Genomic DNA, 144179 nt, shown 5'->3' with positions numbered 1-144179 from the left:
ATTTTCTTTGTCCTCGCAGTGCACAAGCTTATAATTTCCTGCTTCCAGCCTTTCATGAAAATCAATGCTGCAGGCGCTAATCAGAGTTCAGGCTCAGAGGATTCCTTTAAAAAATGTGATCTGTAATAGGAGACCAGCTGAAATTATGACATAACAGACAATACCTGTTGTAAATGGGAAGCTAATCAGCAGAATCAGTGGTAGAAATTAAACTGACATATTTTTAAGAGATGAAATCTTATAAAAAAAATCTGTCATCTTGCTGGATGCTGTTGCAAACAGGGGGTGACAGTAAAGGAAGTAGTTTGGAGGGCAGAGAATGAGATAAGCATATTCAGTCTGCCATTGTATGAAATACCAAACCCAACTATTTCCGTGCTAATTTGTATCTGTGAATGTTTGAAAGAATGGATGCACATGCAGAAAGAATTAAAATATATCTTGAATGGTGCATCATCATAGACTGTGGTTTCACGTGCGAGTGCTCTGCAGAACGTGATGTTTGCTATAATTTATCTCCAACCACACAGTAAAACTACTACTTTAAGTAGCACATGGAGTCATTGATTAAAACCACAAACACATGAGTGTATTGATTTGAACATCCCTCGCGATGTGTATTGACAACATGTCGTAGTCATCAATGTCTTTTGTCAAGTGTTTAGTTGATTTTTTTAACATGCAAGTCCAGTGGAAACACAATCTGAACCATTGACTGTACATAAAGATGGACACAGCTTCTGTGATGTCACCTAAATGTTTCCAATGAGTGGTTTTGAGACTGGGCTGCTCTGGAGTTGTGTTTGTGGAGTTAAAGGAATAGTTCACCCAAAAATGAAATGCAGTGAGTCATTATAGTGACTCACCCCCATGCTGATGAATACTCCAGAGTATAGTTTTTATTCCTCAAAGTGCATCTGGAGACCTGGGAGGCCGGTTAGTAGTCCAACGAAATCTTTATATGTGAGTCAATAGCACCCGACACAAAAAGGTCCATACAACTACACAAAAACCCTCTAATATCCCTTCGCTGCAATCCAAGTGTCCTGAAGGGATATATAGGGATATAGTCCAGAGTTTACTTGAAACGACGTCACCTGTATTGAATTTGCCTGGGGCGCGATAATCCAGGACTGTTTAGGCTGTAAAAATGTCCTAAATGACATTGTTTCGAGTAAACTCTGGACTATACCCCTTCAGGACACTTGGAGCGGAAGAGCAGTAAGGAGGAATATTACATGGTTTTTGTGTAGTTTCATAGACCTCTTTGTATTGGCCGCTTTTGATTCTCATATAAGGATTTCGTTGGACTACGAACCCCCCTTACTCCGGAGTATTCATCAATCTGAATTTCATTTTTTGGTTAACTATTCCGTTAAGACTGAATTTGTGGCACCCATGCACACACCCATCTGTCAATCAAAGCAAAATTATGCCAAAGAGAGACCAAAACAGTCTTTTGCACCAGGCTGCAAACGCGAACATTTGGGCATTTTAACATCGGAGTCAATGGGGATTGATTCGCTTTTAGAGCCACTTGTGCTCTGGCTTCATTTTTTTGGTGCTTGGTCTCGACTCTTCAACAACAACTAACAACACAATGTTTACTGGAAAGTTTCCAAACTTTTTTTCTTGTTTCTCTGCAGTGTGATGGAGCTCAGCTTGTGTGTGGCTGTGTATTTCTGTCCAAACCCCCACTATCGTTTTAACTGGCAGCTGCTGTCAATCAAACATAGACATGTTCCTCCAGCTGGGGGGGGGGGGGGTTAAAACGAGGAGGGGAGAGCAATTCTTCCTTTCAATAATGAAAACCTAAAATGTTGACATTACTTTGCACCACAAAAAGACTGATGACTACATGAGCTATCCAATTTCCAACCGACAATCTTGTTTTTTTCTGACCACGATCGTTCCCTAAAACTTGCTGTGCATTTATCACTGCAGCCATGATGACGACAAAGCTCCACCAACAAAACCGTGATGTTTCCCTGAAATTAAATGGTTTTTGTTGCGAAGCCGACTGCAGAGCAAAAACCACCATTAAAAATTGATGCTGCATGTGTGGATGGCTGGCGTTTTTCTTCCTGCTTTGCTGAATGTTGGATTCCTTTTCATTTTAAAGTCACATCCACACCTATTGTGTGTGTGTTTTTACTATAATGTGTTTTTTTTTTACTCATGTTGTCTTCTCAAAATGTGAAAGGGGGAGACTTATGCATGTTTCATGTGACTCTACAATCAGAGTTTGACTGAAGGAGAAATGAAATACAACAAAACATATTGTCAGCCACCAGAAAGTACAGAAAATATGACAATAATAGTAACAAACCGGATAATTATATTGATGATTATGGAGCACGAGGCTTGAGATGTGGCATACAGTGTGTTTGTAAGTCTGCACTAAAGTCAAAATATATTTGCATAAAAGTGAAACATCTTTGATTCTGTTTTCCAGAAACCTGCTGGATAAAGACACGTTCTCCAAGTCAGATCCATGTGAGTATGTTGTAAACACTCAGACCTTCCTCTTTCCTCCTCCTTCTTCCTCCCTGTCACTGAGGTGTTTATGTGTTTTCGTCGATATGTTGCCCTGTGATTTGGGAAATCCTTGTTTTGCTCCGAGTGCAGTGGCTGTTTGTTCACTTCAAAACCCTCACATCGATTTCCCATTTTGAATCATCCGTCTGCATTTCTCTGATTGTCCTTCTCCTTTCCTCTCTTCCTGTTCCTCATTTTCTGCCTCTTTCTTTTTTATTTTTTTTAAGAAAAAATTAAATTTCTTTTGCAATATTTCATCTCTTTTTATCTTTGTCTGGTGCCTTTTCACAGTATGCGTTCTCTACACGCAAGGTGTGGAAACCAAACAATGGAGAGAGGTGAGCAAATGCACACACACACATACATGCACATACATGCACACACACAATACAACGTACAAAGAGAAGAAACGACTTCTGTCCAATTAGCCTCTTACTGTGGTCACCATGTGTCTGTGTGTGTGAGTGTGTGTTTATGTGTGTGTGTGTATTTGACGAGTGGCTCCAGTAAAGACATATTTTGACTGGGAACATGCAGCAGCAGTTACCATCCCCGGCTTTAACACTTCATTAAAGCTGTTCTGATATCAGTTGTCTGAAAATGCCAGGAAAGATTCTCTAATTGGAGACTTCAACCAACAAAGAAAAAAAAAAACCTGACAATGTAATGATCAATATGTTGACATTTTGGATACTAAACAGCACACAGGGGAGGCATTAAGCCAGCTCAAACTGTGCCTGTTTGGTTTAGGCTGTGCAGCATTTCCATCCATTTTCTCGGTTAATCATCTCATTCTTCTGTCTGTTTGTCCATTAATTCTTTCCCTCTGTCCGCACAATAAACATTAAATGACGTCTGGTGAATAATTGAAGTCGGGAACCAATAACTATTCTATTTAAAATGAAATCTGTAACTTCTCGTCAGAGAAAAGCGAATAAAGTCTAATGTCCAAGCTTCATCTGAGGGTAGACTATTTATGGACATTTATTTGAAAGAGTCAATGCAAAAATTAATGTTACAAATCATAGGATTGGCAATTATTAACGTCTCATGAACAAACTGTAAATCCCCACTATGCAGCTGATGTGTATTAATCCATAGGTAGAAAGAAATCCCCTCAACAGCTGCATTTCCTCCTGTTTGAGTAATGTTTGCTTTTGACTTCAGAAAAGTATTTAAAAAGTAATTAGTCTAGTATATATATTAGTCTGTATATATTTCCCAGCCTGTTTGTCAGGTTTTACATCATTAGTGGGAAGTGGCTGGGTTGGGGCTAACGGCCATCGAGAGGTTAGAAAAGTCAGAACATGTGGAGACATGAACCGACACATTATTAGTTTTGGTTTTTTAATGGGATTTGTTGATAATAAACACAAAATATATACGACTTTTAAGCGCCGAGCTGCAGATTTGAGGTAAAACTACTGACATGAAAACATAAATCAAAAGATAAAATGGGATGTTATTGTAATAATTGAGGGAATAAGAGCTCAGGACGTAACAAATGACAAGAGATGTTAGTGTAACCGCCCCCCCACCGCCATATGCAACACTCCTCCACCTGTGTGATAAATTGCCTGTGAATAAGACACTAAAAGATGATCAACATTTCTCAGCAGCAGAGAAAAGGGAGGCAGCATGATGAATATCCAGAGTGTGATGTTGACTGGTTTGTGTTTTTATGATTTATAATGTCGTCTGTTTTCAGTTTCTGTGGAACTCTGAACTTTTGTTTTTATTTTATGTCTCTATTTATAAATGTGTGCTTGTTATAGAGTTAGAGGAGTATGTGTGTGTGTGTGTGAATACTGTATATAAATAAATGTCCATCACTGGTGCCCGCCCCCATGTTTGACATCATTATTCATCCCATGGTGCAAGTTGTCAATGCAGAGCAAGTTGACCAACTTGATCCAGAGTGGATGTATAATGGATAATGATTTAATGGAAATCATATGTATTCATAGAGTCAGATGACCCATTTCATCTGCTGCTCGTGTCTTTACCCACTCAGAACAGATGGCTGTGTGGGCTTTCATTCAAATGTAGCTGAGAAATTGCGGGGGACTCTGTTATGAGAGAGAGAGTGTGTGTATATATATACTGTATGTGTGTGTGAGAGAGAAAATGTGTGTGCATATGTGTGTATGCTTAAAGCAATACTTACCGATCTGGCATTTCACTCAGCACAGCACAAACATTTGAAAATCAACAGCTCCACCTCCCTCACAAGTCCCACCCACCTCTCACTCCTGCCGCATCTCCACGAGCCCCCTCCCTCCCTGCTGCATGCGTTGGCATAGCAACGGTAAACAGAACAGGAACGCGAGTGAAACGGGAACAACACAAACAAACACAACACCGGAGTTTTAAACCATATAAACGGACTCAGTGATGATGACTGATGAGTTTTATAATAAACTATTGTTAGCCTACTGCTACTGGAGACGCAGGGGACCGCTGAGAACTCACAGAGCTAACAGTAGCCTAGCCGTTAGCACTGGATGCTTTATAGACACATGACTTCCTGTGTTTACGTATCACTCGGGGCTGCTCAACGTTACAATATCAGACATGAAACTCCGCGACCAGCTGCGGCTGCAGTTATTGGTCTTTTAAAAAACTATTTATTTCCAAAAACCTTCTTTCTAGTGTGTGTTGTGACTCTAGTCTCCTCTGCTCTCTGTGTCCTGCTACTCTGCTCTGTCAATAAGCGTTCTTCCTGGTCGGGAGGGGGGAGAGGAGGAGAGGGGTGCACAAAGTGATTACATATTAAGTAGGTTCGGTCGCTCGTCAAATCTTATTAATCGGACCGAATAATATTATTGGTCAGACTTTTCTCAGAATTATATGAGAATGAAAAAATGATGAGTTTTTAACCCTGTTGGGTTTCTCTTACATTTTAATGTATCATCAGATTATTAATAGCATTTTAACTTAGACAAAGAAATGTGCAAAAGTTCCAGAAAGGTAAGTATTGCTTTAATGCATAAGCCGTATGCATGCATATGTAAAGACCTCACTATAATAAAAACTCCTCTTTGTGCCTCTACTCTGACAGCCACCAGTTGTAAGACAGGCTGTTAGTCCAATCAAGCACACAAAACATAATTAATATAACGAGCGTTTCACTTTTACTTTCCAGCCAAATGATGCTTCATTCTGTCATCTTCGCTGACATGGGTCTATAAATAGAAACATTTGAACAACGCGTCCTCTCTCCTCGCGGAGATAAACCATCATATTGTTGAGGAGGAGAGGGTGTTGATGCGGCTCCAGGTGAAGCTGTGTGAGTGAAACCGAACAGGTGACTCACTGTGACCTGTACGTAACGTTTCCTGACAGCTGCAGCCTCCAGCTCAGCGCTCAGGTTAGAGCGAGGCTTTATCATGGAGCAGATCACGCCTGTCACATTAATACTGTTGTTATTGGCTTCATGAGATGAAGAAAGTCTCCGCTGTTTTTGACTTTCACCGTGTGAGATCATAGACCCGAGTGATTGAGCTCCTTCCTTCCTCAGCCGGCTCCTCCAGAGTCAAGTGCTCTTACTGTGATTTTACGCTCGGGATGATTGGAGGGTTTTTCCCGGTCTAGAGGCCGTTTTCCTGCAGAGTTGATCGGTGAAGTGTGAAAGCTCTTATGTAACTTGGCTGCAACACTGAAATCTCTGAAACTGGTGGCAGAGCAATTTGACTCGTTATCAGTTTGTATAATACTTTATTTAATCGATCAGTTTCGTCATGAAATAAGACACATCGCTAATGTGAATTGGAAACCAATTCTGTGTTTTACAACTTAGAAAACTTTATAGACTGTCTCCCAACATGTAAACGCACCTGTATGTTACTGGTCTATGCATCACTCTTTCATTCTTTAGTATTTTTATTGTTGTTTCCGTTTTTGTTTCTGTTTTTTGCTGCTGAATCATAGCGGAAAATACATATATTTTTGTTTTCATATTGCATATTATTTAACATTTTAACATTCTGTAAAATCCATGTGTATGTCTTGATAACTGTTAATCAAGAGATTTATGCCTTGAAAATCTGTGATAATAACAATGAAAGACAAAAAAAAGTAGAAAATGTTTCTGAGGGGTGAGGCTGCGTGACTCAAAAAGTTACAGAGGAAAAAACACTAAAGTCTCAGTGAAAGCGAAACTTTCCAAGGTTTCCACCTTAAAGTCTAAGTTTTAAAAAGCGACACGCTGTTTCTTGTTCAAATCAAAAAGAGAAGCACTAATGAAACCAGGAGAGGAATCGAACAGAGCCTCAGACAAATTATTATTAGCAGGAGTTAAACTACAGACAGACTTTGTAACTGTGTTGTAGTTATTGTAGTTACAAGCAGTGTTGGGTGGTCATGCATCACTCACAGTGTTTGGTCTGGAGTTAGGTACAGGCGACAGGTGAAGTGACCCAAGAGAGAGGAATTGCGACCTATTTCTGGCCAACTGATGTCAATTCAATTCAATTCAATTCAATTCAATTCAATTCAATTTCCTTTTATTGTCATCAAGCAATGAAGCACAACCAAATGTAGGTGCATCTATCCCTAATAATTTAAAAAAGATAAAAGAAATATACAGTCACCACCTCTTTAGTGTTGGAGAGCTGAACAAGCTAACTGCTGGATGCTTTGTTCCTATACTGTACATTAAATACAAAATGTTTATTATGGTTGTGAATGATGCAGACTTGTGACAGCTGAGTGACAAAATATATTGTTGTAGAGTTTGAGTCAGTTGCACGACACTGCAAATCCTGTTCTTATCATGGTAAATTGACATTTACAGTATACGGTATAGTGTATTTATATAGTGCTTTTCTCTCTAAATCCACTCAAAGCGATTTACATTATAGTTACTGTACATTCACACACCGAGTATCTTGCCGGCACACTTCAACATGTCTAACATGTGTGACTGGAGGAGCAGCGATCGAACCACCGGCCCTCTGGTTAGCAGACGAGCAGCTCTACCTCCTGAGCTCTGGAGAAACACGTGTCAGATCCTCATGGACGTCTTTTGTCTTTATAAGACGATGTTTTGCTGTTTCCTAATTCACAAACCACAACAGACAAAAAGGAAATTTGATGCGGTTTCGGTGCCATGTTCATTCACAGAGAGGTTACTCACTGGCTGCATCTGCCAAATGTTTTTTTTTTTTCTGTTGTTGTTGTTTTTTTTTGCTTCCTCAGGCTTCAGCACTTTTGGGTCCATAAATTAGGCTCCCTGGCAGCGCTGGTTGAGTTCCTGTTGGCTTCCAGTGCGAATGTGAATGGCGCGGAAACAATTTACTGATAGTGGGGTCCAAAAGTACAAGAGCAAGAGCAGTTTGCACCGAGAGGAGGAAGAAGATCTCTAAATTCACATGAAGTTCTGGATCTGGACCAGGAGGCATGGATCAAATTTCTAATGCACTGACTCATCTTGGAGTGTTTTGTTGCTTTCATAAAAATGCAGTCATCGCCTCGCAGACATTTTTTCTGCTATGTGATTGTGTTTCGACTCATCAATTTGTTTTTTTTGTTTTTTTGTGCCACTGGGGACCATGTGCAGCTCCGACACCGGCGTCCACTCCCACAGAAACAAACCTCATCAATTCTCCCTCCCATATTAAACTGCAGCACAAACAGCAGTTTACAGCCACACAACAACAAATAACAACTTTTACTGTGCAGCAGCAGCAGCAGAGGCAGCTGGAGGATCCAACAGCAGACATCAGTGCTGCAGGTAAAGGAAGCAAACTCACACCTGAAACCCAAAAAATGGTGAAGAGCAAAAGTCGTTTTTCTTTTGATGAAGTTTAAAGGGAATCAGAAAAGAAAATTGTTTGGTCTTAACATTAGTGTAATCATTCATCTATCAGACGATGTAGCCCAAACTTTGTGCAAAATTCTATTTTTCGAGTAAATCCGGGGTGAAAGTGGGGTAGTTTGGATAATGCAGGCGCACAAATTATGCATCACGTTGCTCACGATTCATCAGCCACTGATATTGGATCCGTCATCCGTCAATCAAACGTCTGAGAAAAACGAGGAGACTCGTCCACCACCGACACAAACTCTCCTCCGTCCCGACTCCACTCTCCTCCTCTGGATCCCTGCGCTCCATCACTTAGCCTCGCTAGCTAAGTTAGCAAGCTATAACGTAGCAAGCCTATGAGCTAACATTTAGCTATGTTAGCTAAACACACTCGCACACACACACACACACACACACACAGAGCTCGGTCGCGCCCCAAACATTGAATATCCCGCCCGCTGACCAATCAAATTAGTTTTCCTTACTCGGGTAAACTCGTGCGGCAACTCGTGGAAACTCGTGGAAGGAGGCGCGACAACAGGACAAACGGCCATTTCTGAACACCTTTAAAGCCGCTGTACAGACTTTTCATTTAGTGTTGATTTTGGCGGCCCCTGAGGACGAAAGCGGTGGTGTTTTGCCGGAATGAAGACTGCATTTCCTCGTTTGTCTGGCCGGCGCGTGTAGATTTGTTTTGGAAATGTCAGAAAGAAGACAGGACTTGCTTTTTTTTAGCAGCGGAATATATTTGTATCGTTTCGTCAGTAGTCCGACCCGACCATGCCTTCCAGAGGTATAGAATTAGACTGCTTAGAAATAGCGTATCTCCACACCGATGGGCTCATTTGCTGTTGCAGTAACAGAGACACATCAGCAGAAACCAGAGACTTTTGCTTATCCAGTTAAAAGCTCCGTACAGGGGCTTTAAAGCTTGATTTACATATGCTTCTGACTCCAGTTGACAGCGTTCCCACTGCAGAGCCCTCTGCTGCGCCGCAAACCTTTGACGTGCACCTCCAAAAAATTTCTGGCATTTAGCTTTCCCAGTTTCTCCATCATGCTGCATTATACCGCCATTTTCAAAGTGTCATAGCGGAGGTGTTTACTGAATGAAAACCATGGATCTACTGTAGTTGATCAACAAACATCTTCTCCTTTCTCTCTGTGAATCAACATTTGCAAGAAAATCATTTGTTGTTCCACATCAATCATCTCCAACTCCAAAAACACTATTTCCACTTCGCTGTGCCCGGAAGAAAGAAGCAGGAAGATAAACAAAGCTTCGCGAATCACCCTTCCCTCGAGTTTCCATGCAGAACCTCAAAAGGTGCACGATGGCGTCGAGGCAGCGACGTGGAGTTGATGCAGAAGCATAAAGCAGGCTGGAGCTATAACAAGAGAGCGAGAGAGGAGGTGGATGGAGCTAATTTACAGTGGCAGCATGAAGATGTGACATGTTCGACCTTTTTCCTCTTTCTTCCAATTTGCGTGTGACATCAGATATATCACATATGTTAGTGCTCTGTCTATGTGACAGCATGTGGCTGCACCAGTCAGTGTGTGTGTGTCCTTTTTAAATTATGTGTCCAAGCATCCCCTCCTCATCCATTCACAATCACAGCTCTGGCTCAAAGCACTAACAAACTTTGGGATTTCGTATTTCCCCATGAGGCCATGCAACACTCGGAGAGGAAATTTGGTTTTCAGATGCTTGTTTTGCTCGTCCTCCTCCCTCAGCAGCTTTAGTAGAGTACCCTTAACTTGCTATTACTCCTGGGGGGGAGGGAGGAGAGGAGTTCAGTCTCTTGTTTTTAAACACTTGTGCTTTTCACTGTAGGCAAAACAAGAAAAAAAAGAAAAAGAATAAGAAGCAGCAGCTCACACCAATTCACACGAGCATCATTTACCTCGAGAACACAAGGCTCCACCAAACTCATTATATCGGCACTGGTACCGGCTGCTGAACAAGGCCGAGGAGAATAAAAATCCATATTCACCAGAGGAATACAGGACATTCAGATTCACACAAATCCTCCCGCTGGTGCTTCATGTGTGCTTCTGCTCCGGGGGAAGAAGATAATGAAATCTTTGGAAGAAGAAACCCACAAAGATAATGAAGGATTGGACTCTTTTGTTGTTCCCGCTCTTCTGCATCAGCCAGGGCTTTTATTTTATTTAACACCACGCTGTCAACACTGTGTCTGTGTGTGTATCAGGGATTTTTCCTGTTGCCTTCATGTGTTTTAGGGACATTTCGCACTTCGGTATGCAACGCCGCAGGACTCTATTGTATCTGTTGCTAGCCTGAAGAGAGCAGTTTTCCATATGAAGTGTGTGTGTAAATGTGTGTTGGTGTGTGTGTGTGTGTGTGTGTGTGCACATGTTGAGGGCGCAGGTCAGAGACTTCATACCAGATTCTCATTAGCCAGCTCCAGAAGCCCCAGCAGTATCTAATGAACTCTGCAGCGCTCTATTGTCTCTTCCACTCAGCGGGGAAATCACATTACGGAGCTCATCTTCGCCATCACCCGTCTTCTCTGCTAACATGTGGCTCGCAGCCTCATCAACACCTCGGGGTCTGTTCAAAAGTCCGGGAGGCTCGCTGATCCTATATCAGTGTCCTTTTTCTCTCTACTTTTCCTCTCCCTCGCCGGCATTAAATTTAGATCTTCGCATGGAGAAAAATATACTAACCTTAAAAAAAAAACCTCCACAAGAGTTCAAAGAGGTGCTCAGCTCGGCGTAACGCCACAGAAGGTGTTCGCTTTATATCGGTCGACTCGTCCTAATTGCCCACAGTGCTGCTGTATTTGTTGTTTTTACTGTATTGATTGAGAAGGCGAGGTCTAGCTCACACATCCACCTACAGCACCTGTCATCCAGCCGCACTATGGAAGAACTAGATCGACTCCTACTTGCAAATGGTTGCTTTAACATTGACTCAAGTTGTAGAGTTTGGCAGTTTTCCAATATCACAGGGCTCCAGCACAGTTGCATTATTTCAGTCTTTTTTTTTTTTTTACATCTTTATCGTAGACTGGAGGCAGTTTCAACACAATACAATAAAACTGTTGCTAATCAGTGTGTGAATTCAATCATCGCCCCAGCAGCTGCTCCAAAATTAATGAGGGATTGAGATAAATATTAATTCATTAATTCAAGTTTAGTCAATTGCGACAATTAGTTGAACGTAGCTACAGTACAGTCAGGCAGCCCCGGTGACAAAATCTAATTTAAGCTGTCATTATTTTCGCTCATATTACGCTCAGATGGCCAATAAGTCTATTGATTAATTTAGAAGAAAAACAAATCTATCCAAATAAAGTTGTTTTTAATATGTTCATCTCAAACTGTGACACATTACAGGGCCATTACAGTGATTTTACAAAGTTAATTAATGTCTAAAATGCTTAGACATGAAATTAACTGAACTGCAGCAGCGGGAAATATGCTTTTCAGGAAATGTAATTGACACCTGACAGTGTTGAAGAGATCATATCCAGAGTTCAGTCAGTGGTTTAAGTCACAAAAACATGTGCACCACTATAATATTAAACAAATGGTAATAACCTCTTGCTATGTTAAACCAGACCAAGATACTAAACATGGTCATTAAAATGTTTAATTAGGCTTTATCACAAGAGGATATTGTATGGATAGTACATTCATAGAAAACATGACCTGGTCACTGGTACAGAAATTATTCCCTGCTGCAGTTAAGTTGTATATAATTGTAATTAGGATTAGGAAGGTCATGTGAAAGAGTCTATACTGAGTAGCACTATGGTAAATGTAGGATCAACAAAATACAAAATAGTTGGAATACACATACTGTAGTACTCCAGCCTAGAACTGGTGTTGGTCTGTGCATTATGTGCAAGAAGCACAAGAGTAAACAAGGAACAAATGGAAACAAAGGTGGGTGTAAACAGGCCAATGACCTTTTGTCCACGAATAGCAGCAACAACATTTTGATTTCATATCTAGAGGGGCACAAAGAGAGCACCGACTGCTGCCAAGGCCGGCGTCCAACAACATCCACCAGACTTCAAAATCCAAAATAAAGGATCCACATCTGCCCTGAATTTTAACGGGCGTCTCCCATGCCCCCATCCGGTGCAGTAAAGACACCGCTTGTGGTACTTTTTGCGTAATCCTGCTGTCAAACACACCGACACACACGGTGAATACATAAGCCGCTTGGCAGAGGTAACAAGGCTCACAAAGTCCTGAGAATTCAGCAAAGAGCAAATAAGAAAAGAGCTATGGGGTATGGTTTAAATTCACTGGTTTGTTGGAGGAGGAAAAGAGTTGAAGGTGGTGTGAAAAAAAGAAAATTGTGCTTTATGTGTTTAATATAAATCACTGCATAACCAAGAAATGCTTAGGAATAAAGTCTTCACACTTTGTTTTGATTAAAGAAGAGTGTTTCCATGTGTCTGTGAATAATTTATGTGCATGTGTATGAACTGTATCTCGTGTATTTTAAAGGAATCAGCTGTTTGCACAGTGAACCGTGTGCATGTGTTGTTGCTGGGGTCTTTTTCAGCCTCTTCTCTGGCACATTTCCCTGCGTTTGGCACTTTGGGAGTGAGAATCCCACTAATTAGGAAGCTTTAATCACTGCCTTTCTCTTCCTCTGCCTTCCCACTCTTTTCCCACTCCCCCTCTGCTTTTCTGTCTAAACCCCCAAAACCCCCCCTTTTTTCCTCTCGGAGCCTGCCCGTGTTGTTTCTCTTGGTCTGTCTTCCCTCTGTGGGGCTGATCACTGACTCATCCTGCTGTAATTAACGTGACTGAGGAGTGGGGATCAAGGAACCAGGAAACACACCCATGGCTTCCTCTGCACAGCGGCAGCTCGCGAAACAGTGCCTCAATTAATCAGACTTCTGTCAATTCATGTGTTAATAAGAGAGAAAAGAAGAAAAAAAAGGGAGAAAATGTGCAAGCAGACAACTTTTAATAACTGTATTTGTTGTCTTGCTTTTCCCCCCCGTTAATCATCCCTCTCTCACGACCTCTCTGTCTCTTTCTCCTTCCGCAGTTTGGCAGGACGGAGGTAATAGACAACACCTTAAACCCTGACTTTGTGAGAAAGTACATCTTGGACTACTTTTTTGAGGAGAAGCAGAACCTTCGCTTCGACTTGTGAGTGATTCCCTTTGAAGTCGTATCATCCCCCCGTATCTCGTCTCCTGCCCTCTGTCCTCCTTCGCTGTAATGTGTTTTCCTCTCCCTCTGCTCTGTGCTGATTGAGTCCTGCCATTAGTTAGCTCAGTCTGAAGAAACTGACCCTTCACTAAACCCTAAACCCTGCCCATGTGCAGCAATTACCCAAAGAGCTGAGGAGCTCCACAATTATTTCTCTCACTGCAAAAAAAAATACAAAAACACAGTCTAAAAGAAAACAACATAAAAGCTCACATCTAATCTGCCCTGCCTGTCTTAGTATCTCCATAACATTTCAACAACTATTTCATGCATAATATTACAGTATAACATAGATATGTATAATTCATTAGTAGCTCTGTGGCTTCTACATAGCAAGTTCTCCTGGGACATGCAGATTTTAGCCTCAACCATCACGTATACGACCACCATGTGCATGTTTATGAGCCATTTACAGGGTTATTTCATGTCAGTTGCAAACATTAAAACGTCAACTGCACTGCAGACAAAAATTCCACCTGTTCACAGAGTTTTTGCTCTAACGTTAATGTTAGGTTTTGCTAGCCAGCTACCTGCATCTAAAGAAATGTGCTTGAAGTTGACAAAATCACCACTTATTGGCTAGAGATGGAGAGTCTGCCTTTGTTCTCTTCTGACACTCTACATCAAAGCACCGTTTAAAAACAAAAATCTTCGCAAACCTATCAAAAGTATCTGAGGATGGAGCCGAGCGGGGAATAAGAATCTGGACTTTTTATCCGAGCTGGTCCAAGAAAAAACCCATCAATAGGCTAGATGTATCATCAGACTTAACATGTAGCAAACAGAGGACAAGTCAAGTGTTTACATAATGATAAAAGCAGTGAGGATGTCAATGGAGCCGTGGGACCGGACTGAATGTAGTTTGTTGGGAGTTGACAGTGTGTGATCACTACCACAGAGCTATTGATTGATCGCTCTCTCTCTTAATCATTACTTTTCACATTGAGCCGACAGTCCACTGCTTTAAAGCTGCAATGTGAAAAGGATGTTAGATAAAAGTCATAAACGTATTTGCATTGGCCGCCAAGAGTTTATCCACAGAACCTGACGCCATTAGTCACATGATCTGTTTATAAACTCATGTGTCAGCTGGTCCTGTGATTTTTTTAATATCCATTCATATTCATAGTTTTAATCATTTAATTTTCAGACGATTTCTCAGTCCATCTGAATCACTTTTGTTCACATTATGATTCTTCCATATGGGCTGATTTATATTGGCCGACTTTAATGGTGAACTGCCAGATTCGTACAAGCTGGACATGCAAACAATCGAGCCTTAGCAGCACTGTGTTGTTTTTTTTCATGCTCTCATGGATGCAGCTCATTTCCATGCAGTAATTATCTGCTAAAAACAACACCATGGAATAAAACATAAGTATTTTCTAGTCATGTGATCCGCCTAGAAACACAAACACCATGGTTTCGTGCAGCCTGCATGAAGTCCATTTCTGGCTAATTTGTACCCGATTGATCTCTAAGTGAACAGGATGTGGTTTCATCAGATGTTTAATCTTCGTACATCACGTTGCTCCATTTCACTTTCATTTCTTGATATTCACATGCAAATCAGACCAGGTCCGGGCGCTCATTATTATGGAAGAGGAGAAAAGGTTGATGAACTCCACCCCCCCTCTACTCTGCCTCAAAGATCGTAACATCTGAAAAAGACGCTAAGATCCCGTCCTCTTGGCTCAATTTGAATTTAATCTCTTCTCTTTTGCAACAACCCAGTCTTTATATACACTCGCTTTAAATTCAGCTCATGCAAATATCATCCTAAATATTCTGGTTATTATATATTTATATCATCTCTCTGTTCTGGTTCTTTTCAATTCATGCACGTCTCCTTCTCCATACCCAAGATATTTGTCTCACAGTTTGTCTTTACACCTACAAACAAACAAAAACAGCTGAAAAGACAACAGGAGAAAGTGTATTGTGTACTGTCTGAGAGAATATCTTTTATTCTCCTGCCCATGACAAATCACAGGGGTTTGGTTTTAAATTTCTCCTTGAAGAGTGTATCAATCACAATGTCCTCACTCAGATAAGAGTCTCCTCTACTGTTTCTGAAGTTAAAATGGCTTTGCTGTTTTTCTTTTCACTTTATTTCCTTTCAGGTACGATGTGGACTCCAAAAGTCCAGACCTGTCCAAACATGTGAGTGCACGACCTTATTTCAACCCTGAACCACAGATAAATGGAGGCCAGTCTTGAGCAAAACCGAATTATTGGCTTGAATGGCTCTGAAAATGAAAACAAAACAAAACAAAAACTAGATATGATCATATGGTCTTTGACATGATTTGAGACTGGCCAATCCAATTTTTATCAGTGGTCTAATGGTGGCCATGATTATGTTTTTTTTGTTTGTTTCTGTATGTTTTGTTTGGTTGTTGCAAGCTGCATGTTGTTGCCTTGATGAAATAAAGCAAACCCTTTTCATTGCCTGATTATTAGAAATGTCCAAATACAATTCTTTTTTTTCTTTTTTCCGGTTCTTATAGGCTCTAACAAGGGTTTTGTTGTAATTTTGCTTTTAAGCAGTTTATATTTCCTTTATCATGGATTGAGTCTTCTATAATCTTATTTCTTTTCATTTGCTGTAGTAGTGGCTCTGTAGTTATAGGGACTGTGCAAGAATATAATCATGTAGAAAAACACACAATGCTTTTAACCATTAGTTTCCATTTTAAGCAATGTATCCAACTACATTGTACATGGGTATTTTGTTTTACTAATACGATAATTTGTGCTTTTTATTCCATTAACTGGAAACTATGGCGACGGAAAGCATTGGCAAACGACTCTCATCAAAATGTTCAGTTTTGATGGTTATTGGAGGTATTTGGACAAAACCTGGGTTTGCATTTTTTCATCACCTGCTTTATTTCCAACTGTGAGCTCAGGTTGCACTCTCTGGCACAGCATGAGTCGTCTTCCCACTCGCACTCTGTCCTCTCTGTCGAGCAGTGCTAGAAGTGCTATAGGTTTTTTTTCGGTGTATTGTTGTTTTTTCTTGGTATATGATGTGCTCTGTCGTTACTGTTGTTGTTGTTGCTGCTGCTGTTCAACCTTTCTGGAAGCCTGCAGAACTCAACGTAGGTCCCAGCATCTCTCTCTCACGTCTGACACTGCATGGCTGCTGTCTCTCACATTAACGATCCTTCTCCCCGGAGGAGGAAGGATGGTGTCACTGATCAGAACCAAACCACCGAGAGCCGGGCCAAGCTAGTGTATAGTAGTGTATCTGTGCATACGCAGCCGTTAAACCATTGCTGCAGTCTCAAAGGGCTCCACAACAGCCACAATATCAAAAAAAAGAAAGAAAAGAAAATTTGTTTCTTTGTTTGGTTTGTTGCATGTACTGTAACATGATGAAGATGGTGAGATTTTACAGGCTCGCTCTTGAAACGATGAGGGAGATTAGTGGAGATAACAAGAGACTAAAGAGACTCGCTGAAATGCAACAAACCTAACGTTGAATTATTTAGTGCACGCTGTCTGCCGAGGCTGAAGTTAAGGACTTTGCTTTGGCATCCAGACTGCGTTTCAAAGAGAACTCATTTGAAACCAAAATCACAGAAAAAAGCTTTTTCCTGTCTGGTCAGAAACGTCTATTAAACCAGTTTAATGCTGGATGACTGGATGATGAAATGAAACCCTGTCTCTGTCTCTAGAAACGTCTACTTGAATGCCTCACATAGTTGTGAATCGTGTTTTCTGCCATTGTTCTTGGTGCTTTGAATCCCTCCATCTTCTCACATGTGTCTTATCATCAACCCCACTTCAAACCAGTGGTTCCCAATTGGTGGGTTTAGGTCCAAAAGTTGCCCATGGGTTCATCCCTTAGTTGGTCCCGATTGCTCTAGTCAAGCTTTTCAAAGAAAGAAGTTTTTTTTTAAACTAAGCAAACTCCTGGGACAGTACAGAAAGCCAAATAGGTCACAATTTGTCTCGTTTCCACAGCGTTTGATGTGTTTTTTGTAAACGCCATTCCAAACACCACCAGACATTTAATAAGGCGTCCATACCCAGATTAATTTAATCAACACCGCCCCCCACCTCCCACAACTCTCCCTTCACAAAAGCTCAGGAGATCAGTGCTTGATTAGAGATGCCTGGTTTTCTTCTTCACTGATTGGGAGCTTATAGTTCATTGGCTCTGAAAACAACAAGGCAACGACAAACTCCTGGTGGTGTTTAGAAATAAACAGACCATGATGTTTGGAACGACATTTACAGCATTAAATATGACGAATTATGACCCATTTGGCTTTCCATACAACAGTGCTTGTATTTTGGAAAACATGTCCTGCTTCCAAGTGAATAAAGGGACTGTTCCTCTATCCAAATATAAATATGGCAAAAATAGATTTAGTAGCCTAAATAAGCCTCATTGTGAGTTGTGACTGTTCTGGGATAAATCTATTTATTTTTTTCATTTTGGCTTTCTATGTCAAGTTGTAGTCGGTAGTTATTTATGGTTTAAATGTTGTATGGAGGAAAACAGACTGAATGGGTGTCAAATAGGGCTGACCCTGAATCAGGATGTCCAGAGTCAACTCTGGGGTCATTTAGAAACGCTGGTTGGTTGGTAATGTTTATAGCTCTGCTCCCGTGAGGTTTTGTAATATACAATGAAAAATTCAGCGGTTTGACTGACAGCATGAAGGTCGACTCTGGGTCTTTATGACCGATGAAAACATGGACCTTTAAGGGGGCGTACGTGTGACCTCAGGGCACAGGGAACATGTGGATCATGAGGCCCAGACCAGTTGGGAAGCACTGTTTTAACCCATGCATCCCATAATAGTACAATAACCTTCATGGTTATGGAAACATTTGAGTTCAGATCATATTTCACACCAAACCTAGTGGACATGATGTCACAATTTCTGTCCGACAGCTACAACAGTAAGACCATCAAGTCTTCTTTGTACTGCAGATTAAATCGCCTGCAGGCATCGTATGAAACGGTGACATCACTACAAATAATCAATTATCATTATAAAAGATGATGCCACCATAAAAAAACATCTACCATTCTACTAATTTCTTTTGGCTAAAACATATCGATGCACAAGTCAAATCTGAGGAGCATGAGTGAGTGAGCGTCTTTGTGGGAAGCTAATTATTAGATTTGTCATCTGCATGGGTTCCAGCGGTCGAAGAATGAGAGTTTATATTTTTCAAGCTCGATCATATAACCTAACATTGATTTTTTGTCTTTCCTCCTTTCTTTCTTCCTTCATTCATTCCTTCATTAAATCCTTCCAGGACTTCTTGGGTCAGACGTTCTGCACTCTTGGGGAGATCGTTGGATCACCGGCGAGTCGACTGGAGAAACCTCTGGGGTGAGTACTGTACCAGCTTCTGCACCGCAACCGCCTAAATACCCCCTCCTCGCTCTAAATGTGACTGCAGGGCAACATGTTGTGCTAAGAGAGGGGTTAGGGAAGAAGAAAACAGCCTTTGAATCAAATACAAAGGCCGTTCTCAGGTGTACTTCATTCACACTGTGCAGTTGTAGGTGTTAATTCATTTGGAGGAGTGTGAAGGAGAAGACGACAACACAAAGAAACTAATTCAGGGGGCAAACAGCAAGAGGGAGCATTCAGGAGTAAAATGGCAGGAGGAGGAGGAGGAAGAAGAAGAGGCACAGGGGTGAATTAGAAAGAGACGAGCTGAGAACACATTGATCGGACAAAGGAGGAGAGGAAGGGAGGTGGTGGTGGTGGAGGTGGTGGTGGGGGGGGGGCAACACATCCTACAGATGTTTTCCAGAGATAATTATTGTCATTAAAGAAGAGGGTGAAGCGCGGAGCAAAATTACCCAAATTACCGTTCGTCTCCGCGGCTCGCGCTCTCGCACCGGCTGAGAAAAAAGTGGTGTTAATGGGGTTTCCTGTAATCTGTCCTTAAACATCTATCATCCATCATCGCCATCAGTCGCTGGCTCACGTCATTTAAAATGTCACAATCAGTGAGACCGGCCTGTTCTCACACCTGAACATGTTACTAACTGAGGAGGAGAAATGATTGAATTATGATATTCAACTTTGAATCGTATAGGCCACATACTGTAAGACAAACAGAACGACAGCTCTGTATTGGTGATTTACTCATTGGTGTCCTGATTGTGGATTCTTAATATAATTGATATTCGATATTCAGATATTTTATTCATGTACTTAAAGCAGAAGTAAGCGATCCGGTCGTTTTCGCTAATGCTGCGTTCCAGGCAGGCTTTTGAAATCATAAATTACAGCTTGAAGTCACAACTTACGACTTTGTAGCGTTCCAGGCAACCCACTCGTGTTTTTCCGACCTGTTTTACCTGTGAAAGTCACTATAACGGCCACTCGTAACTTCCGACCCGTGAACTCGTACCAGATCGAACTGGTACGACTTCACAGGTCGGAAAAACACGAGTTACGAGTTGCCTTGAATGCACCATAACAGTCCTCGTCCCTACGTCACCACATTCAGGCGCATCCCTTGGCTGCACACACAGCCCTGCATGCCGTTCTCTCTCCTCATTGGATAAAAACTGTAGGATACGAGAAAAGTTTTCTCCTCGGCTCAGAGCAGAGCAGAGTGACTGACAGACCCGTGTTTCAGACCAAACACTCTATGTAAGTGATTGCTGTCGGAAGATATAACTATTTAAGACTTATATTAACACAAATATATCACTTACTTCTGCTTTAACAAGAAAATGTCTTACAGATGAGCAGTTGCAACAGATGTACATGAAAGGGAACCCCAAAGAAGCAGAAACTGCTTCTAAAGCGATTATTTAGTTGATTTTAGTTGACCTGATACATAATACAGGCATTATGATAAATATTAAAATCAGGAAGCCTCAGGAGATCAAGGGAGTGGAAGAGTGGGCCAGAGGGAGCAGAGAAAGCAGACCATGTAAATGCACGAATGATTTTCTTTTGTAAAGAGTGTAGTTTGATGAGATGACTGGGAAAAGTATTACACCATATTATATTACAGTAGTTGAAATGTGGTTCAATAAGGGATCTATACAGAGTAAGAAGAGCAGAAAGTGGAAGATAATGTCTTAGTTTAAAGAATAAAGAATAAACCAGTATATTTTGATAGTTTATTGATTAACACATTGATATGATGCTTAATTAGTGAGTTTGTCTAAGTGAATACCAAGAAATTTTGTTGAATTTACTCTATCAATGCTTTGCCCATTAATATTGAGAAGGATGTGGTTGGTGTTACTTATATTTGTGAAGGAATGAAATACTACAGTATGTAATTTGTTTTCTTGATATTGAGTGATAATTTATTGCATTTGAACCAAGAATCCACTTTCTCCAACTCCTTATTAGCTAGTTCCTGAAGCACAATCGGACTCTTGTGAGACAAGAGTCTCAAGTCTTACGCATAACTGTCAGTTACAGTACATAATGAAAGATAGAAAAGATGTAAGACCCTGATTTTCTGTTCACTTTATCCAACCGTGCACAGCTTTGAAGCTTCACATCTCCTTCACTTTAGACAAAAACATCTGTACAATGAGTATAATACACATACGCCTTATGAAGAAGAAAAAGAAGAGACATTTATTGGCTTTGCAACTAAATCAATGATGATAATGCCAATAGACGTTTATCGACATGTGGTCATCCAATATTAGAAATGAAGTGCCTCGAGATCCACTCCACTCATTTGTCATTAAACAATAGAATAAGAAGAGGGCAAAATGTGATGATGTCATTGAAAGAAGACTGTTCAACCCTCAAAGGGTGGAAAACGATGAGGAATAAGTGATATGATGGGATTACTGCACAACATTTCTGTTAGTTTTATCTCGCTGTTTTTTATACAGATGAATGGAAACCATTTTTAAAATTATGCACAATAATTGCGGTCAGCTGAAATGACTGTGATCAGGCCATTATGTAATAATTGTGACAGGCCTAGTTGTTGGTAAAACAAAGTCATTGTGTTTGGGTTGCAGTGAGTTTCCTTTCCTTCTCTGGGCTTTTTCCTCTGTCTGTAAAGGATCCTTATTAACATTACAGCTGCACATGATGCATGTATTCACACATACACAACATGTGTCGGGCTTCACATCTGATGTTTTGACTTAATTATCAACAGGTTATTTTCAGATATACTGTTCATTATCACCTTAAAATGTGTGTGTGTGTGTGTGTAGATGATGACCACTCATGAAGACCTCAGCACTGCAAACATACTGTAAGCGCGCCTTGAGCGTCTATTACGAGAGCATGGACCTTAATAATGTTTTACAAGTTTAATATCAAACTATTTCTCTGTGAGCTGAGGTTTTATGTAGCATGGTTAGAACCAGAAATAGACCTCTTGCCAATTTACTCGTTTTTTAATTTGAGACACGCTGCAGCCGAGAGATAACGCAACCGCTTGCCAAATTTTTATTCTTATACGACGGCCTTTCATCTTTCTTTAAAAATAAAGCTGCCCGCGTGGTGAAAACCTCTGCGAAAAGAAGGATTTCAAAAAAAAGTTCAGCTTTTTTCTTTTACTATTTTCACAATAAAACAGCCGCTCTGGGTGTCGCACGCTGACATTATGTGATTAGTTTGTTTCACATGGTTTTCATGTAATGGCTGTGAATGGATCATTCAGGGATGTAATTTGCATTTGGTTTGGTTTCATGAATCAGACATGGACGGTGCGTGAGGATTTGTCCAGCTTTTTAACCCCTTAACACCCACTTGCCTGGTAATGTGTAAATTTGGTGGCTACATTAACCAGTTTCTTTTAGATAATTTGATATCAGGTAATTACAACAACATCCAGGGCTTGGTCTTAAAACTTATAGTGGAGAAACTGTGCAGATGCTTTGTTTCCTACTCTCTGGGGGGTTGGGGGGGTGGGGTGTCTCTGAGGCAGCTGAGGAAACACACACACACACACACACAGAGTGATGAATTACCCAGGAAGATAAACTACCCAGTGGAGTTTCCATGTTTCTGTGGTAATAAAGAGTGATTCATATTCAATGGGAATGTGAATCAAGACATTTTGAAATGTCAAGGCATTTGTCTAAGCTGTGCTCAGCCAATGGGAGAAGTGTTTTGGACGCTTTGTTTGTTTTTCATGCTGCTGCCTCCGACTTCACCTGCTCACACAAGACACTAAGTGGAGTAACTCTGATTAGTGAGTGAGGAGGCCTCTGTCTCTCTGTAAACATCATTATAAACACACAACTAATTCTCTCCTCTCTTTATAAAATATATTAAAGTTGTAGATATTAAATAAAAACTAGAACTTGGCACACACACACACATACAGTACAAATTGACATATTTCATTAACTGACCATGTAACTTGATTAAATTGCATGAATACAAGTGTTTGTGTTTTAGTCTGGTTCTCTCGTTTGTCAGAATTAATTCTAGTGGCTTTAATCTTCCTGAAATTAGTGATAGTTTAATTAAGCAGCAGTCATATTTTTCATTATGGATTTTTTTTGTTGTCTATAATGAAAAATCAGAGAAGTTGTGTCTTAAGCCCTTTATTGGGCAAGACACAGAATCCAGTAACTTGTTTGACTTAAGTTGTTGAAGTTTAAGCCGAGTACTTAAGTTTAGAATGAGTATTTGTAATGGTAAATGTTCCTTTAACTTTATCTGTGTGTTTTTCCCAAAAAATATTCTTATATATACACCTTTACTACCTTCAAAGGGTGAAGAGCCGTATTTGATAACTTCATTTACATAGATTTTCCAGATTTGCAAAAAAAGAAAGGAAGAAGAATCAAACGTAAAAGTAAAAAAGTCTTCTGTTACCCTTCAATGATAGTCCAAGGTTGAAATTTTGAATTTTGAAGTATTTAAACAAGAAAAACCTTGCACATTAAAAAGTGGACAGGTGCATGGAAGAAGCCCGAAGGCCGACGAAGGTGAACCATAATGAAGTATTCAAAATGCCATTGGCCATGTGTGTTTGTCTGGTTATACAAGTCTCTCAAGGAAACAGCAAGAAAAGTGTAGAAGCAGTAGAAGTGAAGCTACAGAAAACAAAAAACAATATTCATTGAAAATGTGCAACATGAATGCATCAGTGCATTCAAACATGAGATCTATTCATTCTGCTGAAAAACCAGTCAGCACACACACACACACACTACACAAACAAACACTATTAGTATTCCTCTGGCTGAGCAGAGCAACTTGCAAAGAAAACATGAATGACGCAGAAATAATGACATGAATTAGTGACTTTTATTGAACTCTGGCAGTAGAGGGCTTCAAGTTGATTGATTTTCCCGCTACCTGTTCATCTTGGTATTCTGCCGTTACGATCTGATATAGTACCGAATTAACACCGATGCACAACGAATGCATGAGACTGTGTGGCCTCTTGTCGGTGCGCCGTTTAGCGCGCTGTATTATTGACAGATTGTTTTGGAGGCCACTTAAGCACAGCCACACAAACTCAGGCGGCAGAGAGAGTCATTTGGCGTACACGTGTATGTGCACGTATTCATGCATAACTATAAAAGGGAATTACTTTTTGAAAAGGAGCGCCGCATGCGTAATCTCGCTCCTGTCATAAAGTTATGAATAACAAATTATGTTCCCTTTGATGAAGTTTTCAGTGAAATTACAGAAATAACAGAAGTGAACACAGAGGACGGGTGAGACACGGAGACAGCCGCAGTACAGATATCAAACAAATATTATGTAAATGTGTGAAGTATATAATGCCACTGATTTTACCATAAAGGCCTCATCATTTAACATTAACTGACCGGTCACAAATAAATAAGAAGTGACATATACCACTTTTCCACCAAAAAGAAAAGCTGGTTCGGTACTGGTGCCAGGGCTTAAAGGAGAATTCCGGTCATTTTTGACCCCTAAATCGTTGTCCTGATGGTCACCCAGTGTTGGGGGGAGCAAAAAATGCAACTAAAATTAATGCAGGCAAACCGGAGTTACACCATGGCTAGATGGCGCATGGGATAGCGACAAACGGTCGGAGATATTTTGGACATTACCACTGCACTGCTCGACAACGACTTAGGGGTAAAAAATGACCGGAATTCTCCTTTAACTGGTTCAACTCACGTACCTCCAAAGACCCAGTTTGCTTCTCAACTGGCCAAGGGAGCCAAGTCAGAGCCACGCTCCCCATACAGGTGCTGCTCCTGTTTTTGCAAGCCTTGTCCTAAATGGGCCTGAAAATTAAAACTCAACCTGGACCGACCAGCGGGCGTTGAAGCCCAGGCCCAACGCAGCCCGTCTCATTAGCATTAATTCTTGGCCTGAACCTGGCAAAAAAGGAAGGACGACCCAGCTCAAGTCTCAGATTGGTCGGCCAACCTGGCCCGTTGATAACTTGAAAGCCTACATTGCGATCCAGAGCCGGAAAATACAACTACTAGGCCTACTGGCTACCTGTCTTCATCGTTATCACAGCGCACGGTAACTTGGACGGTGGGACATTTTGCTTCTTAGATTAACGATAGCCACGGCCTGTAACTCGGCTACTTAGCTTCGACTATGCTTGCATCAATTACATAGCAGTTTAACAAACGAAATAAGACATTAATAACATCTATGTGTATCTTTGCGGTGGTCCTGTTGGTTGGCTAACCCCACCCTCAGTCCCTGATGTAATTTGCTCTTGGCTCTAGACCAATGAGGAGTTGGTGCTGGTCTGGAACCAGTTTTAGTAGTCTGGGGCCATTGACTCGCTGTTTTGGTAAGCAGCCAGAACCAGGGCGAGAGAGACAGGCCTTTCCATCAAAATAAAAGCACCAAGCTAATAAAATGCGGTGAAACTTTTTAATTTAAGGAATATATTTTACAAGAAAGCACCCGAGCCATTAAGTTAACCTTTTGCTTTTATTGTATTACAAGTTAATGTCTATTTTATAAGTTTTATGTTGGTGAACACTTTTACTTCTGTGAATTTGGTGATTTCCAGATCTGCTAGAAGACCGGCACCAGAATGCAGACAAAATTCAGAGTTAACAGACACCAGGCTCTTCTCCACTCTGAAGAGCCTGGTGACGCAAGGCTAGTTTTGAGGGACAGGAAAATGAAAAACATTGAAAAACAAAGAAGCGGTGCTAAATCAGGCTCTGGAGTGGTGTTGGTGGAAAAAGGGGGTAACAGTGGTGAAGATCCATGTTGATTTTACACTACAATCCTGTCAAAAAAGAGTCAGTTTATTAGACTACAACGTTTTGGTCATGGAGCTTCAGGTATTGTAGACCTTCTACCTGAAGAAGACAGGGTGCAGAATATTCTCCTTTTTCGACTTTATTGTTTGCCCCACCCCACCCACGCACCTGTTGAAAACTGTTTTGGTGTGCACAGGACCTTTTTTTTTTTTTTTTGACAAACTGCAATCCTGAAAATGTGAGGTTCTACTTACTTTTCTTCGTAAGTGCTTAAAAGTCCAGCCAGCTGGTTGGCATGTGGCCTGTAAACAACGTCTGAGTGGCATCGTTTCCCCGGTAATATCACCTCACTTCTCATTAACTCAGTAGGTGTTGTGTCGAGTCGAGCAGCCATTAACTCCACACAGAGAGCTTGTTAGCTGATATATATTTATATATACTGAGCTGCCCTTAATTTGACTCTGCAGACGCTGCCCAATTATATATTCCAAATGCTTTATAGTCATAGTTTTTAAGTTTTGTGTTACACCTTTAGAGTGTAAATCTTCCTTTTGGCTAGAACTGAGCCTCAGGCCAAAGTTTGATTCAGACCGTTAATTACATTGTTCCAGCTTCAGAGCCCTGCATGGTGCACGCTGCTGCAGTGGAGCAACATGAAGGGAAGTGAGTCTGGCTATTCATGTCATTAGTTGCACCTGTGTTTGTCCTGCTGTGACAAGTCAAACGTCCACGGTGACATTTTTATCAAACCTCTAATCCTGTCCCAGGCAGCATTGTCTAATTATAAAAGAGTGTACCCTATTCAATTTAGTGGGATTTGTGTTCATTATGTGATGCAGCACGTGACTTTTCCATTTCCTCTCATGTTAATGCAACTAATTCAAAGTGTGTGTGTGTTTGTGTGTGTGTGTGTGTCTGACAGAAAGAAAGAAACAGAGGAAAATAGAGCGCTTCCGCCAAACAAGACATTTGTTTCATCGTAACATCAAAGGCGCCAGCTCTTTTATGATTGCTTCAAATTTTACAGTGCTCTCTTGCCACAGGCCTCAAATGCATATTTTATTAAAGAGATTAAAATTCTCTTGTCATTTATATTTACACAGAAAAATGATTTATACAGACGTTGCGGTGTGTAAGTGGATCTGCACACGTGTCATTTATTCGCTTCGCTTTTTGAATTTTTTGGAAAATCTTGGGGGGGGGGAAAGTGATTTTACATTATACATCATTCAGAATAAATGTATAATGTAGATTAGCGTCCAGCATTAACAAAGAATATGTATTGATATGCAGCAGATCCATGGCCAGATATACTATATAAACAACTAAATGTACTGTAATATAATATTTTAGCCATTTAATTGTGCGTTGTCCATTCTCTCGATTCTACAGTAAAACACCAGTTTTAGTTGCACTTCATCTCATTTTCTTGTTGCTGTTTAAGTTTTGTTGTGAAGCCTCAGATGGTGATTATGAAAACACTGCACATGATTTACAGTACAGATGAATGTGTTATGAATTAATGACACTACAGCAGTGGAGCCAGGCCTTCAGGGATAAGATGCAATGAATCCATTTTACTAGTCTGCACAACAGAGCTACATGTATAACCATTACACACAAGTAAAATCCATACACTGTAAATAAGCAGCACTGAAAGAGAGTCTCATCTTTGAAATGTTCATGAAGGTCAATTTCCTGTCTATTCCTCACTTATCCATATTCCTTTAGTCGGTATCACTGATCCACCCATCAAAAGTATCAACAGGACTTTTCCTAAAAGAGTTTCAAGTTGTGGAGAAGTCCAACTTCTTCTTCCTCTTTCAGTTCTTTCAAAGTGTTTTTTTTTATTTTTCATTTTACTGACTTGTGAAATTCAAACCTCCTGGACAGAAAAAAGGTAAATCTGAGATAACTCCGGCTTTGAGCCTTGGGGAACGCCTACAGCAAAGACTTCTGGTCCCACACACTGTGAATCTCAATTTGATTTATCAATGAAGTCCTAACCTACTTTGTCCTGTGTTATGTGTTGGCTCCACTGTGTGTGGAAGTTTAAACTAAACTCTGACAAGTGCTCTGAAACTTATACGCACTTGTGCAAAATTAAACAACTTTTCAGACTGAGGCTCAACAGAGGCATACACACACACATGGCTTTGTAATACTCTACAACTACACAGCAGCATGTACACACACAGATTTATGCATCTAGCCCCTGGCCGTTCTGATTGTAATGATGAGGTAAGCTCTTGTTTGAATCTTCTTGGGAGCTTTTTTTCTTCTACCCTGTGAACCATAATTACAGCACTTTCAAAGGTTGTGTAAGGGCCAGTCAGTAAGCTTACTGCTTATATATGTGTGCGTGAATGTGTGTGTGTCTCTTACACTCAGACAGAGCCAGATAAAACCATTTCCCTGCATTTAGAATAAACAGCACTTCAGTGTGAGACAGAAATTCAGGCTATTACCATAAGACATACGACTTAGAGTTATCCAAACATCCTACCAGATGGTTTTTTTTTCACCCATTCTCCTGCTGTTCTGCTTTAATACGACAGGAAACTACATGTTTACACAAGTGAAGAATCAATTTAGCCAAGGACGCTTAAGTTTAGCTGAGCTTGCAGTTAAAGAAAAAGGTTGTTGTTACAGAGAATATCAATGACAGGCTCAAAACAGCAATGAAAAGTGTGACTGCCATCAGCTAATCCACCGTCTGAGTTCACCTGCAGAGTTGAAATGTTTTAACCGTTAGCTGAATTACATCTTTCATATTTAAATTAACTTATTAACTATTAATATCGGTTCAATATTGTGCAGCCTGACAAATAAATGAGATTCCCATCAGGCATGTTCGTTTGTTAGCCTTTAGCTCATCAGCCTCGCTTCAACTTAAAAAGGAGACAGTCATAATTTATTTGAGCTCCATCTTCTCTAGTAAAATTCCCAAACCCACTTTGAACTATATTTCATATCCCGTGTTTATCAAGAGCTCTTCATCACAAACATGCTTTAAAGAACCTGGCACAGCAATAAATAACCTGTTCGAACACACTGCAGTATGAAAACAACAAACAACGAAAGATAAAAGAAAGATAAAAGGCTCAGAGCACAATCATATCACATGTTGGAAACACATAACAAGCCCATCTGACGTATTTAACAACCCCAAATCCCCCAATAAAAACATATAACCTCATAAATGAAGTGGAAAAATGGAAAGAAACCTTGAGTGGACCAATTCAAAAAGGGTTGTTTTATTGCCTATATTTATTCAGGGTGATTTGACTGCACACACACTCACACACTTTCTCTCAAGGCAAACCATGCACCTGCACAGTTACAAGCATCCTGTCCTGGAGCTCTCCATAAAAAGCCCAGTTTACTAGCAGCACCCACTGAGCAGCTCCACTGCAGCAGATGGGGGTTAAATGGCTAACTGAGGGGCAAACTGATGACGGGAGAGAAGCCAGAGGAAGATTATCGTCATGCACTTTGTTTCCCTTCACTGTCTCACTCACTCTGAATGAAACACTCAGGCTGCAGACTCTTTATCTCTGCACAACCTCCAGGCTGTTACTATCTCCAGTGTGCAGCGTTTGTGTGGTTGTATGGTTGTAGTTCCTCTTCTTTTTTTTGCCCTTCAATATTTTTTATTTTTAATGTACACTATTAGACTTTAAAGAGAATCGAAATAGTCACATATTGTTGGCTGTGTTTATTCAGCCCATGTATTGTGACTGGTCAAATGATAAATCATTATAGCCTTCAGGGGAAACTGTGAAAACAGACACGGATGTTGTTTAAGTCTGTGGAGAGTGACGAACAGGACGTAGAGGAGTCTAAATAGTCTAAATGGTTCATTAACATGAAGTTTTCTGGACCTGAAGGTTTTCAGGGAAGAACTAATGGACAAACCTTCACCCTCGACTGTCTCTTCATTTACATACATACTATGCAAATTAAGGGGAAAACGGCATCGTGTATTGATTCAACACAGGACAAAGCTTTGTAGTTTCAAATACAAGATGATGGGTGGGAGCAGCATCAACATGCAGCCCGCCACCAAGACACAGTTGGTCATGAAGCTTTGAGTCTGACCATAAAGTTATAGGTCAGTGCAGGGTTGATTATCATTAACTGGTGAAACATTACTCGATTATAATTTTACAGATTACTATGAGCAGTTTAAACCATCCCAGACTAACTCATAGCATGTTGACATGTACATACCATTCATACTACATACACATAATAATCCAGTATTTTGTATTTATTTCACTATTTGATATTGTACAGTACAGTCTGGCCACTGTCCACTTTATTTAACTATTTTTATATTAGTTAAAGCAGAAGTAAGCGATCCGGTCGTTTTGGCTAACTTCCTGTCAGCTGATGGAGTTAGCAGTCCCCGCCCTCGTCTCTACGTCACCACATTCACGCGCATCCCTTGGCTGCACACACAGAGAGGACCGCCCCTTTATGCCATTCTCTCTCCTCATTGGATAAAGGTTGTAGGATACAAGGAACGTTTTCTCCTCGGCTTACAGCAGAGCAGAGTGACTGACAGACCCGTGTTTCAGACCAAACACTCTATGTAAGTGATTGCTGTCGGAAGATATAACTATTTAAGACTTATATTAACACAGACATTCCGCTTACTTCTGCTTTAATTTATTGTTCAGTTGTTATTGTCCTTGTTCTGCACGTCTTGTTATATACAAGAACAAAGAGTGATGCAACACCAGAGTCAGATTCCTTGTATGTGTGCACATACTTGGTCATTAAAGCCGATTCTGATCGTTATGTAGCTATTTCTGAAACAAGCTGTGTGCTAAGCTGAGGACTTTATTTTAGTTTTAATTTGAGGTTTAACAACCAGTCTGGTGTGAGCAGTAAAGTCTCGGCTGTTCACACCAGGAGTGCACTGCACGTCTAGTCAATGAGCGATTCTTCTTCTTCTTCTTCTTCCTCTCTGCTCTTTTTTAATTACGTGTGGAGTTGATCTCTGTAATAACCTCATGCATTTATAACGTGGATCTTTTTTTTTTACAAGCTGCTGGATAAGTCGAACATCTCGTCTTCTGTAACAGTGAAGTTAAACGGGATGCTGCCTCTTGTGATGATCAGAGGTGTTTCTCTCCAGCCAGTCTGTGGATCTTCCAGGTCCAGTCCACTACGACTGTACTGCTGTGTGTGTGTTGCTACTTTGTAAATAGATCACAGACATGTGTCTATTTTTAGTTTCTAAGTGGTATATTTTAATCTCATTTGTTAAAGGTTAATGGTTGCTTAACGAACAGGAGAAGAAAAAAATAAAAATCCAAATGAACATCCCCATGTCAATGCCGTGCACGAGAGCTGGGTTGTATTATGTCGACAGGATACTCATACTGAAGACAAGTGTGCAGATGTGGAGCATGAGAGGAAAGACTCTCTTACAGAGAGGGGGCGAGGAGGAGGAGAAGGAGGTGTGTTTGACTGCACTTCTTCGCCTTTTACCATTTTGGTATTCCCTGAATGTCGGTGCATATTATCAGAGCAGAGCAGAGCGTTGGAATGGAGAGAAATTATTTGTGAATGTGAATAGAGACACGTGTGCAGAGGAGAAACAGTGATGCTGCGACAGCTTCTGTGGGATATTTACCACCATGAGGACTTTTGAGATGAGATTCTATTTACAGAGTTGTACTTGGATTATGTCTGTCAGTTTTTGTGTGACTGAGGATTACGCTTTGCTCAGTTTTGCGCTGTCAGAGATTAGAGATCATCCATAAAACAACACATTTGTTCTGCTTCGTTTAAATGACCCGTTTGCAAAGACTTTCATACACTGGGATGGAGGAGTTTAAAAAAACAACAACACAAAACTCAACAGCAACATTTCTTTCCAGAGACACTGCACTGATAATTGTTAAATCACAGATCTCTCCAAACACCAGTTTTCATTTGGATTATTCACTTGGTAGAAAGTAGGTCCACTGAAATTCAGCTGCAAAAGTTGTCAGATGTAATTTATCAGACAAAATAGGTTTTTGGTACAAAGTTATTATTTAGTTGCAGCAGAGCTGGGTATCTCAAAACCTTAATATAGAAAACTAAAAGTATCTACATCACTGGAACTTCATGAGAATAAAAAAGCAAGTGAAAAAGAAGAAAAGTTAATTATCATAATTATTTTTTACAGATTCATTCAGAGTCATGATTTTAGCAGTAACAGTTTATTTTAATTTCTACTTCTTGTGATTTGAATTTTGCACTTTCCCCATTAAATATTCAGCTCCAGTCTGCGTGGCTGGATTATACAGCTGAAAGCTTTAATTCAAATATATTAGAGTTAAGAGTTAAAAGAAGTCTTCCCGACTGTATTAGCAATTTAACACTACACATACTCGGTACTACACTCTATAGGACAGGCTCCAAGTATTTTGACAGTTACACATGTTTTTTTGCTTTTTGCTTTACTGTAAGTGTCAAGTCTCAGCTTTAATGTAATTTTACATCAATATAGAAAAAAAATGTGTGGGAATTTTAAGGATAAAAAGGGGTTTGATCAGATGCTGTCAACTATATCTAACTACAGTATATCATTACATGATGCATGTTGCAGTCTGTTCCAGTCTAAAGGAGATGTCCCAGGCCTTCAGATCTACTGTTATGGCCTGATCTACTAAAGGTTTGCTTGTATAAAAACATGTGAAAACTTGATGTCACCCGCAAAAAAATGTGCAAGCTGATCTACTAATCGGGTGCACTGAGGATTGCATCTCTCAAACAGGCAAAAAAAACGTACATTTAGCACGTTTGCCTTGATGAATATGTAAATATGGGCGTTTCGGCCAGAACGTGCAAAATATTGGGAGAAGTAGATGCAAATAGATTTATTTAGCGCACGCAACGATTGCGGTGGAAGTTTTTGCGTCTTAATTTAGTACGTTTGAAAGGCAAGTATTGTCTGGCACAGCTTTTTTTCTTTTATTGATTTAATACCTGCCAGGGCAAAAGCTCTTATATCTCTGCATTTCCTCGCATCCAGGTCATTCCAGCGAACTGTAGCAGTTTTTCAGGTGTGTTAAAAGTCATTTAAAGGGACAACGAGGAGTTTCTATTCGGTTATAAAAAAGTCTCACGTTAATGTGGATGAATCTTCGCTACCCACACTTGTTAATGGGCCCATTTTCGATAAATATATCGCTCTGTCTCTATCGTTATTTTGTTATTATTAGTGGTGGCGGAAGTGCTGGTCGAGCCGACCAGCGTTTCCTTCGTTGCGAATCATGAGAATAACGCAGCCGCATCGCCGTTTATGGTCGGAACTACGGTGGTATGTGAACCTCTTTGAACCTCTGACTTTAATTATTGATGAATGAAAACATGAGTCTGTCTTGCGCCCGGTCAAAGAAATGTACGGTGCGCGCGGAGGCTCATAAATGTAGTGTGAAAACGCTTTGCTTTTCCAAAACTCCTCGTTGTCCCTTTAAGCGGTAAAATTTTACCAGGAGCACGCAATTTAGCACCCCTTATCTGGGATCTTAGATCAGATCTTTCGTCTTCAGCACGTTGGACTGAGATCAGCTGATGGACTCGGCCGGTTGAGGCCAGTTAAAAAGCTCCTTGGTTGCTCTGGCTGCAGGTTTAGGTTCATCGAGCTGCTGAAACGTCATCCAATGAGTTTTGACGCATTTGTCTGAATCAGAACACCCAGAAAGCATCACAAAGAGCTCCTCTCGGTCACTGAGATGTCTGCTCCGGTCCTCGGTCGACAGAGTGGGTTTTTTCAATGCATGTATAACAAAAGGCGATCGACTCCATTCACGCTGCCAGATGAGTTTACCTCCTCCTCTGTTCAGACACCGAGAGGACACAGACACACAACTGGCAGGGTGCAATGTCATCGGGGGACGTTACAGAGCACCACTGTGTTTCTGAGACAGATTCTAGAGCTGCATTCGCTGCTCCCGCTGAGTAAAAGACACGTCTGTTTACAGTGTTTGTCTCTGAAGGACGTCACAGCGCAGAAACAGGAGCAACAGCAGTTAGAGAGAGTTTGATGAACACCACTGACCACGGCAGAGTGATTTGACCTGGGAGTTAATGTTGATGGTAGCTATTAACACTAATGACAAAATATAGATGTTGTTACATTTAGCAAAATACTTTCCAGTCATCAGTTTGTTGATTGCCATTTTCTTTTTCTCCTGGTAGTACCTGCTGTTTTATAGAGCGCTTTTTGCAAACCAATTAGCTTTTATATCTGATATTTTTTCAGTTTGAGCCTCGGTTTCATCTTCTCCACTTGCAAAGTCACTTTTTTAAATCCTTATTTTGACAGACAACTCTTCAGTCTAAATGGCAAATGTCTCTCGTCCAATTACTTCCATAAGTTAAAGGAGTCAATGTGTCAGTCAGCTCAGTATTGATTTAAATCTTGGTGCAGAGAAAAGAATATGCAACTGTCTTAAAGTTCAGAGTCTGGACAGCAAAACATTGGATGATTACCAGTTCAGCTTTAACAAGTGCTGTTTTCTTGCAGATGCTGAATAACACAAGGTATCATCTGAGTGCACGGCTGTTTTCATTACTCGAGTGAAAAAGCTTGAGTCACCTGAAAAATATGCAAAACAACAACAACAACACATACTGAGAGTGCTAAATTTTGGGCTGTTCAGATAGTTGTGAGGCGCAGAAAACATCCTGAGCTGCTGAGAAGTCACACTGGGAGCCTCAGCCGAGGTTCTCTGAATGTGATGGATATGTGTTTGATTTCATGAGGTCATAGAAGACGAGAAACAGAAAAAAAAAAGAAAAAAAAAAAAAAATGGCGGACGCAGAGCAGCATGACAGTGAAACCCAATCTGTCACTTCAGGCTTTGACTGAGCATGAATGGTGTTTCATATCTTTCTGTTTTAGTCACTGACTGATCCTTTTACTCCTTTAATCCTCTTCCATCACTGCAGCCACAGTTGGATGACCTCCTCTCTGTTGTCTTGTTTCTCACACCTACTACAGTTTTATTGTATTTTCACCTCCTCAGCCTTGAGATCTACTTGGACCAGTCACCGTAATGGATTTTATATTGTATGGCTTTCTTCCCAGTTTATCACAATTGATTTATGCATTCAGTGAGATTCAGTTAAGACCTACAGTACAGTGCAGTACAGTGCAGGAACTGAAGAGGCTTTTTTCTCCGTGTGTCAGCAAAATGCTCGACTTCATTATTCGTTCAGATGCAGAAATACACAGTGACAGTGACACCTTTGAGTCACTCATTTCAATCACACACTGTGCAGCCCTGATGGGTGGGGGTGGGGGCTGGGGGCTTATGTCCCACCCTCAAGAGCAGCTCAGAGATAGGTAGTGGTGGGGAGGGAGACTTTCATTCACCTTATCTGCCCAGACTCGCCCAACAGCTGGTTTGGGAAACTGAACACTTCTTTTCTCTGTGTAGACCAGGTGTGTCTATTTCTTTATACTCATCTTTTTTTCTTTTTTTTTTCCATTTTCTGCTTCTCATCTCATCTCAGCTCTCTCTCTCTCTCTCTTTCTCTCTCTATTCCTCCCTTCATCAGCTCACCTGTCAAGAAAACCACACATCTCTCTCTTTCTGTTGGTATGGCTACCACCAGCTATTTCTAACTCAGACTTTGAGTGAGCCGTGTTTCCAATGTGCTTCATCATTACCTATCTGGGATATGCAGATGCACACAAACACAGGCCATGAAAAAAAAAAAAAAAAAAAAAAAAGCTGTAACGGCTCCAGTTGGCGTCTTCTCTGGGTGACATTTTTGTGTGATAAGGCTCCCATGTATTTTTGGCTCCTCTGGAAAAAAAAGGTGACATTTTGTTCTGTTGATGAGGATTGAGTTTCCAGCTTTGTGCAACCTGGATTTGTGGTTGAAACATTATTATAATTATTCATCTATTTATTATTTTTTATTTTTTTGCTTGTGACAGGTGCAGGCTCAGTTTCAAAGTGCAGATAGCTGGTGTCGCTTTATGCTCGTCATACAGTATGCATTGAGATTAGTGTTGCCTTGGTGACAGGAAGTTTACAGGAAGTGAAAGTGTGTAATTACAGAGCCAGCTGCACAAGTTGAAACTTGCTGAAGTTATAATCTAAGTGGAGACAGAGAGTTGTAACTAAATATTTACAACAGATCATGGCATGGCTGCTCAGAGCTACGCTACGGAGGCTCATGGGATTTCTTGGTTTCCCTCATCAAACTCATCAAATACACAATCCAACAACTCCAAAACGCTCTGGTGGACAAGTTGTGACCTGCACATTCACCACACTATGAGATAATAACAGAACGTTACCACACAGAGTTGTTTTAGAGGTAAATTCATGCAAAACCGCTGATGAGCGTTCCCGTTGGGGACAGTTTTTCAGCAAGCAGTCTCTGCATTTACCTCTAAAACAACTCTGTCTCGTAACGTTGTGTTATTATCTCATAGCATGGTGAATGTGCAGGTCACAACTTGTCCACCAGAGCGTTTTGGAGTTGTTGGATTGTGTATTTGATGAGTTTGATGAGGGAAACCAAGAAATCCCATTAGCCTCCGTAGCGTAGCTCTGAGCAGCTTGCGGCTCTGCTCCGCTGTTCTAAAAATAGCTTGCACTGACAAATAAAGGTAACAAACCTACTGCTATGACTATAGGGATTATGGCAGTGGGCCAATTTTTCCAAAATGTTGAACTACTCCTTTAAATTAAATCCTAAAATAGTTGTGGTATTGATGATGCGAAGCTGCGACTTCACAATAGCCGATTGCTTTTAAATGATTAACAAGGTTTTTCTGTTCTAATTATTTCGGTAAATCACTAGTTTGAGGCCAGAATTTACCAACACCAGATTAATAATGAATAAACAAACAGCCCGGGTTTAAATCTATCTCTCCGCCACTAAACCAATCAGAGCTGAGCTAGTTAATTAGCTACCTAACTTCATCCATGAGAGATATCAGCTGAAAAACACATAACAAACAACCACCAAAAAATGGTGGCAAGTGTTTATGACGTTCACATAGTTGCACAGTTTTAGTTTAAGTTGCTTTACATAAATAACCAGCCTTCACAGTAACACAAACTGACTGTTTCCACACACTGCAGCTCAACTAGAAAGACAAAAGAGAGACTACACTGAAAAAAAAAGAAGTCCAAGGAGGAATAAAAGATGATATACTATAATGACAAAGTATAATAGCCACTATATGGACGATAGATACTACCCACTGGTAATGATCCATCCCCAAATTGTCTAAAGCCACAAACACACACACACACACACACACACACCCAGCTGTGTTTGCCTCCTCTGGCACAGTGTGCTAATGGAGGTCTGGAACAGTGGACTGATAAAGCTGTCATCCTCCTCCCTCTCTGTTTCTTTTCTCTCTCTAACACAGAGTGATAAATCAAGTCTCTGCAATGGCATCGCTTCCTCAAAGAGACTTTTGTCTGCTAACACATGCGACCACACCGATGTGCACACAACACACACAACACACACACACAACAGACAAATACATTAAATCCATGTGGCTCAGCCCGGGCTGAGAGTGGCTATTCATAGCCTCTAAACACAATCTGCTCACCTATCCCTCTCTGCTTTATTCTGTTATGTATCTTTCATTCTCTCTCTCACATGCACACACTCTCACACACACTTGTCTTCTGCTCAGATTAGACTACATACCACTGGACCCAGCAGCAGCAGCAGCAGCAGCAGTAGCAGCAGTGCTTTAGCCTGCACTCTCTGGGGAAGCTTCATCGCTGCCCTGGGTCTCTGTCACAAGAGTAATGTCTGCTCTGGGAGCAACTGCACTGTAGGAGTGGGTTATTCCTTCAAGACAAAGATCATACAGTAAATATGAGATATAGACTTATTTCCTTGGGGGGTTTCGCTGGTCAGAGAAGAGTAATGGCCGAGAGCATAATTACTACTAGAGGGCTCCTTTTCCACACGAGCAGCTAACCTCTTCCTCGCCTCACGCCCTGACTGTCTCTCTTTACGGTTGCAGCAGATGGGAGGGTGGTGGGCCTTTTTTTTTTTTTGTCTCTACGGCTGCAGCTGCCTCCGTCTTCTGGGAGGTGAATATTGAATATGGCTGGAGCAGATCTTTGATGAAGATCTGAAGCGGGCTACAGAAAGCTCCTGGCAAACAGGCCATAGACTTACAGTAGCCACATTCAAGGCAAATTTGTTAACAAGTCACCAGCACTCTGCAGCTTGAGGGGCTGACAAGACTCTGTACATGGCTGCACAAAATATGATGGTATAAATTAGCATTTCATGAAGTTAGGCGCTGATATTTTGCACACATTTGAAGCAAAAAGCCTCTGAACAATCATCTATTTTCTAAACCCCTCCTCCAAGCAGAGATAAGCCAATTATAGCTTAGCAAATGTAATTCAGCAGGGCATGCCTGCACAGGGTTGGCGCTCCATGCACTAAGTGCTCAAATAACAGAGATACTCATCATTTAAAGAGTTTTTGAAAAGTGTGCAAAATGCATTAAATGGTGTGTTTATCTGCTTTATCCTCCCGCCTTTAGCACTTCCAGCTAAATAGCTGCTTACAGTGTAATCAAATACACTCGTATGTGGGCTTATAGTGTAAATAAAGACCGAACAAAAGAGTCAATCAACGTGCTGAGTTCCCTCTGGAGAGTTAATCAGTGGAATTATTGTTGAAAAAAAAAATTACAATACTAAATCTGCAATCGTTATTATAGTAATTAAGCAATATCACATCAGAACAAGTCCTGTAATCAATATAAGTATTGACCTCATGACTGACATTTAGCACAAGTGTGACATTGTTTCTTTGATCGTTCATTTGGTTCTGCCAACAAAATCAGTTCCACAGCTGGATTGGGGGTTGTACTGTTGCTAGGCAACACGAACATTTTTTCCTTTACAGTAGCTTTAACATCATTGTGTAGATTCACATGTTTCTGCTGCAGGACAGCAATGTTGTAGCCTATCATCTTCATTTGTCTTCGTGCAAGCAGTGAGGGAAAAGTCTGTGACAGGTTTTTTCATTACAAACCATGACTGACACACCGGCCTTGTAATGTTTATATAAAGTGTCTCACCTACAGTATGTCCATGATTTCACCACCTTAAACCTTACATCTCTCTCTCTCTCTGCATGGCTGGTGTAAGACGCTCATGTCGCTGCCTCTTTGCACGGTCTGGGCAGCGCTTGTGACAGCTGGTTTCCTCCCAGGGGAATGGTAATATAACAGAAGCTGTCGGTTGCAGCTGTTTCCTTCCTGGGTGGCAGATAGGGAGAGAGAGAGAGCGAGAGAGGCAGAATTATTATGCTCAGGTATTTTCAAGGGATGCCAGTGGGCAGACGGGATTTCCTGTCTCCTTAATGCAGAGTGCTCATCCGGTTTTCTCTTTTCAGTGGCCGTTCATGGTTTTTTGTTTCTAGTTGAGCATCATTGAAACACTTAGCTTCATTCTCATCAGGTTTTAGGCTGAATTAATCAGTTTTGAGGTCAGATCACAACTCTCCTCTTTGCCCCTTGTTCTTGAGTGTAACTGAATAACGAACCAGGCCTTGCTCGGTAAACCTTTTGGATTACCTGGATTTAATATGGCAGAATATTTTAACAAGTTCAGGTCTTTAGGTGAAATTGGAAAGTGAGGAGTTGTTTTTATCTTCCCCTGCCCTTCTAATCTTTTTTACAACACCTCTGAAAACATTACTAGCCGATATGAATTCTGCTCCATGAATGGCCGACCGGGGGCTTTAAACCAGCCTGCAGCCCAAGATCGAAGCTCCTTTTTAGTTCTCTACATGGATCCATAACACCGTCTCCAGACTGTAAAAACTCTTCTCTAATATTATGTCTAGGTCGGCTGAGGTCATGTGAGCAGGAGGTTACCTAAAGATCCAGGCTTTTTCCGTCAATTTATCTTTTTAAAGATTATTTGTGAAAATATGTTTACTACAATCTATGACAGATAAGGTAATGCTCAATATGACATACTAGGTATTAGAAACACCTGTATAAGGGGGGATATATAAGTGATGTTATTCTCTTTCTCTATAGTTCTCACAAAACATATTTTCTACAAAAACTTAAAGCTTCAGGTTTTAAAGCTCTTGATTTAATGGTTATACCACTCGCTGAAACCCAACTTTCGAATCTTTAAAGGCGACATATTATGGAAATATCACTTTTTGAAGGCTCTTAAACACATATTTGGGTGTTTGTCTTGCCTTCTGGCCCCCAAAATGCGAGAATTGACAAAAAAAATCTGTAATGTGCAGGCTCCCTAGGTTGAAATCCACATGGTTTTATGAGCTGTTCCCTCAGTTGTCTTCCAGTGATGTAACTAGCTTTCGAATTTGCATAATAGAGAGCCTAAGCGGAAGCAGGAAGTAACGGTCACCATGGGACCTCAACTCTGAAAAACTCGCCATTCAAATGAACAGGACTGAACATTTTATTTCGTGATCCGTTTGAATTGTGCCATGAGAAAAAAATATGTCCTCTACCTGTTTAAAACATCACGTTTCATCCCGAGAAATCAGCAGTTTGTTGTAAAGCTATCGTAGAATAAAATTCAGAAGAATCTGTAACCAGAAAGACTACAAGTCGCGTAGGTGACGTCACACACCAAATGCCGCCCTTTCCCGTGTCAGTTGGTGACGTATTTTTTGTGGGACACAGATCTGTAGTCCGTAGAGCGGTCTTTACACAAAATACATTCTTCTGTTGCTGTTTTACGATAAACGGCTGATTTCTCTTCATGAAACGTGATGTTTTAAACAGGTAGAGGACATATTTTTTTCTCATGGCACAATTTAATCGGATCACGAAATAAAATTTTCAGTCTCATTCATTTGAATGGCGAGTTTTTCAGAGTTGAGGTCCCATGGCGCCGTTACTTCCTGCTTCCGCTTAGGCTCTCTATACGGCCCCTACCTGGGACCGGTAGAAGGGGCGGGGCAAGCAGTGGCTAATTTGCATTTAAAGGGACAGACACTGAAACCAGCCGTTCTGAACAGAGCTGTTGTGAGCGGATGAAAAGAGCCGTGACGTTTGATCCTTGGGGTATTTTGACCACAGCATGTCGCAGATATGTCTTTAAGACACCTGTGAACTATTTACATTTGTGGAAAAGTGGCATAATACAGTATGTAATCTTCCAGCTCTCTGTTGGTGTTGTCTGCTTGAGCCATGAACCAATCAGATTTTACGCTGCCCAGGAAAAGAAGGATGCATTTCTCAACTACATTTGAAGGAGGTTTAGAGATTGAGCATCTTCGTCCTGCTGCTGTGACGCAATCCATCTTCAAATGAAGTCCCTTCAGGGAGAAGACCCTGAATTGGGGACACAGCTCTCATGAAGCCTCTTGTCTAATCAAATCACTCACTCAGGATTAAGTTTTACATAAAATGAATCATTTTAGACATTAAAACAGGAAGTATACCAGGCTTAGCCACAGCACACTGCAAAGACTCAAAATCTTTCCAAGAATATTTGTCTTATTTCTTATCAAAATGTCTAATTTCTAGTCAAAACTAATCTCTTTCCACTTTAAATAAGACTCATCACCTAAAAATTAACTTGTTTTTAGATCATTTTCCCTTGTTTCAAACTAATTTTCACTTGAAATAAGTAGAAAAATCTGCCAGTGAAGGCAAGTTTTTTGTGCTCGTAATAAGGAAGAAAAACTTGCTCCACTATCAGATTTTTCTACTTATTTCAAGTGAAAATATCCTTGAAAGAAGTAAAAAGTGTCTAAAAACAAGCTACTTTTTAATGTGATGAGTCTAATTTTAAGTATAACAAGACCTGTTTTGACTAGAAATAATATTCTTGGTAAGATATTTGAGTTTTTGCAGTGCAACCGATGGAGCTGGTGCTCAGCAAACACTCGATGGAGACCAGGAGGTCAGAATATGTGTCAGCTCTGTTCTGTCAAACAAGCGTGACTCTATTATTTGTGACAATCACAGGCCACCGTAGCGTCATGTGGCCCAGGAGTCGACTCTCTGTGTTATTCAGATTAATATTTGTAGCTGATTGTCACATAAATTCGTTTCAGTTCTTGAATCGCAAACAAACAGTGTCTCTCCACCAGCAGAGGAATAAATCAAAAGGAAGGAAAGGTAATATTTTCCACTACAGCAGACAGAGACGTCTTTGATGCTGTGATGAGAAGTGACGGCTCTAATGCCCGGGGCAGCTCCGTGTTTGAGGGGCTAGGTGAAGTGAAACTGATGGTTCAGGGTGATGGTCCACGCTCCGTGAGATGTGAGAGGGGGGTTTTGCCTCGCAGGAACATCACCGGCTTCATCCAGGAAACTCTCGATAGCAAAGGCTGAAATCAAAAGGAAACATCTTTGAATGATGCTTCGTGAGGGTTTGTGATCCGACCGAGCCATACGCCTCTGGTTTATGTATGCACGTAGACGAACAGGGTTTTATATTTCTTTCTATGCACCAGTCCTCCATTTCCTTTCTCACTTTCTTTTCTGGTTTCCACCCAAAGATGTAACTTGGTTCAACTGGGTTAATTCAAATAACCTCTCTTATTGGTTAGACGGAGCATTAAAAGCGACAATTTGAACACTTCAAATGTTTAACGTTGAATTAATTAGTGTAAAACGAGCCAACACGCACTGGATCTCTGCTAAGAAGTGATAGATGACAGTCACACACTTGGACATACAGTTGTGTTGACATTTAATAGGTTATATATCATAATAAGATTAGAGTTTCTCTCATCTTACAAACTGTGTGGAGAATGAAAGCAGCGGAGAAAACAATAGCTTGACATTGATCCAACTCTGTATTCAGAGGAACCAGCTCCACATCATTGTCTGTGAGGAAAGTGTGACACGTCTCAAAATGCACCTTTCAGCTCCTGTGGCTGAGTGGGAGTAACTGTTTGTATGTCATGAGGCTATGAAATAAAAATGAAATCATTCAAAACAAAAACACAACTTCCACTTTTGTGGGGAAAAAAAAAAAAAGCAGAACAACTGATGTGGAAAGATAACACAGGTAATATGTTTTCTTTCTGATCATCTCTGTTTAATTTGTTTTTTGTGCCCTAGAGTTTGATTAATTTACCTCGATGCAGCGTTCGTTCTGACCTGAGTGAAGACAAGTAACCCCAATAACAAGTATAATCTGTGTTTTCCTCGCAGTAAATACAAAAACCTCCCTGCAGTTCGTTGCTAGCGTGCAGTTAGTGATTAACTCCATGCTGATATCTGTGAAATAAGTGCAAAATGTCATCTCAGACTCAGAGACAGCATCTCTAATCACAAAGAAACTCATTAATAATCAGAGCAGATCACTGGAAGAAAACAACACATCATGTACGACACAATATCAACATTATAACTCGTATAACTCGTATTTCCTTCGATGTGGTTTTAACATTTTTATCTTTGCGTCTTATTTCTTCATTTGATCAGATCATTAAAAAATAGTAAGACACCGTATGTTGTACATTCAAGTTCAGTGATTAAATAACTGTGGGATGAACAGAATTCAGAGCGGAAATATCCGAGGACTCTGCCAGTAACCGAAGCTCTGATGAGTTTCCATGTCTGTGGAACTCCGAGTGGCCACAGTCGATAAATTTCACCACCTGCTCTTGTTTGTGAAAGTCCATGTGGTCCATCTGCATGCAGACCAAAGAATTTACTCCATTATACCCACAGGCACCATGGCCTGATAGACTCACAGAGGGAACTAGGGCAAAGATTTCAGCCAATTTGCAGCAAATAATTACCTACATTAAGTTATTATGAAGACGCAGCTTTTGTGGCCACCACATTTCTGCTATTGCAGGCAGCAGCCCACTTTTCCTATTGATCCAACCCTGGAAGACAACACTGTAGTATCCATTTAGGGTTACGATAACATATACTATAAGCAAATCTTCAGTCTGTTTTAAAGTGGAGGCACAGATATAAGAGGCTAAAGGCTTAGCAGACACTAAAACACGGCCTGTTTGTAATCCTATCTATTAGAGCTGGGTTTTAAAAATCGATTTTCTGATTCTTATCGCTTTTCATTGGAAAGATCCAGTATCGATTCATAAAATCCTTAGATTGATCTTTTGATGTACGCCAGTTCCTGTTTGTAATTCTGAGACTTATGCTGTGTTCAAAACAACATCATTGCGTTCACGCTGCAGGAACTCGGAAGAGAAAAAACATGGATACCCATACGAAAAATATATGCAGCAGCAAATTATGTTTATTTTGGAGGCAAATGAAGAAGAGAGGAGACGCTGCAGATGAGTGCACATACTGTATAATGTTATAGCCTTGATAACTGTTAAACGTTATTTCCGTTACATACGAGGACTACAATTTCACACAATACAACAATCACACCTTAATATAAACGTATTTCATATACTGCAATAATACACAAAAAATATGCATGCCATGTTTTGATGTTGTCGCAACGTCAAGTTGGAAAGTCGGAGCTCTGATATGATACCCGAGTTTCCGATCTGTAATTTCCAAGTTCCACGCCGTTTAATTCATTTTTGACAACTCAGAGCTCGTTTTTTTTCCGACTTCCGAGTTGTAATGAACGCACCATTACATGATGAGTTCACAGAGCATGCAAGATCTGTTTACATTTTGTTGTGTTCATTCACTGCTGAAATGTCCACACAGACTGCAGTACTTGAATTATCACCCATGACTACTGGAGAGTTGCACTGTTTACTCCTGGAGCGGGTAATGTTAAATAAATGTGCGTAATATTTTCTCCAGGTTAGAGAGTTTCATCTTTGCAGCATTGAATCTGTGAAAATCTTTTTAGTAACTGAGTAAAATTTGTGTTAGAACTGAACTATCTCTAAACGGATCAATACCTATTGAATACAATTGGAAATGTAATCAAATCGGGACCTAGTGAATCGGATTAAAATCTATTCAGTAAATCAGTAGCGATACCCAGCCTTACTATCTATCTTTAATCTCCATGATCGCAATATCATACCTCAGTGCGGACACCTTCAACAAATCCACCATGAGGCCACTGAATCATACAAGTTGAGCCAGGTACAACTGTAGTGGCGGTCAACCCTGCGCTGGCTGAGCCGCTGTGCTGCTGCAGCTGTCTCGTTGAAATAATGGGACTTTGTTTCAGTGACACTGCTCTATTGTCAGCGTGAACATGGCTGGACTGTGAAGCAGGTCAGACCAACCTCTGAAGACCCATTCACGGCAAACGGCACCACCACAGCTTTGGTGTGTAAAAGGCTGTTTGTTGTCTGGATGAGAGCTCATCCACTATTGACACCATTGTGTGTAATATCTCCGAGCAAAACTCCATTTTCTCTCCCTGCCGGCAGCAATTGATCACCTCTCTCTCTTTCTCCAAGCAGAACTATCTGTTAGAAAAACAATTTTTTCTGTCATTGTGGACTCAATTGGAGCCATCAATCAACTTGACAGAAGAGGTTTCCTCTGCTAAATTAACAAATTCAGGGCCGCTGTTGAGGATTCATCGTTTTTATCAGGTTACAGCGCTCCAAGCTGAAACCTTGCAGGAATGCTGGTTGGGAATGAGCAGACTGATGGGAATCCACTCCTGCACTAAACCCAGCCTGTTTAAACATTTGGAGACAGCTTTTTTGGCAAATAGCATTGATTTCCCTCCCAAAATGAATTAGAGGACTCAGCAGCAATGATAGCAAACAAAGCATTACAGAGATTGGCTGTTGTTACGATGATAATTGCTTGAAGTGTCATTTGTTCTCTAACAGAAAGAGGGAGTATGTTTTTCCTTTTTTCATTTTACCTTTTGTGTTTGTGGGAATAATCAAATGGAAACAAAGAGAGAACACATGCATCTTTATTTATGTGGCTGGAGACTGTGATCACACACACTACACAAACAGAACATACAAAACGATGACATTACATGGTTTAACTACAGCAAATGTTACTCAAACAATAGAAGGATGTTTTTAACTTCTGGCTCATCAAACCTGTGTAACATGAATATTTAATGTCTTTTCATTTCCCGTTTCTTCAGCCTCCTCTGCTTCGTTTTTATATATTTTAAGTTTGCTTTGACAGTTTCCTCTCAGGCAGATGAAAAGACTTTAGAGGGAAATACAATATTAACAACAAACTAAATAATAAGACATATCAGTCCAGCAGCAGGCAGCAGCAGCACTGCCCCTCCTCTCTGACTGCTCTTATTTCCAGTCAACCTGTCCATAAAACCACAGCTCCTTCTTGGACAGACATGGCAGCCTCCGTCCTCCGATGCAGTATGTGCTTCATTTGAGGCGTGATGGATGCTCGGTCACTCTCCCCACAAGTGGAACAGAGAAGCCACAGCAGCCATTTCAGTTCATTTCTTCTCTGCCTTCCTGGGTGGCTGCTCACTCTTTTCTCTCCTCTATTTGATTAATGGCACCGTCTCTCCGGTGGCCGCTGTAATAAAGTCAAATGAGGTCTCGAATGGCTGAGGCTTTGTAGAATCAGCAGCGGGTAATTGAGGAGGTGGATGTCTCAGGTGAGGCTCCGTGTCTGCTCTCTGTCCTCGTGGCAATGAAATAGTGTTTCACTTTTTCCCTTCGGCAGAGTTAGTGAAGTTAGTAATTGTGTTAGAGAGGCCCTGCTTCGCTGCACATCGCTGTATGTTTGCATGGTTTGTGCTCACGCTCGGCTTTATAAAGGTTACGGAGCCGGTAGCGTGGAAGAAAACACGCCTCATCCTCCGAGCATGTCAAAGTGTGCGCTGCGGTTTGTCTCCTGAATAATACAGCTGCGCGGCAGAGGAGCGATAATTGAAAGCGTAATCCACGGCATCTTCTTTAACCGGCGACGATATTCCTTTTGTCAGAGAGACATGATTGGCTTCCCAGGCTGAAATCTGTCAGGGAATATCCGGAGAAATCCTGCCTGAATCCTGGTAATCCTCTGTATCTCCTTTCACCAGGCAAGATTTCTCTCTGTTGTGCGCAGGTACTTAGCTTTTATACGGGATTGTCTGTGGTACCAAAGAGGGCTATTTGGGAATTTAATAGCTACCAGGTGTAGCACAGCACTCCGGCCCTACTGGGGGATAAGGCTCACCAGTATTTCCCTCTCTGTCTCTTTCTCTCTCTCTGGCTCAAGTTCAGTCCATTCTGCAGAAACAACAAAGCACAGGTGCACACAGAGAAACTGACCTAAAGATAGACTGAGCACAGCGATTCATGAGTATTGCAGGTCTGTTTATGCTTCTATTGTGGCTCTATTTGATATCAAAATCTCCACCATCCCTCACGCTGACATTTATGAACCATTTCTCCTTGTGAACTTTTTTTCTTTCGAGAAATAACTGATCACTTGCATCAAGATGATTGGTGTTGTGGCGGTGCTGAACGGACAGCTCCCCCTTAAAGTGGCTTCATGAATCTTTCAATACGCTGCCTGCAGTATCCTTCGCAGCTGTGAAGTGTTTTCTAGGTTATTGGGACAAAAGCTAATCCTTCCTACACTCCAATGTTAAATAATAAAAGATAATTCTGACAGACTGTAAAGAGCTTAATGTCGGAGACAGGAAATAATCAACAGCCAGCTTGTTACAGCTCTACATTTAATTTGCTGATTGTTACTTTGGAGAAGTTATTGCAGTAAAATGAAAAACCTCATATAGTGATTATTCTCTCAAATTCTCCCTAAAAGTGATGCGTTAACAGTTTTTGTAGCTTCTTCTCATTACGGCCAAAATATCAGCATCGACTGCTATGTATGGATTTTCTGTATATATGTTTTTTATTAGTGTTTCAAATGAGTAAAACTGTATTTCAGTGTAGTGTAGCTGTAGGAAGCACATTGATCTGCTCAGACCCTCTTTGCCCCGGTCTCTCTATTGCTAACAAACACATCTGTCATCGTCCGACCGGCCGTCAGGGGCACCGCGAGAAACGCTGTCGCTTCAGCGGAGCAGCGTACAGTCAAAAAAAAGGGGTAAAAAAATCCATAAAAGCTTTTACCGGCCCTCTCTGTGTACCTGTCATCCTGGACCGGGCTCACTGTCCAACTGCAATGTGAACCAAGTCAGGTCAGGTGTCAATGGGGGTTGTTATTTATTGTCTGACAGAAAGTGCAGCAATGGAGCAGTGCACATTGTTCCGGTCTTTGTCATAAAGTACTTATTTGCAGTGAACCTCAGCTACTTCCACAAATAGGGCTTCATTCTGTGCAAAACATTGATATGTCACATTTTCTTGTTCTGCCGCTCCATCTCCTTCCACCTCTCAGGCTCCTTAGAGATCCCACACTTCATTAAACTGAGATATTCAAACCCCTAATGCCTTGTTTTATGGATGCACCATTACACCCAATGGGAATATTCCAGATGTTTTCTACACACAACAGTGCCAAAACTTTCAAACTTTGAGTTAACCTCCATTGGCTTGTCTTTGTCTGGCTGCACAGTATGAGTTCGATATCATCCAAAACACAACTCAAGCTGCCCACAGTCACGGTTCAACTCATTAGACTGTACAAACAAAATCCGACATGACAGCGTTCGCCCGCATGTGATCCTGAAATGATCAGATGATAAAAGCCGTGTCGAGTCAACCGCACAGAAACCTCCTCCTGAATTTTTGGTAAAACTCAGAAAACAGGAGGACAGCATTCAAATGACAGTCTCACTTCTCAGACATGTCCTTTACAAAGTTTTATTTAACCACATTGTATTTTCAGATATTTTTGCCATAAAATCCAAAATCTTCTCCTTTTTTTTTGTCATTTTCATGAAGCATAACCATCTGTGTTCACTATGTTGTTTTCTTCACAGAAGAATCCAATTTGCAAAAAAATTAGTGAGCACTAATGTCCATAAAATGAGATTGCAAGTACTTGTTATGGTTTTCCAATAGCAGCAGCAGGCAGTTTCTATCATTAGTAAAAACCTCCCAGAGTTGAAGCCTCACTTCCACCACCCATTTACCTTTATGCTCCCCGAACATACTGATAAGCATTTGGTCCGATTTAATGACTGTCGATTATCGCTCTCCCTGATTGGCTCCCTCAAGGACGCCCCCCGTGGAGCTTTTGCTTTCCTGTCTTCTACTTGACAGAGTCATAGTGTGCAGCTTGTGGCCCGAGGATCGGTGAAAGTCACCGGGAGGCTAAACGCTCGGCCGTCTTTTATTCTTGATCACCAGTTCAGACAAAAGCTGCAGAGAGAAATTGATTAGGTGACCTGTGGGTGGGAACCTGGCAATGAGACAAACCCAAACACTGTTGCAGCTGGAAGGCAATTTGCTCACAAACGTGCAGCATACTGAACAGGCCAGACATATTCATTTGAGTCGGTCTGTGGGATATAAATGTGTCCATGGACCAAAGCAAAAAGTAATCAGCAGAACATTTCCTTAAAACACTATTCAAGATATTTGGTGAAAATCAGTGGTATATATTGTATCAATGATGTCAGCAAAGTACAGAGAAGGGAGGACTGTACACTATTGGTTAAAAACAAACTGGATGTGTCCCCATAAGCCTGAGCATTAAAGGGGTTAGCTATAAGTTTAATTCCTCCCGGCCAGTAGGTGTCACACTCACACTCGCCCACTCTCGCTCCAACCTTCAATTGTACTGGTTGCCAGGTAATAGGGAGCAGCTAGTAGCAAAAGCTAAGCTAACATTAACCGTATTTAATGAGCAGCAGCTCCGGTGTTGACAGCGGACTGGAAACACATCTGAATAATTTCACACTAAGTCACCTGCAGACAAACCCGCAGCGTAATGCCTTCACCGGAAACGTTACAATACTGGCTGGTCGTTAGTTAGCATTAGCATTAGCATTAGCATGATGCCATTTTCTCCACAGAGCTATCACGATCTGGCCCCCCTGAGCTCCGCCTCATGTGACATCAACGTACTAATGCTGATCATTTCATTTCGACGTTGCCAAGATGTAAATATTTATATATTTTGGACCTGTCAAAATTTATAAAACAATTATTTCCATAATATAACCTTTTTTTCAGTAAGATTAATGCTTTTATTTAGCACCCCTCTAGACCTTCTTTGGATGTATTATTTTTGAAAAATTAATCGTTTTGATGAAAAAGGTGTGGCTATAATCTTTAAATTGAGATTCACCAGCCCAACACTTTTGCCGTGAGTGAGAATGAGAGTAAGGCACGTAGCTTCATCTATTAGTGATAGTTATAGCTTGTATTAGTTTGCCTCATCTTGTTTTAGACAGTAGGCTGGTATGTAATATTTTTTCAGTGTCATCTCGGCAAAAGTTCTTAATGTTGACGCTCATCATTACATAATCGATATTTTGAACAATCGTCGTTCTGTAGAAGTCAAGCTCACTTCTCACTGTAGCCTGTGACGATCCTGTTAGTTAGTGTATGATACTTTAACCTTGGCAACCAAAAAAACTCCCCCAATGGTTAAATGGAGGTGCAGGCAATACTCAGTTTCATATTCTTTGTATAATATGTGATTCATATACTGTATGTGTCGTGTCGGAGATGGCATCTTGATGCGTCATATAGTGACAATACTGCAAGGACAAGGTATTGTCTGCAGTGGAAAAAGAAGTATCTGGTACCAAAAGCGAGTGGAAAAACACTATTAGGAGGTCATCTGAGCATCCAGAAGCCCATCGACAGCACTGTTCAAGGATGCAGCTGGATCTGCACTAATAAGTGAACCAACAGCTGTTTCCAGATGGTTCTGTTGGGGTGGTGAAGAGAAAGTCAATCCTTGGGGGAATCGGGTAGAAACGGTGCCAGTTCTTGCTTCAGTTTTGAGAAATCTTGATGCAGTACACATGTGCCCTCGGGGAGTTTTTTTAATTTTTTATTAATTTTTTGTTTTACAGCACATGGCTATCTTTATATTTAAGGCTGTATCTCAATCTTATGCCATCTGCAGTCAGTTTAGTTCCTTACTGGTATGCTGTGAGAGCAAACTAGAAGCATATGACTATGAACGCTATTTAATTAATTTCAGTTGTACAATGGTTTGTAGTGATTAAAACTTGATCAGGCTGAAAGAAATTGTGTGATTTAGCTTCTTATTATGAGTAGAGGAAAGTTCTCTTTCTTGATTAAGCAGATAATGGTTCTCACTCTGTTTGACGGTGTCAGTGGTGGAAGTCTTCGGGAACATGATTAATATGTGGTTGAGTGACTCCACTCCTTTGCCTGGCCATTCTTCTTCAGGCATAAGCGAGCATAAGACTTCAACAGGAAGTTAATTACAGTCTGAAAACCTTCATAAGAATTGAGCTGCAGGTGATGACAGCGCCCCACGTTGTAAAGTAAGCTGCCTGTCTCCTGTGCATGAACTCATCATTGTTAATAATGAGGTCCACCAGCGCAATGTCATTCGCAAACAGAATTAATTCAGCTGATGGGTATTAGCATGTGAAATCATTTGTGTTGGAGTTAAGGTGACAAACATATTTCAGATGAGATGGAGCGAGGTGTGCGCGTCAGGTTCTAACTTTAATCGACTGTCAGAAAACGCCGGTGGACCGAGCGATGAGCGAGTTCTTGAGTCGGGAATCTGAAGAGGTTTTGAATCTGATGTTAATAAAATGGTACAGGAACAATCTGAGTAAAGGTAAGATCCAGGTCAAAAGCTGATTATGTCACCGACTCATTTTCTGCGTAGAGAAACTACAGTGGAGCTGAGACGAATTCAAAGTCATTGTTCGGGAACTGGGGCTTCGTTATGTCTGAGTCGACTGCTGCTGCTGGCTTTAAGTGAACATGGTGGGCGGCGACTGACATTGTCTTTGAAAGCAGACGTAGAGTTCTTAAAAGGACAATTTGAGGTGAAGCAGATTTTTTTTTTAAAGTAATACCATCATCATACAGAGTGTGATGGAGATATACCACCGGTTAACTTTAAACGCAACGCTGAACTTTCTTCATATTACTAAAAGAAAGAAAGAAAAACACTGGGATTCAAATTAACATCTGCAGCAAGGGTGAAATTCACACCGTATGTGTCTTTCTGTCCTTTAACAGCTCTGTTCTTTCTCTAACCTTCTTGTCCTTCACCCTCGGCTCAAACCTCTCATCTTTCTGCGTTTATCACTGGCTGAATTTGCCCGGCTCCAAGTCAAGCTGTTGCGAAGAGCAAATCAATGGGAAGCTATTCTTTACTGTGACTCCTTGGGTGGAGTGCTCTTCTGGAAGGCCTCCAGTGCAGTGTCACTCTCCACCAGTCTGATCACGTGCACATGTACAGTGGCTCTTGGCACTGGACTGAGGTTTTTATGCATCGAGCTACTTGAGTGTTGTTGTTTTTTTAATGCTTCCACTTTGGAAATGATATTGTTACATAAAATAACCTATATAAATTCATATGATAGCGTGTTTACAAGTTTAATCACTGGGACATTTGGTTTCATGTCAATAATGCTACATTGTCATGGCTTTGACTTTTCTGTTTCTTTTCTGAGATTTGTCCTAGACTAAGCAGGAAACAACGTTCAACGTCAAGATGACATTTTATATCACAGGCTGTTGCACTGACAGCTCTTTCTGACAGAATGTGTCATTCTGCTCTAAGAGGCTTTTACTTCTTTCTTTATAAAGGCACCTGGTCATGAAATCAAATGCTACATTCATGGCATCCATAGTGCCTAGAGGCGTACTCTCAGTGGCTGTGTTAAGTGCTGAAATAATTGAAAACCCCTATGGTGCATGCATCAGCTCATACAGGTACATGTGCATGAACATATGGTGCACTAAAGGTTCCTGGTTGGGGCTATCCTAGCTTAGCATATGGATATTTAAAGCACCTTGTAGGTCATGATACAAGCTGCTAGAATGAGTATTGTTAGAGCCATTTTGTATATTACTGATAAGGTGATAAATAATTTAGATTTGTTGTATTTTTCCTGATTTCATATATTGAGGTTATAAGAATGCCTATTAGTTAATAATAACTGCACTCTTCTTATCGCCTGAGACGTGTGTAACTTAATATGCGCGTACTTTGGTTTAGTTGTGACTATGGAGAAGAACAGTTTTTATTTTGTTGTAACTTGAAGAAAGGTTTCAATAAACCCTCGTAAGAAAGAAGGGTAACACTTTATATATAATAAGTACACACTATTAAGCATTAGTTAAGCATTAAATACTGAATTCTTCATTTATAACACATGAATACTCATTAGTATGTAGTTTATAAACACAGAAATGTTTTACTCATCATTGATTAGCACTAACTGTAATTATAAACTACATACTAATGATTATTAATGTGTTATAAATGAAGAATTCTGTAATTATTAATGCTTAACTAATGCTTAATAGTGTGCACTTATAAGTGTTACCGAAAGAAGAACTGTGGAGTTTCGTGGCTTAACTCATTGAGTGCCAACCACGTAATTTCTCATTTTTCGTTCCCATGCGTTGAGTGCCAAAAACGAGATTTGACTTGACTAAAACTTTGGAAAGGAGCGCGGCACTCAATGAGTTAAGACACATACGCGTCAACTACATTCTCACGCTCCATAGTTTTAATGTGCGTTTAAAAAGTAAAAAGAGACCGAGCCACACTAACAAGTAGAAACTATTATTACAAATAAAAATGCATTTCATTACAAGAACCAACAAACTGGTTCCTGTGTTGTTATTATGAGTCTGCAGTGGAAGGATGAAGCTAACATACTCTGAGTTGGTGACACACTGACACAGTGATACAATGACCAGCCACCAAATTGTAAAATAGACTCTTTTGAACACGGTCACACACACGTTGTTAGGTGGAAAAAGAAAATGAGAGAGTGACCTGGTTTTCAAACACAGTCAGTAATTTCACTCTGTCCTCCTTCTATTGTACTTCTCCTGGAGCCCAGGGCTAAATTAATTTATCTGTTCCTTATTCACAGCTGGTTTGTTAGTTTGCTTTAGTCTTTGACTCCCTGAAGATTTCGGTAATTACAGATTCTCACTGTGAATAAAAATAGTGTGTATGTGTGTGGTCTGTGTGTGTGTGTGAGAGATAGATTGTCTTTAAGTAATTTTGGGTATACATGGTCCTATGGGCAATCATATGTCTCTGTCACTGTATGGAGGTGGAGTGTGTGTGTGTGTGTGTGTGTGTTTGTGTGCACAATATACAGTGCTCTTTTGTTTAATATCGGAGCTTCAAAAACACTCCTGTGTGTACCCTGTGGGTCTTTGAAGCTTTGTGTTAATGGGTGGGTTACATTATGCATGCACCAGCGCTCTGACTCCTCAGCGTTTCTAATAAAAAGACAAAAAAGAAGAAGTTCTTTCTTTTCAGTTGTCCTTAACTTCCTGAAAGGAAAGCTAGCTCTCTAATTTACCCAGGTGCATTTCAAAGAACAAAAAACTTTCTGGCAGCCTGACACATTTATCAGATTATCATTTCAGATTTTCAGTATTAAGAAGGGGGAGAAGATCTTGTGCGACACCCACAGGACCCCCCTCCCCTCTTCCCCCCCTCCTGTAACTGAGACAAATTATAAATCAAGTATCAGTCAGAGTCTTTCTTTCTCTTTCTCTTTGCTGTTGCAGATCAATAGCAAGGTGCAAATGAGATTTTAGCGAATCATTTTCATCTCCCTCTTCCAATACTTTCTCAAGCAACAAGATGGGTGTTTTTTTTGTTGTGTTTTTGGCAAGCACAGGTTTATGTGAGGAATAAAATCCAGGAGGAAATAGATTGCAATTTAACACCAACTGATTTATTTTTCTTTCCGAGTTACCCACGGGGAGAACTACTTATTTTATAAGTACGGTTGTTTACTACTTGGGATCCTGGAGGGTGGTTGCTAACACTAGTGAATAACATCATATACTAGAAGGTGCTCCGCTTTTTAATTTTTTAATTAGCAAGTACAAATAAATTACTGAACAATATGTAGCTGGACTGTTTTATGTCGTGTCAGACAAATACTATGAGCCCAGACCCAGCGTATACCCATGCAGCACACGTTGTCATGCACAGCAGGCACACAGAGGAGGGGCTGGGGAAAAAAAACTTTATGGATTTTCTGACAGTGGGTGGACAGACACCCATAGTGGCCGGTCCAACCAAAGACCATAGACCGTATGTAAGAAGAAGAATGAGTGACACCGGCACAACGCGGCCGTGAGATTACACACTGTGACTTGAATTAGCCGAAGTGACGTCTGGCAGACAGCTAGCGGAGAGGAGACACACAGCTTCATTCTTCAGCCCAGAGGTCGGGCTTGACTATGACGGACGGGTGTGTTGTAAGAGAGGGAGAGGGATGGAGGGGAGCGAGGAGGAGGAGGAGAACAGGGCAGGGAGGGGCTGATCAAATCTCTGTGCACAGCTCTGAAATTAAATCAGATTTTATCCACATCCAGCTGAAACGATTAGTCAATAGAGAGAAAATGATGAAACAGTTTGATGATCAACTGTACAATTCAATTTTTGTTTTTTCCCCCTGGAAACTAATAGGATGAAAGCTCTGTTAAAAGGATGAAAGCCTGTATATCTACTTTCTTTTTTTTTATTGTGGTTTTAGCGGCTTCATTCTGCAGTTACCCTACAGCACAAGCAAAGAGTCATTTGTGTAACCTCAAACTCTTGAAGGATGTTGATTTTAGATTTTCTGTGGCTATTTCTGGGAAGATCTGAGAGGGGAATTGATCACTAGCAGGAAGCGAAAGGGAAGACAAATGTAGACATGGAGTCATTTATCTTTTTTTTTTGTAACCTGTATCTTTGAACCAGTGGCTTTTGTGTGAGTGTGTTTGTGTGACTTTAGGCAATAAAAAAGAAAACACTCATGTTTCCTGCGCTTGCGATCGGGACGGCTTCCCCACCTGAGGATCGATGGGAGTCTTTTTTAGTGTGTGGATCAAAAGGTCTTCATCTGCTTCTTAAAACACGCACCCTCTTGCACAAAGAGCAGAAAGCACTTACACACACAGCGGGAGAGCACTTCAGCCAGTCTTTTGACCTTCGCATGTTGTGTGTGAGCAGAAAGCTTGAGTCAATAATGTCAAGCCCATCAAACTTTTGTGGAAATTGTTGGAAAATTGCCACCGTTGCCATGCGTGTAATGTAAATGTTAGCAGAAGTTCTTCATGCATCGTTGTTCTTGAACTGTCACTCGTATCAGAGTCTTGGACACAGAGAGTATCTGGCATCTTCTACTGGGCTTTGTCTTAAATCTCTTGGGTCTCCTTCACTAACAGTGTCTCCTATGCAATATGTTTTTGTTTGTACTGCTGCTTCGCTTTGGCAAATAGAAACTTTTGGAAGAAACTAAAAAGCTGCCTGGATCTACTTGAACATCTACATGCAAATTACACAACCCAAGAATGTATTGTAGGCTTATTATCATATTTTGCAAAGACACTGAGAGGAACTTGTTGGGATGGATGACACAAACAGTTTCTTACAAATGTTTTTTTTTTTCTTTTTTTTTCTAAAGGGAGACATGACGCATTTCAGGAAGAAAGTTAATGGGATGTATCCTGTTTTGATGCTGTTGTGTTTAGAGGCCCCTCCATAAAACCAGCCAGAGATGTTGCACTCGACTATACATGTATAATCGATGCTGCTTTCCTCCACATCTTCCACATCTTCCAACTGTAGTGAAGAGAAACTGAAAATTTCATTTTGTGTGTCTCCGAGTACCCACTTACAAAAACTCTGCTCTTGGACATGAAGTAAAAAAAAAAAAAATATCATGCATGGCAGAAACAAAATGATCGGGGAGGATGAGAGTACTGCACTGGAAAAATAATCGAAGCAACCGCAACATCAGTAAACTTCACTGCCCACAAGTGAGACAGTTAATGACCGGAGATACACTGATATTACACAAGTGGGTGAATAGAAAGTGCTACATTTTCACACTAGAGGAAGGTTTTGTTAAAACTGTTATGATAATAATATTAATACTGAGCAAAATAGACCATATTTTCAGCACAGGTCTCATAATGACAAGATAAGGGGATTCATTTTCTCAAGCTGATGATTTCTAAGTCGACTCAAACTATTCATACAACACAACTAATTCAAACTTTCCAGTATTGACGAGAAAAAAAAAAACAATACAGAAAATGGTGACAACTAAATGAAATCACAGACAGCCAAAAGACATACAGCCTCAGACAAACTGAGAATAAAGTCCAAAAACTGGAAGAAATAAATAAGATAAGTAAAAAAAGGACCCACTTTCAGAACAAAGAGGTCTTTGTCATCACTGACAGTGTGATATGAGTACACTAATACAAGCAAAGGCAATAAGGCGATAAGAAACCATCGCTCAATTCTAGAGTTGGCATATTTCATTATTTATAATGCTGCATCATTATGAACAAGCTGTAGACTGAATGAAAATGTGTGAATAATACCAAAACAGAGTCACAATAAAGGTGTTGATGACTCGAGTCTCCAAGTCTGACACATCACACAGTGATCCTGAGTCTGAAATGAGTAAAGAGTTGGTTGAAGCACAGTTTAATCGCTTCAATGCCAAAAGAAAATTGTAGCTCTACTTTATTCTCTGTGTTGCATCATTCACTTTAATTAAATCATCCTCCTCTGTCCAAGTGGAAATTGCTCCAGAGAGGAGCTGTGATTTTCAGACAGTTTTGTGACGGGGAGTCGATGCTACAAAAACGTGCTTTGTGAAATTATTGGAAAGACTTAATTAGCTTGCTGGTTTGTCAGTTAGCAGTTGTCAGTTTGAGAGCTTTAGGAGGTCTCTCTCTCTCCCTCCCTTACTCTTTAATACTATTACAATCTATCCTGGGAGTAAAAAGTAAACAAAACCATTTTAGAGAATTACAAAGAAGGTAAGAAATCAATTTTATATGACTAATGTGGTTCACTGGTGGTTAGCGCACCAGCGTCAGCTTTCTGATGTCACTGAGCCTCGAGGATCACGGACTGATTTTCTTTAATTCATGAGTAAACAGTGTTTCCAGGAAGCAGTTATTCTATTGGGATGTGTTAATTAATTTGTCGTTATTTGGCTTTTAAATCTAGATAAATTAGAGCGTCGTCAGCAAAACATCGAAAAAGTAATAAAACCGAGACAAAACAGGATCCAAGGCAACTCTTCACTGGTACAGTACAAAAATATAAAAAGCCTTTATTAAACGGCTAGTTCATGATGAAACATTAAAAAACCAACAGTTTTGGTTTTATTGCAATCCTGACCAAAGAGCACCTTCCTGGTTATTACCACTGCAACCCACATGAGCGCTCCATCTGCTGTCCTTTGTTAAGATAGAAAAAGTAATTTTGGATCATATAAAAATAGCTGTAACTGAAATCCGTTTTTTTTTTTTTTTCACTTTAAGGTTTTCCCCTTTTTCTTGGTATATTTTCCACTTCTAACTCCTCTTGTCCTAATATATGAATTCCATTTCCTGGGCATTACATTTCAATTCCACCTGTCACCTTGAGCAGACAAAAGGACTGAAGAGATTTAGTCTCGTTTGATCGGCTGCCAGCATTTCAAAAAAAGAAAAAAAAGAAAAAAAAAAGGACTGAACATCAGCACATTCAGGCTGTAAACAGAGACATAAAGACAAATATAGTTTACTCCAATCAATACAACAGTGTTAAGTCTAAATAAAGAACAGAAAACACAAACAAGCCATGAGCTCTTCTGCATTTGAGTAAAACGGTCTCTTTGCCATCTATTTACTCCTTTCAAAGTAATACTTCTTGCAAATTAAATGATCAAAATGTATTATAAATGCAGGGAATGCCTGTATTTTCATGTCTGGACATTCACATTGCATTATCGAGATTAATCATCAGTAACATCTACGTTACATTTTAAGTTAACATATCTGTGCATTTGTCTTTTAGTTTCACCAAAAAATTTGATTTTTATAACATTGACCTCACATGAGTCTGCATTAGATAATAACACTGTGAGGCGGAGCTTTAAGATGGAGCAGACAGTGTCTTTGTTTTCTTGACCCCTCAAGGACTCAAGGTTCACTGGATTCACAGAAAATACACGATCGTTAAAATGGGAGGTCAAGTAAGAATTGGATCAGTTGCTTCTTCAAATGTTTCACAAAATGAGAGTTATTTAAAAACTGCTCATCTGCTACTGGAACACACTTTACAACTGAGCTAATTAGGTTGGATTGCATACAGTAGAATTTAATAACATGTAAAATTAAAAGAATATGTTGAGAGTTTCTCCAAATACCAAAATTGTCAAGGATGAACTACATCAAAAGGACTTCTTCTGGACTAATTCACTTACTAATGAATATGTCTTCTCACTGATTGATTAATGATGATTGAGTGATCAAACAGAAAATGTGTTTTTTCTTTGTTTGTTTTTTTGCTTTGATTTCAGTTCTGTGAGCTTTTCTTCTCGTCTCTCTTTCCTCCACAGGGGGATCCCAGGGAAGAAATGCGGCACCATCGTCCTGTCTGCAGAGGAGCTGAGCAACTGTCGGGTGAGTAAGCCATTATAATCTTCGCTGCCAAACACATATTAGTGGGACAACAGCTGTCAGCAAAGCCTGGTTAAACAGAACTCACACGTGAAGTGGATTGAGCAGGATGGAAGCTCGAAGGAGCCAAATGAGGAGGAGGAGGAGGAGGAGAAGGAGGCAAGCAAGGAAACTCAAAGGGATAGTTCAACATTTTGGCAAATTGGCCCATTACCATAATCCCTATAGTTTTAGGAGTAGGTTTGTTACCTTTAATTGTTGGTGCAAGCTATTTCTAGAACGGCGGAGCAGAGCCACGAGCTGCTCAGAGCTTCGCTGCGGAGGATCATGGGATTTCTTGGTTTCCCTCATCAAACTCATCAAATACACAATCCAACAACTCCAAAACGCTCTGGTGGACAAGTTGTGACCTGCACATTCACCACGCTATGAGATAATAACAGAACGTTACCAGACAGAGTTGTTTTCAAGGCAAATGCAGAGACTGCTTGCCGAAAAACTGCCCCTGACAGGAACGCAAATCAGCGGTTTTGCATGAATTTACCCCGAAAACAACTCCATCTCATATTATAAATTCCATTAGCCTCCATAGTGTAGCTCTGAGCAGCTCGCAGCTCTGCTCCGCCGTTCTAAAAATAGCTTGCACCGACAATTAAAGGTAACAAACAAACCTACTCCTAAAACTATAGGGATTATGGCAACGGGCCAGTTTGCAAAAATGTTGAACTATCTCTTTAATGTTGAATTCATTTAGTTTTAGATTTTTAAGAACAGATCCAAGTACAAACAGAGATACCTCTCCCTCCATTCATCCATAAGGCGTGTGCCTGAATCTGAAAAATGTATTCGGAAAGGAACGGATAATTGAGACGGATCCAAAAATCTCTCTATTTCACCACATAACGGAGAAGGCAGCTGCTCTCACTCTGCGTAGAGGCTCACGGTGTAATGAAATGGCCCAGCAACATCATGGGGTGAGTGCTGACAGTCCCCTCAACCAGTGCTGTGGCGTTAACTGCTGGATGCTTCACTGGACTCCCGGAGAGCAGATTAGAACAGGATATTGAAAAGCAAGAGAGTGCAAGAGAGCAAATGGCAGAGGGAGAAAGAGAGAGATGGGGTAAATGAGAAAGAAAAAAAATGGCACAATGGAAATGAAAGAGCAAATGAGCAATGATGTGAGTGTTGAGGAGAGAGAGAGAGAACTAGTCAGACAGATAGAGGCAGATATAAAGACAGTGAAGTGAATCAATAGAGGATTATTTCATGCTCGGTGTGCACCAGCTCTGAGCCGTAAAGAAAAAAAAAAAGAACAGCTCGGGTGATGATGGTGTGAGACCGAACGGCGGTTAATTAAAACACAGCCCTGTCTGACCTTGTCGCTGACGCCTGTGGGACACACACATGCATACAGATTGACAAACAATTATATGCATAGTGTATATCCACACACAAACACCTTATTTCCCACACTTGTTCACAACCTGTCTTTTTTCTCATACTAACACACCCTCATTAACATGGAGAGTCTGACTCCAGCTGTAAAACGCTTTTGTTTCATTCGATGTCACCAGAAATATGAAGGATGGTCAGAGTATTAATGGAGACGGACTGTCGTTATCAGCTAAAGTGGCTATAATCAATATGCTTATATCAGTTATGGATCAAAACAAGGAATTCAGGTTCAGCCTCAGCTTTACAGATAAGAAGATTTTCAGCTGAGTGTTGTCTGTAACTTTACTACTGGTTTACTCTCTTCCTCACGGCACTAAAATATTGTACCCACTGCACAGAACCAACCCAACACCGAACAACAGAGAGAAGTTTGCAACTATAGAAGTTCAAAGGGGAGCTATGGAGGTCCGGTCGCTTTTTTATCTATGGAGCTCCCCCTACACTTTCAAAGTGCATATTTTCACTGTTGTTGAAATTCACTGCTAACCCTGGAGCGATGTCTGCTGAGGTGGGTAACGCTGTATATCATATAGATTAAAGATTAGGGGGCGTGTTTGATGAGAGATCTGGGACACTCGGTCAGATGTGCTGGTTGGTTTTCGGCCGAGAGATGCTATAGGTGGAACCATGTATTTAACCATCACAATTACCAAAGCAAGGTGAAAATCTTGCATAGTTCCACTTTAAGAGCTAGCGGCTGGAAGTACAGCATTGGTGAGAAGAGATACAGTGTCAACCCATAGGAAATAATTGGAGCTGCTGTTTTGACAGGTGTCATTCAGTGTTGCCGTGCATTGTGGTTAAAGGGATATTCTGGCGTAATGACACCAGGTAAGACCCCCCCCTCGAGGGATCAAGTTTGCCGACCACTAGCTTCTCTCGACCGCACAATAGCAATACACTGCTGTGGATTCCTCCACCAACCAACCGCCATCAAAAAAGCCACTAATAATGCTCAGAACAGCACCAAACTTCGGCAACAGCACGAATAGCGTCCCAGCACATAATGCGAGGTATCAAACACCCGCTAGCTTTGCCTGGTTTCTATTGAAAAGAGACGAAAACAAAACTCACCCACTCTCCTCCAGTCACTTGCTAGTTGTGGGAAAGCCCTGACAAGTCGATTACCGAATGTATCAGTGTTCCTATCTGTCTTCCCTATCTCTTACTAACAATAATTAGCGAGTGTTGACAGGGAGATGAACAGATTTGAGTTGCTCAAACTATCACTGTCAGCAAAGTGTGTTGCATTTTTGGAACTAAACGTCACTGAACTCCTCACTTTTCTACTGCACAACTTGTTAGGGCTTCTGCATTAGTAGCAAGCGGCTGGAGGAGAGTGGGTGAGTTTTGTTTTCACTTCTTTTCAATAGAAACCAGGCAAAGCTAGCGAGTGTTTGATGTCGTGTATTATGTGCTGGGACGCTATTTGTACTGTTGATGAAGATGCATTTGGGGCTGTTAACGTTAAAGTTTATTGCACAATGATTTATAGATGTGTGACCCACAAGCTCTTTAAACTCTTAATTTTACCATCAAGTGAGAATAAGCATTTATATTCAGACTTGATGACTTTTGTTCCAACACTTTGCTGACGCTATATGATCCTCATTTTGAGTAAAATATTCAAATCCAAGTTTCTTTGTGCATAATTTTACACATTTCCCTGTAATTCAGCCTGACACATTCGCTGTCTGGGGTAAATGGTGAGATCTTGACTAGAATCTAAAATAAAGTTGTCTGGGTTCTCTGCACAACATGAGTTTGTGATGAGGGCCACAGCGGTGGGCCTGGTCAAGAGGTTAACACACTTTAAGCATTCATGAAGCGATATTATTCAACAGTTTCCATTCGTGATGAAGTCTCACAAAAGCGCATGTGAGGGCTGAGTGTTATTTTTTTCTTTTGCTTATATTGCATTTATGAAATAATTCACACATAATCACAGTTAGTTTATATATAGTTTTTAGTCACAGCAACTCTGCAGCACTGACCAACCCCAACCTGTGTTTGCTTTTTATATAAACTTAACCTTATTTACTAGGGGTGGGAGAAAAAATCGATTCACATAGATATCGCGATATATTTTTTGACGATTTTTAAATTGATTTTTTTTTTTTGAATATTTTTTTTTTTTTTGAATATTTTTTTTTTTGTTGAAATTTTTTAAATATTGTGCAATGTGTATTTGTTAGCCTCTTTTACATACAGAGAGTACAGGCTTTGAAAAGGGTTTAAGTTCACTTTATAATGGAGTATGTTAATTTATAGGCTCCTACAGTATTTGTGTGCAGATAAATGTTAAAAATCGAGAGAATCGGCAATATCGTAGAATCGCAATTTAAATCGAATCGCCATCCAAAAAATCATAGAAGAATCGAATCGGGAGAAAAGCATATCGTCCCAGCCCTATTATTTACTTTAAACCCTCTTTATGATGCAACCGGGGCAGAAAGTGTGTGGTGTGCATTGTTTTACTGCAGTGCTTCACTTTAAAAAGCACTAACCAGGGTTGTTTGATGCATTTCCCTTTCAAAGTCTTTCTGGGGGTGTTCTAAACTTCAGTATAGCAGTATTTAAACCATTAAAAAAAAGTATCAAAGTCTCATAAGAACAAACAAAGGAACTGAGAGATGAGATAAAAAAAAAAGTCAAAGAAGTTTTCTCTTCTCTTAAGTGTCATATAAACAAGTCTTTCATTGTTGGGATCCCTCTTTTATTTCAGAAGTTGAACAAAATTTGGATAGTGATCAAAAGAGGCGCAGATAAAGACAATAAACTGAGTTCATAAGAAAATGTCATGTGTAGCTTTGCAAAAGCAGAACATAACCAAGTCCATAATAACAGTAACAGGAATCTTTAGCAGTCAAGGCTGACCACACACACTTTAAGTAACTTTAAGTTGTTGTTGTTTCTTTTTTACACGTTATCCTGTTAATTGGCCAACTGGCTATAATAGCGTTGGCTAATGCTGACGCTCGTAGCTGCTATATACAATAGTGAACATTCATTCATTTTGTGATCCTTAAGAAAAAAAGGAGCAGCAATTAAATCAATAGACATGACTATTCATTTTAGACTACAAAATGGCATAGTAATTAGCATATTGGAAATCGTTAGCATAAACTGTTCAATTAGTGAAATGTTATTTGCTAGAATTTTGAGGATGTAACTCAGAATAAAGGTTGTGGGTTTTGCCTCAAAATGTCAAACTGTAGCCTATTCCTTGAAGTACAGAAGAAAAACTGTGGATAAAAAAAAGGAGAGTTGAGAAAAGTAGGTCTTTGGTGAATGGTCAGGTAACAACCTGCTGTCCAACCATCGTGAAAAAGTGGTTATGGTTGTTCCAAATGGCCACACAGGAAGGTGGAAGCAGAAAACCAGTCATCAGTGAGAGCGGTGGTGGAGGTGCTGCCATTATGTGGAGAAGTCCTGAGAGGGATTCATGGTGTTGCACTCAATGGGTTCACATGAGAGGAATTCAAGCCTGATCACTGAGGAGAGAGAGAGAGAAGCTGAAGCCGAAGCCCTGGTTTCCTCTTTCACCTCCTTGCAGCTGACCAGTGAGGTGTGAAGTCAGAGAGGAGGTTGGACTGTCAGTTCCAGAAAGTTACTGAAATGGTCAGACCCAGCGCCCCCTGACCCGACGTCAAAAAGATGCTGGAGCTATTCAACCATCCGACCAGCAGCTCTGCAGAGATACACAAGGCAGTCAAAACTCTTCAGCATCATCTCATCCATCTCACACACTTTCTCTCTAACGTAAAGTAGCATTAACTGCCCAAGCATGTAACCTGGAGACAAACTGAATATGAATATTGCAACAAACGTCCCACCGTGTGTGACCCTATAACCCTCCCCAACGTGCCGCATCGACTGACTCTGCCGCAATTATTTATGATATCATTTGAATTCCCAGAGTATACAACAGATTCAGCAGCCAAGTGAAGGGAAGGAGGAAGCAGGTCTTATCGTTTTCAATTAGCAAGACAGATTGACTTTGATAAATTTAAACCATATGGACAAAAATACCACGAGAGCTTCGAGAGCGGAGCTTCAAATGAGGAAAAGATTGTTCTCCCATTTGATCAAGTTTATGAGGCGTGCAGCACAGTCATCAATTTATTTATATTGCAATATTTTCACAACTTCATGTGCTGGTTATTAAAAGTTTTTGCAGCTATTTAAGCCCTGTCACTATCAAACTATTGGGTTCCATAAATTCAATTAACTCCCACTTACATTATCAACACACCTGAAGCAACAGAAATGCATGGGCGGCTGCCACTCTGAGCAAAATACTATAACAATACTGAAGGGGGCTTCACTCATAAGCAGAAGCATAAGAAAAAAGTCTGTTCACTCCCTTAATTGATTGCTAGACTTTTTTGAGATTGTGTCTCCAAACGGGCGAATTGAAAGTGCTGTGCAGCTTGACGTCACTAAGCACCGAAACTCAAGTGACTCCACCTCCCGGTACTTCCTTATCCTCCCCCTGGGCCAGTCTGGAAAAACGTGAGCTCCGCCCGGTGAGACATTTCCGTAACAGCGACAGTCGCGAGCTGCAGATTGATTTGGGGACAATACACTAGGAATACAATATGGTTGGACAACTTAGACCGATGTGAAATGGTTGAAAAACAGCATAATATGGGACCTTTAAGTCATTTTCCATCACAGCTGAGTCCTTCACAGTTCCTCCTGAGCGGGGGCGGGGTCGTCATATCACGTCATCTCCCTCTCTTTTTCCTCTCCACTCGTCAGCTCCAAACTCACTCGTCTACACCTTGTTAACTCAGGTGAAAGAATAACAACAGTCTCAGTACAGATCAGTGGGCGCTGCTGCTGTGTTTTTAAACTTAGTGCTAGTGGAAAAGCAAAACCAAGTAGAACCGTGTCACGCTATTGGAAAAGGACCATAAATAATAACCCCTCCTAAAGTGTCTCAATCCACTCTGTTTATCAGTACACATATATATACAGTATATGTAACGTTATTATAGGGCCAGGGGGGCCAGCCAATATTAAAAAAGATGTGCAAAAATAATGAAGTTAAGAAATGAAGAAATAAGAAAACACTTCAAGTTGCACAGTGGGAACTGAAAGTGCTGCGTGGAATGTGGATGCATACAATTAAAACAATTAAACCTCGTTATAAAAGCCTTTCATTGACAGCTCTGCCTGCTTCTGCCCTCACCGCTTTACTTTATTACTGACTCCAGTTGCAGCAAAGCAGAGCAATCTAAGCCTGCTACATGTATAAATTGTATTTCCAACATATTTGGAGCAGGATGTGAGGAGTGGGAGCAGAGCGACACAATTTTTTGCCTGAAGCGCCTCTCTGTGTTCCCTCCCACTTCAAGATAAAGCTCCGCCACACGAACAAGCTATATACAACCCCCGGGAGGATTTTCATTTCAATGTATTTGGTCATACTGGACGATGATGCAGTCTCTGTGTTACTGTGTTTGGCTACAAACAGCCAACGGGGATGATCAGCTACAACAACAACGTTAAAAACCAAGCAACTGGTTTTAATGTAGTAACACTGGATGTCGACCAAAGCAGTCAACAGCAAAAAGAAAAAGATGCATCTGTTTGTCGGTGGCTCCAAAACCATCGGAGTGGCAGCCACGATAAAAGGCTGCTGAGCTCTGCAGTTAAACTTTTAGTGCAGATCAAGCACATTTATTGCACTTGGGACAAAGGAATATTTAGACCTATTGCTGCGGGACCTGAACCTCCGCCCAGAAGAACAAATTACTCCATGAGTGGGTGGTCAGAGCCGGCCAAGACCAACAGTGCCTTCTTCTAAACCTGTCCATTACAGATAACTGCTGAAGGAAGCTGCTGCATGCCAATTATTTCACCAGAAACCCACAACAACGTTAAGACAGTCGATTTTTGTTTCGCCCTGTAAGATACACACAGAAAGAAATCAAACAAAGTTAAGATGGGACTCTTTGTAGAATAGTTTCATCAGTATCTTTTATCCACAGAAACAATCTTGCAGGCAATTTAATGCAGATTGTGGACGTGTAGATGTCAAAGTTCAAGTTGTAGTCAATCGCTGTTCCCAGGTGCATTCGATCTCCTCAACAGGTGAGCTCTTAATTATAGCTGTTAAGGCTGAGTGAGAGGTTGTTTTTTTCTCCTTAAGGCATCGACCTTGTTCATCAAGCCAATGACAGAAAGAAAATAAGAAATACAAAGTGAGTTTTAAATCGCATTATGTGATGGTTGAAAACACTAAATCAGACTGAAACACTTAAACAGGTTACGACAAATCTCAACCTACTCATGAGGAATTATATTTTACCTTGCGAGGTCTGGGTTTCAGTCACCATGAGGACCGGTTACACAAACATGAATATGCATACATACACACACATAGACACACACAGAGCTCTCCTCTCCTGTCACAAACACTCTGTCATTACTCCCCTGAGGGTGTGAATGTGTCTCTACCTAGCCTGGCCCCCCTCTTTAAATATTGATACTCTGATTCTCTCCACATTAGCAAATGGCTGTTGATCACAGACCTTTGCGACAGAGTGCGTTCGTGCCACAGAAGCCTAATGAGGCAGCAGCAGATGCATATTTAATATCCCCCCCAACACATTCCATCATCTTAAATGCTTTTATGTGGCTATTAGCTCCGCAGAGGTTTCCTGGTGGATCCTTCCGCCTCCGGACGGACTCGGAGCGGCGGCGTGGCCAGATTCTGTCGTTCCGTTGTTCCAACAACTTCATCAGTCCGACACAGAGGAGCCTCAGCCAACAATATGTTTTTGCTTCACTCTCCCCCCTGATGGTTTAGCAGCTGATCTGCCTGAAACCCATTTCCCAAAGAAGAGTAACAGTACATGTGCTGGGGGGTTAACATGACATGGTCACTGTGGTTACTAAGGCAACCTGACATTTTACTTCATACGTGCTAGAATAACAGAAACTGCCAGGCTGCAGCAGACGAATGTACAGCTGCAGTCCCCAAGGACCGAACAGACTTAGTGTAAATGTTGTCAGTGAGCTGATCTGCTGTAGAAGGTGTCGACTCCTTTTACTGTCACTGTTGCTGCTGTCATTTACAGCATGACTGAAATGACAACCACTGAGCCTGTCTCTTTATTTCCCCATGCATTTCATTTTTCACACCTAAAAATATCCAAGAAAAAAGCTTTTACTTGTATTTATATATATATATATATTCTTCTACGATTTTTTGGATGGTGATTTGATTTAAATTGCGATTCTACGATATTGATGATTCTCTCAATTTTTAGTCTGCATTTACATTTATCTGCAGATTCTGCACACAAATACTGTAGAAGCCTATAAATGAACATACTCCATTATAAAGTGAACTTAAACCCTTTTCAAAACCTGTACTCTCTGTATGTAAAAAAAAAAAAAAAGGCTAACAAATGCACATTGCACAACATTTAAAAAAATTCCACACAAAAAAAAAAAAAATCAATAAAAAAAAAAAACGATTTAAAAATCGTCAAAAAAGATATTGCGATATTTATGTGAATCGATTTTTTCTCCCACCCCTAGTGCCTTATATTGTTCTCTGCACATATTCTATGCTCATACCATGTGCACATGCAGGAAGAGGCACCACAGTTAGATATCTTCAGCTGGGAGGAAGTGACTGCCTTTAAAATGAGACTGAATGAAGGTTGTGATCTTACAGCACTGTTGCACTTCAGCCTTGGGACTGAAGCTGCTTCTTTAATCACTTTTATTAGCTCCAATGTGTCCTCCTCAGAGTTAAAAAAAAAAACTTTCAAAGTGCTGCAATCTGGTGGAGTCTATAAGCTCAGTCTTCGTGTGCAGACGGAGCACCGTGCCACAGTCAGCACTTGTTGAAGTCAGGCACTTGTTGAAAGAGAAAACAGACAGAAACCGAAAGAGACAGGGATTAAAATGAAATCTGTTGCTACAGCAAATATTTCTGTTTCCCCAGCTCAGATGATACGAAGCATTTAGCTGCTTCTGACAATCAGTGGCACACAACATGGGAGCCGACAGTCCCCAACAGGCTTAACGCCGTGTTTTAAAGATAATGAAACTGAGTGGGGAAGTAAAGGCTTGCTTGTGTCAAATGACAAGTGGTGTGTATGTGTATGTGTGTGTCTCTGTGTGTGTGTGTGTGTCCTCAGGATGGGGGCAGAGGAGATAAAGTTCCTGTTGCAGCTGGAGTGGAGTGGTTGTGTGTGTGTGTGTGTGTGTGTGTGTGTGTGTGTGTGTGTGTGTGTGTGTGTGTGTGTGTGTGTGTGTGTGTGTGTGTGTGTGTGTGTGTGTGTGTGTGTGTGTGTGTGTGTGTGTGTTGCACACTGCTTGGCTGTGTGTGATAAAAGAACAGAGAACACGGTGGCAGGATGCACACAGGAATTAAAATGGGTGTCAGCATATGTGCACACAAACAGTCCTGCTTTCACTCCAACACGCTGTCTTTCACACTTGCAACCTCTCACACACACACATACACACACACATTCTTCTGCTGATTTGCCACTCTGCACACAAACAGACACGAGGTGCAAGCTGCAACATTAAAAAGCTATTAAGCCATCATTAGCGGGCGCTGCGGCTGCCCAGTGTAAAGCCTCGGGCTCTGACAACAACAGCAAATCTACTGTTTTAGCATCTGAATGTACTGTAATGAACCCATTGTGTTCCAGAGATTAGCTACAACCCCATATGCCAGAGATAAGTCGGGTCCCTTCCCTGCACCAACGCCACCGCCACCGCCGCACATGGAGAGCCCGGCGCCGCGAGGGGCGATACTGTAGTAAACAAGTGGTACAAGTCTCAACAGCACACGCGTGATTTATATTTGGGGTTTGGTAAAAAAGCTCTACAGTTCATGATAAACAACTGGTAGTGAAAATGCACCATCAGACTTATTCGTTAGTGTGCCTGTGTTAGTGTGTGTGTGTGCAGTGGTAATTAATCTCCCAGCATCTGCTGCTGCTCTTTGATTTATTCGAGGTAGATATTATGGCTTTTTTTTATGATGTTTGTTAGTTTATCTTTTATATCCACAATAGCCTTAGGTCACCTTCACGCACACAAACACACAAACACACAGTAAATACTTATAAAGATAGTTCACTGTGTGTAAAAGACTTTTGTTAAAGGATTAAATGTGGCCAAGCTAATGATAATAGCAGAGTGTAATTGTAGTCATTAAACATGGAGACTGAAGCTGCTGTTTGCTGCTGCGGTCGCTTCAGTTAGATTAAAGGGATCCATAAAATGTTATATGACAAGATTAACAAATCTGATTTCATACGATCATGTAACAGGCAATTTTTTGAATATAGAAAAGACATATTGGAAAACATAAAGACTGTTGTAATGTGGAAAGACTAAAAAATGGTGCTTGAAGTTACAAAAAACTGCTTTACCAGACTTGAATTTGATTTTGATATTGATTTCTGTCTCTTATTTACAGTCGAAGGCCACATGAACAAATCTCTGCCCAAAGTGTCAGTTGTTTAGTCACATTGTGTTTTGACGAGGAAGGACAATGTATGAACTGAGAGAAACTCAATTCAATTTTAAACACAGTATTGATACAAAATGTTTTTCTTTTTATCAAGAATATCATTGGTACTTACGAATATATAACAGAAATTCTGTGATTCAAGAAATCATCTGTCAGCCTTGATGTAGAAGCAAGTGCTGAAATAATGTTTTTCACAAAATGATGGATTGATCGTGTCGTTCTCTGCTTAACAACTCTTGATGCAAAAACTGTGGAGAACATCTTTTTTTTTTTTTACTTGAATGGCATAAACAAGATCTTCACATGGTCCTAAATTGAGAGCAGCATTAGGCGCATGATCGTCATGTTATTAATTCTAATTCAAGAAGCAAAGCAGCGCCTCGAAACATCTCCAAAAAACACAAAGCCTGGAGAAAGTGTGCGTCATGTTTGATGTTCCTCTGAGCGCTGAAAAGCACTCGAAGTATCTGACGCTTCCCAGATGCTGTGACAGGTCTCACAAGACGTTAGTTTGATGACCATTACTCATGCTAGAATTAGACTTGGTAAGCAGCTGAAACTAATGTTAGCATGACTTGCTGGTGGGTGGATGGATGCAGACCTATGGGTTGGTATTTCTGCCTGCATAGCTGAACATGAAAGTGCACGCGCACAGATACACGATGTGCACACACACTCTACTGGTGGACAATTAGGCTTGTGTTTATGGACAAATAGATAAAGCTAGAGTGTATTGTGGGCCGAGCGCCAGTGGTTCATCAAGAGCACATGACCAGGTGACATTCACACAACACAACACAGACTGAAACAACACACAGACATGTCCTCATGCAGATTAGTAAAAAAAAAAAAAGAAGCATTTTTCTAAAGTTCATTATAATATTTTCAAAGGTGTGATTCATGAAATGCCGCTGCAAGCCATTGGTGCCTTTTAACACCTGCACTTTATTGCAGTTTGAGTGCATTCATGTTGAGTGTGTGAATGTCCACTATCTGTCCGTGTGTGTGTGTGTGTGTGTGTGTGTGTGTGTGTGTGTGTGTGTGTGTGTGTGTGTGTGTGTGTGTGTGTGTGTGTGTGTGTTAGTGAGGATGCACTGGACAGAACATCGAGTCCTACTATTTTTACACCCCTGTTGAAACTAATTGTGCTCGTATCCAGCAGTTAGGTGGTGACTCATGGTGACTTTTAAGTGACATGTTGACATAAAAGAGACTGAAATAGTCACAATATCTTTCAGCTCTCCTATTCATGCAATGCAATGTAATTAGATCATTAATATTCTGCAGGTTTTTGATATATACAGTAATTTCCAACCATTTCATACAGACTCCTTCTTACATGTTTTAGTTTTACTCTTTCATCTTTTCAAGATTGCTTCAGCAATTTCTTCACCTAATTCTGCATTGTTTCAACAATTTATTCAGCTCATCCAGCTTCCAGCTTTCACCCGTATTTCCTTCAGGAAATGCATTCTCTAGTTTGATCATAAATATTCTGCAGGTTTTTGATATTTACAGTGAATGACCGAGGGGGGGGGGGTGCTATTACTGTTGATCCCACTGTGAATCAACACCTTGTTATTTAACACTTATTATAATAACTAGGGCTGCCCCCGACCAAAGATTTTCTTGGTCGACCAGTAGTCGTCATTTATAGCAATTAGTCGACTAATCGACAAAAACTGACAGCGAGTGAGTGTCACGACTTCTTGTATCTGGCCCTTCAAATTAAAAGCCATAGCCTTTCATATACAGTTCAGTCATATTGATTTTGACTTAATTTTGACAAGACAAGGCTCCAAATTTGTTTTAGTTTTTTTCCTGCGACCAATCGACCAATGAAATCTTGGTCAACTAATGATTTTTTGGTCGACCAGTGCTTGGTCGACTATTTGGGGGCACTGCAGCCCTAATAATAACTGCACCTTAATGGTCATGTAACATACAAAATGTTAAAATGTTACCTTGTTCCAAGTAGTTACAGTTGAATAGACTGCATATTTGAGGTTGACCAACTTCAGGGCAGAGTAATAAAAGTTGCCAAACGTCTAAAAATGTATAGCCGAGCCATGACGCTGTGACGGAAATAAAACTTTTCAATTTTGGTGATGTCAGCCTCTCTAGAAACAGCCTCTGGCCAAAGGTACAATATGTCAAGAAAGATATTAAAGGCTTAACATACACATACAGACACACACATGCACACACAGGTACAAACATACCCTACAGTATTCCTGCCTTTGAAATGAAAGGAGGCATTTCCTGCATGCAGTATTCATAATCATATTGTGTGAAGCACAGACAGCTGCCTCCATCTGCTGTCCCACTGTAAGCTGCAGAGATAAAAGAGAGAGATGTGGGGAACACGAGTGAATTAGGGCACATAAATAATATGAATAAGTTGTGTTACACTCCCAGTCCCCCCCCCCCCATCGTTAATTCCTCTCCTACATCTCTATACATCCCTGCAGGACAGCGCCACTATGCAGTTCTGTGCCAACAAGCTGGACAAGAAGGATTTCTTTGGCAAGTCGGATCCTTTCATGGTTTTCTACAGAAGCAACGAGGACGGGACGTGAGTGCTTGATGTAGTTTTTTTTTTTTTTTTTTTGTGTTCACATGTTTTGAAAGAGGCAGCAGGTGTCGGAGGGAGCAGACTTTGTTGGACACATACAGTCCAGAGATGTAGAGGGAAAGTGGAATACCTGCTATCAAAAGCACCACAGCTGCTGCATTTTGCGCTAGTAAAGCCACAGTAAAGCCATTGTTAAAAAAAAGGGAAAAAAAGAAGTATATATACATATATACAGTGAGAGAGGAGCTGCAGTTGTTATTGAGGCATGCACAATTTATGAGGGAAGCGACAACCACAACTCCCATTATAACACGTTACATAAATGACTCTGGGAGAGCAAATAGGAAACAGGCAATTAATGTTAAAAGCATAAATGCAAGAGAAAAAAAAAATCACCATCTGCATTTTCCAACAAAAAGAAAAACACTGTCGGTTTCTGAAGGAATCCACATATGGATGCGTACCACTCTCCCATCTCCTCACGCCTTCCCAGAGTGCTGTTCAGTCTCCCAAGGGGCTCTCCAGTTGCGTCAGCGTCAGCCCAATCTAGCCAGAGATGCTTTAGCAAGTGCTTTGTTAGTCGTCTTGCAGCTTTTCTCAGTATTTTTTTTTTCATACATAACAGGAGGGGGAAATGGATCCCCACAGAGGTGCTAGAAGTATCTTCTTGATGCCGGAGCAAGGGTACAAATTAGGGGGCTGTGTGGCTAAAGGACTCACAGGGTTTTAAAAGGCTTGAGGCACTTAGTGGAGCACAAGTAATCCAAGGCTTTGGGTAAAGAAGAAAAAAAAAGAAGGGATACGCATTGTTGCTTTTCAAGGGGATATTTGGTGGGTATTTGATAGGAATTTATGTGGCTCCGCTCTGCAGAACACTTTGAGATATCAGAGAGAAATCCATTTGCATATCATTGTCACACTCGTGGTCAAGGGATAGAATTTAAAACACCACGGTGACATATTAAACTGTTCCCCGTGCTCTAAAATACAATAAAGCTGGGATACAGGCCAGACAGCACACAAAGCTCAAGCCTCTCTCCTGTCATTGTTGGATTTGACTTCGCACTTTCCTGTCGCCTCCGTGGCTGCATTGCTCCGCCCCTTCATCTGCATTTTAATGACCCGCTTTCCCAGATTGTACGACGTACAAATAATAATTAATTTTCTCCCTCTGCCTCTTTTGTCTAATGTCCTCTAGGTTTACTATCTGCCATAAAACAGAGGTGGTGAAGAACACATTAAATCCGGTGTGGCAGCCATTCACCATCCCGGTACGAGCGCTCTGCAACGGAGACTACGACAGGTACCGAGCAAACCTTCCTCCTGTTGTTTTGCGCTTTCTGATCCCCACAGCGGCTCTCGGCTCTATACATCCCCTCTGGTTCCACCTCATCACACACACACAATGAATAATCAATGTTGGCCCCATTGACATCCACCGCCTTCATTGATTTCTGTTCCCTCGATCCATCGACCGCCTCCGTGGCTCTAATGAGACTTTCTCTGACTCGCAAACGGCGTACTGATGACGGCCATTACTACAACCTGAGCGTCGATGATTGAAACCAGCAGAAATCAATAGCGGTCCAGCACGCTGCAGAGTTAAGCCTCCAATTTTTTCCTACTGTTACATTATTTCAAAAGAAGCAGTGTGCCGAGGACGTCCCTCAGTATTGATCTTTGTTAGAGCAGCACAATGAGCCGCTGCTAATCTGCTCTCACCTACTTGTGGCGTTGCTGTTATCAACGCTTGTGTCTCCAGAGAAAGTCCCTGAGCGATGTAAGTGTTTAGATATAACCAGTCTTTATTCATAGTTACATAACTGTAACCAGGCAAACTTTCTGTATGTCACCTTGGTCTGTGTGAAACTACTGTATAACAGCCATTTTTCCCCATTGAGTCATTCCTAAGTTAAATCAATAATGAAAGTTGCAGCTTTGCGCACGAGAAACACACAACATCTAAAGAGTTTAGAGGTTGGTGTCGGCTCGTTCTTGCCAATTTAAAGACAAATACACTGGAGACAGTGGAGGAAATCGATTGAAGTTTGTGTTTCACTGTGCATGTGCTTGCAAACAAAAAATACAACTTAAACCATCCAAGACCAATAACTGGTGAACTTCACAATGTTATGGAGTTACAGTATACTCTATTAAAAAAGAGCCTTGTTCATATCCACTGTGTGGACGCTGAAACTGCTAATATGCCAATATAGTGAAAGATAACTCTTTTTTGGATTCAGAGGAGTACATATACTCCAGAAACCCTGAGTCAAATACAACTTAGATAGACATGTTCATGAAACACAATGGTCAGACAACCTTCTAAAGGTTTCAACTCTTTAAAGAGGAACTAAGCAGGATTATTCCTGCTACATTTTTACCTTAATTATAAAGCTCTGGACTAATTGTGATAGTTGTGATAGTTAACTACATAACTTGTAACTTGTTACGGGTGAGAACGGAGGCTCTCTGCCTTCCACCTGGCGTCTCACAGCTGAAAACCAACCTTGCAACATCAGTGTAGCTAACTGGCCACCGCCCGTCCCAGCTCTTATCTCTGTGCACCGCGACACAAATCAGTGCGTAACATACACACGTTGCAACATTGTATATGTTATATAACTTTATCCACCGCTCTATGTATTGATTTTTCACCAGCTTCGTTATAAACAAATGCACATGGCCGAGAGGAGGGTTAGCAAAACAGCGGAAAAGCGACCAGACTTGCATAGTTCCCCTTTAAATATTTGGCTGAAAAAGTTGTTCGTCCAAATATGTAAATAAGTCTAATCTCTGTGTTAATCTTCAAATATCAAGACTATCTAAATGTAGCTCTGCCATATTAGACATAATATAACTGGTTTATATCTGTTTCTTCCATAACCAGTGCTACATTTCTGACACCTGCTTGTTTAGCTTCGAAGCGTTTTAGCTTCAGTCCAATGTGAAACAGCTGGGAATATTAAAACCTCAGCCAGGGACATTAGCATTTTCAACCGACTAATGAAACAATTTCATTATTCATCATTATCAGTTAATTGCAAAAAAAACAACAAAAACAATATTTAAAAAATGATATGATAAATGATAACTGAATGTGCAAATGTATAATTAAAAAGAGACTTTGACGACTAATTTAATTTGCTCATAATGGTAGGTTTTTGATCTTTGTGCCCCATCAACACAGGAGCGCAGGCTAAGTATCTAAAATAATAACAGGTTGGTCTCTCAGCAGGACCATGATTAATGTAGACGTGTTGTGTCAGGGTGGATAGGAATTCATTTTTCGCACGGTTTATCTGACTGTCTCGAATTTAAAAGACAGCGCTGGGAAAACAAGCTAAATCATGAAGGAGCTGTGAGGGAAGATGAGAAAGGAGTGACAGACGGATTAGTTTTGTAGAGAAGGAGAAAATATTTCATGTGGCATGCTGCATCTTTTTCTGTCTCTCCTCTCTCATGTGTCTCTATCAGACAGACAGACAGATGGAGGACTACAGCCACTGATGGGCTCGCCTCAAGAAGTGTTTTGATACTTGGGAAATATTAGGTGAAACCTTGTGACCCAGCCAATCACACATGAGCCAGAGAAGGGGTCACTTCCCTGTCAGTGCCAATAATACACAAGGGACTGAGCACGGCATCAAAGGCATTCACGAAATGAGCCTGTGCCATGCAAAACTGCACCGAGAGAAAGAGAGAGAGTATAATGAAATGTGACAAGCCACAAGCAAAAACAGCCTAAAATGCTGCAAGACTTGAAATATCACCAGGACAGTGCTATAAACGGGTTCTATATACTGGTGCGTGGGTGAGGAGTAAAACTTGGTGTGTCTGTGTTTGCTTGTTTCTTGTGTCCATACTCCTGCCAGGCGGGAGTGGGAAGGTCTGTCTGTCTATTTAATTATATAGTTCTGGAGACACACTGACGAGTAAATTATTTTTTCAAGCTCTGTGATGTTACGTTTACGCGACGGACGGACACGGCCCCTCACACTGTCACCTCTTCTGATCTGTGCAATTATTGTTTACAGCCATCAAGGAAATTAAAGCTTACAGTGATTTTAAAAATACTAAATGTGACGCCCATAAAAATAAATGCTAAATCAGCTCACACTAATTGCCATTATTAAAAGTATAATGAAGACACATACTTTTAGAAGTTACAGATCAGCTTGTTGTTCATAGAAAGTGCATAAAACCACCTTGATCAGCAGGTAAAATAGAAGGGAAAGGACTCAATAGGAGCCATTCACTAAACAGAAAGAAAATGTAAAATAAAACCAAACCAAGGTCATTCCCATCAAAAACAAACAGTCAAACAAAGAGCAGGTAAATCGGCAGCAACACTAACACTAGATGAGATGAAGATGAAGTGGCACTGGGGAAGCACAGAGATTAAAAATACACAAGGATGAGGTGGATAATAAGACACAAGTGAAGACTTTCAGGCAACCACAGTGTTTGGAAACACACAATGGCAGGAAGTGGAGATGGAAAGGTAAAAGAAACTAAACTAAAACAGGAAATACTGCATATATATACTGTACAAGTAGATAAAACATGACCTAGTTAACATCATAAAAGAGGCAGTTCTGGCTGAATGACTTGAACTCGATGACTGAACACAACACTACGGAGAGTCTGAATCCAGACGGTTCAGGCTGAGCCCTCAAGACGCTGCTGTAGCTACGTCTTTGTGACATGCTCGCCATGATCACATCAAGTCTCTGGGTGCTGAGCATCAAAGTAGGAAAATGCACTACAGTACAAGACTTGACTTAAGACTTTGTTTCCATGGCAATGAACTGAAATGTCAGAGCCCCATCTCAAAGTAGTTTTTCTGAACACTTCTTAGTGTTATGGGTGTTGGTTTATGTACTTTACATCAGATCAGAGATATGATTGATGCTAAATATTCATATGATATTCACATTCACATTCACAGTAAACCAAAAGATTGTAACAAACAAACCCAAAATATTCCCAGTTGCTCTCTCTTATAGACTTAGTTTCTGTCCAAAAGTCCAAGTAACCAGTGAGAGAAATTTTGATTCAACAAGATTACAGCTTCAAACAAATCTCAAACGATAGAAAACATGAGGAGAATACAGAGTTTATGTTTGTTTCATATGTTGATTTGATTGTATTAAGTCTCCTCATTGCTCGGCACATGTGATCCGTTTGTCTGTTTCAGTCTCTCCACTTGAGCAGAAGCTTCAGCAGATATTTAAGTCACGTGCGTTTCATGATTTATTCATTGTCTTTCCAGTACACTCGGTTGCGTTTTGTTTTTGTTGTTACTATGCAACGTTTCCACTTCAACCGAGCGTAAAAACTTCTAAAAATGCTACAACTTTATCATGTTTTCTACTGTTTGCATTCAGTTTTATTTGCAAATTGAAATGTGCATAGCATGGATGTATAATCAAAAGTAGCTGCTTTGCATCAGCCACCAGAAAACACTGAGACTTCTCAAGATGATGTGTCTCCAAGTGTGAGCTCTCAGCTTTTAAAATGACCCCGAATGGTGATGGTTGGTTGGAGATATACAAGGTAAAGATGGCGTGTACATGAAACATCCACATGTTTATTGTTGGTGTATCTACATGAAAGGGGGCAGTCGGTGCTTGTTGCACCGACAACACGTTATCTGTGTTCAAGTCATGCACAAGTTGGAGAAGATGCACGTCAGAGGACGAGCTACAGGTCATTTACTTTGCTCCAATTAGATTCCTAAGTTGAAGCTTGGACGTGTTTCTCTCGTTTGCTGCAGCAATGAGGAGAAGAAGCAGCTTTAGTTAGCTCAACAAAGATCACTTAAGATTTCCAAACCGCGCACTCAGCGTCTCTCCCAACAGACGCCTCTTGAAGTCACAAAAGAAGAAGCAACGCGCGGCGCCGGCTAAGAGAGATGATGCATACTTTCCACCGATTGCATGACTCTCGTCTCTTGAATCAGACAAATCAGGGCTGTTATCTCGGCAGCTGAACAATGGTGCTATTCTGTTCCTCCGGCTTGTGCCATTTACTTTGATAGGTTTTAAATGTGAGATCATTTTTAAACTTGACTTTATTCTTTTTTCTTTTTTGTGCGATTGGAAGACGGCGCACTTCGCTGTCTTGTAACCTACAACAATTACTGTCCCTGTGGGACATGTAGAGCCGCCTGTAGATCCCTGGTTGACAGTTGCACCTCATTTGAGCCGACAGCCTGTCCTGTCCAGTCACAGACCTTTTCTGAGGCCAGTGTGGTGGTGTGGGGATTCATTTCTGTGTGCTTATTCGTGCTGTTCACAAGCACAGGAACTTGTTGAAAACAGTATTCAAGATTAAAAGTTTTTAACGATTTATCTTGTTTACTGAAATCCTTGCTTCACATCTTCTGTTTTTATGACAACTCCCGAGAATCGAAATGCACAGCTATGATGCAGTGATTCCAGATTCACAACAGCAGCTGTGAAAAAAAGGTGCAGTTATACAGACGCTCTGTAATTCATCAGCAAAAACCTGTCAAAGGAAAAGAGCCACTTGTGGAAGACAATATGTCCCAGATCTGATCCGTTGCCAAAGGCGATCAGATCTGTTGTTAACCACCACCCTGCAACTTCGTTGGCTGGTGTCAGGGTGGCGCTTTCATTAGGCCGACTGTCCTTCAAGTGACAGGATCCAGTTGAATCCCCGGTGACAGCCGACTACGTTTTGGCAAAGAGGAGGAATGTGTAAGGGGAAGGCAAACTAAACAGGGAAACTAATAGGAGCGGAGACGACAGGGGGGAGAGGAGAAATGAAGGAGAGGAGAATAACAGATAACAGGCGGCGAAGGCGAGCGCAACAAACGGAAAAGGAAAAAGAAATCCAATATGTCAAAGGCCGTGCTCCAAATGAGTGAGTCAAGGAGAAGACTGAATGTGAAACTAGCGGAGAAATCAAAGCTGCTTCCAAGTTGGGAAATTTGAAATTCTCGCCTTCTTGCTATATATAAATCTTTCACAGCTCCTCTATATATATACTATGGTACCCAAGGTATATATATATTTTAATGCTTATAATTCATTAAAAACATCAAAAGAATCAATTCTTCCTCATTAACATGGTAGCCCTACTCAGACACAGTCTATTTTGGTCCCTGGCAAAAGATCAGAGCCAGATCTGTGTAATTGGAGCTGAAGGATTGTTCAGCGTCAAACACAAGTCTCCTTTTTTTTCCACCTCAATTATATGCGCCTCCATTACTGAAGATGAGTCATGTTCATTAAAGATTCCTCTGAATAGTAGCCGAAGATATCTGCGGCAGATTACTTCTGGAGTGTATATTGTTCTGAGGGTTGGAGGGGACACTCGAGGATCTGAGCACCTGATTCCTTTAAGTTAGGACGCAAAAAGATTTGGAATAAAACGACGGGAAATGCTCCAAGTCGACGTGACGACAGTTTCCACCTCCGTTATTTTTCTCACAGCGTGGCGTACAGTGAGACTGCACCACTTGCATTAAGCACTAAATTTCATTCCTGTGGATCTAGGGGTAGAAAGAGTCTTTTCTCTGACTTGTCCTCTGTTTTTTCTTCTACTATCTCCGTCTCTATCCGTCTTAACTCTATACCCATTCGCCTTTATTTTGCCACGGTGGATGAGACGCATCATGTTTCCACCACCTAGGTGACAGGCACATTTTCTCTAGCTCACAGCCTTGAAGATAACCTCAAAAGAACAAACTGTCACCAAGGAACGACAGGGGCCAGGTGGCAGCGAGGAAGTTGGGCTTATTTCAGGCATCTTTCAATTCCACAGTGACAGAAAAGAGTCTCTGATGTGCCGCGTGCTTTTATTTTCTTTGGATCTGGGCTGATGTCAGTACTTGTGTAAGACGAGGTGGGGGAGAGCGGGGAGACACGGGGGTGAGATCAATGTGACTAAGGAATGAAAGTGCCAAAAAGTTTCTTTTTTCCCCTCCTCACTCTGCAGGGACATTGTTTCTGCTGCATTTGTGTAAAATGTCATCAACGTGTCTTTTTTTCTGACGTTTCTTTTAAATGTTGGGAGTTAACATATGCTGCAGTTTTCAAGTTACAGTTTTTGGAGCGAGTTCTTTATGTAAGTTGACGTCTTCTCTTTCACGAATCTGCAGCCTTGTTCAGCCACTGAAGTATCTCTTAAAGAAAAGACTTGTGTTTTTTGCGTTTAGATTAAGATGAACTCTACGTGGTGAATCAGTGAGTCATTACAAACCATTACAGCTCCACTCAACTCGACTTGGTTTAGGTCATTTTCCATTTACAGTTGAGTGCTTCATTGTACCTCCTCAGCGTGGGCGGGGATTGTCATAGCATGCTATGGTCACTCCATCTAGCTCACTCTTTTCCTATCTCAGAATGCTCTCAACATACTGTACTATAGTTTAATTTATCCACATCTTAGTTATTGCAATATTGTTTGGGCTATTACATATCCTACTAACTTACAGAAATGATTAACCCCACAAAAGAAATTTGTTAGTTTAGCCACTTTGGAATTCTCATCTTCATGTAGCAAAAAATATCTTCATCCCTCAATAATTTTAAGTCAAGACTGATAGCTTACCTGATAAATCAAGATTCCTAATAGTTTCTTGTCCAGTACCTATAGTTATTTTTATGGTGCAAATAAATAAAATAAAATAAAATAAAATAAAATAAACACACTCGTCTGCACCTCGTCGACGGACCATAGTGTGGTTTTCCACAAAGCAGGCATTTAACTTGTGTGAAAAGAACAACAACAGTTGCAATACAGATCAGTGGTCGCTGTTTCTGGAGTGTTTTATTTTTAAAAAGAAGGTTTGACTCTTGTGTTGGACGTTGCATTCGTGGCTCTTCGAATTTAGTGGCTGGCAGTTTTAGTTTTAGTATCGGATCGACTCGCTTGGAACCTCGCCTGAAGTGTTACCAAAAAGAAAATGGATAATAGTGAAAAGGATAAAGGATAGTAGCCCACCAAGTGTTACCAGGAAGGGTACCATCCCTAGTGGAAAGGCAAAAAAACGAGTACATCCGAGCAGTGCCGTTGGAAAAGAGCCATTAGACTTGTAAAGCTGATGTGATCAGACAGGAAGCAGCTGACACACCTGTTGTTTGTTGTCTCCAGTCCTTGTTAATTACAAAAGCCTCGTCTAATGAGGTTGTTGTTGAGAAGTACACTGCATTACACCCCATTTCTTACATTGTTTTTGCAGATAGTGAATGAATCAGTGTTACAGAGTGTTCAGAAGGTGACCTGCAGTTTCTGACCTTTTCTACTTTAATAGTTAGATCAGTTAAACATCCTGCCCTGTACGAGGGTTTGACAAACTCGGGGATTCGTCCTCCCCTCGAGGATGTTGAGCTGTCCAGGCCTAAAGGCAGGAAAAGCCCAAGTCATGAAGTCTTCCTCCACCTTTAGGATGTGCCCATGTTGTTATAGAGCGACCTTTGACACCGTCCATACTGATGCAAGTTCTTCCCACACAATTAAACTTGAGCTTCATCAATTCAAAGAACATTTCCCCTGCAGCCTAGTGGAGTGTCAAGCTGCCCTTTGGTGAACTCCAGGGGCGAAGCAGCTTCCTCCTGCTGGGTTTTATTTCATGAACCAGCTCCAATTCCTTTGAGCCTCAAGCCATTGTTCGAAAGCTGATCATCTGTGTTGTGTTTTTGGTCTCTTCTTAGCTACTTATTCACATCTAGGGAGAGTAGCCCTACAACTATCATCTGCTTTTACAGATTACAGTTTATTTGTCTCTCTGTGGACCGTGAACATCTATATATAGACTTGTCTTTCAGCTTTATTAAAATCAACAATTCAGGTTAATATGTCTTCTGAGATCTGTTTGTATGAGTCACGGTTCATATCTGCAGATGTTTCTTATGACCAACAGACTCAAAATGTAATTCCTAAATGCTGCACATTGTGTACTTGTTTACAATAGTTTCTTCTTTATTCATATTTAGTTGCTATTTCATTTCTTGTACTTTTAGTTTTTGAACGGTCAGTCCTTGTCTATTCTATTGTGCTTCTCTCTTTTTTTATTATTTGGACAACACTGGTGTGTTATTAGCTAAACCCAACTGCTGTTGTTCACTATTGTAACTTGAAGGTCTGACTATATTTTAGGACAAAATGAGACATTATAGTTTCAAAGGATTCAGTTATTTTTCTTGCCACTTTGCCACTTGTCAACTGGTTTATGAGGATCTAACAATAACTGGCTGTGTGCTTGGTATTTATTTTCTTTCCAGAACAATCAAGGTGGAGGTGTATGACTGGGACCGAGACGGCAGGTGAGCGTGACTAACGAAGCGTGACTCAACTCAACTCAACTCAACAATTAGTAATTTATTCAAACTTAAATGCAGGGACAAACTTTTTTATGAACATTTATCCAAAATAAGAAATGTCCTCTCATGAAGTTCCATCTTGTCCTGTTATTTACACCTGATGTTTTATAGACTCACTGGTGTTTCTCCGCCTGTATTCCTTCTCGCAGCCATGACTTCATTGGGGATTTTACGACCAGCTACCGAGAGCTAGCTCGAGGGCAGAGCCAGTTCAATGTATACGAAGTGAGTAGTAATTTCACTGTTTTCTCGGTTCAAAAACGTATTCGCGGCTCCTGAGATCTGGATTCCCCGTACGTCGGGTGTCTTGGATCCCATTTCTGACACGAGTGACATTTCTATCTCTGACATCACTGCTGCACAGTTTCCCATTACTCTGGCAAACTCCTGAATGTAGAAACCTTCTTATTCTGTAGAAAACTAATGCATGTGTTCAACGGTTACAAAATACATTTCTCCATACATTCCTTATTCCGTTTTTTAAAAGGGCATTCGTATACTGGAGTGTCTGTGTGCATGCCTCCCCACTTTTTCCCCCCCTGAGCAGATATTTCTTCAGCCCATGTTCCTCCTCCTCCAAATCCCAAGATTTATTTTGCTATTATAATCACCTGGATGCTGACACACATGGAAATGGAGCTATTAGCAGCAGCGTGAAACAGGATTAATAGCAGAACAATCCAGGGATTTAAAATGATCATAGCAATTTCTCAATACTTCTCATGGGATAGCTTACCGTGTCTCTTAATAGCACACAATACGGCTCTGTATGCAAATTATAAACACAACTCTTTTAAATGTCTCACCCACGATTCAGAGGGTGAGGGCGAGGGATCGAAGACGTACATATATGGAAATCGCCACTTATTCTGTGCAGAGGAATTCATTTTGTAAATCTATGAGGAGCTGCTCTGGTCACCACTGGAAAATAAATCCCTTTATGAGTCAAAATATTAGCCAAAAAAATGAGGACACGTCGATACGTCGGTGCCCCCGTGGCTTGGTGGCCTTCAGCTGAAGGACAAATACCTGTCGTTTGGATGTCAACTCCATTATATGCTACTCTTGATTCCTCTCTACCTCCCAGTGAGACTGAAAGGCCCTTTAGTTTTTGCATCAGCAGATTGTTCAGTGTGTCAGACAAATTGCCATCCCTCCATGTTAAATTAGGGCCTGTCACTTTCATGCCTAGCAGCCATAGAGAATCAAGGTAATGAGCTGAGACGTCTTTGGTCTCTGAATTGACATTTCTCTCTTGTTCTGGAGCCGATACAATACCGCTGCAGTAAATGTAAGTCGCACACCTTAAACGTCCCTCGCCCATCGATTTTTTCCGTGGCCTGAGATTTAGATTTGAATTTCCAATCTTCTTCCGTTTAAGAGTCTGATTGAAGGATAAAGTGTTGTATTATATTTTCATACATGAGCTGCACTTCCCCATGATATCCATCTGTTCCCTCGTGCGCAAACCACCTTTTTTCAACTTACAGCCCCTGATATTTTTTCCATTAGTTGCACATGAACCCATTGTTCAACCCACAAACTACATACCTTCTTGCTTGATGGCATGTACCTCTCATCACGCCCACCTACACCCTCCCTGTTATTACATTTGCAGCACCCGGTTGGAAAGAAATTATATAGTGAAGTACAAGGAGTGCATGTGTGAAAAGGTAGTGCGATAAGTCGGGGGAATTCTCTTTCAGCACATGTAGAAATACATAGTTACCAGCCAAATCCTGCAAGGAAGAAATTACAGGGATTCCTATAATTACAGGGGACTAATGCAGTAATTCATTGGAAGGATTAAAGGTTGAGCGGTTGTGTCACAGTTTGGATAAAATGTTTATATGTGAAGAGCACAGCCTAGCATGCACGTAATTAATTTATGCACTGTAATATGCTTTTACTTTAAAATATCATGCATATCTATAGGGTAAAAAATATACCGTGTATATATGCCTTAATTCAAAGGATTAAAAATATTTTGTACCAATTCTAGATCACATATGTCTTTGTTGTTTATGTTTTAGGTTATTAATACCAAGAAGAAAATGAAGAAAAAGAAATATGTCAACTCTGGAACAGTGAGTATGGCCCCAGCAGCTAATCAGGACTGGCACTGTGCCTCCTCTCTGCTCCACACCTAGTTCCCTTTTGATAAATGATTCCTTCTTTAATTATCATGCAAGTCTCGGCTCCTTGGAAGAAAATGCCAATCTGTACTTTGTTGTGAAAGGAAAAGGAACAGATTCCCTCATTAATTTGCATATCACACACCAATTAATCATAGACTTTGGTTTTAAAAATAAGAGGCTTTGTTGAGTTGGTAGTTTTCATGTTAAGCTACAAGACACAATAATATTAATCAGTTTTTGCTGCGTGCACATGGACTACCTGTGCTGTGCATGCGCTGTGGTGTCAGACACTATACGATACTGTGGGCATAGTGATGGAAGCTGTGTTTGGATTTTTGAAAGGTGTCGTGCAGAGATGTAAGTAAAGAAAACTGGAAGCAGTAAAGTATGTAAGTGGGACAAAATGAAGGATGAAGGCGCTGCAGAAGTTGAAGGACATGAGATCTGAGAGATCACAGTGGGCGACACCAAAAACCAATTGAGACAGAATTTTTCACACAACTTACCCAGCAGTGTGGGCATGTGCAAGTAATGCATACAAATGTGTCTCATCCTCTCTTCAAATTTGTCCTCTGGCCATGTAAATGAATCAATCATCAGAAAGCAGCTGCCTCACATCTTTTGTCGAGATGTGAAGGTTTTCTTTTTTTTGTGGATTTGAGAGGAAAACAACAGGACTACTGTGTTTAATCAAATCTCTCCTTGTCTGTAATTTCAGGTGACCCTGCTCTCGTTCTCAGTGGAGTCAGAGTTCACGTTCTTAGATTACATCAAAGGAGGGTGAGTGGAAATAACGGTTTGCATATTTAAAGGAAACCATCATCCGCCTCTTTAATTCCTTATGTGACGCAATCCTGTTCAAACTATGTGTTGTGGTTAAACATAACTTTGGCAGATCAGTGAAGGGCAGATTATAATGACTGGTTAAATCAGAGGGGCAAAAAGGCAGGAATGTTGGAAAAACAAGAAAATGTGTGATGGCTTTATTGGTTTTATTTTATATTCATGTCTACCTGTGCAGGATGAGGTCATTATTTACAATTCAGGGCCAGTAGCGTGCAGTGTGTTCACCCTGCTGCATCTGACAATAACACTGAACTGAGCCAAACCTGAAGTAAAGTTCATGGACATGAAACCAAAACAACAGGCTAAAAAACACTAAAACGTTAGGTATCAATCTGTTTGTCATTTAATGTACATGCTAACTTTTTTACCAACATCTAGCAATTTTAGCAACAATGAAAAATATTGCTTATAGTAGCTTTAAAAGGATAATTCTACTTAATTACAGTTTTAAAAAGGAGAAATATTGCTTTTAAGTGTTAATGACACATGCAAAAGTATAATTGAAAGTTATGCTGATGGATAATTACTTGAGAATTGTAAGAATCAATATATTAGTAGCTAAAACACATGTTTTTATCTCGTTATGGTGAATGTAATGGCATCATGAACCAACTTTGTTCAACTCATTTATAAGTTGGGTGGGAGTGGCCTGTAGCATTAAAACACCAACTGTATTTGAAGTGAGCAGGCTGAAACCAAAGCGTCTTCAAAGAGGGATCCAGCCCTCGGACCTCGGTTTAGTTTTGGAGCGGGGAGGTTGACGTGTGAATATCAAGTAGCTCTCAGGTGAAGTGTGCCTTTCAGCCAGAGCTGGGTGGTACTTTGATGTGTCCTGTCCCATCACAGTGGGTCGGCTGTCAGGGGGTTTCTGGGCTGTGGCAGGTGCTGACAACTGTGACAGCTTTCATTGAAAGTTTCTGGCTCTGGCTGATCTATAATACAATAACTTTAAGGTGTAGTGGCACCACCTCGGAAATATCATCATTACGCTGACGCATCTAAGAGCTGGTTCTTGCAAATGTAAAGGAAGGATGAAGGTGAAATGCGTCACATCAACTGCTAGAGCTGTTTGCTGCATGAAAACGTTGAAACGGCACATAAAAAAAATCTTTTCTATGCCCGTAGCTGTTAAAGCACTTCTCTATAATGTTTAGTATTACAGCTTTCATCATGATGAAGAGTGAACTCTGGCAGCTTTTATGTCTAATTTGACAACCACTGGAATCATAAGAGGACAATAATAATTTGGCTGTTCAAATAGCTCAAAAGCATTTCACTCTGAGGTAAAGTGAAAAGTAGTCAGACTGTTGATTTTTCTCACTCTCACAGTCTGCAGCAGCGGGACAGTTCAGGAGCGAGGACCAGAGGACAAGATATGCTGCAGACATAATGATAGGGGCCATCTCTCTACGCTGATTATAGTTCACTGCCCTTATATCAGGTTAATAATTGGAACATTACCTTTTACCAGCCTGGAATTTGAATTAGGCTGAAGTGGTGTCATAAAGGGGAAAAGCTAAAATTGGGGAAAGCTAAGAGTATTTAGTTCAGCCTGAGAAAATTCTTGCTGAAAAAGTTAATTCTGCCTCCAGAGAAAAGTAAAGTGCTGTTGTAGCTGTGGGAAAGATGGAAGGAAAATGAAAGAAAAGAGTGAAACTACACAAAATAACAAGACTGGCAGATTTGACAAAGGTTTAAAAGGGTGACGAGTCAAGCAAATATGTCTGAGATTTTTTCTAACAGTGACCTTTAGCTCAAAGGCTTAACCACACTCTCAAACACATAAACACGCCTGAAACCTATCAGAACAAAAACAAAAAGGCAACGAGGACAAAAAGAAAGAGAACAACAATGTCCACCATTACCCTGTGCAGTATATTATGTACACATTTCCACTCTGCCTTCCCGTGCAGAGATGGTAATGCATTCCAGAGTATTCATGAATTAATAAAATCAGGTTTAATTAATGCTGAGGTCAGCAGGGTCAGACTGTGGCATATTCTCCATCCCCACCCAAACTGAAAGGTTAATGCGAGTCTTTAACTCATTCATTTTATTTATCATTCCCCAGTCTTCCTCTCTGGTGGCTCTCGTAGATAATGAGAGACTGTCGTTCAGCCCCTGAAGGCCTCGTCTCATTGTCGTAAATTAGCAAAATTAGCAAGAAGAGGGGAGTGCTTCATCAGCAGGGAAAATTGGATTATGATTTGCTCTTAAGTGCTCCATCAGACTAATTGCTTGTTACCAAGCTCCGGCTTTTCAGCACCTCCTGCTACTCCTCCTCGTGGAGGTGGAAGTCAGATAAACCAGCACCAACATTTAAAGTGCAACCGCTTAAATGTTTTTTTTAGATTTAACAACTGAGCAACTGCACATTAGAGCCTGAAGCCAAGAGCTGGCAATGATATTAAATATTGATTTCTTTGTATATCATCATAAGGAATAATTGCCATTTTTAGTGTGGAGTGTTGCTAAGTTTTAAAGTATCATCACCTTGTGTGTCTGTATGTGTGTGTGCTGGAATTTAATGAGGCCTGGCATGTTGTTATGGGTGGTTGTTCCCTGTCATTGATGTTTTTCCATGTCCCTCTCTCCATCCCCCTTCTAGGACTCAGATCAATTTCACTGTGGCCATCGATTTCACAGCATCTAATGGTGAGTGATACTAACGGCAAAGTGTGTGTGTGTGGGTGGGTGTAAGAACAGATTGTTGTGCTCTTTGACTGTGGCATGTCCGATTCCAAAATCAATCACACAAACACATAGGCGCACAGGGTGATACACACAGCGTCACATATAAACAATAGCCTTTCCTGGAAACTTCTTCCTCCTAAATGCTGCATCAATACACTCTGAACTGCAAAGGCATCACCAGAGTGCAAACCTCTGTCCAAGCTAATGTCAAAATGTACCAGACTTGAAAGAAACAAGCTCAAAAGTTTACTGGGTTGCTCTCTGCCCCATCCGTCCTTCAGTTTCAATCAAGGGGGGAGTTGTGGGTTCTACAAGTGAAGACCACTTCCGCGTTCAAAAAGCTGCAGTTCTCCGGCGGCCTCTGGGGGCTGGGACCAGAAGTGAGCAATTCTCCATTGACCCCCATGTTAAAACAGCCGACTTTACAGCTTAAAAAAACATATTTACAGCCTGGTACATTTTATTTTTTTGGTCTCTACCGATAGTTTCCACCTCAGTGAACATCCAAATATGGAAAGTAGACTCCCACTAAAATCCAAGATGGCGCAGTTCAAATCTCCATTGTAGGGTCACAAAACAGACTCCCCCAAACCAATGGGTGACGTCACGGGTGCTACGTCCATTCTTTTTTACAGTCTATGGTTTGTTTCTATACTTCTGCTGAAAGATACAAACAAACAGACATGGGTTGAAACTCAAGCTCCTTAGTGGAGGTAATAAAGGGTCTGGAATGATTGACAAGTTGTTTGGACGAGGATGCTGCAGGGTCAGGCCCCGGAGGAGAGCTCCAGTCATATGTGTATTGTTTTGTTAAATTACTGCTATTTTCTCCCACTACTTGTAGACAGAGGGCACATCTTCTACTGGCAGGTTCGCTCTTATTGTGTTTAAAGGTGATGTGTAGGTGCTTTGTAGCCTTATTCTGATCTGGAGTGGTTAATTTGTATTATTTACTGAGCAATGTTTATCATCAGGTTAGTGCTATAGTTTTTACAATCCTTCAGCGGTCTTTTAGTTCTATATAAAGGAGTTTTTGTTTTAAAATAATTCAGCCTTTTCAACCAACACCGCCACTGTCAGCTTAATTAATGAGGTAGTTACGGCTGATTAAGTTTGTCATTCCTGCCGACAATATTTAGGAATTATGAACCTGTTTTTTCCATCCATCTTGGAGCCATTTTCCAAAAATGACTATGATTTATAAGCAGTAAATCATTATCAGCTACCAGAAACGATGTGAAATGTATAATGGGAGGATCGACAGATGTAGTAGATGTACTGTAGCTGTGTTGGGTCAGTTTCTCCATTCTGTGAGGAGATTATAGTGCTAGTCAAGGTGAGATACAATTTATTGTTACACTCTGGAGTCCAGATAAGATCAGTTGTATTACAAGACGGCCTGGCCGGGCAAACAGCAGGGTGTCTGCCATCAGATAACAGGTACAGGTAATCAAATGCTGAGCACAGGTCACCTCAGTTGGTGCAATGAAAACATCTGCATGATGCACATCCTCAATATCACATCTGGTAGCAGCAGGAATCTTGTTCATTTTCAACAGTGATTGCAAAAAACGAAAAGCTTCTTTAATGATAATTTTTGTATGCATATCACAATACTACAATGACCTGGTTATTGATGGATCAACAGGTAACCCCTCTCAGTCCACTTCACTACACTACATGAACCCGTACCAGCTCAACGCCTACGCCATGGCCCTGAAGGCGGTCGGCGAGATCATTCAGGACTACGACAGTGACAAGATGTTCCCCGCTCTGGGCTTCGGGGCCAAGCTGCCCCCTGATGGACGGGTGTCACATGAATTCCCCCTGGTGAAGTCAACCTCCCCCCGTCTCAACTCTGATTAATCTGTTCCATGCATTTCTCTCAAGGCTATATTATTATGAATACCAAAATCACACCACTAGGCTCTGTCATTTAATGTGCTTGTGATAAAACATGGATTTTATGCATGACTTCAGTAGAAGATATTAAACCAGTGTATTCTGATTAAGATCTTGCCGCTTCTTTGTTTGATAAATGTTTTTGACCCGGACCATGAAATTCATTATTTATTTTTCTCTCTGTCCTGTTTTTTCCTCCTCTCTAGAATGGAAACATGGAAAATCCATATTGTAACGGTATTGAAGGCATCTTAGAGGCGTACCACCAAAGTCTGAAGACAGTGCAGCTCTACGGGCCGACGAACTTCGCTCCTGTGGTGAACCATGTGGCCAGGTGAGAGAACACCCTGCAACCTGGTGGTGCAAACAACACCAATATAAAAGCTTTTGGTTTTTTTGAATACGTCATTGCAAAGCTTTTCTAGCCTTCACAAACATAATCAGTCATTTCATTCTCTTTGTGATTTTGTACTTTGCTTTTTTTTTTTTTTTTTAATAACAAACCCTAAAGAAAACAGACAAACATATACATGAGGCAAACTGAGGTATTTCCCAAATGAGGATCTCAAAGAAAGGAAATTAACAAAAAACATATAATAAAACGACCACTTAGTTCACCTCCTTAATTTGATTAAATATTTCCACTGTTTTGATCAGCCTTTCTTTACAATATAGCTTATTCCAAATATGTGTTTGTTCCCTATTTATAAAAGTTAGTCTTTCCATCTCTAAACTTTGTTCTGTTGTTAATACCCATGCTCTTAATTTTGGTGTATTTGGTTGTTTCCATGCTTTGGTCACCTGCTTCATGGCAGTTACTCTCAGTATATTAAAAAAATAAATGTCCTTTGCTTTTATCTTATATACTATATTAATATAAAAGCTTTTGTTTGATTTGGTTTTATTGGCCTGTACGGTTTACTTTCACATAAGCCAAAAATCCACTTCATGCTTCCATTTGTCATTTTTATTAATATCAAAAGATATAGTAATTAAACATGCCGAGTCCTGACAGTTTATGTATCCTTTGGGGTTCCTTATTTATGATCCTCTCATCTGCTTGTTTTCATTTCATCTCTGTGCATAATTCTCATGTGAAAACTTTGTTTTTATGGATCTGTCATAAAGAGTTTTCAGTTAAATAACAAAAACAAGATGATAAAAACAATAAAAACTCACAATTTTATTTTGAAAATGGAGGAAAAAAGACGTGTGTGATTATCACTCATCTATAAAAATGAAGTTATTGAGCAAAAACATTTTTACTGCCATTCTTTGAGGCTTTGGTTTCTTGTGCCACAGCTTCTCTGACCTGCTGCACTGACAATATCTTTCCTGCCAGACACAATAAACAGGATGTGACATGCTTGAATATGAATTTAGATCGGCTGACGGCTCTCCAAAGAGTGGCAGATATAGCTGATGGAACAAATGACAAATGGGCCTTTAGCCATTAACATATACTGACATATCACTCGCAGTTAACAGCACACACAAAGAACACAAACAGTGACATGATCCCCCACCTCCTCCCACCGTCAGCGCCTCTCACACCGCCTCATTTGTTGAGCCACAGCCAAACAATTCTCCATCTGATTACACCGGTGCTCTGTTGTAATTAAAAATGTCACTGCGATAAAATGGAGTCACACTTTTCATACTGCGCCGCGAGAACACACAACCACCATTAGTGTTTAGCATCTGAATAGGTGAAGTCAAGTAGGAAGAGATTTCGACAAAAGGTGTTAATCTGTGAATCAAACAGCGTAGACCTGCTTTGTCTTACACCTGATTGTTTGGCCTGGTTAATCATGAGGCATTTTAATGAGTGTTATCTGAAGTACAGCAAAGACAAAGAGTGTTTGTATTGAATTTTCATGTCTTACGCCTTACCCTGAGAGCGCAGGGTAAGGCGTGTATTGTCATGCATTTATTTTTTATATCAATATCAATGTTTAGATTTGAGATTTGTCACTGAGCCAAAAATCCCAAGAAATTAGATTTCCTCTTTAGGTTCTTAAAGGAAACTGGAGATTTTTTGATACGTCATCTCAAAATGCTGCAACTGGAACATGTCCTGTTCACATGTTATTATATATGGGGTCCTGGTTTGAAATATTGAAGCAACTATATCTTGGGATTCTGTGCACAGTGTGTTTTTGAAAATGCACTCTTATTTGATGTCTGTATCTGTGTGTGTGTGTGTGTGTGTGTGTGTGTGTGTGTGTGTGTGTGTGTGTGTGTGTGTGTGTGTGTGTGTGTGTGTGTGTGTGTGTGTGTGTAGGTACGCAGCGGCGGTGCAGGACGGCTCTCAGTACTTCGTGCTCCTCATCATCACAGACGGTGTCATTTCCGACATGGCCCAGACCAAAGAGGCCATCGTAAATGTAAGAATGGGGGAGGGAGACGGGGCGGAGAGGTTGAAGTGAACGGTGCTGTGACAGGTTGATGTTTTGGGATACTGGTTGCCTGGCAACTGTTCGGTGATGACAAGATTTTGAAAGTTCCTGCTCACAACCAAGAAAACGTCCATGAGATAACAACTTTGATCTTTACAACTCAGTGCAATTTAAACAAACAAGATGCAACAAGTTGTCAACCTGGTTTGTCTTCTCACTTAAAGGGATAGTTCAATATTTTGGCAAATTGGGCCATTGTCATAATCCCTATAGTCTTAGCAGTAGGTTCGTTACCTTTAATTGTCGGTGCAAGCTGTTTTTAGAACGGCGGAGCAGAGCCGCAAGCTGCTCAGAGCTATGCTACGGAGGCTAATGGGATTTCTTGGTTTCCCTCATCAAACACACAATCCAACAACTCCAAAACGCTCTGGTGGACAAGTTGTGACCTGGACATTCACCACGCTATGAGATAATAACGGAACGTTACGAGACGGAGTTGTTTTCGAGGCAAATTGTTGAACTACCCCTTTAAGTCAAGAAGTATTGGACATGTTGTTTAAGGAACAGTCCTGTAGCTAAATATCTTCAAATATTTGGCATTAAATCATATCACGTCAATGATTAATACTGATGATGATCAGTATCAGTATCATTATTACGGTGAATCAGTTAAAGCAGCAATTCATCTCCAGGCTGTAGAGCACAGTAACAATTTACCTGCCAGCTACACCAAAGTAGGTCAAGATACAGATCTTCTTCCTTTTTGTTGTTATTGTGAATCAATGTTCAAATGTGTTCCCTTCTCACCAGAAAAACAAAAGACTATTAAAACGGCAGAGAGCATGGTTATGAAATCCAGCAGCTGAAAAGATATTGCTGCTTCAATAAATAAAAAAACAATATTGTGCTTTATTCCTCTGAGCATTCCCCAAAACTTGTCCTAACTCCTTATTTTTTTCTTTCTCCTGGCTTTAAATAGCAGGTAGCTGGCTTCCTTTCCCTTTTTCCTTGGTCTTTTTTTTTTTTTTTTTCCTTTTTTCTGTGCTTCTCCTCCTCCTCCTCAACCTGCCGCAGGCTCAGAACACCCAGCAGACTGGATTTAAAGGGAATTTGCGACTGTTAGTCAAAACATTAGAACAGCCACACCTTCCTTTTAAGATCTTGCCTGCTGCTCTATCTCACTGCTTCCACTCTTGACTGTCTACTGATGCTCGATGCTTCCACTGCTTTTCCCTTTTTACTCTCCACGGATTCCCGGGCGAGGGGAGGACACGGTGCTGAGGTTATATAAGTCTTTCCTCATACTTATTCATGCTGGAATATGTCTTCAAGAAAGCGCGAGACGCAGAGTGAGAGGAAGTCTGAATGTGCACAAGTGTGTTTGCAAGTGTGTGTGCAGGTTTTTTGTTTTATTTTGTTTTGTTTTATGATGTGTTTTGGTCAAAGTGTGCACATGTGCCAGGACACTTTGGGAGTATCTGCCCCCCTATGTTTTCCATAAAAAGACCCATGTGGCTGAATAGTAAGGATCTATCACTCCCCAAGAGCATCTGCTACACCACAGACATTCATCTATCAGTCACTCAGCATCCTCCCTCCTCTGCTCACAGCCTGGCTCCCTCTGCTGCCTCTTTCTCTCTTTCTCTCTCTGTGGAGCTCCGACTCCCGACTCCCTCACTCACAAATACAAAGACGTTTGCTATCTTTCCATCTCATCCTCTTTCAAAGACCTAACTCTCTTTGTTTTCATCTGCTCTCTCCATACTTCTGTCACCACACTCCGTTTATAACAAAATCCTCTGCTGCCTTTGACTTTTTTTTTCCTTCTTCCCCTCTTTCTCATCTCCTACTTGTTATCTGTCAGTGCTTTGTGCGTCATCTCTTTATCAGTGCCAGGACCCACCAAAAGCACTTCTCTCTTCAAACCATTTTACCCCATTTTCACTTTGTATTAGAGGCTGAACTTTGTTGTGTAGGGCGTAATGGTGATGTGAACCTGAGGTTACAGTGAGGAGAATGAGAGGGGCGTTAAAGATGGGAACTCTTTGATATAACAGAGATGTTTTGGTTGTTGTTGCAGTCGAATGAATCCAGAAACAGCATTAACAAGTGCAACATCTCCATATAAAGGTTACAGCACATCAACGTGCACAGGCTACACAAGCATTTAGTGTGCTCAAATATCCAAATGCCATTTGTAACAGTTCCCATTCATGCCATGATTCTACAATTTCCCTTTCTGCATATAATAAAGTTAAGCATATCCTATAATAAGTGGCTGTTTGCTGAGCCTGGAACCATTCATTTGCCTGTCAAGCTCTCCCTTAGCAAATGGCAGGAAAAAAAGCAGCTGACAGTGATGCCAGTGGCAGATTTAACATCACAATCGTCTGTAAAACAAATGAGTGACTGATTTCAGTGTAAGCAGACAAAAGCAGCTTGTCATCTATGACCAGCAATCAGCAATTTTACCAGCTGAAATGACAACTGTTACTGGCAGATTGTATGAATTATAATTGGCCTCCTAATTAAGATGATGATAGCTCCATGAATTGGTAGAAAAATCCCTATCGGGTTCAGTTTTACATGTTTCTCTCATTGACTAACTGAGAACTAAGTGAAAGTAGTCATAAACATGCTCATGATGCCTACATGCATGATCATGATGATGAAAGTTGAAGCTAACTCTACACATCAAAGCCAGTTTGTCATCTATTTATAAGACATGTAAATAAATAAACAGCATTGTTCTTGTGTTGCTATGAAGCTAGCTAGGCCGCATATTAAAAATGGATGAGCAACAATATAAAATCGGGCTGTTATTTCAGGAGAAAGGTGATGTGATCAGCAAAAGTAACACGATCACAGTTTGTTAACTTGCAAACTTGCAACTTGTAAATGCAGCAAAGTGCAGGACGGAGCTGCTATCATTAGCCTCGACTCTGATCCATGCAGAATGTATGCAGCGTGCAGGACCAGTCCCCTCACAGTGGGAAAGAACTTGGACGGTGGAAATGGAAGTAATTAAGACTTTGAGGCTTTTTTTTCCTTCTTATGTGACCTAAAAACTCAGACTCAGTGCCTCAAGCAACCTTACTGCACTCTGTGATTCATATAGCAATTTGAACATGTAAATGTTCATGTATACGTATGAAATTTAACAATAGTTATGTCTAAATTATGTTTAATTACAGCCAAGTGGCTATTACCACTCAAAAAAATCAGGACACAGTTTCTCTAATGTAGAAGTAATTCTTCTTCTTAGCTGGTCATGATACCGACTGCAGGTGAGTTCAGTGCAGATAAATCCTGCTTAATCCACTCCATAGGCCAAAAAACAACAGGCACCCAACAGACTTTTTAAAATGCAGAATAACAAAACTTTAATATGTGAAGAAATTTTAAGTCTGAAACCTCTGCTATGTCAAGGGACAGTTGCTACTCTGTCATTGGACAAATGCTGTTTGAGGGAGCGTTTCAGTGAACAGTCAATTGTTTCTGTTGGCCTTTAAAGCAGAAGTAAGCGGAATATTTGTGTTAATATAAGTCTTAAATAGTTTTATCTTCCGACAGCAATCACTTATATAGAGTGTTTGGTCTGAAACACGGGTCTGTCAGTCACTCTGCTCTGCTGTAAGCCGAGGAGAAAACTTTCCTTGTATCCTACAACCTTTATCCAATGAGGAGAGAGAACGGCATAAAGGGGCGGTCCTCTCTGTGTGTGCAGCCAAGAGATGCACGTGAATGTGGTGACGTAGGGACGAGGGCGGGGACTGCTAACTCCATCGGCTGACAGGAAGTTAGCCAAAACCACCGGATCGCTTACTTCTGCTTTAACTATAAAAGGAGATGCAATTAAAATGCAAGTCAACAAAAGCATTTATACATTGGGCCAGTGATTCCCAACCTTTTCTGGCCCGTGACCCCATTTTGACATCACAAATTTCTGGCGACCCCGTCAATCAAGATGCGCCAGTTCAGATATCTTTATATGCTGCATTTTATTTGAACTCGATTTAAATTTGAGAATGTGAAAGTATAGAACACAGTTGTTGATGGTGTGTGGTGTTTTTAATCATCATTTTAAAAAGAATAATAATTAGTTTAGGTTGAAAAACACTGCATTAGGCCTTCACCTGACCTCCACTGTCTCCCCCTTTTACATTAGTGTCTGTCTCGTAGACATTTACCAACATGAACAAGTTATTAATTCAATAAGTCAGGGCCCTCTGGACACGTGTGCTTCAGTTCAGTACTTTGATTTGCAATTGTTCTCATCACCACCAGTAATAAACCACCAGTAACTAGCAGCAGGTTCACGATGTGATTTGTGAAGCAGCTCCGTGACATTAATGTGACAGATGCTTTAGTTATAAAAAGGAAAAAAAAGAAAATCTGATATATTAAAAACATAATTTGAGAACTGTGCTCTCTGTGCAGAGGCCTTCTCTCTCTGGGAGTATTCTCGTTTTAAGTGGAATATGAATGGTGAAATGAGATGAATCATGGTTATTAAAAGTAAAATAATTGAAACAGAGCACTTACAAAAACTGAGGCGATACTAATCGAGGTCATAAATAAAAAGAAATCTTAATATTTAAGTGTGATCGGGGATGGCAACAACACCTCACACCAGGCCAACAACAGGCCAAAAATGATTATTATTATTTTTTAAATAGACAGCCTACAGGCACACCGCCGTTGCTAAATCATGAGTGCTGCTAAAAACTCACACACTCATTAATATCAATGGTCTCCTAGTGATTTGCTGCCAGGGCAAAGGAGAAACACTGGACAGTTAAGTTTGTTGACCATTAACAAATATTAAACGTTAACAGCTTATTTCTCTCACATTAAATCATTTCTGACAAGGTGTGACAAGCAGAGTGTCCTCAGTCTGCTGCCTTGAGCTCTGAGACTGCCACAGAGAGATATGGTCTAGTGACTCAGGTGATGCTCTGTGCGGACAGGACACACACTCCAAACACATACCCATAAACTTAAAGGGATAGTTTAACATTTTGGCAAATTGGCCCACTGCCATAATCCCTATAGTTTTAGGAGTAGGTTAATTACCTTTAATTGTCGGTGCAAGCTATTTTTAGAACGGCGGAGCAGAGCCGTGAGCTGCTCAGAGCTACGCTACGGAGGCTCATGATTTCTTGCTTTAACTCATCAAATACACAATCCAACAACTCCAAAACGCTCTGGTGGACAAGTTGTGACCTGCACATTCACCACGCTATGAGATAATAACAGAACGTTACCAGACAGAGATGTTTTCGAGGTAAATGCAGAGACTGCTTGCCGAAAAACTGCCCCCTAATGGGAACGCGCATCAGTGGTTTTGCATGAATTTCCCTCTAAAACAACTCTGTCTGGTAACGTTCTGTTATTATCTCATAGCGTGGTGAATGTGCAGGTCACAACTTGTCCACCAGAGCGTTTTGGAGTTGTTGGATTGTGTATTTGATGAGTTTGTTGAGTTAGCCTCCGTAGCGTAGCTCTAAGCAGCTCACGGCTCTGCTCCGCCGTTCTAAAAATAGCTTGCGCCGACAATTAAAGGTAACAAACCTACTGCTATGACTATAGGGATTATGGCAATGGTCCAATTTGCCAAAATGTTGAACTATCCTTTTAAGAGTGTGTGGAGCCATTAATGCAGGCACAAAGACCCATAGAAGCAAGCACATGCATGACAATTGGGTTTAAGAGTAAGTTGTTGGGGGTAATGAGTGTTGATGGACACTTTGTTTTATTGTCTCATTAGACTGGATCTCAGCTGCCAGTCAGGGTGACAGGAGAATGGCAAAAGTGGGGCATGGTGGAGTGCCAGGTTATTTTCGGTGGCATTTGAAGTTCTGTTGTGTGCGTACGTCTTCAGATATGCACATACACATATATGCCTGCAAGTGTGTGTTCATGTGTGTGTGTGTATGCGTGGGAGGACAAGCACTGACAGCAGTTGTGTTGAACACTGATAATAGCGCTGATGTGCTGCTGCTGACGTGGTGTCAACAAAAATGGCTTTCATCCCCGTGGCAATGAGAGGTTGCCTGATTTGCCACAGTACATTTGTCTTTTGCCAGAGATAAAACCGCACTTGTTGTAACGGCTTTGTGAAAATATGTGACTGCAGGAGACTCGTAACACATAATAGCGGCTTTTGCATTGAGCATTTATGTTGCCATCTATCTGGAAATTACATCAACGGGCAATGGTGTGCCACGGAGCCATGCAGCCACTGACACTCAGGCTGCAGAATTAAAAGAAATTAAGTTGAGTGAAACCAATCGAAATATGAAAATGTTCTCTCATATTATGTAACAAATCTGGATGCATATGAAATGACTCATCATGACAGATCTTCACATCACACCTGCAAAACCAGTGGCACTTCTATTAGCATCAGTTGTAAGTTGTGTTTACAACTGATCAGCAAAGGATGTGGTGCAGCAGACAGCTGTAAACTCTTAATCTTGTTAAATTACAGTATGTGTAATCATTAATTAGGATAACAGAGCAACAGGATATTCTCACAAGCTCATTCCATCAAAAGCAAATATGTCATAACATCAAAAGTATTAACCAGCTCTTCGTGTCTCATAAATGTTGGTGTCTTCTCCTGATCTTAGTTTAAGAAATGACTCTAATCCTGCTTAAAATACTGTATCAGATATCAGAGAGACCACTATTCTATGCAATGATCTGATACCACATAATATATTAATAAACTTTACAGTTTCACACCCATATAAAATGTCGGTTTTCCTGGAAAACAATTCCTCTTCACCACTCTAGAAGCCGAACCAGGAAGCTGTGCTGTGCAGCCCAGCGGCAACTACTGTTTTAGATCAGCCAGGGAGGATTGATTTCCTGTAAACATTGTAACGTTAACTGTGTGCAGTATGCAAGGTTTTAATTTCAAGGGATAACACCAGTGTTACGATAACTAGCGAGGGAGCTGTTATTTATTTTATTCTTTGTTATGACTGACAGTCAAAGAGAATCCCATTGATCTGTTCAGGCTACACAACAATGACTGCAATCACAGCACATCCATACAGTGGTAGTATAAAGCTAGAAACATATTTTTTAACAGTGCTATTGCATCAGTTCTCTGGATCAACTGATATCGAAACTGGTAGAGGAAGAAGAAAAACGATATCAGAGCATTTGTAGTTTATAGACAGTGGAGTGTGTTAACAGACTGGAGGTGTGGTTGGGAGTGGCTGGGCAGGTAGCTGAGGATGGCCGCTGTACTGACTGAAGCTAGCGCCTCCTCCCTCTCCCTCCTCTCCTGACTCACAAACGTCTACGACACCCTTCCTCTGCCATGTACCACCTTATTGTTTTTATCTTTAACCAGCTTCTTAGTTTTTTTATAATGATTCTTTAGCATGCCAAGCAGGTTAGCATCTTCTATTTCCAGTATAGGAGACAATTGATCATATCTTTGTTAATATGAAAAAATCAGCTTCACATTGTGCAAAGAGCTTTAGCATTGATACTACTGCCCTATTAACCCAATATCTCAGCAGTGTTATCAGTAAATTTAATGTCTAGATAAGAACCAGGAGCATTTATATGATAGGAAAATTGGATTCAGGGACATTTTTAAACATCTGGGATAAGGAAAGCAGAACCGGAATGGACTTCCTGTCTCTAAATCTCCGTCTTTTCTCACTCTGTGGACAGAAAAGGTCATTGAGCTTGTTAAAGGGGGATACAGAACATTAGTGAGGTTGTAACCTACATGGCTGAGCATGTAACTGCCATAATGTGTGATATGCAGTAATGAGCATTTCAGGTCAGTGGTGATGTGGACAAGCTTCTCTCCTCTTCTCCAATAACAGAAATGTGTTCTTGTACTGTATGTGTGTGTGTGTGTTTTATATTTATTCCATCATTATTGTCTCTGTGCAGGGTGCCAAGCTTCCCATGTCCATAATCATAGTTGGAGTTGGTCAGGCTGAGTTTGACGGTACGTATTCTTAATATTTTTAACCACTGCATGATCGCAATTCTCAAATATCCCAGTAATTATATGCAACAGGCACATCTGAGATAAAATATTTGAAAAAAAGAGAAAAGAAATTACATTCAGATGTTTTTAAACCATTTATATTTATAAACTGAGCAAAACAAAAACTAACCTCTATAGCACTGATTCAGAGAAATGCCCAAGAGAAAATTGCTGCACAAACTCATTTGAGTCGGTAAGAGAGGGGGAATGTGTAGGTGGATGCAGCATAATTGTAGAAGAAATGGCTGAGGTTAATTGCTGGGTTTGCAGTGTTTAGTGCGGTGATTCTAAATTGCATAGAGACGATAACAAAGGACTTATTAGTTGATTAGACACGCAATAAAGACAGATTACAGCTGCACAGCTCAGTATCCTTTTCTCTTTTACAAATCCTAAGGCTAAACTGTCGTATATGATAGCTAGAACATCTGCAGTGTATCAACTATGTATCTGTGCTAAAGGCAGTGAGTATGTGTGTGTGTGTTTTGTGTGTTTGTAATCGTGGCTTGCAGCTATGGTGGAGCTGGATGGCGATGACATCAGGATCTCATCCCGGGGGAAACTGGCAGAAAGAGACATTGTTCAGGTGACTTTGACCGAGCTCCCTGCAGATACTGAGACACAGAATCAAGTGTGGAGTCAAAGTTCACAGAGTTTCAATAACAACAACTTCTGGTAGCAAAAACCACGCCCAGATACAGCACTGATGAGAAACGTTTATCTAGCTATAATTTATCAAGTTATACGCTATTCACTGTTTTCATATTATACGCTTTATATTCATGCTGTTATCTCAGTCGAGCTGGTGCATTAAAGCGTCCGTTTCTGACAAAGCACCATCTGTGAGCGTTTGTAAATCTGACAGATGAGGACATCTGTGTAGCTCCTGCAAGACTGAGAAACTTGATATATATGTCACTATTATGTGTCTTATTGAAAAACAATCGAGCAACAAAGTTGTATAGTGCTTCATGATGGAAGTGAGCCATATCGCCACATATTTTGTCCATCATCTACTAATGAGATTGAATGTAATGTGTCAGGGTTTTGGGTGGTTGCTAAATAATTTACCTTATTGCGTTATGACAAATAATACAAAAGAGAGAGGAAAAAACATTCAAAAAGGACTGAATTAGTGGGGATGAGTAAGATTTATCTTTCCACTTGGGCTGATTTCTTTCCTCTCACTCCTGAGGGAAGCCAGAGCAAAGGATTAGTGACAGAGCAGCATCCTAAAGCTGACAGGATCCAGCAAATGTTGACTAACATTGGGGCTTAAACATGATCCCTCCGGATTTCTCCAATCAGTATACAACGCTGCTCCTAAAGCCTTGTTGTGTACGTTGTTATAAAAAAAGAATCGCAAGCTTTCCATGAATCACAACAGTGCTCTGAAAGAAGAAAAAAAAAAACCTCGATGTAAGTATCCGTGTCACAGTTTCTTCTCCTTTTCCCACACAGTTTGTTCCCTTCAGAGATTATATGGACCGGACGGGCAACCACGTGTTAAGCATGGCACGGCTCGCCAAAGACGTGCTAGCGGAGATCCCCGACCAGTTCATCTCCTACATGAAAAGCCGGGGGATCAAACCCAACCCGGCGCCGCCTCCCTACACACCTCCCGGACACACACACCACCACACACAGATCTGAAGGCCCCTCCTGCTGAGGACTGACAGCACGCAGCGGCCACTCAGACTCCGCTGAGAACTCTCTACCTCCTGTTTTTGTTTTGGGTGGAAACAGGAGACGAGGCACCGAGGAAATGGGTGTTGAATTTCGTGCCGTATCCTCCCAATGACAATTGGAGCAATGTTTTTTGTTTTTTTTTATTATTGTTTTTCTGTTTATCTGTGATTTGTTCACTTGGCTGGTTTCTCTTGAAGAGAGGCTGCAGTCTTTAAGGGACTCATATTGGTGAAAGCCTTTTAATCGACACTGAGGCGGTGACTGTTTCACATCTAATTTGACGGCAGGTTGGTTCAAAAAGGTCATGTTGTGGTTAAAACTTGTGCCTGTCTGTGGTTGTTTCTCTAAGTGTATCAGGACATGTGAACTTTGACCTAAGCCTTGCTCGTCAGTCATCTGTGTGGCCTAATGCAGTGATATTTTTTAGGCGGTTTTTCCCTTCTGGAATTAGTTTTTATACTTGGGGATTATCTACATATCTGCTAATGCATCAGTTCTGATGGAGGAGAAACTACAAGTGTGTAGTTTATAGTTTATTATGTTGAACATTAATCAGGCTTTTCATACCATGAGGTATCACCTCCTATCTTCTTGAGTAACTAAATGTTTATAAGAGCATGTTGTTAGAGGATTTAATTCCCCATAATCAGTATATTTATTCTCGAATGTTATTCAGAGTGGGCATGGACATTTGATAGATCTGTTTTGAATCCCATAAACTTTATTCATTTGGAAGTGAGCACTAATTAATTTTTTTAGTTGATGCACATGAGAAGCACAAACTGTCTATACACTGAGACATATGATGATGCTACCAGGTTTCTCATATTTAATCCTTTTGAGTGCTGCTATGAACAAAGTACCCAACTTATTCATGCAAGTCAAACACATTTGTACTGAAGTTACGATTTGACATAAAATATCATTTGAAATGGGCATGTTTACGATTCTCACTCAAGCCAGATAGGTTCCCATTACAGGGGATGTTGCACAAACAGAGCATTAACCGATTATTCATTAACTCCTTTAACCTTTTTAACCCTTTAACCCTAAAAACTATTTTGTATTGTTGCTTTTGTTACATGTAATTACAATATATATTAGCACATAAGTAAAAGACAGAATATTTAAAAGGGAGGGAGAAGGGGAACATAATATCACAAATCATTTACTCTGTACAATCCAAGCCTGGATTATCAAGTAGGTAAACCAGCCAATCACATTGTTCAGGTGATTTCCACCACTATAGCACAATATAAACAGAAATAAGAGCCTAATCGTAATGACCAAATATATCAAAATCCAGTTTTAATACTGTTTATATATTAGACATTTCTATTAATTAAAATATCACAATGTAAGGACGGGTAGTTTTACTTTGTAGGAGCACTGGGAAACCGGTTGGAGTTGGTGAGGTGGTCAGTAATTTAAAGGGCTCCTGGCTAAATTTCTGCCCCATGACTCAACAGTGGGTTAGTCCATCCCTGCTATTATCTCTCTCTCATACACACACACACATACACACACCACTTCAGCAAACCAGAGACTTCCATGTCAGTGGAAATCTGCGAGGCCCCCGGCGGCCACACATCAGCAGCCACATAACCTCCGCTGTCATAAGCTTCACACTGCGAGTCTGTACCGTCACAGCCAGTGCTCCTCCAGAGCTTTTCTTCTAATACAGCGCCGTCCTTGCCACAGCGTATTACAAGTCTCTGGAGGGAGGCAGTTCACAAGTGGTCTCCAGAGCTTCATTACATTCACTACATTACGTATCTGAGAGTACTTCTTTAGTGTAGTGTAAACCCATTAACAGTCTGTCCATAGTACCATCTTTTGTGTGCTAAACTTTGGCTTCCTGCGGTCTTCTGCCACCTGAGACATCTGGTTTGGTGTTGTGAGACAAAAAGCAAAGCGGTTTACACGTAGCAAATACAGTTTCACCGCATGAGTAATGAAGCTTTTGATGCGAGATGTATCTATTCTGTGCACAGTGATGCAACAACATTCCCCGTCCATGTGTTGCCTTACAAACATGCAGCCATGAGAAAAAAAATGAAAGAATTTAAAGACGATGACTCATGCAAAATGATTTCATCCTCTACTTTAGTAAGGCCACAGGACTGTAGGTTAAATACAATATACCACTCAGAGCTTCTTACACTATTTCACTGTTTTCTCATTGTTTATATTGACATGACACATAATAGCTACATCAATAGCCTTTCTACTCTCAATCTTCCAAAACGGTTTAGTCTAAGGCTGCAATATCTTAACAACTATTGGACAGTTTGTTCATGAATTAGATTCACACATTCATGGTTCCCAGAGGATGAATTGTGCTTTTGATTGATCACATGCTTTTCAAAAACTGCTAAAGCAAGATGGTCAACACTACCTGTTGGCATGTCGATGAACATTTTTCTCCACTTTTCCCGTCTAATCTTCTTTTCTTGATTATTCCTGTTTTGCTTGGTTTTGTTTACTACCTAACCTTCATGTTCCCATCACCGGCGTAGAGGGAGGGAGAAAAAAAAAGAAGCAAAAACAAAGCTACAGCGATGGATGATAATGGACTGCAAAAAGGTGTCCTTTCCTTTTAAACTGACAAAGTAAAGCAGAGGCAGAATTAATCTGGGCTGAAAGGGTCCTATTCAAATGTCTAATGTAGCAAACTAAAGGCCTTAATGACATGAAAGGCAGTCACTCCATCTCATTTAGTCCTGTGTTGAAAAAGCAGTTCAGGTGGATAAGTGTGGCTTCTAGGTGAAGAGAGAAAATGTGTTAATCGTGGTCAAAATGGCAAACACCAATCAGCTTGAAGGTCTGTGTGTAGTTGTAGGAGAGGAAACAGTTGAGGGTGCAAAGATAAGAGTGGGTTTCTCCAGAGAATGTAAGGTGCAATGCTACCATCTGGTTTGCATATAGATCCCATCAGAGTGCTGCTTGTAATAAATATATTTTTGGGATGATCACTGAATTGAAGATATTTATTTATGTATTTATTTACATATTTATTCATGGGGTGTCACTCCTGCTGTCCATGTCATTGCGCTGACTCCATGCCCTCTTAAAACCCCCGGTTTATACTAGCGTGATGAATCGACTGCATGTTTTTGCGGGGTACAATGAGAGTGTTTCACACACGGTGCCGCCATCTGTAAAATAGGAACCAGCCCAACCAGATTACATGCATGTCTGTGCCAAACATGGCAGTAAGCTCTGTGGACTGTTTGCTATTTCTTCTCTCTTGTGCCTGGTTCTTCAAACATTTCTTGTCTCACCAGTGGTTTTTTAAAAATAAAAACTGTAGCTAATTAGCATGTTACAGTCCACACATTTTTTTTTTTTTTTACATTTATTTATTTATTTTTGTCTAATCCCACAATTTCTCTTTGTTGTTTATATCTCTTTAAGTTTTCTGATTTGCATGACTACTTTCCTTTAAATGGGTTTTTATTGTACATGATTATTGTCATATGGTGGGTTGTGAAATGCTTTGTATTGGATTGCCTTAAATGAAAATTAATTAAAAAATGATTACTTTTATAAAAGTTCTTGGAGACTTATACTTTGATTTCAATGGGATGCGTTGTTGTAATTTATGACTCGAAAGCAGCAATGAGGACCTTGATCTAAAAAAAAAAAAGAAGTGAGTGAGTGAGGCCTTTGGTTGCTGATTAGCTGAGCTGAGTCCCAACAGCTCGTAAAGAAGATTTACATCACTGCCACTTTCATATCATATTTCTGATAGGATAAATACCAAAAAATGTGTGGAGACTGATGCACACCTTGTGGACAGGTGCATGGGAGCATGAAGCAAGTCGAAGGACAGTGTGCAGGATACTTTTTTCTTCTTTACATTATCATGTTCCCACAATAAAAGAAAAAAGAAATATAGGAGATGAGAGTTTACACATTTGTGTATCATATTGTGTTGCACATCAGAATATAACCTTGTGTCTGACATAACACAGTAGGCTTGTTTATCCGCTAAAGTCAAAGAGGTTTCATGAAGTTACATTCTCTGTGAAAATATAAATTTACCCAAACTAAAAAAGGAGTTGCCTCATGCAAACTTGTTGCTTGATAAAGTTAGTTTACATCTACATTTTCTAGGATGTCACCATGGAGAGTCAAACCAGGCCTTTTGGGCATCGTATTTGAATAAAATGTAAGCAGGACTTATCCTTTTATTCTAAATAATGTGACAAATGATGTAAAATTTGTTAACTCATTGAGTGCCGCGCTCCTTTCCAAAGTTTTAGTCAAGTGTACCGGCAATTTAGACCATTTTTGACTTTTTATGTAGAGCCACAGTGTATTCTATATTATTGCCACCAACACATACTGTGGCTCAATTGAAAGGTTTAACTTAATGCTTCAAGTGGCCACAAACCGTTTGTTTCTACGTGCCTCCGTTCCTGAGAAAAGTCAAGCTAAACATGGCTGGGTTTCACCAAAATCCCTCCTTTTTTTCTAGAAAAGGAGATAGAGCGTCTTTTATGAAAGGTGCGCTGTTTGTGTCTGTCGCTCTTCTCACACTCGCATTTCTGGATCAAAGGGCTCGTATAAGATAAATATATACAACAATGGTTGTTCTATTCACAAAACCACCAGCGGGGGCGGGGGGGGCGCCACTAAACAACAATAACACAGACGCACCGTGCCGTGTCACAGCTTCTCGCCGCGGAGCGTGAGGGTCAGTCGGCCACCGCGGCTCGGGAAGACCGGTCCCGCCGGTGGTCGTGGTCCTTCTGTGGTTCGGGTCGGTGCCGGCGGTCTGCTTTGGCCCAGAGACCATCAGATTTTACCGCGGGAGGACTTTGGGGAGGACACGGTGTTGCTCCAGCTGAAGACCGGGCGGACTGTCGGCTGAGAGCTTCCTGTTTCTGCTCCGAGCAGCTGGAGCAGCTGGAGCAGCAGCGCGGGTGAGAGCAGAGCAGCTGCGCTGCATCTGCATGCAGAACTCGTTTGCAGAAGCCGAGTTATGATAAAAACTTCCAGATCATGAGCTGTCATGTGACTTTGATCGTCATCTATTTCAGTTCTCCTCGTCGTAGAGTCCCCAAATTTACATATAATGTGTATTAAAGTGTCTATTTTCATAATTTAAAAAAAAAGCAAAAAACGTAAAATTACGTTGTTGGCACTCAACGCATGGGAACGAAAAACGAGAAATTACGTGGTTGGCACTCAATGAGTTAAGAAACACAGTGTTGCATTGTAAAAGCGAATTCAGATTTAGTGTCCTGTATATAGTCTGATTTTTATGAAGAAATAGCCTACTGGTTACACCACTTGACATTGGGTTGCATCAGGTCATTGACCCAAAAATCAATTTTCTCTCATCTTACATCACATTGACTCTACAGGTCTTAACAAGATCCAGTATCATTTGCTCTTGATAGTAAATACGCTCTTGATTTTAGTGTCCGTCAAAGAAAGAAAGAGATAGATGAGACAGCACAGAAGTGATTTTCCTAATAGGTCATTACAATCAGTCAAAGAGTTCAAGATGCTGAATTTCATCACGCACCACTGTTGCCACCAAGTACGTAGTTCGATCAAGGACGAGCTCTAAGTTTTCATCATAATCAGCCCTTATTCTTGCTATATACCATAAATCTGCTTCAAGACAGACTCAGGATATTTTAGCTGTCCTTAAAGTACCTCAAGTACCATTTGACATGAGTAAAATGAACTGAAATGTCTGACTTATGAACCTAATATTGCTTCCCCCCATTGTAAAATAAAAAGAGGAAACAAAGGCAAATGACATGCGAGTCATGATCACTCTCCCCTGATTACTGTGAGTATTTTGCCGGCACTAATAAACCGCGGTTAAGTGCAAATAAAACAGGCTGGTAGGTCTCCTAAGTTTCCTCAAAGTTCTTTCAAACCAAATAGGGAGGAAACTTGGAAACGATTTCAGATTCTTTTCCAACTTACACAAGTTTTCTCTTCTTAAAATATTCAGTTTGCATTATATTCTATATGCATGTCTTATCTCAGTCTGTGGTGGGGTGCAGGGGTGACAGCTGTCATAAAACTGAATCAAACCCAAAACTGAGTGGAAAAAAAAGGAAGAAATACGTTCCCTTCAGTTGACAGTGGCCCCTCTCTGCAGCAGAGTACTGCAGCTCTCAACATGGCAGGTGGTGTGTATGTGACAAGAAAAATGCCTTATTGTAAACTAATAAGATATACCGACCACTCACCTCATCAACTTTCAAATAGAAAGTCTCATTAAACCATTTAATATCTGAAAAGCATGCCACTTATGGGCTTTTCTGGCCACATTTCAAGCAGAATTTAGTTTCTGAAAAACATACACTTCAAAACACTCCAGGGATTGCTGCAGTATATTTAGTTTCTGGGTCAAAGAGAAATACATAACAGGGTAGTGGTGCAGAAAAGAGTAATTTTGGAAGTTTTTGGATGCACTTTTTTGTACCTGACAGCTTTCTTTATATAGTTCAGAGGCTGAGAGAAGAGACAGAGAAGAGACTGAAACTAATAAGCGTGAAAGGTTGTCCAAATAACAAAAAGCAAGGATGCCCACAGGGTTGCCCGATCTCACTTGTCAATGAAAAGAATTGCAGCAACAACAACAACAAAAAAGTAATTAGGATGTCCTTAATGAAACTCTCTTCAGATGTCCATTCTGTGGGCAGGTGTCCTCTATCACCTTCCAACAAGTCCACTCACTCTCTTGCACAATGAGTGTAATATAGATTCAGAAATAGCGTGTTTTTTCAATATGCTCATTTGCTTAAAGGGACAGTTCAACATTTTGGCAAATTGGCCCATAGCCATAATCCCTATAGTTTTAGGAGTAGGTTCGTTACCTTTAATTGTCGGTGCAAGCTATTTTTAGAACGGCGGAGCAGAGCTGCAAGCTGCTCAGAGCTACGCTACGGAGGCTCATGGGATTTCTTGGTTCCCCTCATCAAACTCATCAAATACACAATCCAACAACTCCAAAACGCTGTCGTGGACAAGTTGTAACCTGCACATTCACCGCGCTATGAGATGATAACAGAACGTTATGAGACAGAGTTGTTTTCGAGGCAAATGCAGAGACTGCTTGCTGAAAATCTGCCCCCGACGGGATGGCGCATCAGCGGTTTTTGCATGAATTTACCTCTAAAACAACTCTGTCTCGTAACGTTCTGTTATTATCTCATAGCGTGGTGAATGTGCAGGTCACAACTTGTCCACGACAGCATTTTGGAGTTGTTGGATTGTGTATTTGATGAGTTCGATGAGGGAAACCGAGAAATCCCATGAGCCTCCGTAGCGTAGCTCTGAGCAGCTTGCGGCTCTGCTCCGCCTTTCTAAAAATAGCTTGCACCGACAATTAAAGGTAACAAACCGACTCCTAAAATAGGGATTATGGGCCAATTTGCCAAAATGTTGAACTATCCCTTTAAAGACGTGGTGGTAGAGTGATGTTATAATTTTTTGACCAAGCCATGCTAAGGTACAACCCTCATTAAAAAAAACTACATTAACTCCCAATTGCTTTTATCAAGGCACTCTCGAAAGCCAAATTCCTGTGAAAGGTTTGTCCCCACAGCCTCTACTCTGACCACTCAAGTGTTTCAGAGAAATTAACACCTCTAATAGTTTGAAACGTCTTCTCTGATTCACTCACATTTACGCTTTGCCCTGACTGTGTTGTCTTATACATGGCAGGTATCAAACAACACAGCATGTTGACAGCAGACTGGCCTTAAAACCTTTCTGCAGTAATCATACAGTCATACTCAGGGGCTGTCTCAGTCTCATACAAATGATATGATGATGATGGCAGAAGCAGCTGGGATGTTAACAATTATCTGACAACTGCCAAAAAAGCAGTTATCTGACTTGGCAGTCAGTGGTGTCATCAAATGAGCGCTTAATATCACAGATGCTCATCTGAATTAGGCCCAGAGCACCTTAACTGAGCCCTGGACATGGCAGTGAAAACCTCACACTACTATCAATGTAAATCCACCCAGCCAAAAGGTAAATACATATTTCCTCATGAACTAATCACTATAATGATCAGATCAACAAGCATCAAACGAGCAGATATCATTTCAAGGCACAGGTCGATGTCAAACTCACTGCTTTTTTTTTGTAAAACCCCCCAACAGTCCATCTTCCATCTCATTGATTACCTGCCAGATCACGACGTATTTTAAATGGTTTCTGTCAAGCTCTACAGATGATAATTCAACTAAAAGACACTTAGAGTGGTCAATTACCATCTGTGTGAGATTGATTCCAGTTTAACTTCACTTGCTTTCACTATTCAACCTGAGCAGGGCCCTTGTCGGCGATAACATCAGAGTCAATCAACTCCTCCGACCTGAATAACCATTGCACGTCACTTGTGCCTATACATAGCATTAAAAGGTCATGGTTAAAAGAAACAGAGTTGACAATCGGTTTGCAAGAGGAAACAAACAGGGTTTTGATGACTCATCCATCCCAACCCCCCTCGTTACATGGACTGACGCTCTTTCAACTTTGTCATCTGACTTCCTTGCTTCTGTAATGCTGGCACAGTCAACTTACATCTCTGAAGGACATCTAACTATGACAGAGAGATAAATGGTCAGTATGTTGTTTTAAAAAAAAAATGGGTTGTTATCCATGCAATGATGCTCTCACAGTTTGATAACTGATAGTGTAATAATATGGGCCACAACACAGTGCTGATGATAGCCATCCGAACTCTGGATATTTGTATTTATAGATATTCATATCACTGGAGCCTGTAAAACTTTATGGGGCCGTTGTATCGCTGGACAGTTTTATTCTCTCAATGCAGTGAAAAATCAACAACAGGTAGATAAGTTTGAACAATTGTATGCAGTAATAAAATGTAATCCCAAACAGTCATTAAACATGTTCCCATAGAGTTACAAATTCCCCAAGACAATCCTTTTACAACTCTTGAGCTTTTCTTATCCACAGAGAGGGCTGCTTGTTTTTGCTGAAGGCAACTTTCTTTTGGTGCCCCAGTCTGTCCTGGGGCAGTTTTTAAATCAGGGTGGATTCAAATTTTCCCTGGGATCTTTACCATGTGTCATTCCTGTCACGATGAAGCCTGCTTCTAAAGTCTTTCCAACTCTCTGCTGTCTCCGTCTGTCCATCTTGTGCTTGTCTTTACAATCCTCTGTTCCTGCATTATCCCTCTGTCCTCAGAGACATTTCAGTCCCAAAGAGTTTGGACAATGGGGATGGATAGCTATCCTGTCTGCCCATCACAGGCTCTAGGACACATTTCTAGGCCATTTGCTAAGTCCCTTCTCTGGGTCAAAGCTCTGTGCACCAGTGTCTAATGAAATCACAAGGCCTCATGCTTCAAATGCTAATTTTTTTGAAAAAGTTAATGCAACCTAGAGAGGCGAGTCTCTTTGGATGAAGCCGGGCATCAGATGAGGAAAATTGGGGACCAGCAGCCTTGATGCAGTTTACTGTATCACCAAGATGTCCCTGACAGCAGCAGCTGCAAATTCACAAGTTTAGTCCCTGTAGTTACATCTCCTGCTGAGCATCTGAAAGAAAGTGCAGACACAAGGTCAAGCTCCTGTGCACAACAACTGGATTTTGCAGCTGCTCCCCTCACACTAAGAGGTGCTAGCTGAGGTGAAGGATTGTCAAACATGACCTACATGGACAGGACTTCAGGTAAACCCACATGCAAGTTGGAAGCAGAGCCGAAATTTTCAAAGGTTTTCAGATATCTCACTTGATAGAAAGCACCAAAATGAGGCAAAATGTTGGGTTGAAGTGGTCAACTTTCCAGACAGATGTTTTGGTTTTAGGGATTAACTGGTGACTTTAGTCTGAAAGTGTCTTTGTCTACTTGCGGAAGACAGAAGACATAACTCATAAAATAAACTTTATACAAAAAATAAGAAAGAAAAATGTTTTGCCATTTGAAAAGGGCACTCGCATCCAGACAAAAAGGGCAGCTATACTAAGTCCATGTGGGACCGGATCATAAACAACAACATAATACGATGACACAGCGAGGTCACGGTGTCTGGAGATATTCAACTTGACAAGAAAAGCATAAAAAAAACATTTTGCTCTTACTCAAAGCTCCATGTGAGAAATACAAAGGTACAAAGAACAAGCTGTGCAGCACTCTAACTGGCCAACAGGCCATTTCCTAACTTTCCATCCAATTACCTGGAGATGTACTGTATACTGCAGTGTAGATTAACTGCAGTGCAAGTGAGAACTGCTATGACAAGGGGATAATTAGCAGCAAACAAGTATCCGACAGAGGTAAGAGTCTAATCCTTGAATTAATGAATTGACTTGAACGTCCACGTCTGTTTTCCTGCAGAGAATCAACAAACTAAAATACACAATTAAAAGATAAGCCACTTTATCATCAACAGTGTGTTACTGTATCATGTTAATGTAACCTCACTGTCGGTCACTGTCCAGTTTGTTTTAAATTATTCATGAGGCACAGCAACATTGCTGCTTAAGACTTAATGAAACTGTATTATTAAGGTGTTATATGATGGACTGTATAGAAGCCTCATTTAGAAATGGGAAGTGAACATATTTATGCAGAAAATATTTCAGGATCTGAATATCACCAGAAAAAACCCAATAAAATTCCTTCTCCTTTTAGCAGCAAGACGTCCATCTGAGGTGCCAAAAGTAGAATTTGGCAATAGTATTACTGCCAACAAGAAAACACAAATTCACCACAACACAGCAGAGACTGGGGACTGACAGAAATAAACAACATTAGATACTGAGCTCAGCATCAGCATCAGCTATTATTGTTTTGTTTTTTAAAAACTGGGCCGGAAACCATTATCATTCTCAGCAAAGCAACTCCAACGTGGAATATAGCATCTAATGAACTGAGATGGATAAATATCAACCAAGTACAAAACCTAATATGCAGCAGCAGGATAAGATGTGTTATGCTGCAGAGGGACAAAGACAATCTCATTTCATGTTATTGGGTTAAGCAGCAGAAGAACCACAGCTCAACAGTTTACAGTATATATGGTTCAACTGAACATAACATGTCCCAATGTCTGACAGAGGCCATTGTTGGCAATGCAATATTAACCTTGACCAGAGACCCTGAGTTTGCAGCAAACTAATAGAAAATTCCTCAAAACAAAGACAACAACCTAAGGGAAATCAATTCAGCCGACAACTCTCACAATAATCAAACATGAATATTAATATTTCACCATTAGGTTATTTACTGTAACAGCGGGGGAAGCATCATAATGAGGCATCGATAAGCATGCAAGAAAAAGGAAAAGAAAAAACACCAACAAAGCAAAACAAGGTCATGCAACACCGCACACAAACGCACACGGGCTGACAGCAGCAGCATTCACAGCTTCACAAATCAAACAAAGACCAGTGTGTAACAGAGCCAAAACGTTGGCTTATTGTTACAACAACATAAACCTACCTTGCTGATGAGAAACTCTTGATTGCAGCAGTCTCGGAGGAGGGTGGATTCTCTGAGAGGAACAGGTTCACACACTTCAACCTCTTGGCTTGAGTTGAGGCCAAACACACTCAGCATTAGTTATCAAAAGATTAATGCAGCTGCAGCTATGAGCGAGGTAAAAAGCGCCTGCTTGAATAGACCACCTCACTGCAAAAGGTGTTTTTCTATATGAAAGTCTGACTGAACAGGCTTCACCCCATCATCTACACATCTGTATAGTAACCTATGGTACACCAAGGCACAAAATGCACACACATTATTAGATATGTATTCTAAGAAGGATTAAAGGGGAACTATGCAAGTCTGGTCGCTTTTCTGCTCATCCTGGCCATGTGCTTTTTTTTTTTTTTAACGAAGCCGCCGAGAAAACAATACACGGAGCGTTATATCGTATACGATGTTACAACATGTATATTTGTGTAGTCTTGTCTGTCATAAACAAGAGATTATGGGTTATGGGGGCGCGTATGTGTCGCGGTGGCGCCGAGACAAGAGCTCACCGGGACACCGGGTCGGTGGAGCTGAGGTTGGTTTTCGCTCAAGAGACGCTACGTTGAAGGCAGAGAGCCTTCATTCAAGTTACAAATAATTTATTTAACCATCACAATTACTCCGAAGGTGTTAAATCAAGGTAAAAAAAAAAAAAAAAGTAGCATAGTTAATGTAAGAATCCTGCATAGTTCCTCTTTAAATTAGAAGTTGAGAAGATAATAAGGATCACAATAAAGGGGAAATTGAAAAACAAGGACCAAAAGATCACAAGCACGCAGGTGAAACAGGGTGGAATAATGCAGGGTGGCATGCTGGGACTATAAAGACGACATTGGAGGGAAAAACATCAACACTAAAAAAAACTAATGAAAAGCAACATCACCTGCAGCTATTGATCAGGTATTTCATTACACAGAGCCCAAGGAGAGGATCCTAGCTAAGCTGAAAAGAATTGAAAGCCCCTCTTCTCCGGCTTCCCTGTTTCCTCTATACTGATTCAAAAGCCATAGAAATGACTCCCTTTGGTCCTACTATCACAAACCCAGAAAACAAACGGGTGTTGGCTACAGCAGCAAAACACACCTTCTATTGCAAAACAGCACTAACATTGTTCTATGGTGGCACACACACACACACACAGTTAGCTTCCCTTCCCCAGCAAAGGCATTCGCATTTTCATATTTTAGTCCCTGGAGAGCTTGAAGAAGAGCCTCGTCTCTTTATCTCTGTGTATTTATTCAACAGTTCTGGGCTCTCTGGGTCACAGTTATTGATTATCATTATTGGTGGTAATAATTCATCCTTTCCTTGCTGCTTTGCTTAATCAATATCCTTTCATTTCACACCTGGTTATTTACCTTTTTGACCACCAGTCAGCCTACAGTAAGTGAGCTGCCCAGCACTGCCAATCCAACAGAGGTGATCAATATGTTTTTCAAAAACATTTCCTACCATATTTTCTTCAAATTCGTTTGCAAAGTTTACATTTTACTTTGTTTTATTTTTTTCTTCTGATGAGCTTTCATAACAGCCTTGAGGTGTATAACCTAGAGCAGCATACTTAGTATTTGCATCTGTGAAGAGGTTCAAAAATCGAAATGCTGGTGCTATCATTTCACAATCAAACCAAATCGCTACTCCCAGTGTGATCACTCAGTGTGGTTTATGATATGGAGAATACTTGCATAAAGGGGTAAATAGGTTGGTTGATTGTTTCATCTGTAACTTATAGAAAACGAGTGTTGTGTGTGTTTGTGTGTTGCGGTCGCTTTGACTCTAGTGCATCACATGGCACAGAAGTGACTGTGACATCCCCGCTGATTATCCTGGTGCATGATTCCTAATCAAGCTTTTATTCTTTCCAGAGGAGATAGCATTGCCTGACTGAGCAACCCAATTTTCATCTCATCTTCTGACATCCCAGAGTACAGCGTGTGGATGAAACACGCTCTTTCATTGTTTTCATCATGTGTGTCAGTCCTCATTTGCAAAGCAGCCGCCACCGTGCTGCAAAAAAACAGGACACATTTTCAACAAGAATAAAATCTGATGAGAAGCCAGCGGCTCTTTTTCAATCAAATGAGACAAGCTCATAGATAATGAATTTTTATAAGATGCAGAATAGATGGTGGACAGTCACTGTGCTGTTAACGCCATTATTGGTCCTGTGGCATAACTTTGTCTTTATCAAACTGAGCCTGACAGCAGTGGCAGAGGTTGTGGCTGGACGTTGACATCGCTGCCACAACATGAACGCAGCATTCAACAGGTGGAAATGATAGAGTACGCTTCGTCGGTCAAGCACATGCTAATTTAGTGATTGGCTTCTGTATGAAGTGAAAAAGAGAGATAAAAAGAGACGGAGAGGAATACTAATTAGTTTGGAGATATATGAAATAATAGGAGTCTTTTCTCAGACTATCATCACTGAATAAATGAATGTTTCATCTTTTGACCTGCATACAGACGTTAGCATTGTTGGTTCAGTTTGCAGAAGACTGACTCTCGGCTCAAAATGTAGAATCATCTCACTGATGGTGACTGAACCAGTGAGACATATGAAAAGCATGCCGGTGTGTATGCATTTTGTTATAACCTGGTCTTATGGTACTGCTTGAACGTGCATGTAATCATCCTGATGTGTGCACAGCAGGCTCTTACATATATGCATGACCACTCATGTACAACTGTTGTAATTAGGAATGTGAATAATGTATAGCTGCTAAAAAAAATAGATTTGTTTTGGTGTGTCTGTGTACCAGGGTGGGGCAGTGCTCACCAAAAACAGCATCAGTAGGTGAATGTCGCCACCTTCTGGAGACAAAATGCACACACATACACACACATACTGATTGTTTGTGTTCATGTGTGTTTGACCATCCCTCAAGTGATCAGCGGTCAAATGGATTGAATGAACTGGATCAAACTGTTGTCCAAATTAATTTACTTTGAGTAATCAAGTACAGAAGTACTACAAATGTTCCATATCCAGCCATGCTTTTCCGTGAAATATTAACATTGCCTTGGCGCTGCATGGGCCAGAATTCCCTTGATGTGAGCAACAACAATAACATTAGCATATGAAAGCAGTCAGTTGCAGCTGATACAGTTTATCGTTCCCTGTGGCTGTCACCCTGTCTGTGAACTACTGTTTCTGTCTTCTTGAAAAGTGTTTGTCGCAGCATTTTAACACGCACATTTAACCAACAAAATGAGCACATACAAAAGTGTTTTCCAATGAGTTTTAGAGATAAACACAGAGATCCATTTACAGCATTAAAAGAAGTGTTGTCTTTTCATCTGTACCATGGTTGCAATGCCAACCACACATCAGCCTCACAGCAAAGCTACCATGCAAGGCATCGGCCTAGCCACCCGGAGCAATTATGTTAAGTATACCAACCATCATGGTACACAGGCAACCAAGGCAATTGCCAGGGGCCCCAAGCTGGAAGGGGGCCACCAGAGACAGCTGACATTGGTCCATATGTCCATACAAGATGTTGCCAATGACTGTGCACACTGAACATTGTGCATTGCAGCCTATGCACAATGCTGCCAATACCAATGTTAATTTCTCCCATTACCAGTGCAATAATGCATTTGTTGTCCAAATGCTAACATTGATACCAACATCAACTCTGCTGTCTGTCATTAGCTTGTGATTTATATTTGGAAGAGGAAGATAGCTAATGAATATCATGAATTTTCTGGTATAAGTTGCTTTAAACACAACATGAAACCATTGAAGTTGTTACTGCACAATTGAATCACTTCAATCTCATCAGGCCTCTTTCCTGGGGCCCCCTGAGTGTCTCGAAACACCCCTGCCCACAACAACCACTAGCAGTAGCGCTCTCAACCACCAGCAAAACAAACAAACGCTAAAGTGAGACACACTCTGCCCTCACTTTACTGGATGGCCGTACAAGTTAAGACAACATTACTTACTTAATTGATCCCAGACTGCGAAATTACTGTGTCAAAGCAGCCAGTATACAACACACAATGCCTGTATAAATAAATACAAGTAAAGAATAACATGGAAACAAGTTGGAAACCACACAACAACAGAGCGGGAGCACAAAACCATCATTTAAACCACAGCCTGTTGAACCCGAGTGGGCCATAGCAACAGTTGCCGCGCACATTCACAAGTGATACGTTAGCAGCCAGGTAGCTAACACCTGTAGCCGGGCGGCCAGTCCACACTCACAGACATGAAACATTACGAAATCGTGAAGTTACTTACATGTGAAGAAGAAAACACAGTTCTGAGTCCGTCTGGAGCGGCTGCCTCTCGGTGTAATGTTAGTCCAGCAGCTGTACGACGAAGGTCAACCCGGCGGTCCCTCTCCTCCAGAACACCTCAAGGCCGAGCAGAGCAGGTACAAAAAAAAACTTTAAAAACTTTATGGATGTGATCGGGCACCGGTGGAACAGGACCATCTCTCTCTGCCTGTGCTCATTAATCGTTTTTTTGACTGTAGTCTTCTTCTTGACACACTCGGTTGTTTCTTCAGTGGACAAACCTCTGCAAGGTGCTAACGTTACCGCCATCTCTGTGGGTGGGTGTGGCCTGTTTGTCACGTGAACTGACGTGCAGGTACGTGCACCAGAGCGATAGATAAAACATGTTTTATTGTTTTTTTATGCTAAAAATTGTTTTTTTTTTTATGTTTGATCGCTCTGACGTGCACTAACATGCACATGCTGGTGCAAAATAAGCTAATATCAAGATGATTTAATTTTTTTTTTTTGTCACATTTTGTCAATTACTGATGGATATTTCTGTGGGGAGAGGAGTTTGTTACGACGGAGTATTGGGGCCACATTGAGAAAAAAAACACAGACTTCGAGAATAATGTCATACATTTATGAGAATAAAATCATACATTTCCTAGTCATAACATTATGAGAATAAAGTCGTAATTTGCTCTCTGAGCGTAAAGCATGGATTGGTCAGAGTTTTGTCAGTCCTGCAGCTGCCACAGAGGTCTTATTATTTTCGTTCCTTTTTCTGAATACATAATGTATTGGTTACTCTCAGGACTTATAACAAAACATGTTTCTGAACAGGGTTACCAACTATAACTTTAAAGGGTTGAAAGTGGAGATGTAGGCTACTGTCGGTCCTTTCTGCTTTCAGTCATCATGGGAAATATCAACTTTCTGCAAGTGTGATGAGCTGCTGTAGGTACATCCCCATCCATGGCAACTTTCCATGATGTCGTTGCTATAGAGAGTAAACATCCTGAGGTAGACTACTTTTGATAATATCAGGAGACTTCAGTCATGTTACCCTGAGGGACTCACTGGGGATGTGGTGGAGAGATTCACACTGAAGATGGTAGAGGTCATTCTGAACAACTGAGATCATCCACTTCATAACGCCTTGATGGACCAAAAAACAGCAGTGGTGGATGGAGAGATACAGTAGATATTTTGTATATGATGAGTGCAATAGCATTGTTGCTTTGTTGGCAGGAGGACAGTGGGGTTCACCCTGGATTCAATGGCTGACATATGGAAATGAACAACCAGAGTATCAGCGGAGAGAACCCACATGCACTGGGTGATCACACAGTACAGACTTCACCCAGAAAAGACCAAGGCCCGGAAATCGAATCCAAAAACCTTGAGAGGTGACAGTGCTAACCACTGTTCCACAAAGAAGTTGAGTCTGTGATCTTATATTGGTCAGGCCACTGGATAGAGTTGGTCTTGGTTGTTGATTCTGAGGTAAAAAAAATAAATCATAAGGGCAGATCTGGGTACAGTGTGCCAAGTCTCAACAACCTGCTCATTAGATGTGTTGTCTGTTTGTGCGTCTTTTTTTCCCTCCTGGATCACGAAACAATGGGCTCCTGTGGTCATGTAGATTCTCCTACATAATAGGAGGAAACAGGAGTGCAACTCATTTTACATGTGTTGGTGTAGCGACTTTGAGTCCACTTTAATTCTTTGTATGCTGCTTTGTAGGCTAGTTGTTTTGTGTCTATTTATTCTTCTTTTTTTCCGTCTTTGGACATTTTGTTCTTTGAGTCATGTTCTGTGTTGTGAGTGTGCAGTGTTTCTGGTTTATTTGTATTTCTGTGTTTAAAAATGATGGTATGTTGTATTTTTCTTTTCTTTTTTTATTTAAAACACACTCTCTCTCTCTTTCTGGGTGCTGAAATGTGGAGATAAGACTGCCTAGCTTTTTTTTTCTCTTTATTGACAAGCAAGTAGAGTACCATAATGTTTTTAGACAAAAAATAGATATGAAAACAAGGTAATAATCAGGCGAGACGGTAATAAAAAAAACAAAAACAATAACAATTAGAAGAGGAGAGAAACAAACAAGAAAAAGGTACATTGGTCACGCATAGAATACAGAGTACACAAAGACTATAATCATTGATTTAACAAAAATCCATAAAGTCATTAGAAATAACATTAAGATTAGACATTCATCAGGCTGTCGTAATACCGCAGAAATAGATCGTTTTTTTTTTTGTCATTTATAATTCTGAGAGAATTAAGATGAAAGTTGAATTCAAGTAGAAACACCTTAAACTTCGGTTTAGTTTTGAGAAATCTGTGTTTGTGTATAAAGAATTTACAGGAAAGAATTAAGTAATTAGTAATGAATTCAACAGACTTGTTGTTATGAGAAAAATAACAAAGAACATCTTTTTTGGTGAACAGGTATGAGACACTAAGAAAGTTAGAAAAATGATTTCTCAGGTCAATCCAAAAATCATGCACAACACAACATTCGTAAAATACATGAGCGATAGATTCCTCTACATCACAGAAGACACATTTACTGTTCACATCCATAAACTTAGATAGGAATGCATTACCAGGGTAAATTTTGGTAAAAGACTGCCCTGTTCTCATCCTATTCAAATTTATTACGTCAGGTGGGCGTGACGTCAGCGCGCAAACCGGAAGCTGAGGGCATGAATCTTCTGCCTTCGCCTCCTCCGCGTTTACTTCAGTTAGTGAGCAACCATGGCGCCAATAAACACGGACGAGGTGAAGCGGCAGACCAGCTTTATTCTTCAATGTCTGTTTGATGACGACGACGATGTCAGCTCTCGAGGTTTCAATAGATGCGATAGTCTGGAGGTCGACGGCCCAGGTTAGTTTGTCTGTTTGTGTGTTATAATTTGTTAATGCGTGACTGATGTGAATGTAGGTGCTACCGGTGTGAGACAAGACAGCTGTGTATGTTGTGTAACGCTTGTTACTGTACCTGCACTTTCGTTTTAAGGTGGAAGTAGTAGGTCGAAGGGGTTAAAGTGTTTTCTTAGTTCATTTTCTTTCGTTGTTATTATTGCACATTTCATTTAACCGCATGCACGGAAAGTGTGAGACGATGTGGTGTTATTAATGCACGTATAGTCAGTCACAGGGTGTGGTGTTTCTTTGTTAGTGGAGTAGTTTATATAAGTCATTGTGTTGTCTAAATAAAACCCGAATTATTAATGGTTCATCCTATTTATTCCCCTCTGTTTACTCTAAACCATGCTGCGTTCAAGTGGTGTTGGAAAAGATGCTTGGTAACTGCTACAGATAAACACACCAAACACGGTAGTTTAGGCTAATTTAACTGTTCACTGACCAACTGACATGACTTTGTGCTTGTTTTTTTGTTTTTTTTTGTCTTTTAGAGGATGATTTTGACCCAGTTTTGATCGCTGATAAACTCAGAACTATAGCCGATGGCTTAAATGAAGATGCCATGTTTCAAGCTGCACTGAATGGCCTGAAGCAAGCAGTAGTGGCCGAGGTACACACACACACACACACACACACACACACTTTCACTGTGACTTGCCCAACTTTAACCACTGCCCAACAAAAAAAAAAATAGCATCTTCCTGTTAACGACACAGATTTAGCGAAAATGTCATAGTTGTTGAAAAGAAGTGACCATTAAATGAACTTTGTTATGTTTGCAGACTGCAAAAGCGATGCAAATAAGTACAGTAATACATTACATAATTTCTGTACATTACAAACTTCCTCATGATGAAGATATCCACTATTATCAGCAAGTAGTTAACAAGGGATATCCAGAATAACCAGGTCATTCTTCCTGGAAAACACGCTGTGTGTGGGCAACACAAACAAAATGGTTCTCCTTCATTGCACAGGGAGAAAGAGCTGGTAAAAAGGAACAAAAAATCCCACATTTGACTCAAATGACTCAAATGAAACCACACCTCTAACTATGAAAAACATATGCAAGTCTCCCTCAGTTCATGTACAGTATTGAGTTTCCTGGTTACCACATATGATTTTGTTAGAATTATAAAGCCAAAGTTTCTACATTTTAAAAAGGTTATTATAATTATAGGCCTACACCCTTAATGGCATGAAAATGTTATTTATGTGTTACTTTTTCAAGTCATAGTCTGTCAGTGTGGCGTGTCTCCATCTTTTGTTTACAATTGAACGACGTTAAATGATGTAACCGTTGTGTCGTCCCTCCACAGGCTGCAGAGGCAGCGTTCAGCAGTGGTGTGGAGGCCTTGTGCAAGGCTCCCGTCATCCAGAAAGCTGAGGTGGCCCCAGAGGTGCAGCTCATCAGAGCTTCAGTAGCACTTGGGCTCTATATCAAGAAATCATGCCCAGAACTGAAGAGCAGGGTCCAGAGCGCCATGGGTGCATTCCTCGACAGGCGTGTTGGGTCCTGGGTAGCTGAGAATGGAGGATGGGTGAGTTTGTTTACACCGGCATCACTTACTTTAAATAACATATCACTTGCATCTTAGGATCACTTCAGTAGTATTTGGTTTAAACATGTGCATGTGTACATGTTTCAGTTTTTAGAGCATTGAAGTCAGATATCTTTTTATTGAGACAGAGGGAACACCACAGTCTAAAAGTTTAAGGTGACTCTGCTGAGATAACATGTTAATTGTTGCAAGGGTCAAGGTTTTGGACCTGACACCAAACCCATTGGTGCAAACATTGTAAATACCATGCAAATCAAGTGATGCCAGCCCAGGCGGTAAGATATGCTCCCAAAGCTCAACTTAGAGGAACAATGTAATGACAAACAAAAAGTTATGAAAAGTGCTTTGTATTGATTGATTGATTGAAAAATAATAATAAGTTGTTGTAAGTTAAGTTTCTCTTTCATTTCATTTACCTTTTTCATTTACAAGAAATTATCTTGTGCAACACTGCATTGAATGACTAATATGCAAACTGCATTCTGGCTTTGTGCCCTCGTGCTCAGTTACTTTGCAACTTCCTTCATTATACAAACTGGCAGGTGGATTCTTATGAAACGAAACGGCTCTTTACATTTGTTTCGCCTAATTACTGATAAGGCCGATTTGACTACACCATATGCAGACAAATTTATCGTTTTAATACTGAAAAAAATTATTATTATCATGGAATTTGGAAATCAGTCTGTTGAATCTTACTTCTATCTGATCTAAATGGATTTGCTGTGTCATATCTCTGTGCCACCAGTACCAAAAAAACATGTGACAACAGATGGTTATGCAATGTGTGTTTTTGCTTTTACTCACTGTCTGTAGAAACTGAAACTGGCAGATGCAGCTTCTACATAGGAATTTCTTTGCGTAAACATGTGACTTCATCTTCCAGTAATCCTGCAGCAAATTATGGCATGACTCGAGTACAGTAAAACCAACCGCTTGTAGACGGCAGAACAAAGAAAATGTTGTAAGACTTAACGGTTTTCCATGATATGACGTTGAGGACGTGACCAGAGCAACGTTTTTATTGAGAACTTTGAACTTGTGATCAAGCGTCAGGACTTACTGTCAGTTTCATTTACTCAAAGTGACACTGGAAGTTTCTAATTTTGTGTTTGTGTGTTATTTTCTCCCCCACCAGTCTAAAGTGTCATCCATTTGAGTCTGACTTTGGCCCAAACCAGCCTCCTGGGAATGAAATTTGCCACCACAGACGACAATATATCACCAAATGACAACGTGGAGCCACTGAATCAGCCTCTAATTCTGTCTGTTGAAGGTTATCACACACTAAGCCACCTCGGAGGTTTCACTCTCAAGTTTACATTCAGCACAATCAGACATTAACCCCATGCACTAGTGATAGTGTGATGGTAGTTTAATTCCCTGCCCCATTGCGCTCCACTCGCCCAATGGGTTAATAAATAACAGGAATCAATTATTATCCCAGATAATTATATTATAGGGAAATCAATGATTAAGTTACTTGAAGTCTCTTAAATTATTATAAAACACTTGAGCATCTAAATATTATTTAACTTAATTCAATCTCCACTACATCATTGTTTTCAGCAGTGTAAAAAAATCATGATATCAGACAAGTTTGTGTTTGAGTGATCAGTGGTTAGTTTATAAATGTCTGTTATTCTCTTGGACTTCGGCATTTTTCATTAAATTAAGAATTTACTCACTTTTAATTTAAGTTTTGTTGATGCCTCTACTGCCTGCTCCTTATGAAATGAACACTGCCAAATTTCAATTGAATGTAATTTCTGCAGTTATTAAACCCACCACGTCCCATCTAAGCTGTGGGTGTTGGTGATCAGTATGTGCTTAATCGAGGCTCAGTCAAGTTGTGGAAATACTTGAATTTTTTCTCTTGTGTCACAGTTTTTGTTTGTTTATTTGTTTTTTAATGTACGGGTATTCTTATGTCTTCTCTCTTTTTCTTTCATTCACAATCTGCTGAGACTCGGTTGCATCAAATTCAGCTCCTTCATTTCCGAGGTCTTACACAATCTACAAAACGTTTACATAGAGTGAAACCATCCAAATGCAATAATGCAGACCCATATGTACTGCTGTCACTGTTTTTATATGACTTTTGTGGATACTGAGGTTGTATAATAATGTGGGAACTTTGATACTTAAGGTTTGTCAATGACAACATGAACAACACAAAGTGAAGGCATCAAATTATATCACATAAATGTTTCCTTTTTTTTTTTTTGCAACTTTGCAGCTTTTGTAATAATTTTAATAAAAATGTGAATATGATCACTGATGATGATTCTTTATGACACTGACATTTTGTGTTAGTACAATATCTGTATTTTAAATATACGTATTTAAGCGCTTTACAGTAAAAACTGGTCAATAAATCGTAGAAAGACTAAGTCTATAGGGAAACAATATACTTTGAAAATAATTCACTGTAAAGCAGTTTAGTGAAAGTGATTTAATTGAGGGGAAGAGTCTCAATCTGTTAGGACAAGTCTTTCCAAAATCTAAAGGAGAGTCCAGACTGTGACGGCCACTTTAATGTGGAGTTCAGGCTATGAGCTGGGCTGTAAGGCAATAACAGGTCAGAAATATGATTAACAAGCACTCTCTCTGCTGACAAGCAGCAAACATTTCCCACGCTAAACATGCAATAAATTTACCCGTCCAGTTTGTCTTACTGGTGCGGCGTTTTCATATGATAATTTTATTGAACTCCTACTGCTGTAGTATTTTTCCTCAGAACTTTATGGATTTATTTAACTACAGTAGTCATGCAATTCAGAGTAAATGTAAGTTAGTATTTGAATTTTAAATATTTGCTTATACCCCATTGCAAGCAGAGATTTTAGACACATACAATTTGCATTAAGAAGATGATGCACTGCTGTACAGAGAAATAAACAACCCTAATATACCACAATATTAAAACACTATTTGCAAATGAATGCATCCGTAACAATCACCCAGTAGTGATTAGTGTCACTACTACTATTAGGAGTTTTCACTTGTAATAATGTAAAGGATCAGAATGATTTCTCTGTCAGTATCACAACTATCACTATGTTTGTTAATACAGTAATTGACATTACACAGCCACACACTGACAGTTTTGTAAAAGATGCTGTAGGACAACCAGGCTCAGAATAGATCTGACTGAGCATCTTCTGTAAGTCGCAAGCGTTCAGTGTTTTGTCCCCTGGCCCTTTGTTTTAAAATGTGTCTGAGAGCCTGTTGATCTGGGATCTTGAGAGACTTAATACGCAGTTCATCCAAAAGAAGATAAACGAGAGAGTACGCAGCGACCATTGTTCAAGAACACCTCCCTGACTGCATTTCAATTAGATGGATTATGTGAGATACAAGGGAGCAGGTTTTAAAGGAGACATTAATCAGAGGAGAAAAACAAAAGCCAACAGACGCCGAGAGATGTGATAAATGTAAAGCCTAATAAATAGTTTCCTGTCTGAGGAAAACCTGTCTCAATTAGGGGAAGGTCATTCTTTCATTGGGCACATTCTGAATAAATACATTGAAATATAACTTTAATATGGATGAGTCCAGGTGTGAACAGTCACAACCTCAAAAATTGACTTATTCTGGTGTCGGTAGATGAAGATGAAACTACTGTAAATGGATGTTGTGTTTTCACTTAACACTGACCCTGATGGCCTGCATGATCATAGTTAGCTAACAAACAGTGGTGAGAAAAGCAGTTTATCATAAATAGGATTACAGAGGACAGTATTTGTATCCAACACATGCTAAAGACAACGCTTTTCTTGCTTTAACATTTCCCAATTGACCTGTGATGCCTCCTATGCTGCTTCATTTCTACACAGTAACCAGCAGAGTGCAGCACTGAACACTTTCAATCACTAGATGCCAGTGTGAATAATGAGGGTTTGTGGTCGTATGGGCACAAAAAGAAGAACAAAAAAAAACCAAACCCACACATACTTTTTGTGTGGTGTTGGCAAATTTCACTTCCTTTAGTAGGAACTGATTTTTTTTTTTTCACTCAGTCTTTTCTGTTTTTCTCTGTTGTTGTGATCACAGAGCCTGCAGCTCTGTGGCTGCAGTTCACACTGGGACGTAAAGGCATCTGACTGTAGATTTTCACCTCTGTGAGGAATGAGGAAAGTCAGGGGTGCACACAAATATGTGAAATTCTTGCTGACAGTCTTGACACACACATCGAGTTCTTTCTCCACAGACCAATGAATCTCAAGTCAGATGAATTTGCTTATCTTGTGTTTATTTGAACTGAAGTAATATACAGCTGTTGCCATCTTGGCTTAGCAGATATTCACAACCACTCCCAAAGTCGATCTTTGTCAGTCTGCACCAACTCCACACCGACTCATGAGACGTGAGGAGGGAGATCTGGAGCCACCAGCCATGAAACCTGCTGGGAGGTGGATCCAGAGCCTGAAACGTTTTAGTGTGATGGGCAAAAGTAGGTTTTTATAGGATAATTGTTTGAAACACACACTGTGTCTTAGTCCAAAAAAAGTCTGTGTTTCCATTTAAAAGTACCAAACCTAACACACTTACTTGAGACTAAATACAAACAGAGTTAATTAAAGGTTAAAACATGTTACAACAGCATGAAAGCAGCAGCTCCCAGTTCTTCATTTGTTTCTGTAGTACAAATAAAAAAAATGCTACTTTATTCAAACTGCCAGTGATTTTAGACACAAAACACAACAAACTTGAGATCTAGATTGGCTTATTTATGTATATATTTTTTTCTTTATACATATAATAGTCACCCGTTTTTCTTTTCTCTCCTTGCGATTGTTACAAACAAAAACACACTGAGCAGTGTTTGTATCATACATATTGTGAGAAACCTGTGATTTCAGGCTATATAAATAAACTTACAATCTGCATCAGTGTGTGGATTTCACAGGAAAGGGGAAGAGGCGAAGACAGAATTACTCTGGTATTTGAATAGTGACGAAAGTGATGAATAATTTTTGTCTAATGACCTTCTAAGAATTTCTGTTTCATTTCAAAACTAGGCCATCTGTACGTCATCACATTCCTTGTAGTCAGCATCCATGATAAAAGCTTTTTTCCTGTGTTATATTTTCCAACAGCAGATAACGCCAACGTCACTGATCAGTGTATTAAACAAAATAAAACAGCTGCTTTTACGGATTTGACTCCATCTGCTAACCTTATTTGTTCACTTATTCCTTCAGAATTATTAAAAAACAAGAAATAAACAGCTCATTATTAGCACTTCTAGCTATGGGCACTTCTGATTAACATGTCTACATGTACAATATCTAAGCTCTAGATTTTCTTATTGTTTATCTACTGTACATCTCAGAATATTGCACAAGTCAAGTTTCATTTATAAACATGGGTTTCGGCAGAAGTAAACAGATCAAAACTTAAAGCCACTATGTGTATGATTAAAAACACTTTGAGACCCCAATTCTGAAAACAGTCACTATGTTGAGCAGCAGCAGTCGCACCGCAAATGACATTCAATTGTTCATATGAAGTGGATGGATGTGGACACTGCTACACAAAGTGAGCTAACATGCTAACACAGTGTGGGTAGGCTTGCACTTATAAGTCACAATAGCAATACAAGCTTATGAAAACAATTTAAGTTGTAGGACTGACATTATTAGTAAATATCATCATGAGTTGTAGTGTAAGATAATAGTATGTTGGACCTGTGGCTGAACACAACCAACTGGATAGCTCGGTGGGTAATGCAGTGACTCTGGATTGGGAGGCTTGATGTTTGAATCCCACATGGGGCAAGTTATGTTACTGTTTGATCAACAAGATATTTAGAAGAAGAGCTTGTTTTCTTATAACAAATAGATATGAAAAGTATTTGTATCTGTAATCATTATTAGTCAGTGTGATGTACTGTCAGATAATACAATGGTGGAGGTGAGGTGAAAACATCTAGCTAGATAGTGCAATGGGTTATGCCATTTAAACCCCGCTATTGTGTTATTACACACACATAACACAGTAATTACACAGTAATTGCCTAAACATGGTTTAATATGATGGATAAACTGATAATAATACTGGATCATCCTCTATTGAAAAATAAAATGCACTGTCTCTTATTGAATTAATACAGGATGCTCAGTACAGCAAGGAGGCACGGACAAAGAGTTAGAGTGAGATTATGTAAAAAAGTCTTGCAAAACTAGAGCTGATTTTAAAAAAGCAAAACAAAAAACATAGCTAGAGCTAATAAAAAAAGTGGTGACATCATCTCAATGGGGGCAAAGAGTGGGACAAAGGATTTAAATGCTGCACAGGACACCTTGTCACCTCAGCCATGAGTGGGATTTGAACCCACAGCCTCTCAAGTGAACACCCACTAACCTATCCAGCCACGTGTTGGGCCTTTAGCTCAACCACATTACACGTCTTGACTCCACATGAAGCCAAGATGTGGATTTGCAGGAATATTTGCCACTGTTATTTGCGTTACATGACCGCAGTGATCAAGTTGCCCTAAGCAGGTGTTTAGTTGGCTCATGCTTTAGGCCGGCTCTGTTACAAGCGTTGTATCATTCATTAGTTTGTTAGCTTAGCTCTGCCAATGGAAAAAATATGTTCACAGTTTATTTAAGGTTATTTATTCTACTGTCAACAAGCCACTGCTCTTTTGCAGAACGCGTTTTACTTTCCCAGAGGGTATTAAATAAAAGTGACTATTATAACAGAGCTAATAAGCTGGCAGAAAGCTTCCTCTGTTTTGAACTCTCTGTCCTCTTAAAGGTCTGCACTGTCAAGATAGCTTGTAATCAGTCAGAGGTGTAAACTCACACAGAAATTGATTTCATTGAGATGAAGTGATTCCACTTTATTAGCAGGACCATCTCTATCTATCTCTCTAGTGTGCAATACTGGTGCAACCTGGAGATTAGTTGTCATCATCATAGCCTTCAGTGATATGTTAGTTCTACACATAGTGGCTTTTGAAGGATTTCACATGGGCGGAGAATCATATCAGCAGTTTCAGCAGCAGAGAATCACATTATTACAAGAGCAGCACTAGAGATACAATAATTAGGCTTGTCTGATGAAGATATAAAATGTGTGTGTGTGTGTGTGTGCTAGAATGTCATAGTACAATGGTACAACAGGTTAAGACGGAGATCAACCAGGTCACATTAACAGCCTTTGCTTTGTTGATGAGAGAGCATCACAGCGGCCTTGATGTTGACCTCGACAGAGAGACGTAAACTCTTGATGAATTCCTCGGCCGAGCTCTCACCCTCTGATTCCCCTTGTAAACGGAATAATCCCTCCAGTCTTCCTCCTCTCCTTCGCCCTCGCAGCCTTGTCACTTACTCACACAAGCCCACTCTCTGCTGAGCGACATAAGATCGATGTGGGTGCAGAAAAAATTGCCTCCCCACCTCTGATGGCCCTGATACCGAGAAGCACGGAGGGGAGAGTGAAATGCCATTTCTGTCATAAAGCACTGAGCGCATTTTGATGTTTCCACCTGCTAATGCACATAGAGCATCTAGCTGACTTTCGCTCACCATATGCTGTGACTTTTTTCTTTTTCTTTTTTTGCTTTCTTTGTTGTCATTAAACAAAAAATCTAATGAGTCCATAGAGTGTGGATTCCCCCAATCTGCTCACCCAATCAGCAGCTCTAATTACAGATACACAGCTGTTGGCTTAGTGAGGTAAATTTCACATAGGCTTACTTACACAGTCTCTCATCACAGTCATTTATACATACATTAGTTACAGTACATTTTTATCTGTCTCTGCAGTGATACTTCATGTGGGATCTTGTTCATTTTAAAGGGCGGCACAGCTCAGTTTACGTCAGTTCTGTAACAACGAAACAACAGAGAGGATGCGATGAAGAGAAAACCTTCTTCTTTTTCATCATCATCATCACAAAGCATCAGAGAGTCACGGTGAAAACCCCTGCAAGTACTGGAAATGGCCTGCAGATGCATGTACAGAAGAGGTACGTTATCAGAGTTAAATGATTATAACCCAGATTCAATGAAGCTCATTGGATGGAGGAGCTCAAACATTCTTGAGATTCACAGTTTTCTATTGAACAGCACAGAGTTACTATAGGTGGCTGCATGTTTTTTTGTTTTTTTTCATCCATAAATATTTAATGCGTTACATCAAGTAAAATTTTCTCTAACACTGATGCTGTTTTTAGCTACAACTATTAGCTAGTATCAGTCATTCTGTTGGTCAGATGGTGTCAGAAATTACAAATAAAAACCTTTACATGTGCATAATGTACAGAACAGACCATGTGGGGAAAAGTCCATGAGTCTGACAAGTTACTGCTAAAACTTTACCATCAACACAGCTGGTGACCAGATGTTCACCACACCACCAAGGATCCTGGTTGTTAACGCCAAGTGAGTCAGTTTAGCGTTTTCTCGTCTCAAGGTTATACATCCTGTATCCTGGTCCTTCTCAAAACACCAAGCTGGTTGCACAAACTCGTACCGGATTACTATTTTTAGCACGATGCTAAATGCTTCCTCTGTTCCTCGTAGTTCCTCTTCTCTTCATTTTCTGTCCATAAGGCCACAGAAATGAGCAAATTTAACGTAGCACATAAGATGTTTAACTAACTGAGAGATCATTCACATGAAAAAAGGTCATGAGTTTTAGGTCAAATAAAAAATAAAAAGGATACACTACTACGTATTGTCCCTATGTGCTACGGATACAGTATACACTTACTGATTCAAGTTCAACAGGATGATGTTGAAACTGATGAGAAGCCCCTTATCCCGTATGACATCATCATTTGTCAGTCAACTGGAGAACCAACAACCAGTCTTATCTAACAAAAAAGCCTGATGTGGATGTTTATCTCGTCTCCATTTGCACTTGTCGCTCTGTCCTCGCTCTTGGAAAACAATGGATGGATGAAATCGTTCAGCGACACCTCGTCTCGTTTCATCCCTCTGACGTTCCTCTCCGAAGCCACTGAGGCCAGTTTTGACCGGTAATCCCTCAAACGTGGATATAAAGCCTGAATCTTTCCCCCGTTCTGTGAAGCGAAACTTTACAGTGACACGGCAGTACAGTTACGATCTGTTTTCGAAAAGGTCACACGTCGTCGTCGTCGTCGTCGTTCTGCCTCAGCCTCCTCTCGTGGCTCAGTCCTCTCTGGCTCCCTCTCTGAGGCAGCCGACCGACCGGGTCCTGACAGAGGATGTACTGTTTCCAGATTTTCCAGAAAGCCGTGCGGAATTTTTTGATGCGGAAAGCGTACACTATGGGGTTGACGGCCGAGTTGCCGTGGGTGAGGATGATGGCGATGTAGATGAGGAACACTGGCTTCTCGCAGGCGGGACAGAAGAGTGTGATGCAGTTGAGGATGTGAAGAGGGAGCCAGCTGACGGCGAAGAGGAGAAGAACGATGGCGAGCGACTTCGCCAGCTTGAGCTCCTTCCCGAAGTAACGCCTCGGGTCCGTGTGGCTCGCTGTCACCTGTAGAGGAATAGGAGAACATCGTCAGCGTATAAGTTTAGATCCTTTCTAATCCATTCACATTCAGTCTGTTCTAGGGATGCACCGAATAATCGGTAACCGAATATATTCGGCCGAATATTGCAAAAAAAGCAACATTCGGCCTTCGGTGGAAACGGCAGCTTAAACCCCAGCTTTATTAGTAAGTGACTCCTACTGCTGGAAAAACAACAGCAACAAGAGCAGTGGGGGGAAAAACAGTGTTTCCCAACCTTGGGGTCAGGACCCCACGTGGGGTCGCCTGAAATTCAAATGAGGTCGCCTGAAATGTCTAGTAGCCTAATTGATGAATTAAAAAAAATCTGACCAAGAAAGGTTAGGAACCACTGTTTTAAAAGACAATTGGTTTTTTTTGGAATGTACTTGCATAGATCTTTCAGCACTCACAATGGGCCGATATAGGCCGAAATTAAAATCTTTATATAACTTGCTGTGCTTTTTTTTATTTTTTTTTATTTAACCTTTATTTATTCAGGAATGATCCATTGAGATTAAAATCTCTTTTTCGAGGATGTCCTGAGGAAATACAGATACAAGCAAACATACACAACAAGATCAAGGTAGGTTTTTGATGAGCAACGGCAACTGGAATATTCAAAAACTGTCAGAATAGTCAATAATTCTTTGAAAATTAAGTTTTAAAAAATATTTTAATTAAAAACTTTATAACCACTTTCGGTATTCGGTATTATTCAGTTATTCGGCCAAGCGTTTTGATTTTATTCGGTATTCGGCTTCGGCCAAAAAATGCCATTCGGTGCACCCCTAGTCTGTTCTGATTACCTGCATGTCAAACAAAGCAACCAAGAGGGGGGAAAAAACACTCACCTTCTTGTTGAGCTGCTTGTGGATCATGTAGAAGATCTCGGTGTAGATGGCCAGCATGAGCAGGAGAGGCGGCAGCACCCAGCCGAAGAAGTTGAAATAGACCATGTAGTCCATGCTGATGACCGTCTCGAACTCGCAGGTCACCAGGAGGTCGTCGGTGATCAGGGAGCCGTTGTCATGCAGACGCTGCAGGTTATTCCAGCCGAACATAGGCGCGAGGCCCACGACGATGGACACGAGCCAACACAACAACACGGCCGTGCCGGCTCGCCGCGGGGTCACGACTCGCTTGTAGCTACGGAAAAGGGGAGAAGATGAAACACTGAGGAAAGAAATCTCTGTGGTCTCATAATGTGACCATGATACTGTGCTTTTTATGATGGAAATGGTTTAGTAATGTGAGTTATATACCAGAATATCTTTGTAAGGTTTTGCTACCATTAGCCAACATAAACTACTTATTACAATATCTTTGTCAAAGGAAGGAAGACATTTTTATTTTTTCTCAATTTCTTCTTTAAAGGAGAATTCCATGCCATTTTTGAAACCATAAATCAAACAAACACTTTTTCCTTGTTGTGATGATTTCTTTACAAAAATAAACGGTCAGAGATATTATGGACATTACCACTGCAGTGCTCGACCGTTTATTTTTGTAAAGAAATCATCGCAACAAGGAAAAAGTGTTCATTTCTGTGGCAGGGAGAGCTAGAGATAGTAATGTCTTTCCAGGATGTTTCAGAGTTCGGCTGTCTGAGGTGAGCGACTACATGCAAAAACACAAAGTTTATACTGTTTATACTGTACACTATATGAGTTCAGTGGTGTCTCGTAAGGATTCGAGTCATGCACCATAGATATTTGATTGTTTTTTGAGTGTTTGTTGTGGTTGAAAGAATTGCCCCCATCTAGCCATGGTGTATCTCCGGTTTGCCTGCATCAATTTTAGTCGCGTTTTTTGCTCCTCCCAACACTGGGTGACCATCAGGAAAACGATTTAGGGGTCAAAAATGGCCGGAATTCTCCTTTAAGGCTGCATTTTTCACGGTTGAGTAAATATCTGTTGAATCTCAGTTACAATTCAGCCGGCGACGTCAGCTGTCCTGTCTCTCCCACACACACAGACACACACACACACACAGTGGTCTGCTGTGGGACAGGTCCGTGAATTAGTCACTGTCGAAGAAGGAACTGTGGCAGACGATGTTTTTGAAGTCAGCCTTGATTTCCAAACAGTGGAAGCTGACTCAAAGCTGACAACACTCTCACACTCGCTGCTTTGGATATGCACTCCACATTTCTCTCTCTCTCTCTCTCTCTCTCTCTCTCTCTCTCTCTCTCTCTCTCTCTCTTTCTCTTATCATGCCTGCTCTCCAGCCAACACAGAAACAGACACCACTGACATATGCACCAGAGCCAAACCTTCATATTTCTTTTTTTTCCTCCTCCTCCTCCTCCTCCATTGCTTTCTCTCAGTTGGCCTTGCTTCGCATACATAAAGTTGTATAAAGGGCACACACACACCCTCAAGAGTTCAGCCAGAGTGAGGAAGAAGACTGGACGAATGAAAGAAACATCATTGCAGTCGGTCTTCCCATATAGTGACGTCAGTTTTTATCTCAATTTGCGCACTCATAACCCTCTGTACAGCTGCCTGTAAAGCTTGTTTGTCTGCCTGAATGCAGATTAGCTGTCTGTTATTTCCTGGATTTGACTGCATGTCGTCCATCTATCTGGATTTCCCTGCGGGGGTTTTTGATCCTCGTCGCCTCACCTGAAAATCCCACCCTCTTCACTTGGACTGTTTTTAAATCCCCGACAGACCAACCACCCACCACCCTTATCGTGACCGCATGTGCTTCCAAACCACTTCTGCTATAAAAAGCCATCATCAGTGCTCGTAATAGTTTGCCCCTGCACAATCTCAGGGGAGGTTTAGGGAGGGGAACTCAATATCTGGCTCACACATTATCACTTTACCACAAGACTGCAAAAAACTATTCACTGTTGTTTGAAATTTGAACTTGCTGGTGCTTGGTGGTAATAAATTCTCTGAGGTTTGTGGGTCTATAAAATGTGCCTCTCTTTTTTGTTTTTCCTTTGTGGGGGAAGCACCAGTACAGTAACTCTTATTTCTGCTGCTAATGTCATTCCATTCTTCAGACCTTGAAGCAGAAAAATAAAGATATATTGCAGCTTTTCACGACATATATCCATACAGTTCTGTTTCACTTTGTGGAAAATCTCGCTAATGCAGTGCAGGCTCACCACCGTCTGACAAACGAAGGCTGAGAATCCATTAAACCTGCAGCATTCACACAATACACATTGTATTTTAAATGGTTCCTTTCATTGCATCCTGCATTAATACTTTCTCAGTGACAGCGTGCAGTGTGTACATGTTTTGTGTGTGTGTGTGTGTGTGTGTGTGTGTGTGTGTGTGTGTCGGTGGCCAGCTTAAGAAATTATGCAATCTATCAACCAGCCACCATGAGGCTATTGACCAATCATGCATTCCCTGCCAGACTCTGCCAGGCTTATTGTCAAATGAGCCAACTCTAGTTTGAGTTAAAATATGGTAATAATAAAAAAAAAACAGACAAAAGCAGGCAACAAAAAAAAAAACAATCATGATTTACATTGATTTTCTCCTGTGCTGCTGCCACACAACAAAAATACCAGTTCCCAACATCATGTTGTCTCCAAACCAGCCCACAGCAGGAGGCTAAAGATCAAGATCAATACAACATTTATGACTTTGACGTGTTTATGTCCAGCTGGGAAAAAGCTTATGTCCCCACAGATGTGAAATTTAACAGTTAAAAATGTGCCAGGTGGAGCATCCTTTTGAAAATCTATCTATCTATCTATCTATCTATCTATCTATCTATCTATCTATCTATCTATCTATCTATCTATCTATCTATCTATCTATCTATCTATCTATCTATCTATCTATCTATCTATCTATCTATCTCATGTTTAGACTTCCCAAAATAATAACCTGAAGTGCATTTAACAATAAACTACAAGCAGTGTCAGATCATCAATGTTTGTATTAGGCTATTAAGGTAATTAATATGATATGAGATATGATATGATATTATTTGCTATTTGTGCGAAATGTATAGTCTACAATTAAGTGATTACATATTAATAATGGATGGATGAACGAATGAATGAAGAGCCTGAGTGAGACGCTTCCTGTGGATCAAAAAATCAGGCACGAACACACATCACATGTCTTTGTCTTTATATCACAGACCTGCTGTAATTTGCAGCAGATGTGTAACAGAGATGTTAAAGCAGATTAATGCAGCTGTGCACTGAGGTTACTGTAATCTCATTTAAATGAACAGACAGTCTGCTTTTAACCCCCCACACATGTACATTTAAAACAAAAAGAAATCCGCAGACACAGTGTGGAGGAGCGTTTTCTTTTTTGGTGAGTGCCCTTGGTCCGACCAGACACAACGGCTTGTTTTACTGTAAACGAGACAAGATATTGAAAACTAAAGGAATTCACCTTTGGGCCTACCTCATGGGTATTTTGACTCTCAGATAGCGGTCGATGGCGATGGCCAGCAACGCCAGGATTGAACTTTGAGTGAGGACGAGCACAGTGCAGGCGACCAGCAGGCAACTGTAGAAGTGCGTCTGGAGTCCGATGCTGATGGTGATGGCGAGCGGGATGACAAGAGCCCCGACCGCAATGTCAGCCAAGGCCAGGGAGACGATGAAACAAAACGTGGTGTCCCTCAAAGACCGGTTGATACGCACAGCCCAGACCACCATCACGTTGCCGATGACCGAGGACACGGCGATCACCACCTCCATCCCGATGTACAGGGCTTTGGAGGCAGGCAGACCCGAAGTCATGATCACGGATGAGGCTGGATGAGCGTGCGCGCAGCAGCAGCAGCAGCAGCAGCAGCGGAGGAGAAACAGCCACAGAAACACAGAGGAGAAGGAGTTCCCTGTTGTTGGAGTTTGTGGTGGGTGCCGACTAGTCCGACTGAAACCCCCCGCCCGAGGAGGAGGCTTCGCATGTTTTAAGTCCCACGGAGGTATAGAGGTATAGTGTGAGTCCGTGGGTGTGTTTTTGTTGTTGTTGTTGCTGCTCTGAAGAAGTATTTCAGGAGGACATGGAGCTGCATGCATGCGCGCCTGACGCAGAACTTGGTCTCCGTAAAACGACGAGGCGGTGATTCCGAGAATGAAGTGGTCCCTGGAGCCCTGTTGGCAGGACGGACCAGGGACTGACTGACTGACTGACTGACTGACCGGGGAGACTGGATGAGTCACAAATAGCTCCCCCCCAAATCACGGATTAGCAGCGCTGCCCCCCTCTCCTTCAACATGAGGCATGTGGCAAACACACAAATAGTCCCAACCAGTGACTGTGGAGCAGAAATTAGTCATTTTGCGTAATTGCGCCATCGGTTTCACTCACTCTCCCTCTCTCTCTCTCCGGTTTAATCCCCCTGTGTGGACAGAGCTGGCTCAACACGGAGCAATATTTATTTCTCTGCAGGTATTTGTTGCTTTCGACCAAGCAGGGAGTTCAGATCATTATGAATATTAATAATAGGCTTCCTGCAAAGTCATGTGTGACTGAAACCTCGCCCTCAATGGGAGTAGAGATAGTGAGTCATGAACATCAAACATAAAGGTGCATCTTATTACTTTCATTCCTTACACTTACTTTGATGTGATAAAAAAAAAAAAAAAATACTGTAGAGCAGCACCAAGCTGCCAAGAATGTGATTATAAAGAGGGATTAGACCTGATGGTTTCTGCTCAGTGTGGCTGCAGTTTCAGGCTGAGGTGAGGAATGTGTGGTGTGGTGTGGAAGGTTTAAGCTCAAGAAGCTTTTGGCACAGTGGAGGAACCAAGTTGGATGAAGACAAATGGCCACAGGCTTTGTGTTGGAGGGAGGCAATAAAACCAAACTGGACAACGTCTGCTTGGTATCAGTGCAAAACAGCAGGACTCGATGCTCACAAACAAACCTATATAGATGCAAATGAGATTCAAAAACAAGCTGAGTGAGTGCATATGTTTGCACACACACATACATGTCAGGTTTCGATTTGGACAAAGTCTCTGTCAAACTCTGAACAACCTGTTAACAGTCAGAAAGTGATCAATCTATCATCTCTCCCTCTCCTTGACTACAGTGAAGGTGCTTCCCCCTGACAGTGATTTACGTCCGACCTGCACCCACAATCATTTCGTCTGCAGCTCCTCCGTGACTTTCATCAGCAGCGGCAGCATCGCCTCATCCACTCCCTGATCAGAGCTGTTCAAAACCAGGGACACCGACCGCTCTGAAACCAATTTACTTTCACATCCTGTCCTGCAGTGAGTAAATTCAACAATTCACCGCAGAGCTGGAAGGAATCCCACAGTGATAAGAAGCGGGAGCGAAAGCAATCCCTTGTCTTTATGATGTAAGCAGGTGCAATTTAAAGTTAAATCTGTACTCACATTTTATTAATTAAAACAGCAGAAACTTGACAAATGCCTCCCAGATGTCTCATTTTGAGTCAACATCATGATAATAAGCCCCTTCCTTTTCTTGTCTTGCCATCTATTTTGTGTCTGCTGAAGCTCAGTACCTACTGTCAAATAAATAACAATACAGTAAAAGTGACATGTAATAACCAAAAAAAGAGAGAAAGTGTTACAGCTCTAATAGCTTATGTTTTGTGTTATTACTTATTATAACATAAAATCACACACAACATTAAAATGAGCATTTTCACAGCTTGGAACAACCTGAAGATTTTTGGAGCAACGCCTTGTGACCGAGTGACCATATTGTACAAGGCTGATATAAAATAATACACCATGATTAAACATTGATACCGATTACAACTCTGTTGTCAATCATTGTCACTGAATCACCTGGGATGAGTTCAGAGGTTAATTTGTGCACAATAACTTTGACATAATGGACCACAGCACGTCATACATTAAATGGTCAGGTGATTATTCTGCTCTTCTTTCAGTTTGTACAACATTGCACATCCCAGACAAATAACTAAGTCCAGTTGCTTTCAATTTAACCTCCTTTGAGATTGCACAAACATTTCCTCCCATTTAAAAAACTGTGATCACAATCTGGCTTGAGCAACATTTAGAAGTAGAACTGAATTACTGCCGAAGATTAAAGTGAATCCTCATAAAACAGGACTCTGGCTCTGCCTCTCAGCTTCTGGATGCTCTGCATCAGTTTGATGAGTGTTTACAGTGTGTATCTCATCCCCAAACATCTTACATGAATAAAAATATCAAAATGATGATATACGAACCTTGAATATTTCCATGTTTGGCTTTGTGTGTGCACAAAAGGAAACATTTTTTTTATGAGTAATTTGATTATCTGAGAGTCCTTTGACCCTCTGCACCTCGTCACAGCAAAAAATACCGTGACCACTTCCAGATAAGTCTCTGATGAACAAATCCCTAATCTATGACACACACAGAGACACATGCTCCTTTTAACATCCCAGTCACCAGAGAAACAGCTGTATTTATTTAGTTACTTTTAGTTAAGTTTTTTTCTGTTTGTTTTTCATTTCCGGCTGCACGTGTGCATGTGTACAAGAGCATTACATGGTCACTGTGTCTTCTTTCATTTACAGAAACTATGAGCGACAGCCGTCCCAGGAGGAACTGACAGTTATCTGGAAGCTGTTGTCAATTAAGACACACAGAGGACTGAGCACGATGCATCTGGAAATGGGGAAGTGACTAAGACCACAGTGTGACCACCATCTCTCACACTATCAGACTATCAATGCGAACAATGACACGAACACTAAGATGAATATTTATCACCTTTTGTGGATCCATGAGTGACATAACACTCTTTCCCAGTGCTTGATTCACAGGTATGTCATCGCATTAAAAGCTAATATGATCTCAATACAAGTACAGAGGCAGAGAATGTCCATAAATATAGAAACCAGTGATGTATGCCTGACTTCACTGTGTTGTATCCTTATTTAACTGCATACATTTATAACTGTAATACAGCATTGTGAGTCAATAACAGGAAATTCACACGGTGCAATCAAACAGCTGTTTGTCTATATATAATAAATAAAAACCCGACAGTTTAAATTTGATAGTGTGCAATGAACAAACAGATCATAAATAAAAACCCAACCCACAGAAATTCAAAATATTGATAGTGAATAAACGCTCTGATTAAATCCCAGTGGTCTCATCAATGTTTTTAATGCAACCATCCATTATTGATGCACCTGTTTATACAGAGCACTGACCTGACTTGACTTGAAATGGCCGATAATCTTATTTCCAGTAAAGCCAGCGAGCTAGTTCAGGCAGCCAACTCGAGCTGCGCTGCGTTACTCACATAACATATCTCACGCAATCATACACACCCTTTCAATTTGGCTGTGTATTTAAGATGGATGACTTACATCCTCCTCTTTGCCTGTCTATCATATAGCAGTATTACACAGCTCTACCCTATTTCTGCCCCACCACCACCCCAGCATCCACCTGTAGGCTCTGGGTTAAAGGGTTAGTTCAACATTTTGGCAAATTGGCCCATTGCCATAATCCCTATAGTCATAGCAGTAGGTTCGTTACCTTTAATTGTCGGTGCAAGCTGTTTTTAGAACGGCGGAGCAGAGCCGCGAGCTGCTCAGAGCTACGCTACAGAGGCTCATGGGATTTCATGGTTTCCCTCATCAAACTCATCAAATAACAACTCCAAAACGCTCTGGTGGACAAGTTGTGACCTGCACATTCACCACGCTATGAGATAATAACGGAACGTTATGAGACAGAGTTGTTTTAGAGGTAAATCATGCAAAACCCACTGATGCGCGCTCTTGTCGGGGGCAGTTTTCCAAATCACAACTTGTCCACCAGAGCATTTTGGAGTTGATTGTGTATTTGATGAGTTTGATGAGGGAAACCAAGAAATCCTATTAGCCTCCGTAGCATAGCTCTGAGCAGCTCGCGGCTCTGCTCCCCAGTCCTAAAAATAGCTTGCACCAACAATTGGTGCAATTACTCAAAGGTAACGAACCTACTGCTATGACTACAGGGATTAAGGCAATGGGTTAATTTGCCAAAATGTTGAACTATCCCTTTAAGATAATAGAAAGAAAACCACAAAATGTGGCAACATACCACATACTAAGACTGCGGTATGTTGCCACATTTTGTGGTTTTCTTTCTATTGATTAAACTTTTGTGCCACACTACCAGCACCTTGGCTGTTCGCTGTGCACGGATATTTTTAAAAAATGTTTTAATTGTTTTTATCCCTTTAAGATATTCGCTCATCACCCTCATATACTTTACTGTAATGAAATCCTATTCTCAGGAAGTGATAAAGTCGGAGCCTTGGCGCAAAACTCAAATGCATAAAGAAGCTGCAATAAACATTTTAATCGTGAGTTGTCTGACTGAACAGTTTTTTTTTTTTTCATCTATGGGTAAATCTACAGTATCAGCATCAGAAACAACGCTCTGATCCCTGCGTTTCCAAGAAACAAACCTCCAGAGTGTTTCCCAGCGTGCAGTGAGGTCCATTGTTCTGGATCTGTGTGGTGGCTGTTGAAGCATGATAATTTAGGGGAGAGAACGTGCAGCTCCTCATCAACCCTCTCCAGCACTAAATGGAGGCAATTGTTCAGACACTTCCCTGCTGGGATGAGCCTCCTGTCACAAGCACTTCATTTGGGTGACCTACAGGACGCGGCGCAGTGCGAGCTGACGCTGAAATGTGCAGGATGTGCAGTTCTGAAGTCACTGTTTGTGCTGTTTGGCCAGTGTCAACATATTCTGGAGCCAATAATCCTGAGATCCACTGAAACATTAGTTAAGTTGTGCAGGTGAATCCAAAGGCAAACATCTGAAGTATCTCAGCCTTAAAGACGTGAACACCCTAAAAGATCATGGATTTGCTGTATCACATATTTGATTAACTGCACCGACATGCAGCCTGTGTGCAAAAAAAGCAGCTATTGAGAAAGGTTTCAGACTGATGCATGACTCATTCCTGTACCAGTCAGAGAGTGCACTCTGTGCCTGTTGGTACTACTCCTGATAGCTGCTGCTGGCAAACTTTGGAGACTTGCTGCTGTAGCTGTAGTGTGTTAACCCTTAAATGGGCAAGCATATATAAAAATTTTGGAAAAATAAAAAAATGTTATTTTCTAATGTTTCTAGGGTAGAATAACACAATTTTATGATTTTTTTCAAAATATGACCTTTATTTTTCATTTTAGAGTTTGTATCTCCCAAGATACATTGCCCGTTTAGGGTATAAATTTGCCATTTACCAATTTATCAAATATTTCATTTATGAACTTTTAAAACATATTATAAGCAATTAATTAGCCACTCTCTGTGGCTCTGTGTGTGTGCAAGTGTATGTGTGGAGGATAGGACCACTTGGCACGGGATTCAAACCGGGATCGCCTGCAATTAGGACTATAGCCTCCACACTGAGCTAAACACCGCTCCACAACACATCATGTTTTGTTGCAGACAGATGCTGTATCTATCACTGGATCTTTTACATAAGAATTCACTATACTACTCTAATTATTACCTGAACATCCTCCCTCTTTTACTGTCGTTCGCTCCCTTTTCTAATTATTTGTTGCCTGTCTTGATCAATAGATGGTGGTATTCTAGTAATATTCCATTTTCAATCTTTAACACCTTTATATTATTGATTATCTGTAGAGTTTAGGCTTCCAAACATAAGTATATCTGAGAGTGATTATGCCAGTTTATATACCCCTGTCTGGACAACGTATCCCCCAGGATACAGACATTCAATGCCTGTTTATCAAAGTTGTGTTAATGGTATTCATTATTTTTCAACAAGAATACATAAAATTATCCTTAAAGAGCAATAATTTCAAAAACAAATCCCCCCATAATGTAATTAACAAGAAAAACCAAAACACTTTACTTATGTCTAGTGTCTCTGTCCACGTAGGTGGCCATTTTGGAGTTTGACATAAAAGTATCAATTTAGTTTTGAATGCTGCCATAAAGTCACATGACTTGGGTACTTGACCCATCCCCCCTTAAGACTTTCTCATGATATTAAGTTCAGATACTTAATGGCTCTCCCCCCCACAGCCTGCCAAATGTCTGTATCCCCCAGGATACAGAAAGAAAGTTCTACATTTTGGCAAATTGGCCCATTGCCATAATCCCTATAGTTTTAGGAGTAGGTTTGTTACCTTTAATTGTCGGTGCAAGCTGTTTTTAGAACGGCAGAGCAGAGCCACGAGCTGCTCAGAGCTACGCTACGGAGGCTCATGGGATTTTCTTGGTTTCATCAAACTCATCAAATACACAATCCAACAACTCCAAAACGCTCTGGTGGACAAGTTGTGACCTGCACAATCACCACGCTATGAGATAATAACAGAACGTTACGAGACAGAGTTGTTTTTGAGGTAAATTCATGCAAAACAGCTGATGTGCCTTCCTGTCAGGGGCAGTTTTTCAACAAGCAGCCTCTGCATTTACCTCTAAAACAACTCTGTCTCGTAACGTTCTGTTATTATCTCATAGTGTGGTGAATGTGCAGGTCACAACTTGTCCACAAGAGCATTTTGGAGTTGTTGGATTGTGTATTTGATGAGTTTGATGAGGGAAACCAAGAAATCCCATTAGCCTCCGTAGTGCAGCTCTGTTCTATCCCTTTAATACCTGTTTTAGCCAAATCCTATCGCCCCACCCTACCCCTACAGCATACATGAAGTGGTACAGCTTTACTGTCAAAGCACTCAGGATTTCAGTGCATTTTATGTGTGGTCTGCTGTGTGCATT

The 144179-nt window shown here is 40.7% G+C and overlaps 3 protein-coding genes across 4 annotated transcripts; 2 read left to right on the top strand and 1 right to left on the bottom strand.

Annotated features, from left to right (window-relative positions):
* The first annotated feature begins 59100 nt into the window (after positions 1-59100).
* cpne5b (copine Vb) lies at positions 59101-102890 on the top strand. Its single transcript, XM_083971066.1, has 14 exons — positions 59101-59159; positions 72600-72703; positions 73902-74006; positions 82960-83001; positions 83208-83283; positions 85092-85145; positions 85915-85976; positions 88651-88697; positions 90385-90566; positions 90845-90972; positions 92923-93025; positions 100964-101021; positions 101576-101649; positions 102525-102890. Exons 2-14 carry the CDS (start codon positions 72612-72614, stop codon positions 102714-102716), a joined length of 1215 nt encoding a protein of 404 aa, XP_083827192.1. The 5' UTR covers positions 59101-59159; positions 72600-72611; the 3' UTR covers positions 102717-102890.
* Positions 102891-121204: 18314 nt separating this feature from the next.
* On the top strand, positions 121205-125255 carry LOC310985469 (uncharacterized protein). Of its 2 annotated transcripts, XM_083971069.1 has the most exons (5): positions 121248-121378; positions 121779-121799; positions 121911-122029; positions 122739-122960; positions 124120-125255. In XM_083971069.1, the coding sequence occupies exons 1-5, from the start codon at positions 121249-121251 to the stop codon at positions 124138-124140; spliced, it is 513 nt and encodes a 170-aa protein (XP_083827195.1). In that variant the 5' UTR covers position 121248; the 3' UTR covers positions 124141-125255. The 2 variants fall into 2 exon arrangements, with proteins under 2 accessions (XP_083827196.1, XP_083827195.1); XM_083971070.1 differs by lacking the exon at positions 121779-121799 and having other exon boundaries at positions 121205-121378.
* A 3598-nt stretch (positions 125256-128853) lies between these two features.
* On the bottom strand, positions 128854-137572 carry LOC310985441 (adenosine receptor A1-like). The gene is made up of 3 exons (XM_083971035.1): positions 136873-137572; positions 133335-133629; positions 128854-132467 (listed from the first exon to the last, which is right to left on the bottom strand). The coding sequence occupies exons 1-3, from the start codon at positions 137493-137495 to the stop codon at positions 132084-132086; spliced, it is 1302 nt and encodes a 433-aa protein (XP_083827161.1). The 5' UTR covers positions 137496-137572; the 3' UTR covers positions 128854-132083.
* Between the last annotated feature and the right edge of the window lie 6607 nt (positions 137573-144179).

This window comes from Trachurus trachurus (assembly GCF_905171665.1).
Source record: "Trachurus trachurus genome assembly, chromosome: 5".
In the NCBI taxonomy this organism is placed as follows: Eukaryota; Metazoa; Chordata; class Actinopteri; order Carangiformes; family Carangidae; genus Trachurus; species Trachurus trachurus.
This window is presented reverse-complemented; position numbering and strand designations above follow the sequence as displayed.

What these genes read in the sequence shown, in the direction of transcription:
- cpne5b (XM_083971066.1), top strand. Translation starts at nt 72,612, where the DNA reads ATGCAGTTCTGTGCCAACAAGCTGGACAAGAAGGATTTCTTTGGCAAG. An exon ending in AGAAGCAACGAGGACGGGAC is followed by an intron (nt 72,704 to 73,901) that starts GTGAGTGCTTGA and finishes AATGTCCTCTAG; the next exon opens with GTTTACTATCTGCCATAAAA. An exon ending in CAGAAAGAGACATTGTTCAG is followed by an intron (nt 101,650 to 102,524) that starts GTGACTTTGACC and finishes TTTCCCACACAG; the next exon opens with TTTGTTCCCTTCAGAGATTA.
- LOC310985469 (XM_083971069.1), top strand. Translation starts at nt 121,249, where the DNA reads ATGGCGCCAATAAACACGGACGAGGTGAAGCGGCAGACCAGCTTTATT. An exon ending in AGCAAGCAGTAGTGGCCGAG is followed by an intron (nt 122,030 to 122,738) that starts GTACACACACAC and finishes GTCCCTCCACAG; the next exon opens with GCTGCAGAGGCAGCGTTCAG. An exon ending in TAGCTGAGAATGGAGGATGG is followed by an intron (nt 122,961 to 124,119) that starts GTGAGTTTGTTT and finishes CTCCCCCACCAG; the next exon opens with TCTAAAGTGTCATCCATTTG.
- LOC310985441 (XM_083971035.1), bottom strand. Translation starts at nt 137,495, where the DNA reads ATGCATGCAGCTCCATGTCCTCCTGAAATACTTCTTCAGAGCAGCAAC. An exon ending in AGAGTCAAAATACCCATGAG is followed by an intron (nt 133,630 to 136,872) that starts GTAGGCCCAAAG and finishes CCTTTTCCGTAG; the next exon opens with CTACAAGCGAGTCGTGACCC. An exon ending in ACAAGCAGCTCAACAAGAAG is followed by an intron (nt 132,468 to 133,334) that starts GTGAGTGTTTTT and finishes ATTCCTCTACAG; the next exon opens with GTGACAGCGAGCCACACGGA.